General features: G+C 33.3%; 1 pseudogene; it reads right to left on the reverse strand.

The window, feature by feature from the left end:
• Positions 1-116,950: 116,950 nt before the first annotated feature.
• Positions 116,951-117,683, reverse strand: LOC123838700 (small ribosomal subunit protein eS6-like; annotated as a pseudogene).
• Positions 117,684-144,179: the final 26,496 nt, after the last annotated feature.

Below are 144,179 nucleotides of genomic sequence, written 5' to 3' on the forward strand. Positions count from 1 at the left end.
CTTACTCAAATATTCTTGGACAAGATGCTACCTTTAAACTAATGAACTTAAACATGATGTGCAGTCAGTATATATGGTTTGCATTAAATGTAGTAATGTAGGGTGCAGCATACCAATGGAGAGACAACCACTCTTAGTCTAGTTATGGGCAAGAGTAAGAGATTGATATTCACTATTACTACTATGATTTAATTATTTCCTAGAAGTTACACCAATTCACATTAGAAGAGATAAAAATTTTCATTATCAGCAGTTGACATAATAGTCTACCTTTCAACCTTAGAGAAATCAATTGAAAAGCTATTACACCTAGAAACAAGAATCACTCAAGTGCCTATTTACAAAGTAAAAATACAAAAATCAATATTTATATGTTATTCATCCTTAGATATCAGTTTAAATATCATTCTCCAGACAAAATTTCAAGTAAACTCTGACATTACTTTCACACCTTCCACCTTTCCTTCAAAATGTTATCACCATGGTAATATTATAATGATTTATATAAGGGTTTCATAAAAATTATAAACTTAATATTTCAAAGTACTCAAATAATTTTTTAAATGTGTTTTTAAAGTTTACCTGAAAGAATAATTCAGTGCAAATAGTTAAAAACATTTCTGTAAAGGAAAATGAGAAGTGAATGGTTAACAACCAATCAATTAAGTGTATTACTACCTTCACTACTTAGAATAGTGTGATACTGGCTCAGGAACATAAAAAGATCTCACATATCAAAAACCATTATAGAATTGTAATATATTTACCACATTACATATATATATTATTTACATTATATATTATATAATTTATCACAATTATATAAAATGTGAGTAAATAAGTGAGAAAAGAATACTGCTTTGAATTTCAGTATCTTAATTTTTTAATACAAATTATTTTTCCTTAATATTATAACATTATAAACAGATTTTTCCCAAGCCTATAAATGAAAACAAATAGTTTTAAATAAGATGTCAAATTAAAATATGACATAGTATTCTCATTAATTGAAAATCTAAATTGATATTAAACTCATTCTGGTCAATTTCTACCTGTTTTTGTCAACTCAACATTTTGTGCCTTCTGTCCAGTTATCATTTAAATACCAGCAGTAGTGCTATGAGTTATCACTAGTGTATGGGCAGGAAGTGATTATTCAAAGGTAATGGCAGGTGAAAAGTCAGGACAGAGAGCCAGTATTTCTTGCCATGTTTCACACACACACACACACAAACACACACACACAGCATGACAGTCCAGGTACTGACCAAGGTCAAAAGCACTATCACCACTTCTCTAACACATACACATGTAAAAACAATTCTCCCCAGAAACTTCTTACCATTTTTTACACATTTTGATTTTTTCTCTGCAATATTCGTAATACATTGATCTTAAGAAAAAAGCCAGTGTTTTTGTGCACATTCAGAACCTTGGCAAGAAAAACATTTTGGCCTTATCTGAAATGAGTATTGCAAAATTTACCTTCTTTGGAAATTACACAGTTTTTTCAATTTGTTTTTCTCCAGTAGGACCTCAAAGATCATTTTAAGTTGCAGTGACACTATTTGTACAGGCTTAAAGCTGTCTTTAGGAACAAAAACCTCTTTTTTTAAAATTTTTTATTAACATATAATGTATTATTTGTTTCAGTGGTACATGTCTGTGATTCATCAGTCTTACACAATTCACAGCGCTCACCATAACACATACCCTCCCCAATGTCCATCACCCAGCCCTCCCCTTCCTCCCACCCCCTTCCACTCCAGCAACCCTGAATTTGTTTCCTGAGATTAAGAGTCTCTTTCAGTTTGTCTCCCACTCTGGTTTTGTCTTGTTTCATTTTTCCCTCCCTTCCCCTATGATCCTCTGTCTTGTTTCTCAGATTCCTCACATCAGTGAGATCACATGATACTTGTCTTTCTCTGATTGACTTATTTTGCTTAGCATAATACCCTCTAGTTCCATCCACGTCATTGCAAATGGCAAGATTCCATTTTTTGATGGCTGCATAATATGCCATTGTATATATATACCACATCTTCTTTATCCATTCATCTGTTGATGGACATCTAGGCTCTTTCCATAGTTAGGCTACTGTGGACATTGCTGTTATAAACACTGGGGTGCACGTGCCATTAGGATCACTACATTTGTATCTTTGGGGTAAGTACCCAGTAGTGCAATTGCTGGGTCATAGGGTAGCTCTATTTTCAACTTTTTGAGGAACCTCCATACTGTTTTCCAGAGTGGCTGCACCAGCTTGCATTCCTACCAACAGTGTAGGAGGGTTCCCCTTTCTCCACATCCCTGCCAACATCTGTCGTTTCCTGATTTGTTAATTTTAACCATTCTGACTGCTGTGAGGTGGTATCTCTTTGAGGTTTTGATTTGTATTTCCCTGATGCTGAGTGGTGTTGAGCACTTTTTCATGTGTCTGTTGGCCATTTGGATGTCTTCTTTGCAGAAATGTCTGTTGATGTCTTCTCCCCATTTCTTGTTTGGATTATTTCTTCTTTGGGTGTTGAATTTGATAAGAAGAACCAAAACCTCTTAAAAACTGAGTATGTGCCCCTAGACAGACCTTGGGTGCTCTCAATCTTCATATGTCATTGACAGGCCATGCCACTCACTTTTTTTTTTGCCTTATTTTCTAATATTCAGGCTTTATATAATTTTTCTGATGCACACTTGCACAACCCTATATAGTAAAAAATAAATATATTGAATTATGTAATGGCTTTCAAAGCCTCTGCCTAGAATTAACAAATGCCATTTCTTACCATATTTAATTAGAAAAAGCAAGTCACATGGTCATACCTAACAACAAACATGGTAGGGACATTGCATTTATACTTTGTGCAATTAGAAGCAATAACAATAACAACATAGAGTTGGATGAGCATTAAAGTGAGGTGATAAAGATAAAATGAATTGGTCCTGGTGCTTAACATACACAATATGGGTCTAATATTTTTTGTAGTATTTCATATTTCCTGAATTTGGTTTATTTTATGAATTTTATCAAGGAACCATCATTTTTTGGTTTTGATGCTCTATTTTAAATTTCTTACTTTTTCCTCTTGTTTTATTAAGGTATAATGGACAAATATAACTTGTATATGTTTAAGGTGTATAATCTGATGATTTGATATATATGTACATTGTGAAATGATCACCACAATCAAGAAAATTAATATATCCACCATCTCATATAGTTTTGTGTGTGTGTGTGTGTGTGTGTGGTGAGAGCCCTTAAGATGGACCCTCAGCAAATTTAAGCAATACACTATTGTTAATGATAGCCACATTGTTATACATTAGATCTCCAGAAGTTTTTCATTTGCATAACTAAAATTTCATACTCCTTAACCAGTATTTCCCATTCGTCCCTTATTCAGCCACTGACAACCACCTTTTTACTTTCTGCTTCTGTGCTATTTTATTTATTTATTTATTTTATCAACATATATGAATGGATAAAGAAGATGTGGTATATACACACACACACACACACACAATGGAATATTATGCAGCCATCAAAAAATGGAATTTTGCCATATGCAATGACGTGGATGGAACTAGAGGGTATTATGCTAAGCAAAATAAGTCAATCAGAGAAAGACAAGTATCATATGATCTCACTGATGTAAGGAATTTGAGAAACAAGGCAGAGGATCATAGGGGAAGGGAGGGAAAAATGAAACAAGACAAAACCGGAGTGGGAGACAAACCGTAAGAGACTCTTAATCTCAGGAAACAAACTGAGGGTTGCTGGAGTGGAGGGGGGTGGGAGGGATAGGGCAGCTGGGTGATGGACATTGGGGAGGGTATGTGTTATGGTGAGCGCTGTGAATTGTGTAAGACTGATGAATCACAGACATGTATCCCTGAAACAAATACGACTATTTTAGATTCCATGTATTCCAAATGAGATCATAAAGTATTTGTCTTTCTGTGCATGGCTTATTTCACCTAGCATAATGACTCCCAGCTTCATCCATGTTGTTGGAAATTGCAGGATTTCCTTTTAAAAAATAATTAATTTTTGAGCTATAATTGATATATAATATTATATTAGTTTTATGTGTACTGCTTAATGAGTGCAGATACCTCTTTTAGGTCCTGATTTCATTTTTTTTAATATACCCAGAAATGAGATTGCTGAATAATAAGGTAGTTCTATTTTTAATTTTTTGAGGAATTATTCTGTAAGTGTAAATAACCCTAATGATGCTGTTTTAAAATTTTCTCCATTAGAAATCTGGACTCCAAATGTTTAATTATATCATTTGTGAAATATGACCAAAGTCTTATGGTCTGCTAGTCGGTACCATTAATCCAGAACAACTTGGTGGCAAAGAGATATTAAAATGATAGTCTGACATTATCTTCAAACTTACTAACTCAAGTTCTCTGACCATAGAATCAAGTCATCTATAACTTTATAGTGAATGCAAAGGTATTTATCCATTTACAGACCTAATTAATGATTGTACTTTTTTCCATAGTTTTCCATAATGGCTATACCAATTTACATTCTCACCAATCATATTAAAGCATTCCCTTTTCTCCACATCCTTGCCAACACTTTTCCTCTGTCTTTTTGGTAATAACTATTCTAATAGATGTGAATAGATGTGAAGTGATAGAGCCTTGTGATTTTGATTTGCATTTCCTGATAATTAGTGAAATTGAGCATTTTTTTCAAGTCAGCTGTTTCTTTGTTGATTTTCTGCCTTGGTGATCTATTCATTATTGTAAGTGGGGTATTGAAATCCCCTCATTATGGTATTGCTGTCAAATTCTGCCTTCATATCTAGCAATATTTGCTTTATATATTTAGGTGCTCTGATGTTGGGAGCATATGTACTAATAATTGCTATATCTTCCTATTTTTCCTGATCTTTTTATCATTATATAATTACCTTCTTTGTCTCTAGAGACAGCTTTAGACTAAAGTCTCTTTTCCCTCATAGAATTATAGCTATCCTTGTGATAGCTTTTCAGATTCACAGAACTGATAAGGGAATCTTCGTGATTATGGTCTGTGCTTAGGGACTCTAAAAAATGGGAGTTATTTGGCGTGGGTTAACATATTACCTATTATATACAACTATAAAAATAGCTAATAGGCAGCCTGTGGCTCCTCATATCACCATTGAATTTTGTAGTCCATGTATTTGAGGGTGGTTAGTTTGACAGTCTCTTATATTTACAGTTCTGATTCTTCCAGCTCTATGGAAGGAGATTAAGTATGGTGTTTTTAAAAACCCACAATCATTAATTAGGTCCGTAAATGGATAAATACCTTTGCATTCACTATAAAATTATAGGTGATTTGATTCTATGGTCAGAGAACTTGAGTTTGTAAGTTTGAAGATAATGTCAGACTATCATTTTAATATATCTTTGCCACCAAGTTATCCTGGGTTAATAGTACCAACTAGTAAAACATAAGATTTTGGTCATATTTTACAAATGATACAATTAAACATTTGGAGTCCAGATTTCTAATGGAGAAAATTTTAAAACAGCATCATTAGTGTTTTTTACATTTATAGAAACTAATGGAAGGTTTAAAAATATAACAAATATACAAATTGAAAAATGCATTTCTTTCTCACCATGGATCAAATTTTATGTAGTTTTGTCTCAAATCTTATATCTTAATAAATATTCTTATATTTCTGTTTTATCATGAAAGTTTTTAAATTGTCATGCTGCTTTGAATTTTCTCTCACAGCTTCAAGCTTCACCTGAAAAATAAAACTTTATCTTTAAAAACAAAAACCTTTTATTTCTACTGAGGCTATAAAATGCAGCCTTGCAAAATCATACTTTGTCCAATATTTTATTTACAAATACTGATAGAGTTAGATTGATGGAAAGATAGATACCTACATACATAGATACATAGAGCCCTCCAAAAAACTGATAGCTAAAAATGCATTGCATTTTAAAAACTAAGAATTTGGGGGGATTACAATTTTTGGCTTTTAGTGTCTTACATTTATTTTTCTTGGAACACTTGTCTAAATATTAACAAAAATATTTACTTACTATGACATACACAATTTATGAAAGATAAATTACTATCTCATTTTCTCTTAGAAAAATAATGCTGATTTTCAGATTTTACACTTAATTCATAAATCATATGTGCATCTTTCTATTGAACCAATTATTACAAAGTGCGGATAATGTGGGCTGAATCAAATAAAGGATAAGAATTCTTTATGTGGACCAAGACTGGATTTCAAACCCTCTCTCTACCACAAAAATAATCATCCAATGCATATTATTGGGGAATTTGCCTAACAATCTGAAAAAACATATGAATTTATAACTTCTACTTTATACCAATTACCTGTAACATACTAAGCATGTATTAAACTGCAAATTAAAAAAAAACATTAGAATATTATTGCAAATATATTCTAAACCTAAATGCAGTTGCAGTAATAATAAAAAGACTCATGGAAATACATTTTACTACATACAGTTTTTACATTCTGTACTTGTCATTTATGATAAATATAAAACAATAACTAGAAAATGAGATCAGCAGTCAGAAAACTATGGTCTACAGGCCAATTCCAGTCCATTGTTTGTATTACCTATAAACTTAGAAACTTTTTTTTACATTTTTAAATGTGTTTTTTTTAAGATTTTATTTATTTGTCAGAGAGAGCACCCCTGGGATCATGACCTGAGTTGAAGGCAGATGCTTAATGACTGAGCCACCGAGCCGTCCCACATTTTTTAATGTTATTTAAAAAAGAGGGGGAGCATAACTCACTACTCCTTAAGTGTAAGCTGTGTATACTGACTTCCCTCTAAAGGGTACAATATGGAAATGGGGAAAAGAGCAACTTCACAGTGGAGAAAGCTGACAAACACTACCTTAGCTAAGTAATCAAGGTCAGCATAAACAATCATAAATCATGTAGGTAGTGTGTACCCTTGATATGACACGATGAAAATGGCACTTCACCTCTGTGATTATCCATTCCCAAATCGGTATAACTAGTCTAATAATGAAAAAAATATTAGACAATTTCTACTACAGGAGCATATTTCAAAATACCTCAAACCTTTCAAAGTCATGAAAAACAAGGAAAGTCTGAGGAACTCACAGCCAAAGAGGAGCCTAATAAGATTCAACAAGTAATTATGCGTTATCCTGGATGGGATCATGGAGCAGAAAAAGGATATTAGGAAAGACTAAGAGAATGTGAATCATTATGGACTTCAGTTAATAATGTGTCAACATTGGCTCATTAATTATAACAAACCTACCATATTAATATAAGATATTAATAATAGGGAAAATTTTGTGAAGAGGGTATGTGAAATTCTGAATTATCTGCTCAATATTTTCTATGAATCTAAAACAATTCTAAGAAAATAAGCTCTATTAAAAATAATTATTAAAGTAGAACATACAACAGGAGACATATTTGACCCACAAAATCTAAAATGTTTATCATCTGGCCCTTTACAGAAAATGTTTGCTTATATCTGATTTAGATTTTTTTAAATGTTTTTTTATTTAAATTCAATTAATAACATATAATATATTATTGGTTTCAGGGGTACAGGCCTGTGATTCATCAGTCTTATATAATACCCAGTGCGCATTACATCACACGCCCTCCTTAATGTGTGATTTAGATTTTTTAAAATTCTACATTTTTTCTATCAGGTATGATAAATTATAGTGCTATAATAACCCCAAACCTCAGTAATGTAGTGAAATTTAGGTAGAAAAAAATCCTAGTTTTCTCCCCTTAAGTAATACAATTTCAGTCAGGCTCTTTTTTTATTGATCTTACTATAGTATATTAAAATTGTATTTTGAATGTCTGTCTTGCCCACCAGGCAGTCAAATCTTAGGAAGAAGAGACTATGCCTATTTATATCTCCATTACCAAGTGTACTGCCTGGAACATGGAATGGATGAAAAAATATGTAATGAGCAGAACTAAACTCTTTAAATATAACTTTAGGGAAGCATGACTTCTCAGCAGCAGGATGTAAATATATCATCAAGAATTATCATACTGAAATCTGTCTCACCTGTAGTGGAGAAAAGCCTTCAGAGAATGAAATAGAAACAAGTACTGTAGGGGCATCTGGTGGTTCAGTCAATTAAGGGTCTGGCTCTTGATTTCACCTTAGGTCATGATCTCAGGTCATGGAATGAGCCCCACATCAGGCTCTGTGCTCAGCGGGGAGTCGGCTGGAGATTCTCTCTCTCCTTCTCCCTCTTCCCCTCTCACATGCGCTCTCTCTCTCTAAAATAAATAAATAAATCTTTATATAAAAAAAAGAAACAAGTACTGTAGGGAAGAAATTAATTGAGTCAGTTTTACAGAGTGGGTGGAAACCAATTTTTGAAACAGTTAAAAAGACAACTTATTAACTCTGTGACTTTGAGTTGTACTCTTTTCTTTTTTTTTAAAGATTTTGTTTATATATTATGAATTCAGAACTTTATTTTTTTTTAAGATTTTATTTATTTATTTGACAGAGAGAGACACAAGCAGGGGGAGGGGAGAGGGAGAAGCAGGCTTCCCTCAGAGCAGGGAGCCCGATGTAGGGCTCGATCCCAGGACCCTGAGATCATGACCTGAGCCGAAGGCAGATGCTAAACAACTGAGCCACCCAGGCTCTACAAGTTGTACTCTTTTTATGCACCTCATTTTCATCATGTTGTTAACATAAATAACAATATTTACTATATAAAAATGTGATGAATACATGAATTTAATACATGTAATCTCCTCAAGCATGCCTAAGACACAGCAGAAATCAAACTCGTTAATTTTACTACATTGTAAGGCTATGATAATTACTATTATTTTTATAAAATCTCCAGACTAAGCTAAATATTTGATATTTAATCTTATAATGGGTGGGTGATATTTGTTTAAATAAATTTAAACAATACTTTGACAGAGAAATTACTATATGCAGTCTTACACTTTTACACATAACAGTTTTGCACTATACTAGTATGTTCAAACAAATGTAAACTATAAATATAGTCTTCAAAACATAGAATAATATTATTCTCATGTCATTTGATTTGCTGACATTTATTTCCAAAGAGCATTCTTTTTTATGGAAGAGCTATAGAACCAGAAAAAGAAAGCTTTCTAGTTGTCAGTCATGCCTTCCTCAAAAATTAATTTAAGAATCATGGTATGCCTGAGAAACTTTTTTCTTTAACAGATTTGCATATATATTTCCAATAAAAGTATTTGACGTGGGGTCAAATCACAAATTGTTACAGATTTGCTTCTAAACTGTAACAACAATGGTAGATACATTTCTTTTTGAAATAGTCACTAATATTCTAATAAACCTCTATTTTAAATAGTTTGTTTGAAAATGACATTTCTTCCTTTTTGTATTACTCTCTCAAGAAGGTAATGCAGCGTAACATTTAATGTATTACTTTTTTTCTTTAATAACCTAAAATTGTACCCTCTGCACTAGAATTTCAAAAACTAAAAAAAGTGTAAATAATAACTAAAACACAAATAAATATAATTCTATAATTATAATATTTATATTAATACTATTTAAGTGAAATTAATGATTACATTTATGTTTGTTCAGTTATTTTATGGATATGCTAAATTAAAATATTTAAAATATTTTTAAAATCATATTGGGAAATGAATATTTCTGAAATGATTCATAACAACATATAGTAATAGATTTCTCTAGCACATCTCTAGCACTCTCTGCTCCCTTTAAGCATTTTACACTTTGAGGAAAACTTTTTTTCATATATATTAAATAATTGGAGTAATTTTGTACAAATAAAATAAATTCTATATGACTAGTCCTAAGATACATAAAATATCACTTTATTGAGTTTTGTGTTTGGACATTTATTGAGAAGAAAATTATTATATTTTATCAAAGAGAGTGAGAGAGTGTATGAAAGAGCAAAGTGCTAAACATTTAGAAGGTCTTCTTTCAAATATACAGGTAGGATCTGTAGTGTGTGTGTATATGTGTTATTTTTATTATTTATTATTATTTTAAAAGGAAAAATTAGATATAATTATCAAGAAATACTATTTTTTAATTAATGAATAGGGAATTTCAGACTTGAAATATATATATACATGATTGCATTAATTATTTTTGTTGTCAAATATGTATCATGCTCTTTCTTCTAAATTTGATAAAGAAAATGAAATAGAATAATCTTTTCATCATTAGTCATAAGGTCTGACCTTATAACCATATTTTGGCTATTTACCAAAAAAAATAAATAAATAAGGAAAGGAGGAAAAGAAGGAAAGAAGGAAAACTGGTAAAAATACTTTATTGGAAAAAGGCCTGAGACCTGGGATATAGAAGAATTTTTACCACCTTGCCATTAAACTTCTTAGCTTTTCCCAAAATAATTAGCAAATTTGAAGTTATATGCAATGTCATTTGGCATTAAATTTCATTTTTAAACTTTATTTTTATAGTTACACAAGTTATGCCACTTATTTATGGCAGAATACAAGTAGAAAATCCAGAACCCACAACCGTGATTTCCTTCAGTAGGTGAATGGTTAAATAAACCATTGTACATCCCAGCAATGGAATTCACACTAAAAAAGAGATGAGTAATCAAGTCCCGTAAAGTACAGATATGGAGGAAACTTAAAATCATGTTACTAAATAAAATAAGCCAATCTGAAAAGGCTACATACAGTATGATTCCAAATACATGATATTCTGGAAAAGGCAAAACTGTGGAGACAGTGAAAGATCAATGGTTTGGAGTGGGGTAGAGAGGAATAGGAAGAGCAGAGAGAATTTTTAGGGCAGTGAAAATACTCAGTAGAATGTCATATAATCAATATATACCATTATATATTTGCCCAAACTGATAGAATGGACAACACAAAGAGTGAATTCTAAACTATGGACCTTGGATGATAATGATCAATCAATTAATTATAATAGCTGTACCACTTCGGTGGAGGATTATGATAATGAGGGAGGCTATGCATGTGTGGGGGCAGGAGTATATCTCTGACTTTCCCCTCAATTTTGTTGTGAATCTAAAACTGCTCTAAATAATAAAGTCATGAAAAAAAGTCCAGGACGCCTGGGTAACTTTGGATCCTAGTGTAATGCCTAAATCTCAAACAAAAGTTAATTTTTGTACTGAAAATCAATAGGAAGGACTGATGAAATTTGGTTAAAATAAATAAAATAGGGAATTAGATGAAAATAATCAAAACTAATACTTATTTCTAGAGTAATAATTTTGATATCTCTCATGGGACCTTATTTAGCTTTTTCACAATTACAAGGGTATGAATTATGCTAGCTAGCACCTAAAACTAAATTTTTTAGAAAATATATTGTGAAGAACATTGCCTAAAAATAGCCAATTATTATTTAGAAAATATTTTATGGAATTGCTGCAAAATACTGTAATAATCTAAGATTCTACTGATTTTCAATTTATACACCATAAGATCTTGATTATTATCCTGATGAGTTTCACGTTTTTATACCTGCTTGCTCCATTTCCTGAGCTCCCCTTTGCTCCTGAATTCACACTAATAAAACATCTACCTCTATACGCTTCTACAGTAACTCTTGTTAAGGACCCAGTGACCATCACTTTGAAAATTCCAAATTCACTCCATGTGTTTTCTCATTTTACACTTTCTTAGCAGTTTTTGTCCAAGTAGAAAATTCTATATTTTTAATTCTTTTACTCTTGGCTTCTCTGTTGTGCCACTTAAATGTAATTGTCAAATTGTCTTCATTCCTATTATCCTCAGTGAATTCTTAAAAATCTAGAGTGCTAAGAAGCTGATGCTTATACACAATAGATATTAATAATATCTATTAGAGTGTTGTATATCTATTATATTTGAGTATTATGTGTTATCTATTAGCTTACTGATTCTTATTGATTAAACTTTCAATATACTGTGCAGAGGAGATTCTTATAATAATGCAATTTTTTTACAAAGTAAGTAGTCAATAAATATTATTGAATTGAATGGATTAAGCTACAAAATTGTATGATTCAGCTCCTTACTACCACGTCATGCTAGATTTTATTTACAGGGGTGCAGCTTATTTAGCATATAATTTTGCAAAAAGTGTTTTGTTTCTCTTTTGTTTTTTGTACTATGGATAGACATTTTTCTTTAATATATGATTATATCATATCCATATTGCCCTACTTTCCAGGTCATGCATTTGGAGAATTAAGCTGTGTGATACAACTACCACAAACTAAAATCTTGTATTTGCAAAAGCTATTTCATCATTGATAATAAACATATATAAAATAAATGCAGAAGTAGAAATCAACATCTAAATTATATTATGTTCTATGAAAACAGTTGTTTTACTGAGTTTTCTTGAACCACATAAATACCAAATTAAATTATTCTGAAACTTCTAGCAATTTTCAACTCACTCAATGTTATACTCTAAATATACAAGAAACTCTTATAAAACTATTGGGGAAAAAAATCTAAGATGGAGAAATTAAATGTAAAATGCAAAACTCTGTTTCTGTTCATATTTAATTTTACCTGTTATTGTAGATATTTCACTATTTTGATCTATTCACATCAAATCACAGTGAAAAAAATTCATTCATCTACAATAAATCTCATTAAGTGAAACAGGATAAATTTCATACATGCTCAGAATAATACAGTTGGATGTGCATTGATGTTTTGGAGTTTCTGATGGAAATTTGTTTTAAGCAGGTTGCAGTAATCCAATTTCCTTTTGACAAGTTACTGCTAAATGTCACTCAGGGATATTTTAAAATATTTTTTCAACCTCAGGAATAAAATTTTTAAAAAAGGATAATATATATCTTTTATGTCAAAACCATTCGTTCTAAATTGGAGAAAACTGTTTCACAGAGGGAATAAATAATGTGCTTAGTCACATAGCTAATGGAGATGTGAAATTGAAAAATAATTTTTTGATGTGACTGTATTTTAATGTGTATTGCTTTGTAGCAAGGAAACCATATGAAGAGGAATTTGGGAGTGGAGTTGAGTCATTTAAATACAAGATTAAGGCAACTTTTCCAGAAAGGAATCAAGACTTAGAAATTATTTCTTTTTACTTTTCCTGAGTCTCTACTCCAAGGACTTTGTCATTAGATTCTTGTATATCCATCAATCTAAGATTAAAGGAAGCCATGTCTTCCTGGTAATGACTGAATGAGTAATAGCATTGATTTTTCTTATCTAATTATTGGAGATGGCTCCTAGCTCATTGCCTCAAAGAAGGAGTTACCGGGTTATTTGGTGGAACTGAAGGGATATTACTATAAATTCTTTTTAAAAAGTTTTAAGAGAACGTCCTCAAGATCTTTTAACTCCCTATAGGCTTAGATAATGTTTAAGAAGTAAAAGAACTTTTGAACATAATATGGAGGCAACATTTCAGAATTGAAATATTCTTAGGATGCTAAGAAGTACACTTTAAGAACAGCCAACAAAGCCAGATGCAAAATCAATAGACTCCTCAGAACATACATATATTGGTTAAAAAGTCAGTTTATAAGATCATTCATAAGAATATGTTAAATGTTTTTTTCCCCAAGATCTGTGCCATGTGAAAGAAAATAATGATGAATAAATAAGATTCTTTGCACTAGTAATCATTCCAAATTAATTGAGTCTTTAGTATCTGATAATATTTTATATACTAGTTGCACAATAGTAAGTAAGACACAGCCCTGCCCCAATTGTTTCAAAATATGTAGAGAAATGCACATTTAAAAGTCCATGTATTTAAGGAGGGCATGTGATGTAATGAGCACTGAGTATTATACAAGACTGGTGAATCACTGAACTCTACTTATGAAACTAATAATACACTATATGTTAATTGAATTTAAATTAAAAAAAATAAAAAATAAAAAATAAAGTGAAGGCCCAAAGGAACCCCCCCAAAAAAGTCCATGTATTATAAGAAGAAATCTAATGAAAGAAAGTAAATAGGTTATAAAGATGCAGAATAAAAGGAGATAATTCTTTGGTTGAGTTTTAAAGAAGCAATATGAATTTTCTGAGTATATAATGGACAATAGAATTTAAGTGACAGTGATGCAAAATGCACATTTGCAGTTGGCTAGTAGAAAGCCTGGGAATTTAGAAAATTGTGTGGGTAAATTCTAACATTTTAACAGGAGCCCCCTTGTGGAGGGAGAATTATGTAGATCTTTGCCATCTAAATGTTGGGGAGGCCTGATACAAGGTATGCAGATTTTAATATAGTGACTGAAAATAAGATTTTTGATATGTTAAAAAGAAACTTGATTGAAGAGATATAATTCTGTGACTAAAAAAGACTTTGATCAGTTAAAAATGGAACAAGTGGCTTAATTATTAAAATATAAAACTCTTTAGACTTTCCTATGAGTTCCTAAGCCCTTTTCCCAGGCTGTTTATAATTCAAGGATACTACCATTCTACAACATCAAGTCTTTCAGCCAACTTCATGGTCCAGTCAGTTCCTATACTGATCAGCAGGGCTGTTTGTATCCAATTTGTTTTCATTGGTCAAATTGTTAAACAGATTGTTGCCAGATAGCCCCGTCAAGTAGTGTCATAGAAGCCAGCTGCTGTGATTATCCCAGATGTCTCTTTCTAGCGCCAAGTATTATGATTTTTGTGTGTGTCCAACACACACAAAATTTTCACACAGATCTGCAATACAATCATCATTTTACAAAGCCTTCTGAAATATATCTGTTTTTTTTACTCAGATATAAATTGATCTATTCTGTAAATGTCTGACACTGCTGTGTCTGCAATACAAATAAGGCATAATTTACATAATGAGATCATAGAATAAATGTTCTATCACTTACTGATCCCCTGTTTCTTCCATCTTTCACATTTATCTGTGAACTTACTTCTATAATTTAAGCAAAAGGCTTATATTTGAGGATTTTCACTTTTCATTTCATTCTTTTCCAAAAGGGGAGGATGATCTTACTTTGCATTACTTTGTTAACGTCTTCACGTTCAAAATAAGAAACTTTTCATAAATAAGGAGACATTACTTATTCTGGTGTATATCAAAATGGAATCATTGTCAGATGTGTCAGACCATACTGTAAGTAAAACCGTGGTATCAACTAATTATCTATAGATGGTTTCTTAGAAAATCTTTAAGAATACAGCATGAAAACATTTGGGTCTCGGAATAAAGCATTTTTAGGTGATTCCTGAAATTGACAATTAGGGGAAAACAGAAAAATCCCCACAGTTTTAATAAATGTATTATGCCTTATTCTAGAGAATGTATTTTATTGAAGACTTTTGGGTGACTGAGTTTTGAGAACATAATAATTTTAATCTCTCCAATTAGCCTCATGGATAAAATTATACTGTAATACCCATTTATAAGGGAACATTAATCAGATGTTATCTGTGAAATGCCCAGAAATTCTGAAACAATGCACAAATTTCCTCTGGTACCCTCTAGTCCAAATCTGTGAAACTTTCATACAACAAGCAAGAAACTTTGATCGTAGAATTTTGGCATAATTCCTAAACAACAAAGAAATGCCTAATCATCTTTCTAAGTACTAATCAAAATACTTCATTGTGCTACAAATTGATAGAACATCCAGATTCTGGATGCAGATGTCCTGGATTTAAGTCTTGGTTTGTTCAATTTTTCATTTTTTGATCTGTGACAATTCACTTAATATATCTAATTTGCAAATCTGTATTTCAAAAAAGAGAACAGTAATAATGTACCTATCCATAATACCTCTGAGAGTTTTAAGAGTTCATCAATGTAAAATTTCATGAAAGTGCTTTGCAAATGGTAAGAACTCAAAAAAGTTAATGTTTAGTTAAAATATATAAAACACAGGCAAAATAAATGCAGAGTGTAAGTCCCTTGATACTCAGTTTTTCTAGTCATATTTATTTTGTTCCTTCACTCATGCACTGATAAAATTATTCATTCACTTTTTAAGTCATTCCTAATTGTCATATCAATAAGCACAATGGCATGCACATAATAAGCAGTTGATGAAATTAAGTATGTATGAATAAATGTGTCAATTAATCAATTTGAAATGGACTCATGCTCACTAATTCACTGTTATTCAGGATATGTTTACCACTCTATACATTTTTTTGGTCAGCCTAACTATGGGTCTATTAAAAATAATAAAAGATTTCAATCTATAGGTACAAGAACATCAGAAAACTCCGAGTGAGATGATTAAATACATGTTATTGCTATTTATTGTTAAATTTTAGTTATTATTAACAGTAATACCAGACACAACAAAGGAAAACACATCATAGCCAAAAAACTGGAAAGCCCAATAGATGCTAGCCAGAGACCAAGAAAATGGCTGGCAGAAAACGAAGATGAAAACATAAGCAAAAAACATACAAACTAGAAGTCATATGAATGACTTCCTCTAAGTACTGAAAGGAAAAAACAAAACAAACACTGTTGGTGGGAATGCAAGCTGGTGTAGCCACTCTGGAAATAGTATGGAGGTTCCTCAAAAAGTTGAAAATAGAGCTACCCTATGACCCAGCAATTGCACTATTGGGTATTTACCCCAAAGATACAAATGTAGTGATCGTAAGGGCATGTGCACTCCAGTGTTTATAGCAGCAATGTCCACAGTAGCCGAACTATGGAAAGAGCCTAGATGTCCATCAACAGATGAATGGATAAAGAAGATGTGTTGTATATATACATAATATATATATGTATATATGCATACAATATATATGTATATATGTATATATATATACAATATTATGCAGCCATCAAAAAATGAAATCTTGCGATTTGCAACAACGTGGATGGAACTAGAGGGTATCATCAGATGAATGGATAAAGAAGATGTGTTGTATATATACATATATATATTATGTATATATACAATATTATGCAGCCATCAAAAAATGAAATCTTGCCATTTGCAACAACGTGGATGGAACTAGAGGGTATTATGCTAAGCAAAATAAGTCAATCAGAGAGAGACAATTATATGATCTCACTAATATGTAGAATTTGAGAAACGGGAGGGAAAAATGAAACAAGAAAAAAACAGAGAGGGAGACAAATCATAAGAGACTCTTAATCTCAGGAAACAAACTGAGGGTTGCTGGAGTGGAAGGAGGTGGGAAGGATGGGGTGGCTGGGTGATGGATATTGGGGAGGGTATGTGTTATGGTGAGTGCTGTGAATTGCTTAAAACTGATGAATCACAGACCTGTTCCCCCTGAAAAAAATAATACATTATATGTTAATAAAAATAAATAAATAGATAAATAGATAGATAGAAACAAAAAGAAAAGAAAATGCACATGATGAGCCTTCACCATCATATAGTGACATGAAGGAATATGTTCTTTCTGCCTCTTGTTTTGTCTCTCTGTCTCTCTATTTCTCTCTCTTTCACACACACACACCATGATGGAGGTATATCAAAGGGACAAAGGAGGTAACTAAAAAAATCTAATTTTTGAGCAAAATATAATTAAGAAATACTGGATTATAACCAGTAGTATAAAGTAAAAATATTTATGATTCATATGGTATAATTAGGGGGAAGAGACAGATGTACTGTGCTGAAGAATTCCAAATAATTTGTGTAGATTCTCTGTTACTCAAGGAGTACCCCTATTATGCACCTTCAAGAGAGTACAGTATGGAAACAGAGAAAACAAGAGAAAGTTTATGGTACAGAAACCTGACAAATACTACCTCAGCCAGGTGATCATCCTTCATGTTAACAGTTATGTCATGTTGATAGCATAAATTCTTGATATGATGTGATTAAAATGACACTTCATCTCTGTGGTCTTTCTTCCCCAAACTCATAAACCTAGTCTAAATATAAGTAAAATATCAAAGAAATCTCATTAGAAGGGGAATCTATAAGATAGTTGAGTGAGCAGGACTTCTCAAAACAAGGAAAGTTTCAGAAAGTGTCAAGGCAAAGAAGAGACTAAGGAGACATGATAGGTACATCAGAAATGTCAGAATAAGAACATTATTTTTTGAAATTCCACCTCATACAGGTGACCAGCCTCTCCTCATACAACACTCTTCTCTGTTTTCTATTTTGATGATTAGATGTTTTATTTTAAACATAAAAATGAAGGCATGTATCATTGCATAAATTGCAGTGGACAAACAGGCAAGAAAAGCTTTATTCAAAATTATTGCACTAGAGGAAAGAGAGCAGAACTCAGTCTGAACTTGACTCCATTGGGGGGATAAAAGATTTTATTTTTTATTAATATTTTTTAAGTGCCAGGGTAAGGGGGATACCAAAGGCCATCTCTGTTTACTAGTTGTCTTTATCCAAAGAAAAAGTAAACTCTCTCATTTCTTCCTGACAGGAGGTGATTTTACAACTTGAGCAAGGTTAGACTTGTTCTAACCTCCCACAAAAGCGGAGAGAGACTGGTGCTATCTTCCTTGATGATTGTATTTTAAAGAGCTGGTCCCCAAGTCTTTGAAAAAAAAGATAGTTGTGGGTTATAAGACAGGCAAGAGGCTTTTAAAAATATTTACATCTCAAAGGGGTGATGAAAGGGTTAACGATTTTAACTTTTCTAAAGTAAATGCTCCAATAAAAATTAGGTCAGGGGCCTACAGTCAGGAGAAGCCTGTCGAAAGTTTATCATACTGAAAGGAACACTAAAGATGTGATAGTCATATATATTTGCTCACTTTAAAAATGAAAACAAGTACATTGCCAAAGCACTTCATATTTATCTAGACATTTATGAATAATATGATTGAATCAAAATTTATCTCTTAATCACACTGTTTAATGAGAATTTTAAATTGCATACTAACATGAATATATATAAATCTCTATAAATATTTCTGTATGTATCCATAAATACATATCTATATATATATGAATATATACTTTAAACATAAATATAAAAATACAAATAAATATGTGTACATATATAATCATATATGTGTAATATTTGTAACTATATTAGCTAAAATGACTTTATATTTCTGTCTCCAACTCTAATCCACTAGCATTTGGGCAGTACAGCCTTCTGTCCTTGCTTTTCTGTAACCTCCCATTCTAACAGTGAGAAACATGGCTCCTACTCTCTGCCTTCAATTTACTCAGTCGTTCAATTGTAGTGTTTATGTATAGTGTTATCATAATTGTTAACCCTACTCTTGTGGGGAAAAAGTCTGTAGAGTGTTAATTTATACTGCACTATCATATAGACTACTTATATCACTATAAAATATCTCCTGTGCCTCAATCATTCAATGCCCCCCTACTTCCCTCGTCTTATTTTGCTAGGACTGCCACAACACAGTACCACAGACTAGGTGGGTTACAAAATGGCAATTTATTTTCTCATGGCTCTAAAGGTTTGAAGTCCAAGATCAAGGTGCCAGATAGTTGGTTTCCTTTGACGCCACTCTCCTTGGCTTTCAGATGGCCATGCTCTTGCTACCTCTGTACATGGTCTTCTCCCTGAGTATGCACACTCCTGGTGCCTCTTTGTGTGTCCTCATCTCCTCTTACAAGGACACCAGTCAAATTGGATTAGGGCCCACTCTAAAAACCTCGTTTTAACTTACCTTTGTAAAAAGGCCTTACAATACAGTTTCATTCTGAGGTACTTTGAGTTTAGGGCTCCAACATGAATTTTGGGAGACACAGTTAAGCCCATAACAACCCCTAAATCCGTGGCAAACCATGACATTTTTATCATTGCTATAGTTTTGCCTTTTCCAGTATGTCCTAAAACTGGTATCATACATATTGTAGCCTGTCTTCTTTCATTTAGCAATGTAAATTTAAGATTCATGCATGTCTTCTAATGGCTTTAGAACTAATTTATTTTTATTGTTGAATAATATTTAATTGTATGAATGTACGTCAGTTTGTTAATCTATTCATCTATTCAAAGATATCTTAGTTGCTTCAGGTTTTTGATGAGTATGAATGAAACTTCTGTAAACATTTGTATGCAGGGTTTTTTTGTTTGTTTTGGGGGCTCTTTTTGTTGTTGTTTTTTGGATTTTTTTTGTTTTATGTGCATATGTTGTAAATCAGTTGGGTACATACCTAGAAGTGTGATTGCTTGGTGTGATCTTTCTTTCCCATCTGTATACCTTAATGGAATTTGTCGTGCTCAACGCACAAGAACAATGCACAAGAACAACTGCTTAATTTTATAGGCAGGATATCTTTATAGAGTACATGTTGTAACAAACTTCGTAAGTGATGATTTTTTTTGTAACTAGTAAACAGCACATGATTTTTTTCTTAACAGTGAGAACCATCTGTGCACAGTGATTTATTTTGTTAAGCATTATCTTATGATTCAGAAATTATTTTTAAATTCATAACTTCTTTCTGTATTTTTATATTCAGAGTACAATTTTAAATTTATTTTTTCTCTTGATATCACAAAACAGTACCTTTAAAAATATTCGAATCTGGAAGGACATTACTATGCTCCTGCATTCTAGATCCATTGTACATTTTGACCTACATCTTTGGTGGATGATTATAACTTAAGGATATTTCATAAAACTACATCTAAATATATTTGATATGATAATTTAATCAAATAAAATTTTATAACTACTAATTTGAATGAGCAGTAATAAGCTATATGCTACATTGTATCAGAAGTATATCCTGAAGAAAACAGTTTTCTTGAGTCATCAATGCTATTTGTCTCTGAAACAGAACTTTTTCCTCTTAATTCAACACTCAGCAGTACTGTGAACATATTGATCTGTAATCAACTGCTGACACAGTTATTTGGCGTAAGCCATATATTTACTGAACTGCAAACACAGCATTATGACAGGCATATATAAAACAGTTTTCTAGTACACACAAAAACTCATTGCAAATACTTTATCTAAGTGACAGTTTTATCTGCAGTTTTCTTTCTTCAATTTGTTCAGTAAAGGGTGTATATGTTAGTCACCATAAAAATAACATGTTATAAATCATCTCCTGGAACAAAAGTAATTTTTTATTTCCTCATTTGTAATAAGGATCTTAATAAATTTTAAAAGCCTATGAATAGCACATATTCAATATAGCTTGACTGTAGAGGATTATTAGCATTTTGAGTATTAATTTATCAGCAATATATAAAAATAGTGGGGCAATTTTTCATATATCATGGATTCTTAAAATTTAATTAATATTGTAAAAATTATTGTAGTTAAAATATTTGATATATGAAATGCATTTGATATATGAAGTCACCATTCTTCAATATTTTAGCATACCACTAAGCAAATATAATGAAAAATTATTAAATATATAAACGTGATAGTTTTAAGGGGTTATACTTACACAGTGTCTTACTTTATATCATGGCTAGTTTCTAAAGTTTATAACTAGAGCTGCAAAACATATTTCTGTCTTGTGCCAACACCAGGCTTGCTGCTTAAGAATTTAACAAAGTAAAGAGAATATTTATACATCTAGTATATGATGACTTTTATGATAAATATATACATGAAACATACATATATATACACACACACATATATGTATATATATAACTTCTTAGAATATATATATGTATATATATGTATATATATGTATGTGTATATATATACATATATATATATATATATATATGAAACAATATTGGTGTAAAGAAGACAAATTATCAGACAATGGTCCATTACCCAATGTGCACAGTAAGTCAAACAATGACACTAGTTTTTGCAGCAGAGAAAAGGCGTTTTATTTCAGGGCTCCAAGCAAGGGGAAGGGAGAAGATTTCTTAAATCATCTCTGTTGGGTGGGGTGTATTTAAGGGTAAGGGGTCAGGATGTGAAATACGCTGATTGGCTACAGAGATAAGGGGAGGTAGCAGCCTTTCTGGGCATGCACATTCAAGAATCATGCCCCTTCATGGAAGGCATGTTCAAAAAAATGGCCCAGCAAGCATGACAAATGAGGGAAATCTCTGGGTGTATCCTCACAGAGGTTACTTTCCTTTACTGGGTCCCCTCTGCTCAACTGCAAGAACTCTTTCTTCCCAGTTTATTCATCTTAATTCATCTTATTGGTTCTGGGCCAACTTTCTGCATAACAACAGGCTTATAAATTAATCAAGTGAACAGAGTTTCTTAGGGCATAATCGCCAAGCATTTGTTAACTTAAATGTATTGGTTTCAGACATACTTGCCTATCTTTTTTTTTTTTTTTTCTTGATAGTCATGGACTACCTCCCAAAAGAAGAACTGTAGGTTTTGGGTTTTACTTTGAATTCCATTTCAGCGCAGAGAAGTACATGCCATTGTCAGGGAGGAAGACCTTCCTTTACCTCATGGTCCTTCTAGCTGGACCTAGAATCAAATTGCCATGAGACAGATTTAACAGGAGAAAATCAAACTTAATAGGCTTATGTATGGGGAATCCACACAGACATGAAATTCCAAGGACAATGAGGCAACAAACAGGGAGCTTGTATGAGCTAAGGAGAGGGGTAAGGGCCTGAGGATATACAGAAGAGAAAGCTCTTTAGCAAGAAGGTGAAAGGAAATGTTTGGAAAAACAAGGTTGTCCTCTTATGCAGGTAAGTTCCTTAGATAAAAAGGAGTCTCTGTTAATAGCTCTCTTCCTGTTATAGTCTCTCCTTTACAATGTAAATTTAGGCAGTTGATGGGGAGGCATCTGCTCAGTTTTGTTTACTTTGAACTCAAAATAATCTTTATGCCATCTTGGGGCATCCTGCCCCTGGGTCCCTACACTGTAAAGCAGGAAATGAATGTTTGAGATTACTGAAGTAAATGACATAATATTTTCATCATTTCCAGGTCCTATCTGACCATGTTTTCTACTGACTATGTTTGCAACTCAAACAAGTACATTATTATGAAATGCCCTATAATGCAATAGCCCATAATTTTAAATGACATATTCAAGACAGTATACTAAAGAAAGCTTCTTTCAGGAATGACAATAAGTGCTGCTTAAATTTTGGAATGTGATACATGAGAAATATCAAAAGGAAATTATTCTAGAACAAAATACTCACAATGCTAGATAATTATATATTTTAAAAATTTCTGTCCAGAAAAAAAAATCCTGAACAGTTGGCAGAAAAATATGGGAACTTCTTAGAAACCAGAGACAAAATGAATCCCAACTTCAGAGATGTGAGTGGACACTGAACCTGGGATATCTGTAAATCTCTGCTGCCCTTGAAACTGCACTTAATGCACAGCACAGATGGTAGAGGAGGTGTTGCATAAGAAAACAGATGAAGCCTAGCACTCAAGTAAATGACACATAATCCAACAGTTCTAAAGTTGAACATATTTCATGGGTAAATTAGGAAAACAAAACACTCCACCAAAGGGCCATAATTACCTTGTTTCTAGGTGGAAGTTGGGAAGAGGAAAAATAAAAATTTCCCTGCAAATTCATACTTACAAACTTATATTCACCTGAGTGAACCTAAAATGATCTGATTGACCTAAATTTCAAAGTGGAAGTTCTAGTTTAGATGGATTCGATTTGTAAATACTTCATGTAATTTGCAACAGTGAACACAAATAATTTTTTGCAACACAGTATATTCCCAGACATCTTTAAGCACTACGGACTGAAGCATTACATAATAAAAAATAAATTTAAGAATTCATTTAAAAGCCACTATGTCCAAAAATCAGAAGTAATATAAGTAATAGATATATAAGCATAGAGCAAAACCAGGCTGCCAAAATATAAAAATAATGTAAAAATTGTGATATTGCATTTAAAATACGCATGTGTGGGGTGCCTGGTGGCTCAGTCAGTTAAGCATCCAACTCTTGATTTCGGCTCAGGTCTTGATCTCAGGGTTGTGAGTTCAAGCTCCATGTTGGGCTCCATGCTGTGCATGGAACATACTTAAAAAAAAATAAAAATAACAAATGAAATAACACATGTGCAATATGTTCAAAAAATAAAGGTGAACATAAAAAATGTGATGATGATGCAACATACTATCAAACAAAAAGACAAAGCAGAACTTTAAGGACATTAAATACATTTCTAAAAATTAAAAATATGAGAAAGAGAATTTCAAATAACTTTTTAGAAATTAAAAAATATAAGAAGATTAGACACTAAATATATGGTTTAAACTAGAGATTGACCACAAATCTAAATGAAATTAGTAAGTCTGACAATAAAACTGAAAAAAAATTAAGCATAATGATTCTTATGTAAAGAAAATTAACATGAAGAAGTTAAACATAATGATACAAATTGTAAAGGGAAAAAAAATTGTGATTATTAAAGAGAGGCAAAGGCCCAGAGGATTTTAAAAATCTAATCAGATTGCTGGAAAAAGTAAATAGAGAATTGGAAGGAGATGGTATTCAAAAAAATAGTAGGGTATATATATTCCAGAATTGTTAAAAATCACAAATCAGGAAGCCCAAATAATTTTGAGCAAGTATGTATGTATTTATTTATTTATTCATTCATTCATTTTTAGAGAAAGAGAGAGAGAGCAGGGGGAGGGGCAGAGGGAGAGGGAAAGAGAGAATCAAGCAGGCTACACTCTCAGTGCAGAGCCCAACTTGGGGCTAGATCTCCAGACCCTGAGGTCAGGAGCTGCACCTAAATCAAGTCTGATGCTTATCTGACTGAGCCATCCAGGCTCCCCTTAAGCAAGTTTACATTAAAGAAAAACTGCTTCTAAACCTGCTAATAAGTATTTAAAAGATGATATAATTTAATTTAATTTAATTTGGGGGATGTGGTAGTGCAAGTGTAGACAATTTAAAGATTAAAATATATCTCAAAGGAAATTCTTATAGGAAAGCCTCATATAACTGTTTCCTGACCCTCATCAAAGAGTATTATTGAAATGCGTGTTATGTCTGAATGGGGAAGTCTTTCTTTACCAAACAGCTGGGAAAAGGGAAGTAATGTAAATCTGCTCTTCATCCTGTTTAATATGGCATGCAAAATGGGAACCTTTAGAATTGCCTAAACCCATTCAAGTAGTTAATTTAAAACAATATAGGATACCTGGGGGGGTTGCGAAGGGAGTGGCAATCAAGGAAATTCAGCTAATTAATTAGCCAGAACTAATTACAGGAAATGTCTGTTACCCACACCACAGTGATTGGAGCCTCTAGGAAAAACCTGCTACTGGCACTCATCATCTACTGCTGGAATTTGATGCAGTTTCAAGACACATGCCATTTGAAAGGGATTTGTTGGCTTGTTAATTGAGTTTTCCTTGAAACATCTTCTATTACAGAAGAATATACATATTGTAAGCTGAAATAACCCTCATGTCTTGGGTTATTACAAATTACATTCCCACAGGAATGGAAATGCAAATTTCTCTCATTAAGTGGAAACAATGTATTGAAGAGTGAACAACACTGATGATCACTGGAGTATCAGGGACTAAATGAACTGGTGGTCACTGTCCTTTTGGCTGGGTCAACATTAGATCCCCATTTGGGAGTTACTCAACCAAAGGGACCAGTTATCATGAACAGTTACTGGATGATGCCAGGCAGTAAGCTTGGTTTACAGAAGGTAGATTAAAGGTGGTTAATTGGTACTTGATCTGGAAAGCAATTGCATCAGAAATAGTTGACGGCTGTTTTTTTAATGGAAAGGGAAAAAACATAGATTCACACAATGGGCATAATTAAGATTAGTGTTTCTTGAGGCATTAAGAAGAATTAGATAACAATGCAATGATGTAGATTTTTAGTGATTCTTGGGCAGTAGCTACTGGATTAATGAAAATGCGAGGTGTTTTGTCATGGTAAACTCTATGGCATTGTAAAGAGAAAAGCAAATAGAAAGAGAAAGAGAAAATCAAATAATCATGTTGATGGCCATTAAAATTTAGAAGGAGATAGAAACCAAGTGGATGCCTTATTCACTATTTGGAAGTTGTCCCATGGGGACATAAGATAAGTAACCATACAAACATTCAAGAGAGGCATTTATGGGTAGAAAAAACAATGTATCACATAATTTTTGTGAAACAATATAACTAACAATTGTTCTGTTTACTAACAAGTTCATTAGTGATGAATAGCAGCTACAGATTGCCTGGTCAGGATCTTGGTCAGACCATAGCTGGCAGAAAGCTCATATTAAAATCCATTTCAGTATAACAAAGCAGTATAAACAGTACATAGGGCTATGCCCAAAGTGACTTAAGATCCAGGTTTAACTGAGTTTATTAATTTATTACCCAATCCAGGACAATATGTGTTATAAGCAAGGGCTACTCTTGTTTGGAAAGCCAAAATTACTAATGTGATTCAAACTAATGTGTTTTGCAATGATTTTAATCCAGCTTATAATTGGTAACTGCTATTAGGTGTGTATTTCTGTTGTAGTTGATGAAATTAATTTGATTGATTTAACAAAACGTATAATATACTTTGATGATCAAATGAAATGGGTAATTGAATTTAAATCCCCACAGCCTATTCTAATGGAAGCTGATTACCAAACAAGGAAGTAAAGTTAGTTAACAATCATTTACTTGTAGGGGCGCCTGGGTGCCTCAGTCTGTTGAGCATTGGATTCTTGGTTTCAGTCCAGGTCATGATCTCAGGGTTATGGGATCCAGCCCTGCATCAGGCTCCATGCTCAATGGATTGTCTGTTTGGGATTCTCTATCTCCCTCCCCCTCTGCCCCTCCCCACCCCTTGTGAGTGCTCACTCTCTCTCTCTCTCTTGCTCAGATAAATAAATAAATAAATCTTGGGGAGCCTGGGTGGCTCAGTCAATAAAGTATCTGACTCATGGTTTTAGCTCAGGTCTTGATCTCTGGGTCCTGAGATGAAGCCCCATGTTGGGCTCTGAGCTCAGTGAGGAGTCTGCTTGAGATTCTCTCCCTCTGCCCCTCACCCCGTGCTCTCTCTCTCTTTCTCTCTCTCTCTCAAATAAATAAATAAATAAATAAATAAATAAATAAATAAAATCTTTTTATTTGAAAAAAAATCTTTTAAAAAACATTTAATTGTATATTGAATCAACTTGTTATAAAGTTCAAATTTCTGTGGTGGAAGGAAGTTTTTTGTTTTTTGGGTTTTTTAAAGATTTTATTTATTTGAGGGCACCAGCGTGGCTCAGTCATTAAACGTCTGCCTTCGGCTCAGGTCATGATCCCAGGGTCCTGGGATCAAGTCCCACATCATGCTCCCTTCTCTGCAGGAAGCCTGCTTTTCCCTCCCCACTCCCTCTGCTTGTGTTTCTGCTCTCTGTCAAATAAATAAAATCTAAAAAAAAAAAAAAAAAGATTTTATTTATTTGAGAGTGAGAGCTAGAGAGAGAGCACACAGAGAGAGTGAGAGAGAGAAGCAGACTCCCCACTGATCAGGGAGCCTGATATGGGGCTCTATCCCAGGACCCTGGGATCATGACCTGAGCCCAAGGTAGACGCTTAATTGCCTGAGCCACCCAGGTGCCCCTGGAAGGAAGTTTAAAAAAACAGTCAATTTGGGGCATGGTTATGAAACCAATGTGCTTAAACATTTATTTGGTAAACTTAAATGTAACCTTAAAGCAATATCTGCACCCCATTGGAAAATGCAAATAATCAGTATGTGTCCTATTATTTATTTTGTTCTATAAATAGTGTGTAAGGGCCCAGGGAAGGCTGCCCCAAGATGGGCCACTTTGATATAAAGATTATTTTGAGTTAAAAGTAATCAAAACTCAGCAGATGCAGAAAAAACTCTCTGCCTGCTCACCATCTACCTAAATTTACATTGGAAAAAGGAGACTATAACAGGAAAAGAGCTATGAACAGAGACTTTGCCTTAACCTGCCTAATAGGGCAGCCTTGTTTTTCCAAACATTTCCTTTCACCTTCTTGCTAAAGAGCTTTCTCTTCTGTATATCCTCAGGTCCTTACCCCTCTCCTTAGCTCACACAAGCTTCCTGTTTGTTGCCTCATTGTCTTTGGAATTTTATGTCTGTGTGGATTCCCCATATAAAAGCCTGTTAAATTTGATTTTCTCCTGTTAATCTGTCTCATGGCAATTTGATTCTAGGTCCAGCTAGGAAGGCAAAGGATGGTCTTCCTCCCGAAGTGCAAAATATGCAGAAAAAAATGATAACAATTTAGAAACAGAGTCAGCAAGATGGACTATGTAGGGCAGAGTTAATTCACAAGTAGACTGGGACAGTGTTCTGCTTATCTCTAGTGATTCTTCAAAGATTGCTACCGAGTCTTTGTTAAGATAAGGACCAGTTGGTTAAATAATGGTATATCATGAACTATTTAAAATTCAAAACTTCCCTGGCAGCACTCAGGGCAAGGTTGCTTACTGATAGATCACATTTGGTATAACTGATGAGTATGAACTGTATGGTAAAATAAGACAGGCAAATAAAAGAGAAATCATTGGTTAATATGTACATAAAAATGCATAGTTGTGATTGTTTCAGTTTTCTATAACTCGTCAAAAGCCCAAGAGATACTTTGTATATTTTTCCAGTAATGATTTCACATTCCACCTGCTCACCTCACTCCACCTTTATAGTGACTTTCCTCCCCGATTGCTGGTTTAGTATTCACTCGGACATGAGTAAGTATTGATGACATATTTTCATTAAATTGTCTTGAAAATAATGTGTGAACCAGCTTCCTTGATCACAAACCTCTTGTTTTACTGTATCTTTACTTACTGCTTCTGCTTACATTGTTAATTTGTATTATTCAGCTACATCAATTATTGGTATGTAAGGCCATAATTCTCCTGTATGGTGATATATGCTTTCATTTAATCAATTTGATCTCTTTTCCTCTTTATACTGCATTCCTTACAATTATTTTCTTATAGATTACCTATCTCACTACTTGTAGTTTATGCATGCTCAAATCTTTTCTGCAGGTAGAAAGGCTTTGTTTTAAATACATTTCTTACTAGGTTCCTATTTCAGTCTGCCTTCTAATCCTTTATTTCATTTCAGGTTATGTTACTATATGATTTTACATATTTAATCATGCCATTAATTTAATCAATATTTTCCCAAATATTAAAACTTCTATTTTTCACATTTCCTTTAAAAACTGTTTTCTAAAAATACAGGTATATATTAGGTCAAGCAACTTACATAGCTCATGATAGGCATCATAATATGAAAAAGGCAGAATAGAAGAAGTAAATATTTTATTTATACAATATAGAATATATGTTTTCCCTTTGATGTATTGTTCTTTGGGATTATAAAGTTCATCTAAACTTTATGTTTACTTTGAAGAATCTCTAATTGATAACAGACATAAGCCTGATATTGCCTAAATAGATCAAAGAAATCAAAATCTGTCATTTGGGGATGGGCTTCTGAAATTCAACGTAGGCCATTTACTACCGAAGGTTAAAAGAGATGAGTTGGGAAGATACTGTTTTCTCTTCCTCCCTTCTTCTCTACTTCCTTCTCCACCTCTATCCCTTTCTACATTTTTCCTTCCTTCTTTCTTCCCATTTTAAAATTCAGCTTACAAATTCAGGAATTTAATTCTTGTGTAAATACTGGAAATCCTCTTTATTTTTTTTTTTCCTGTGCATCTGAGTGGACAAGTGTATGTAGAGATTCATCTGTCCTGTTCCAAGTAGTGTTGCATTTCCGGAACTATCTCCTGAATGTATGCAGTAAAAAGAGATATGACCAAAAAACAATATATCACTGAAGAAAATATTGACATGTAATTCGTATAGGAGGTAGAAGTACATTATGTGCATATGTGCTAGTGGTTATTAAAATTACCTACTGGCTCATACCTCACTAGGGCATATGTTTTTTCCTCAGAAATTCAATGAAAACTTTGGTACTTTTATTTTGTTTTACAGTTAGCTTGCAATTAAAAAAAATCCCCAAACCTAAAACAGCACCATTTATTTAATTCATGGTTTTGAGAGTGGATGATGGTCTAGGATGAACAGGGAAGTTATGCCTATTTTGGTCAGGAGTATCTGAACTTGGCTGAACTCACTGCTGGGTTATCATGGGTGGGGGGATTGGCTGGTCTATGGTGGTTCTGCTAAGATAATTCATATCTTCTTATTGTGTATCTCATCCTCCAGAAGTTTATCTTTTTTGTTATTGTTTAGATGGTAGACCAGACTCTAAAAGGAAAGCAAAGGCATGAAAGGTCTCGTTTTAGCCCAAGTTCATCTAAGTAAAATGCTTATACTGTGCTTTAATGGCCAAATGAAGTCACAATGCCATGCCAGATTTTTAGGAATGGGGAACTAAATTTATCCTGTTAAGGTGAAAATTACATGAGAATGGTTGCATGTAAAGAGGAATTTATGGTTATTTTCAGAATATGTCATATCATATCTTAAACTGTTTTTCTTCACCACTTACTTTCTATAGCATGTCAACTATAGTAGACTGAATTTAAAAAGAATTAGTATTTAAATCAATTTTTTAAATTTGAAAAAAAATCTTTTCTCATAACATTGAGTCTTCATACCAAAATGTTATGTTAAAATTATTCATGTGTTCCTAATGGCAACATATCCTCATTATAAGGAAAGTAAATCAGTAAGATTGTAATCTAAATCTGTTATAGTAGTATACATAATTATGCAATTGTTTTTAATTTAATGTTTGTAGATGGCTTCTGAGTCTTAGTAAAACTCTTGAGAGAGGAGAAAAAAATTTTTATGCATATGCATTTTCAGAGTAGATGGTCTGTGGTCAATTAAATTCTTCAGAATCTCCTACACAGAGTACACAGGTATTACAGGGAATGTTTTTACTCCTTGAAAAAAATATTTTTATCTCAATATAAGTTGATTTATAATTTATATATAGATTTTAGCTTTTACCACAATTTTAGTACCCCATACCTTTAACTGATCATTACTTACTTGCAGTTACTAATACCTTACTTACTGGATATTAAAGATATTATAAAAATCTAAGAAAGGTATTATGATAGTAGCAGACTGATATTATGACTAGTATTATTTAAAAGGCATCATATTCTTCGTTTTCTATCTGATGACAGATACAGGGCTTTCCTCAACTAAAAGATTGATCAAGATCTGCATTGCATTAGAGCCTTTAAATTTGTAAAGAATCAAAGCCTGATGGCAGATGGCATACCTGCTGAGGTATTCAAGGGTGCTGATGAGATAATACGAAGTGACAGCAGAATCTTTTTGCTCTACATATGTAATAGCTGATATGAAGAGATTTCAAAACTGTTGTTGGCATCATTATCTTTTTGATAAAAAGGTGAATTTCTGACTGTATCTGTGGTTAACTGCCAATTATCTTAGAAACTAAGAAAGGGAAGACAAGTGAATGAATTTCATGTATAATCCCTAAATTTAGATTTTAAAATTATAATTTAGTCAAGTTTCACAGACTCTATCAAACCTATGTGAAAAATTTAATGAGTAAAATCATGTAAATATAGAAAACAAGACAGATACATATTATGAATAACCTTGTAGTGAATCATTTTTTTTTTTAAGATTTTATTTATTTATTTGAAAGAGAGAGACACAGCGAGAGAGGGAACACAAGTAGGGGGAGTGGGAGAGGGAGAAGCAGGCTTCCCGCGGAGCAGGGAGCCCGATGCGGGGCTCGATCCCAGGACCCTGGGATCATGACCTGAGCCGAAGGCAGACGCTCAACCGACTGAGCCACCCAGGTGCCCCGTGTAGTGAATCATTTTTAAAGTATTAGTGAAAATTACTTACACTCTATGTTTGTACTACCCACCTTTTTAAATATTTTCAAAAAATTATAGAATATACGGAATATATAGAAACATATGAAGGAATCTTGGACAAAGTTGAATGCATTAACTTTATTGCACTTTAAATGTGCACTGAGATTGCAGTGCTGAAGTGCAAGTACTCGGTATAATTTTATTTAAAAAAATACATATAAGTTCCAAAGATATGTTAGAGTTGTCTCATATCAGTGAGTGTGAAAGACCATCATTAAACATTTGGGAATTATGTGAGCTAATTGGTTTTGTGTTGGTTGCTTGCAGTTGGCTTTGGTAGGGCTATTTTATTTTTACCATGAAAAATAGCAGTGACATATTAGGATTTCCTTTGTTTTCTCTTCCAAAGAAGGTTCTTAAACATTTACCAGCTTATTACTGCTTATAAATAAATCTTATTTATATATCAAATGCCTTTTAAAATTTTCTTTCTTCACTATTCCTCTATCGTTTCTGATTTTTAAAGTGTTTTTAATTTAAAAATTTATAATCATATTAAAAAGCATACTTTAAAAAAATTGGAAGTAATATAACAAATACATAAATTGAAATGTATTTTTAATACCAGGTGAAAATATATGAAAATATCCTATGATAACTTCAATTCTTTTTTAAATCATTTTTTCCTAATGTTTCTATAATATAAATGATAGAGATCCAAGTGACTAGTCACCAGCTTTAAGTAGAGGAGCAAATTATGGAAAAATTAATCATGTGGTTAAAAGAAGGAAGACACTATTTATCATATTTAAAGTGGAAAAATATAATGTCACATATCTGCAATACATCACTGGTGAGAGGTATCACACTTCTATAAATTATTAATGTCCTCTGTAGTCTATAACAGATAGCTTCATTATTGCTAGCCACACTGATGTAAAAATGCTTTCAGGTATACTTGTACCATTTACTGTGCAAGCCCAGACAGTGTCATGACATAGAAGTAATTTTTACAAACAAAACTAGGGTTCCTAATAGTACTGAATAGGTAGCAAGGAAAACAAGATTTTCCATCAAAACAAATGGATTCAAACTGATCCACATATGCTATTTAATACATTTTTTTACTTGGTTTCCTAATATTTTGTCTGAGATATTTGCACATAAGTTTATGGTGCTATTGACCTTGTGCACCCTTTCCATGAAAAAATGTTTTATTCATATGTACAAAAGTTTATGAATATTTGAGATAATTTGTTTTTAGGTTGTATATTTTTGCTATAAGACATTTTATCCTTTCTTAATTGAAATTGTTTAATTCCCAGTTTGATTTCTTTATGGTTATGAACATTTTTATTTATTTTTGAGACAGATATGTTAAATGAGTTATCTTAAATTTTACTATTTTCATCTAAATTTTAATAGTGGTTATTTCTTAATCACTGTCTTTCAAATTGGATGCATATTTAGAAATATCTTTCCTTGATACCTCAGTTACCTTAAAAACCTATAGCACATTGCTAAATTCAACTTAATAGAACATAAGTAATGTCAGCAATACATAAAAGGCAGAATAAGAATTATAATTTAGAAAATATTTTCATAGGAATATGAGCTATAAATATACTATGGAAATTCAGAGATGAAAACATTTAATATTTTGTGCAAGGAGAAATAGAAAGAGAAACTCTGTACCCTGCCCCCCTAAAAAAAAATTCAGTAGTAATATACTGAACATCAGATGAGTTTATTTGATAATTATTTGAGGAAGACCAATTTAACTTTCTAATATATTTTTCTGCCAGTATACTTGCATTTTGTGTTTCATCCAAACAATACCATCCCTATTTTATTTGTCCTTTGCTTTCTTATAATTTATTTTCTTTTGCTACTTGTTTGATTGAATATTTTTCTCCTTATATCTATATGATATATAGTCACTCTTCCAATATCATCTCAGTTTACCTAAACCTCCAGCGATCTGTCATTATTTATTCCTCTTAGTTTCCATCACATTTTGCTATACATAGCAGATTATTCATTTTACTTACATTCTTCTCACCTGAGTGTACTCAGATAAAGACATTGCCAAAATGTAAATTTTCATTGGTAGAGATATGATTTGTTGTTCTCTATAATGCTGTTTCATGGCCAACTTACTTAAGGACCCTGCAAATTATAATTAACCAATATATGCTTTTATATTTAGGTAAATTTTATCCCCTCAGTACTTTCTGATCTGTACTTATATTAAAATTATTTAATATTCCTTGCCTCTGATCTTAAGGAAATTTTTAATAGATTTTTAAAAATCTATTTACAGTTTTTCAAACTATTTCTATTTCTCAAAATATTTCTCTATACTATTAAAACATAATCATAATTTTGTTCTGTGCCAGTAACTTATTAACAGCCGCATTATCAAAGGTACATTAAAAAAATAAGGTTAATCATTGAAGAAAGGTACTTTAAAGTTCAAGATATAGTATGAGTCTTTGACAATAATTATTTAAACCAAAACAAACAAACAAAAAGATTCAGAAGCAACAACATAAACCTCTGAGATATTGTAAAATTATTCTTATTTTTGTCATATTATTTTCTTGAATGTGAAATATTTTTACTGCTGCAGGGTTTATCTGACCTTCAATGCACCCACAGTGACTTAGGCAACCATTCATTGCTACATAAAGTAAGGGATGTTATAATAGTAAAAGACAATGATTCATACATCTGTATAGTAGAATTCCAAGATGTTTTTCTTTCTTAAAATAAGCCTTTTTCCTCTGCAATAAAATAATACTAGTCCTTGTCAGAAAAGAAAAATGTAGTCTTCAGAATTACTCAAAAAACATAACTCTCTGGGAAAAATACGTTTAAGCTACGTGCTGATTTATTTTCTGTATCTGATCTTATGATGTAGTATTTTAAAAAGCACTTTCATTTAATCCATAAATCACTTAAAATACTCTAATAAATATATGATCCAATTAAAATCAGTGCAAAATATGATGTGGTCACTGATACAACATAGAAAGAAAGGCAATGCATTTGAAATGTTGGAAGTATTAACAAATTTATTGCTTGAGGTAAATTATGGTTTCTGGGTGATTATTTTATGCTTTGTCCCTTTTTGACAAATAATTATTAGAAAAACTTGCATCTACTGCTTAAAGACAGAATAATATCACATTTTTTTTATCCATGGAATTTCCATATTTGCTCAGTGTGTTCTATTTGTTGGTTGACAATAATAAATCCCTATATGCATGCCAAATTAATGGTCCTAGATCACTGCTAGATAACCACATTAGTTATCAATGAATAGATTATTTTGGGGGAAGCTTGCTTATGAAGGTTGTTTCTATAATTGCCCAAATTGCAAAGACTGCTGTCAATTAAAAATTTAAATAAGAATGTTTTCAATTTTCCTACAAAATGAAGTGTTGAATGTATAGCTATATTTATAGACAAAATGGTATTTCATGGACTTACAAATATACTAATGTGTATATACAATTCTATCCACCCTTAGCTCCTTTCTGCAAATTCGAAGTTTTCTATACTCTCAATTTTACATTCCCCTCTCTCCTTCTCCCCTGAGTCCATTATAGCCAGTCTTTTAACTCTAAAACACAAATAAATCATGTTTGTTAAGGTCATCAACTTCCATCTTTCCAAATGCAATGGCTATTTCTCAGCCCCCCCCCCTTTTTTTTTCCTCTCCATTTGGAAAAATGTTCTTCATTTGACTTTAGAGCAACTCTTGCTCTCCATGCTACCTCAGTGGTCATTCCATCTCAGTTCTTTGCTGGGTCTTCTTCATTTTTAAGGTCTTTAAGTACTAGAAGAAGTCACTGTTTAATCCATGTGCCTCTTCTCTGTCTATACTAGCTTCCTAGGTGATATTTATATGCTTTAATATGGCTCTGATGTGTGCTCTTGAATCCAAATTTAGACTAAGAATTGCATACTGGATGTCGAATAGATCTCTAACATAGTATGCTTAAACTCATATATTTGCTGCCCCTACCAATCTGTTTCTTCCTGATTATTCTCATTTGCAGTATCTGCAAATGAAAGTGTTATATAAATTGAACATGTTACATGAATTTAATGATTGACATTTAATAAAATATTCTGGGTCCCTCTCTTTCTTTCATGTACATACACACCCCCACATAAAATTGAAAATGAAGAAGACAAAAAGAAAAATAAATTGTCAGGAAAATAGTAATGGTAATTCCATTACAAATAACCATCTTGATGAAATAAAGTCAGGGATTTATATCAGGAAAATCCTTACTTTAAGTCTGTTAATAAAAATGATGATATGGTGATGGTAAACAAAAATAACAGCCGTTGAATACCTAATATATGCCAGACATTCATTTAAGCATACAATGTGGATAAGTTTATTCTTGAAGCAGCCAAATGAGGAAGGCAGACACAATCATGCTATGTATTTCTTCAGGCCATTTAGACTCTCCTATAATACACAGAGTAGCTACAATTGATAAATGAAATATAATATATAGGAAATACCAAATCAAATATTTTGTCTCTGTGACATTATACTTGGGTCAGAGGAGAAATGCAGATTTCTTTCAGTGGAAGATGATACACTTAGCTGCTCTATCCATGTTAATATGTTAAGCAGTTAGTGCATGCTCAATTCTTTACTCAGACAGTCCTATATAATGTTTAAAATACTCAAGAGTCAAGTAAGTATTCTGAGCCACTGATTCCAAGAGTGTATTAAATGGTATATATTGCACAGCAATTTTTATGGGACTCTACAGTAGACCTTCTTTTACCCACTTAACAATATATTATTTGTACTTAGGAAAAAAATACTACATATAATCCATAATTTATGGGAATGGACAGACACAGACATTAGGGAAGACACTAAAAAGAAGGATGGGTCAAGTTAGGAAGAGCTCCAGAGAAAAGCAAATATATCAAATCCCAATTTAACTAGTGAGAAGGTATCCAGCACTTTTAAAAATATGTGTAGTTACTATCTCTGTAGAAAGGAATATGTAATTATAAAGAATCTGCTCAAGGAGAATTGCACATAGTCATTAAGAGAAAAGCTCTGACACAAATAAGGGACATCTCTGCAGACTTTGTAAACAAAAATTGTGTGATGGGGCGCCTGGGTGGCTCAGTCGGTTAAGTGTCTGCCTTTGGCTCAGGTTGTGATCCCAGGGTCCTGGGATCGAGCCCCACATCAGGCTCCCTGCTCAGCGGGAAGCCCTCTCCCACTCCCCCTGCTTGTGTTCCCTCTCTCGCTGTGTCTCTCTCTGTCAAATAAATAAATAAAATCTAAAAAAAAAAAAAGAACTAGGATAGACATATTTTCACTGTCATTTAACTGAAAACAAATTATGCAAGTTAAACAAAGATCTAGAAATGGAAAACCAAATCCCATTCAATACAATTTCCAGAAATGTAAATGTACATAGTAACATGGCAAGTTGTATATTTTCTATTTGAGTAGCCATTTGGGGAAAAAAAATGGTTGTGTTTTTTAATTAGATTCTAAGTCAATCTCTGATAGTGATGTTAGATAGATAGATAGATAGATAGATAGATAGATAGATAGATAGTTACATAGATACATAGATAGATAGGAAGAAATAGATATGTATGATTTGAGTTGATTCCTTTTGTGTTTTCTGATATTAGTATTTCATAACTATGGTAGAACTATCAAAACTAAGAAATTGCCGATATTATACTGATTTCACCAGTGCTTAAACCAATATTCTTTCTGTCTGGATTCTATATTAGAACATATATTGCGTTTACTAATAAAGATTTTTATCCTCCAGTGAGTGGTAGTTCTTTAATACTGTTCTTATTTTTCATGACCTTGATACTTTTGAGGAGTATTCATCAGGTCCCTTGGAAAATGTTCCTCAACTTGGATTTGTCTTATGTTTACTATGATAGAGGCCATGGATTTGTTTGGAGGTAAATGCGTCATAGTTAATGAGCCCTTCTTAGCACATTATATCAGGAAACACATGATATTGATATATCTCATCACCACTAGTATTGATCTTTATACCATGTTTAAGGTTGGCATCTGCCACATTCTTCAACACAGAGTAACTAGTTCCGTCTGTGCTATTCAAAGAATATTTTGGAGGAGATACATTGAAACTTTGAAAATCTATCATTTATAAAACTAATTTTAGAATTCATGTTTATCTTGCCTGTGGAAATTATTTCTGTGCTGTTCTAATGATTATTTACATTTCCTTTATTCCTTCTACCTTTAATAATTGAAATATTTCTGTAAGTAAAATTTGGCTTTTCTTCCCTATTTATTTATTCAAATATTTATTTACAGTAATATGAACTTCTTTTTATTTATTATATATTTTATTCTTTGGCTATATTCCACACTACCATTGCTACCATTATTTATTGTTTGCTTAAATATTTTCAGTTTGGGACATTGAGAGCTCTTTCATGCTGAAATATATACATGATATTTTCTATATGTTCATACTAATATCTGTAATTACAAACCAGAACCCCCAGCTTTCATTACTGTTTTACTCACATTAGTATGTGTGTAATGGTATCTGATTTTGTTTCTGATTTGCATTTCCCTAATGACTAATGATGCTGCACATTTTTATATACTTATACACTATCCATATATATTTTTTGAGTAAAATGTCTGTATTTGTCCATTTAAAAAAATTTTTAAATCTAAAAACTCTTTGCCAAACCCAAAGTTAAATAAAATTTTGCTTATCCTTTCCTTCCTTCTGCATATCTTATATCTATAGTATTTACATTTAGTTCTAAGATACAGTTGAATTAATTTTTGTATAACATGTAACATACAATATGAAGCTTATTTTTCTTTCTTTAAATATTTTTTAAAAGATTTTATTTATTTATCTGAGAGAGAGAACATGAGTAAGGGAGAAGGGGCAGAGGCAGAAGGAGAAGCAGACTCCCCACTGAGCAGGGAGCCCGACGCAGGGCTTGATCCCAGGACCCCGGGATCATGACCCAAGCCAAAGTAAGATGCTTAACCAACTGAGCCATCTATGTGCCCTGAAGTTTATTTTTCCATATGGACATCAAATTTTCCAGCAGAATGAAAATGATTAAAATACTGCTATTTTCCCATTAATTTGCCTTTGTACATTAGTCAAGAATCAGTTGTTTATATTTGTGTACATTTATTTTGAAGTTCTGTAATTGTTCCATTGATCACTGTTTCTGTGTTTTTTGCCAATACCCATTGTCTTGATTACTGTACTTTATAGTGAGTCTTAAAATTGGGTAGTGGGAGTTCACCCATTTTGTTCTTCTATTTTAAAATAGTTTCTAGTTTCTTTCCCTTGTCATATAAATTTTAGGATCATATTGTCAATATCTGTAATTCTCCTTTTTGATGGGGTCTTTGTCTGCTTTTGGGAGCAAGGTAATGCTGGCCTCATAAAATGAGTTTGGAAGTTTTCCTTCCATTTCTATTTTTTGGAACAGTTTCAGAAGAATAGGTATTAATTCTTCTTGAAATGTTTGGTAGAATTCCCCTGGGAAGCCATCTGGCCCTGGGCTTTTGTTTGTTGGGAGATTTTTTATGTCTGCTTCAATTTTCTTAGTGGTTGTAGGTCTGTTCAGGTTTTCTGTTTCTTCCTGGTTCAGTTTTGGTAGTTGATACATCTCTAGGAATGCATCCATTTCTTCCAGGTTATCTAATTTGCTGGCATAGAGTTGCTCATAATATGTTCTTATAATTGTTTGTATTTCTTTCGTGTTGGTTGTGATCTCTCCTCTTTCATTCATGATTTTGTTGATTTGGGTCCTTTCTCTTTTCTTTTTGCTAAGTCTGGCCTGGAGTTTATCAATCTTGTTATTTCTTTCAAAGAACCAGCTCCTAGTTTCGTTGATCTGTTCTACTGTTCTTTTAGTTTCTATTTCATTGATTTCTGCTCTGATCTTTATTATTTCTCTTCTCCTGCTGGGTTTAGGCTTTATTTACTGTTCTTTCTCCAGCTCCTTTAGGTGTAGGGTTAGGTTGTGTACTTGAGACTTTTCTTGTTTCTTGAGAAAGGCTTGTATTGCTATATACTTGCCTATTAGGACTGCCTTTGGTGCATCCCAAAGATTTTGAACAGTTGTGTTTTCATTTTCATTTGTTTCCATGAATTTTTTTAATTCTTCTTTAATTTCCTGGTTGACCCATTCATTCTTTAGTAGGATGCTCTTTAGCCTCCATGTATTTGAGTTCTTTCCAACTTTCCTCTTGTGATTGAGTTCTAGTTTCAAAGCATTGTGGTCTGAAAATAGGCAGGGAATGATCCCAATCTTTTGGTACCGGTTGAGACCTGATTTATGACCTAGGATGTGATCGATTCTGGAGAATGTTCCATGGGCACTAGAGGAGAATGTGTATTCCATTGCTTTGGGATGGAATGTTCTGAATATGTCTGTGAAGTCCATTCAACCTAGCCGCAGCAACTTCTTCCCAGAAACATCGCCAAAGGCAAGGGAAGCAAGGGCAAAAGTGAACTATTAGGACTTCATCAAGATAAAAAGCTTTTGTACAGCAAAAGAAACAGTCAACAAAACCAAAAGACAGAATGGGAGAAGATATTTGCAAATGACATATCAGATAAAAGGCTAGTATCCAAAATCTATAAAGAACTTATCAAACTCGGGCGCCTGGGTGGCTCAGTTGGTTAAGTGACTGCCTTCGGCTCAGGTCATGATCCTGGAGTCCCAGGATCGAGTCCCACATCGGGCTACCTGCTCAGCGGGGAGTCTGCTTCTCCCTCTCCCGTTCCCCCCTCTTGTGCTCTCTCTCTCTCTCACTCTTTCTCTCAAATAAATAAATAAAATCTTTAAAAAAAAAAAAGAACTTATCAAACTCAACACCCAAAGAACAAATGATCCAATCAAGAAATGGGCAGAAGACATGAACAGGCAATTTTCCAAAGAATACATCCAAATGGCCAACAGACACATGAAAATGTGCTCAACATCGCTTGGCATCAGAGAAATCCAAATCAAAACCTCAATGAGATACCACCTCACACCAGTCAGAATGGCCAAAATTAACAAGTCAGGAAATAACAGATGTTGGCGGGGATGTGGAGAAAGGGGAACCCTCCTACACTGTTGGTGGGAATGCAGGCTGGTGCAGCCACTCTGGAAAACAGTACGGAGGTTCCTCAAAAAGTTGAAAATAGAGCTACCATATGATCCAGCAATTGCACTACTGGGTATTTACCCCAAAGATACAAATGTAGGGATCTGAAGGGGTATGTGCACCCTGATGTTTATAGCAGCAATGTCCACAATAGCCAAACTGTGGAAAGAGCCAAGATGTCCATCGACAGATGAATGGATAAAGAAGAGGTGGTATATATATACAATGGAATATTATGCAGCCATCAGAAGGAATGAGATCTTGCCATATGCAATGACGTGGTTGGAACTGGAGGGTGTTATGCTGAGTGAAATAAGTCAATCAGAGAAAGACATATATCATATGACCTCACTGATATGAGGAATTCTTAATCTCAGGAAACAAACTGAGGGTTGCTGGAGTGGGGGGTGGGGTGGGAGGGATGGGGTGGCTAGGTGATAGACACCGGGGAGGGTATATGCTATGGTGAGTGCTGTGAATTGTGCAAGACTGTTGAATCACAGATCTGTACCTCTGAAACAAATAATGCAATATATGTTAAAAAAAAAAAAAAGATAGTAGGTGGGGAAGAATGAAGGGGGGGATCGGAGGGGAAGATGAACCATGAGAGATAATGGACTCTGAAAAACAAACTGAGGGTTCTGGGGGGGGGGGGGAGGATGGGTTAGCCTGGTGATGGGTATTAAAGAGGGCATGTTCTGCATGGAGTACTGGGTGTTATGCACAAACAATGAATCATGGAACACTACATCAAAAACTAATAATGTAATGTATGGTGATTAACATAACAATGAAAAAATTAACAACAACAACCAAAAGATTGTCAGTATCTCCAAAAAGCTTTCTGGGATTTTGCTTGGGATTGCAATGAATCCATAGATCCAATTGGGGAACATTGACATCTTACCAATACTGTGTTTTATAATTACTACACTCAGCATATTTCTCTCTTTAAGTCTTCTTTGCTTTTTGTCATTGACATTTTGTATTTTTCAGTATATAAATCTTGTCAATATGTTTGATTTATTATGAGTTTTTGGGGGGGATGTTAATTGATTTTTTGTTGTTTTAGTTTGTTAGTATTTTCAATTAGGTTTGAATTCCCTAGGGTCCTTTTGAGTCAGGTTTCCACCCAATAAGTGTAACAACTAGACTGATCTAAGGCTGCTGTTAGGGGAAAGATATGCCATGATAAAAATTAGTCAGAATGGATCTTGATTTTTTTTTTTTGAATTTTTGTGTCCCAATCTCACACAAGAGGCAGCTTCAAAAAGATGACCCTTTTCTGAGAATGGTTGCATTCAATCATCTAACTGCCTTCCTAAGTTGTATAGATTAAATGGTAAGGAAGGTAAGACGAGAAAATTTATATATTTATTTTTTAGGTGGCTATTCCAACACTCAACCATAGCAGATTCCTATGGATAGTAGAGAGGGTAGAGGTCCACAAAATATCTTGACTATCATCTCATTGTTGAGTGGCTTTTATGATAATGGAAACACTCTTATTACAGCAAATATTCCAAGAAACATAAACATGGCATGGAATAATTTCAAGGGCAACAGGGTGCGGTCAGAGCCAGATGAGGGTAACCTGAAAAATGTCAACAATAGTAAGGCACAACAGATAGCTCAAGTCTGTACAGTCAATCCATCAATGGCAGAGGGGCACCATTCCTTGTATAATGTAATCTCTCCCACTGTTTAAGTTAAACAGGTCAGCTTTTAGCAGATGAACAAGTTTCACATGCAGTGGCAGCCTCCACATCATAAACAAGAGTGCTTTACTTTCTACTTAGTCTTTGATAATGGTTGTTTCATGATAATGGATCCGGCAGCAACAGGGGCAATCTAGTTGGTGCAGGCTGGATCAGCAGATTTGATTTCAGTACCATCAGGTTGGGCATCTGCCACAGTGACCTAGACAATTTGATCAATTACTATGACTGAGTCCTCTTGAGTTTGTGACCCTAAGAGGGATATCTTTAATTTGATAGTCCTTATAGTAATCCAAATGTCAGAACAAATAACTCCATTCTTGGCAGCAGCTTAGAAGTCTATAAAAGTGTAACAAGGTTCATCAAGAAAGTATTGGTTAGAGCTTTAACAGCCTTGAGTCTGTCTACCAACTAAAGTGACCACTTACATTTTGGGTTATGCAGAACTCTCAGTGACTTGAATAGTTGCAGCAACCCAATGAATACTATCATATTTATGTTTATCTAGAGCAACAGTGAACCAGACCCAGGCATTTCCAGGAATTTCTATGGCTTGAGAACGATATTAAGCCAGCAGCTTTGTATCTGGAGCTGTGAGAGATAGAGTTTCCCCTAAAAGGCTTAGGTGCCAATTTTTCATTTAAAGTAGGGCCCATCTTATTCTGTTCTTAAATCTACCATTTTCATTTCACAAGCTAAGGTTTTTAGGCCTCTCCTACCTTATTAGTTATAGAGTCTGAGTTTGCCAATCCTAAAATGTGAATATCAAGCCTAAAATTCTTAATGCCTCAATGGATCACCTGCTCAGTTTTGAAGAACCTGGGAATAACTAATAGGTGCTTCTGAAAAGGGATTAAACTGACATCCAAGTCAGGAAGACCAGGAGTCCAAAATCCCGAAGAGTACCTCTAGAAATATGCTGCATCTCTTTCTCAAGAGCTTCAATTAGCAAAAGAAAGAAAAAAAGTAGTTACAAAGACATGTACTGGATTGAATAATGTTTGCTTCCTTGTGTGTGTGTGTGTGTGTGTGTGTGTGTGTGTGTGAATAAGGGCTAAAGAAATGGTAGTTTTTACTTGATTACTGTTAAGAATTGAGAATTGTAAATCTGCCCATGTAGTTCCAAGAAACTTTACTTCGCAAGCAGAAATAGGTCCTTTGATTTTGTCAGGAATTTTCATCCACCCCTGCTGAAGGACTTGTGATAATGGCATACTCAGGATAGTTGGAATTAGGATTCTGACTTGTCAAAGAACAGACCATTCAAGTAGTGAAAACTTTGAACCATGGACACAGGCATTCATACTGAAATGTGACTACACACTGGTAGAAAGTGGCAGAGAAATTTGTCCCACTAGGACTTCTCTACTCGAAGCTCTTCCTCCTCTGTGATGTTTACCTCTGGTACTTATGGGATAAGGATGGACATGCACATAGCACACCAAATCATACTGTGTATTCAGATATAGAAGCAACAAAATCAGTGCATTCAATATACCCACAGGGCTCCACCTACAAACTCTTAGCTTCTCCTTCCCCTGTTGTGAATCCTGCACAAAACACATCAGTTGGATCTGGATGCCTCCTCTGCCCACAGAAACAGGCTGAATGGTGACTTTCATGCCTATGTCTAATACAGCCATAAAAGTTTTGATATCTCCCTGACCTCTGTACCACCCAAGATCACCAACTTACTCAAGACAAGTGCCATGGTCTTCAGTCCTCATTAGGACAGGAAGACCTTATCCCCACCCCTATGTTTTTCCTTAAAGCAACTGAGATTGAGGTAGAGGTCTAGGGAGGGATCACAGGGCATAGAGAGGGACAGCATTTCTGCAACAGAATAAGCAAAACACATTTACTTTTATTTTCAAACAATATGACAGCTGCTCACAGTTCCCCCAAACAGAATTTTAATTTGATGCACCTAAAGTTATATATCAGGTTTGGGCACTCCCTCACTCAGCAGCTACAGACATAATGCTTTTTAGGTGGGTTTGCTGCCTCACTGACACATCCCCTTGCTGCCCCATGATAACATTCCTTTTTCTTCGCAACCCCCAAGGGGGAATAAACAAAAATCAAAGCAATATTCAGGCAGCTTGTTTGCTTTACTTTTTTTTAAAAAGATTTATTTATTTATTTGACAGAGAGAGATAGCGAGAGAAGGAACACAAGCAGGGGGAGTGGGAGAGGGAGAAGCAGGCTTCCTGCTGAGCAGGGAGCCCGATGCGGAGCTCAATCCCAGGACCCCGGGATCTTGACCTGAGCCGAAGGCAGACGCTTAACGACTGAGCCACCCAGGCACCCCTGCTTTACTTTTTTTTCCCCTTCCTTCTCTTTTCTTATAGTGAGAACACTTAACATAAAATCTATCTTATTAACGAATTTTAAGTGTATAAGACATTATTATTGACTATAGGTACAATGCTGAGCAGCAAGTCTCTAGAACTTACTCATCTTGCTTAACTGAAACTTTTTCTTGGTGACTGCTAATTCCCCATTTCCCCCTCTCTTTAGCCCTTAGCAATCACCATTGCATTCTTTGATTCTATGTATTTGACTACTTTAGATATCTCATATAAGTTGAATCATTTCCAGTAAAGATAGCAGTATTTTTCTATGAGTGGCTTATTTCACCTAGTGTGATGTCCTCAAGGTTCATCCTTGCTATCACATAATGCAGAATTTTCTTTTTTTAAAGAATGATTAGTTTCCATTGTATGTATATGACACATTTCTTTATTAATTCATCTGTCGGTAGACATTTGGGTTGTTTCCACATCTTGACTATTGTGAATTGTGCTGCAATGATCATGGGAGTGCTTCTATCTTTGAGATTCTGATTTCAATTGTTTTGGATAAACCACACAACACTGTTGATGAAAATACAAGATGGCTCAGCTACTATGGGGGTTCCTGAAAACACTAAAAACAGAACTACTATTTGATCCAGCACTCTAACTTCTGAGTATTCATCCAAAGTAACTGGGCAACTTGTTTCATTTGTCTTCATTTTCACTCAGTGTCTAAGCATTCATTAACAGATAAGATGCATGCTCTTCAGTGGGAGCCCTTACTCTCTCCATTCACCATAGAAGTTAGCCATTTGATATAAAATCTCAATTGACCTTATGTGCCCTAACCTGGCCTCTGGAGAGGCTTTGTACTTTGTTTTTCAGAAGACATGTCTCTGTCAATGCCCCATCCTCATCACCAAAAGCTGTCAGGAACTGTGATGGGTTCCAAATTTTACCCCACTTTCAAGCTAGCATTAGGACATCCCAGTTTCATGGATATTAGAAGACAACTAAAGACTTCTATGTGAGAAGCAAAAGATTTATCCCTCATGGCACAACAAGCATTTTGAGCTCCATGTTCATAGTGTTTCCTCTTGCTATTGAATTCCTATGGGAATGATGCAGAGGTAGGCCTAGGTGGTTGCTGTATAACTGAGGATAAACTTCAGAAACCCCAATATTTTATAAGCAGTTGCAAGAAAACTTGCCCATTCTTTATCCCAAAAGGAAGACATTGTCTTTATTACACCAGACAACAAATGAATCTTATCTCTGCCATGGTGTCAATTATCTCTAACCTCCAAGGTTATTTGCTATGCAGAAATGCTTGAAAAGATCAAGACTGTCAGTTACTCTGCTTGCAAGATTTGAAGAAATGTGAGAGACCAAAGGTGTATTGGCTTAAAACAAGAGGTATCTCACATAAAGACACACTTTTTCCATTATAACCCATTGAGGGATTCCAGCAAAGAACTAGCCATTTTGGCCCACCACATGATAGCTCTGACATGCCATGTGTGTTTAAGAATTCCTTGTGGCATTGACCAAGACTTTATTCAGCCTGAATCATAGTTCAGTTTCTCCCTTCGCCAAATAATACTTTCTTCCTTAACTCTTTTCAGAGGTTGATCCCTAATCTCTAATAAATACATATATCATAATCCATGCTCAATATCTCCTAGAAATCTCCTCCTGTAACAGGCAAATGTTTCTGCTCTTATTAGTGCCCCTCATTGGTGCGATAGGCCTTTGACTCTATATGCTCTGCTCTATTAAGTCTGTTACCACTCTATCATCCACTTTATATTTTTGAGAATTCAGTGGTATTACTTATTTTTCATTGTTTCCTCTTTAAATAATTTGGTCTTGGATTATAATATATATATATATATATATATATACACACACACATATATATATATATATTACTCCTTGTTGACTTGTTTTCTGTTATTATTTGTTTGAAGAAAAAAAAAGCAGTAGTAAATGTGACTATATGTCATATTTAACTGGATATTTCTGGCCTAATATTAGTTTTAATGCCTTTTTTCAATGTCTTCTTAACTTTCTGTAGTATTTCACACAAAACAGACTTTCTTAAGGTCAGATATAAAATGAATATATATTGTTGCCAACAATAAATATCTTTCAAGGCGATTTTCTCCTTACATTTTGTTAGGACCTCCTCCTTGAATATTCTGAAATAATTGAACTGAGTTATATTTGGGTTTATTTTCCTATTTTATTTATTTTATTCTGTATTCCCTGTCTGTGCCAGAAGATTCCTTGGACTGTGTTTATCATTAGGTAGAGCAAGCCTGCATTCCGGAGAATCTAGCCTTTCTGAACTTTCCTTCTGCTACTGTGGCCTGAGGCTTTCTGCTGTAAGAATTGCCTGAGATGCAACTATAGCAAACACTAACCTGAGATTCTATGCATCTGTGAAAATGCAACAAAACTGAGCTTTAGAAATGAGGTTTTCACTCATATTCTCTCAAGTTTTATATTAAAAACTATTAAAATAACACATATAATCAAGCTGAGATGCATCATTTTAAATAAGACCTGTAATTTAGTCATTTTTTTTAAAAAGATCTATTTATTTGAGAGAGAGAGAGTGCATGAGCAGGAGGGCAGAGGGAGAGGGAGAGAGAATCTCAAGCAGACTCTGCACTGAGCCTGGAGCCCAATGCAGGTCTCAATCTCATGACCCTGAGATCATGACCTGAGCTGAAACCAAGATCCAGACACTTAACCTACTGCACTACTCAGGCACCCCTATTTAGGGTTTTTAAAGAATTTACATATCCTTAATTCCAAACTGTGGAATAGATAGATATTTTATACCTATCTAACTATACCTCATTATATATACATGGATAATATACTATAATATATATATACATATAATATATATACACATATGTGTTATGATGACATATAAAATTGAATGACATGACATGAATAAAATTGAAACTGTGAACATTTATATAATCAAAATGCTTAAATATTTTATTGATTCATTTGGTAACTTCCTTGTGGCAATCCTTTTGTGTTAATCTTTTCTTTTTAATGTGTCTCAAATTCACTTCCTATTTATGTTTAAACTATGCTGTATTCTCTACTGTCACTTTATTACTGGTGATGAAAACAAAATGGTAAATAAGCATGAGTAGCATTACTTTTGTATTGAAATAATTTACAGTTAAAATTGTATTTAATTCTTCCTGGATAGAGTACTCCTGGATGCAGATTTTTCCCTTTCAGCACTTTGACTATATCATGCCATTCTCTTTTGGCCTGCAGAGTTTCTGCTAAAACATCAGCTGATAGACTTATGGGGTTTCCTTTGTATGTAACTGTCTTCTTTGCGCCACAACCTTTAAAATATTTTATCACTATTTTTTGCCACTTTAATTACTATGTGTCTTGGTGTGGACCTCCTTGGGTTGAATTTGTTGGGGGATCTCTGTGCTTCCTGAATCTGGATCTCTGTTTTCCTCCCCAGATTCAGGAAGTTTTCAGCTATTATTTCTTCAAATACATTCTCTGCACCCCTTTCTCTCCCTTCTCCTCTGGGATCCCTTTAATGCAAATGTTGTTATGTTTGATGGAGTCACTGAGTTCTGTAAGTCTATTCTCACTACACAGTATTTGTTTGTCTCTCACCTGCTCAGCTAACTACTTTTTGCGATGGAGTAAAAAAAACTCTGTTCTCACCTTTCATCTCTCTATTCAGAGAAATCCATGCTATTTTTAGATAACAGTTAAAAAGCAAATAATCTAAAAGTTGCCCACAAAAGAAAACTACTAAGAGCAAAGACACTATAACTTATCTGACTTGTATTAATTTGCTTCTAAGATTTAACAGAAAAATATAGTCATAAATTATGTATTAACTCTGAAATTTTACTGTCAACAGTTGCAATTAATAATACATTGATTATTTTCATTTCAAATACAAAATTAGTAATATCCTCAAAATATAATACCACAAAAATTTTCACACCATTTTACATGTACAATCATAGTAAATACTTCAAAAGTCCACTTTACCTCTTTTAACTGAAGTTCTAAGTAAGTTACTCTGCCAGAGTATAGTGAAATTACAATGTTCTTCTTAGAACAATGATGGATTTTGAAAGTCAAGTAGTAATTACAGTCTCAGGAAAATTCCAGATTGAGCAACTTGCACAAATAATCAACATTTAGGTTCAATTAAGAATAATGTGAGAGTCTAAAAAAAGAATAGATGTCAAAATGATAGGTAAGCCCCCTAGGCACCTACACGATTTCTATTTTTAGCCATCCTAAAAGAGATAAAAGGTCGCTAAGATTAGATTTCTTTTTCAGGCAGCTTTTTTTTCTGCATTAGCTGGATATTCCAGACCCTTCTAAATACATTTTAGGGTTTTGTTCTTTGTAATGCAAATTGGGATGTTCTCATACAGAATAAGTTTTAATTAATTAGTGATCCAGAAGTTTTTTCAGGAAGTATTTGGTTATCATATTTGTATATGTCATTTGATTTATATTTTGTCTTTAATATCTGCTTAGGCCTTGTGGTATATTTTAATTTCTATTGCTACTAACATAATTGAAGAAGGAATTAAACAGAAGCCAGTAATAAACCATACCCTTTGGTATCCTCTCATGCAATACCATTCATTTAGCAAGAGAAAATTCTGCCAATATTAGAATATCTCATCTTAACATCCAAAACCTTGCAGCAACTTAGGGAAGTAAAGGAGATAAAACCCTTAGAATTAAAAAAATGACTAATAATAGCAGTTGGATTCAAATGCCTAACCCCAAAGAGGGTAGAAAACATAAACCTGGAGATGAAGACATGTAACAACTTTTAACGCCTGTGGATGGAAGCTTTATTATGTTGGTCTCACACCAGAGTGATATCTGCTCCCTTACATTCTCCTTAGTTCCGCTTCAAAAAAAAAAAAAGAAAGAAAGAAAAGTGAATCTTGTTCATAGGTCAAAGATACATTTTTCTTTAATCTTTTTTACGGTGTGCATTGAAGAGATTTCTACAACTTTTATAATGCTCCCAAGCCACAGTTTTCTACACCCTTGTCTATGGGCAGGGTCTTTCTTCATTGCTGGTATTTTCCATGTTACTTCTTTCCTGACCCCACTGCTCTGCTTTTCTGGTCTCTCTCTTTGTGCTACCATTTTCGTTCCATGTACTTTCTTACTGGTAAAAAAGCAATGCAAGTTGCCTGAGAGAAAAAAAAAATAAAGATAACAAAGGTACAGTTTAACCTGAAGAAGCATGATTTATATTGCTTAAGTAAATACATTAAAATAATAGATATTATTTTATCTGTTGTATGATAACATCCTGTTTGTTGGCCTGAAATATCAAATCCCTGAAGGTAGGAAAGTTCATGTATTAATCTCTGCATAATTTTTTCAGACACTATAGGTGATACACACATAAAGAGCCTAAAATGGTCATGAGACTAGTGAAATATGATGGTAGTTATTTTAATACCATTGTTATTATTAGCATTATTATGATAGCATTACCTATTCTGACATTAATAATATCACATTGAGACTGATGCTCTAAAAGCCAGGAATATTCAATTTTCTGTGGCATTCTTGAGCAAGTAAACAAAAGCGAGAGACCAGAAAGACAGGTTATGAGTCAAAGTGGGATATTACTGAAATATGAACTGGAAGTCTTACAGTCAGTTAATTAAACAATGAAAGAAAGAAGTATTTTCAATTTTATTTTTTTATTCTAATATACATAACTGGTTTGATGCAAAGGATGGGTTAAAAATATAAATGAGTAAAGGATTTTAAAAATGTATAAATCTTGTTGCAGATTCTTTCTAAAGATGAAAGTTTCTGGAAGACAGCTTCTCAAATATTGCCATTGTGATCTTGGAATATCAGCTTAAAAGTACTTCATAAACTCTCCATACTCATTAATAAAATCATAGTTATGAATTGAGAAAATAGAATGTTTTTCCAGAAGAAAAATTATGATTGTTTTGATATAAAACAGAATAAACTCAATAGGTTTTAAGGAAAATACAAGAGGAAGTAAAAGGAAATAAATGCTCTTGAAGATGTTAAGTATTTCCTGATAGTAATTTTAAACTACCCTACCATACCCTACCATCAGAAATGCAAATACTAAAATCTAAAATGTGACAGTGTAACAAAAGAATATGTTTCATCTGGTATGTATAACCATATTAAGATGCAAAAAAACAGTATTTAAAAAGTTTGATTCGAAACATGTTCTCTGTGAGGATATAAGGATGGGAAAGTTTTGTTTGTAAGCTTTTTAAAATCAATAATGAAACTTTTAGTAGTAGAAACATATTGCAATATAAGATAAAACAATCAAAAGATATTACATAAAAAAATAATTTAAAAATCCAAATATTCAGTTTGGTATTAAAAAAAAAGAGTCAATATAATTGGTTTCATATGCCCACAATATTGTGAACATATTTACATGATTTTGCATTCATTTATCCAATACCTAAGAACAAAAGTTCACATCTGAAGCAAATTTAATGATTTCTTGTGAATATTTTAAATACTAAAAATTTTAATATGCTAATATTTAAGTATTTAATAACAGTAACAAGTAATCCAGAAAAGTAAAGAGGGCATAGAAAATAATTATATTAATGTTATAAAAATAACTTCCCATTTTACTATTCTATAGTAGTTATTAAATTGTCCTCACATGAATGCATTGCATGATATTTTATCATCTAATTATTGTCATTTTCCACCAAAGTAGATACTAGTTATATTTTACATTAAACCATTGCCTGAATTTCTCATAATTTATCTTTTTTACCCAATGGATAACTAAATATATAGATATATAACTAAATATATACAGAAAAATAGAAGGAAAGTATTCTATCCGACTACTCTTTGACTATTCTAATTATAAATGAGATTTAAGATTTCCATTTAATTAAATTCTATATAGAGTAGAAAAGTGAATATAGTATGTCCAGCAGTATACAGAAAAATATGATGCATATTTCAATATTTAAAATAAACTGCTGCCTTCAAACACATTAGAAACTAGCTAGAAGAAAACAGAGGTCAGTAAATTGGATAATGGTCCATTGAGCATCTGAAGTGAGCAGCGCATATTCATAAGCAAGAGAGTCTAAAGGAAGAGAATTTAGTGGGAAAACTCTTTTGATTACTGCCATCTAGAGGGCTCTAGTGGACATTTGTTGGTGGCTTTCAAGACGTTCCAAATTTCAATTTCCTTTGTAATTCTCAATGGCTACCCCAGCCTTGTTATTTTGGTTGATAATTCCTCTGTCAGTATCGTCTGATTTCACACACTCATCTATCAGAGCACGGGATTAAATTTATTTATGGTTACATATCTCATTTCACATCATAGAAGGATAGATAGATGGTAGTTAATTTGAAATCCTTTGAGTTATTGAGAAAATAAAAATTGCATTTTTTAAAAGATTTTATTTATTTATTTGAGAGAGAGGCAGGGGGAGAGAAAGAGGGAACACAAGCAGGGGGAGGGCAGAGGGAAATGGAGAAGCAGCCTTCCTGCTGAGCAGGGAGCCCACCGCAGGGCTCTATCCCAGGACCACGAGATCATGACCTGAGCTGAAGGCAGTCGCTTAACCAACTGAGCCACACAGGTGCCCCTAAAAACTGACTTTTATTTTAAATAAGAGTAAGGATGCTCATAGCCCCAGTAGTTGCTGGCACAATCTAGCAAACAAGAAAGGAGATCATGCCAAGACTAGAGTACAAACTTCTTAGAGGACATAGAAATTGATCTGGACCTTGTAGATAATAATTGCATAAAATAAATTGATAAGCCAAAATTATTCTCTCAGAGTAATGGTACAATCAAGAAGTTGCATAGATTACTTATAAAACTCATTCTGGGGGCGCCTGGGTGGCTCAGTTGTTTAAGCGACTGCCTTCGGCTCAGGTCATGATCCTGAAGTCCCGGGATCGAGTCCTGCATCGGGCTCCCTGCTCAGCGGGGAGTCTGCCTCTCCCTCTGACTCTCCCCCTCTCATTCTCTCTATCACTATCTCTCTCAATAAATAAATTTAAAAAATAAATAAATAAATAAAACTCATTCTGTCCTTTAATCAATATATCAAATGACTAAAAAATAATAGAATGAAGCATAAAATTTAAAAAGTAACAGTTGCCTGTAAGCAAAATATTCTCAACCAATTATCATCTTTATGAAAAAAAAAAAGGAAAGGAGAGGGCCTATTGTCTAAAGAGGTAAATAGAAGCCACAATATTTAGAAATATACAATAATCTGAAAGTGTCTTTTATTAATATACAATAAAATTAATGAGAGAAAAATAATATGAAGAATAGAGAAAAGGAAAGCAAATTGGAAAAGAAGCAACTAAAAGTTATATAAGTTAGCACAAATATTGGATAACAAAATACTCAGTGGTTAGATTAAACAATAACTTAGACAAAGTGAAGGAAAGAACTAATGAACTTAATGTTAGAGCTTTAGGTATCAGCCAAAAGAGGTTAAGAAACATGTAGGTAAGCATAAGAAGATTTTATACACATCTAATAGTCGTTCAAAAAAATTAACTGATAGCGTGAGAGAAGAGTAACTTAATGAGATAATGGACTGAAATATAGATGAATCATCAGATTTAAGGAGCATACCAAATCCCAGACCTATACCAGATTTAGCTAGACCACAAAAATATCTCTAACCAAAATTTCACATAATATTTTTAAAGTTGTCCTCTCAAGTTCTGAACTCTAATAAAAAAAATGTTAGTAGAGAGAATGGAGACATGTGAAGTGCACCTGATTTCTTTTCTCTGGGCACTAATCATTTTAGCAGATGAATCACTTGGTTTATGAAATATATAATATTACAGCATTTTATTTTATATACAATTTTGCAAGATTGCTTTTTTTTTTTAAAGATTTTATTTATTTAAGAGACAGAGTGAGTGAACAAGAGAACATGAGTGGGGGAGAGGCAGAGGCTGAGGGAGAAGCAGACTCCTTGCTGAGCAGGGAGCTCAATGTGGGGCTCAGTCGGGGGACTCCAGGATCATGACCTGATCTGAGGGCAGATAACCAGCTGAGCCACCCAGTCACCCCAGTTTTACAAGATTTCTTAAGAAACGTGGTAGAACTATGTTCAAAAAGAGATATATCAAGAAGTCATAGGGGTGCCTGGGTGGCTCAGTCGTTAAGCGTCTGCCTTCGGCTCAGGTCATGATCCCAGTGTCCTGGGATCGAGCCCCGCATCGGGCTCCCTGCTCAGTGGGAAGCCTGCTTCTCCCTCTCCCACTCCCCCTGCTTGTGTTCCCTCTCTCGCTGTGTCTCTCTCTGTCAAATAAATAAATAAAATCTTTAAAAAAAAAAAGTCATAAGTACTGATTGGTAATGAACTGGCAAACTGCAAATCAGTAACCACCATGAAATCAGCACAGATTATACCTTCACTAAGTAATAACATTTAGCTCTCAGTACTCATTGGGCTTTTGGAAACATCTGCTGAAGCTCTCAGGACCATAAAGTCTCAACCACGTTATCCAGTTTTTTGGTTAAGGGAAACACAAAGGAGATCATTTGAGATAAAGGAAAAAAAAAAGGAAAACAATTATAGCTGTAAACATCTTTTGTTTAGAGACTAATATTAAATAGAGAATTGGCTTCATCAGTGTTTTAAGGCTCCCTATTTCTGTATTATCTTTCAATTAAAGTGACATATGAACTGTTTGGTTATTATTGCTCTGTAACATATTACTTGGACACAGTGACCGCAGACTTTTTTTTTTTCTTCTTTTGCAAGGGATGGGAGCAAAGATATGTTTAGTGACTAGACCACAAGGTTATAGTGGACACACTAAGTACTCGCCAAATATTTCGGTGCCCCTTTACATTTCCCAGCATCCTTAGCTGTTAGTTTTAAACCACCTGAATTTATGTGGTTAAAGGATGGTGTGTCACTTCCAGGTTGAGGCAGATAAACCAGTATGTCTGGCCTCCATGCAGTGCCTGTAGAGGCCATGAGATGGTGGAACCATAATTCTGAAACACTCTGAAAGAACTGTTATTACATACAGATGGTTTGCAGAGTCACCAAATCGAAACCTATTTTCTTTAATGACAACTATGCTTTGGTTTTGTTATGCCACTGAGATCTTAGCATTTCTCTCATTATTTTTTATTAAGTTTTAAATTTTAATTCCAGTTTAGTTAACATAGTGTTATATTAGTTTCAGGTGTACAATATAGTCATTAGTGATTCAACAATTCTATACATTACTCGTGCTCATCGTAAGTGTGCTCTTTAATCACCATCACCTATTTCACCCATACCCCCCAACCTCCACCCTGGTAATCATCTGTTTGTTCTCTCTGGTTAAGTTTCAGTTTCTTGGTTTCTCTCTCTTTCTCTCTCTCTTTCCTTTACTCATTTGTTTTGTTTCTTTAATTCCACATATGAGTGAAATCATATGGTATTTGTCTTTCTCTGACTGACTTATTTCACTTATCATTATACTATCTAGATCCATCCATGTTGTTGCAAATTGCAAGATTTCATTCTTTTTTTTTTATAGCTGAATAGTATTCCATTGTGTGTGTGTGTACACATATATATCCCTTCTTTTATCCATTCATCTATTGATGGACACTGGAGCTGCTTCCATAATTTGGCTGCGGTAAATATAAGGATGCATGTATCCCTTTAAATTAGTATTTTTGTATTGTTTGGGTAAATACCCAATAGTGAGATTACTGGATTATAGGGTAGTTCTATTTTTAACATTTTGAAGAACCTCTATACTATCTTCCACAATGGTTGCACCAGTTTTCATTCCCACCAACAGTGCAGGAGGGTTCCTTTTTCTCCATATCCTTGCCAACACTTGCTGTTTCTTGTGTTTTGGATTTTAACCATCCTGACAGGTGTGAGATGATATCTCATTGTGGTTTTGATTTGCATTTCCCTGATGATGAGTGATATTGAACATCTTTTCATGTGTCTGTTGGCCATCTGTATGTCTTCTTTGTAGAAATGTCTGTTCATGTTTTCTGCCCATTTTTTATTGGATTATTTGGAGGGTTTTTTTGGTGTTGAGTTGTGTAAGTTCTTTATATATTTTGAATACTAACCCTTTATCAGATATGTCATTTGCAAATATCTTGTCCCATTCAGTAGGTTGTCTTTTAGCTTTTCCCATTATTTCCTTTGCTGTGCAGAAGCTTCTTCTTTTTTTTAAATATTTATTTATTTATTTGAAAGGAAGGGAAAGAGATAGAGAGAGAGAATGGGGCAAGGGGCAGTAGGAGAGAGAGAATCTCAAGCAGACTTCCCGCTGAGCATGGAGTCTAATGCGGGGCTCAATCTCATAACCCATGAGATCATGACCTGAGCCTAAATCACAAGTTGGAAGCTTAACCAACTGAGCCACCCAGGTGCCCCATTTTGTAAAAGATTTATTTATTTATTTTAGTGAGAGAGAGAGAGAGAGAGGGAGAGAGAGAAAGAGCACTAGTGGGGGGAGGGGAGAAGCTTTTTATTTTGCTGTTGTCCCAGTAGTTTATTTTTGCTTTTGTTTTCCTTGTCTCGGGAGACATATCTAGAAAGATGTTTCTGTGGTTGATGTCAAAGAAATTACTGCCCATGCTCTCTTCTAGGATTTTTATGGTTTCATGTCTCATATTTAGGTCCTTAGTCCATTTTGAGTTTATTTTTGTGTGTGGTTGTAAGAAAGTGGTTCAGTTTCATTCTTGTGCATGTACCTTTCCAGTTTTCCCAATACCATTTGTTGAAGAGAGCATTTGTCTCTTCAAAAATTTACATTAAAATCTTGATTATTATAAACTTTTAAAGTATTGAATCTAAAAAATACCCCAAATTTGTCCACATTTATAAAAATAGATATAAATAAATTTAAATGCAACTAAGTTTACCAAGACCATCACCTTGCATAATCTGCATACTCTTTCTAAAATTTTATATGTATAAAAAATTTTACAATTTTGAATTTGCAAATTTATAATTATGAATGTTCTTAAACTAAATACAAATATACTTGGAAAGAATAATGGTCAGTTGAGAACGTATATACTTTTTCTTTTAAATGTTTTATTAAGTAATTTCCTATTTCATATATAAAAGTATATAATTCATAAATTGTTTAATAAATTTCTTCCACTGAGCACTGTCATTTCACAAACACTGGTCATGGTCAGAGCATTATTCAATATCTCACAGCTCCCTCATGCTCTGTGCCTGTTACTAGCAATCCACCAAGGTAACAACTATCCTGATGTCTTCACACAGCAGATTAGTTTTACATGTTTTTATGCTTTATATACATGTAATCGTACAGTATGTACTCTTTGTGCTTGTCTTCTTTTCCTCACAGTTGTATTTGGAAAATGCACTCGGATTTTTCCAGTTTCTGTAGTTTGTTCAATTTCTAGATTTTACTTGCTTTATAACAAATTTTTTTTTTTTTTTTAGATTTAGTCATATTCACTGGGCTGAAACTAAAGAATATCTGCAATAGGGTGGGAAAGGACAATCATTCATTTTCATGACTATTCAAAATAATACTTTAGCAACTGAAATAAAATTACAATTCCCCTTTGTAAGAATTTTCCCTTAAGATATTCCTCTAACACTCTAACAATGTTAAAATATACACATACAGGCAATTCACTACAGCATTTTCTTTAATCACAAAATATTGGAAAGAACTAAATTACAATACTTAGTAGATTATTGAAAAAATAGCTTATATCCATGCATTGTTCTTCTACACAAATGTAAAAAAAGGGGCTGGGGGAGGAAAGAAGGGGAAAGGTGTATGTGTATGGATGGATGGATGGGTAGGTAGGTAGATATAGATGCAGATACAGCATAAAAACTCAAGAAGTTACTAACTTAAAAAAGAAAAAAAGCGTATGCCTTCAGTCTAAGGATATAAAAAAAACCCTCTAAAAATAATCTTAAACTTTACTTAGTAGGATTATATTTCACAGTGATATTAGTTTAGTACTTCTAAAAAAGCTTTCTATGTATCGTAGAGTGATGTTGGGGTAGTTTCCTCACTGTAGGAGAAGAGTAATACAAATGTGGAATATGAAAGGGCTTGAAAGAGCTGTGATGCTATATTGGGGATGGGAGTTTCATTATAAATTCATGAGTTTAATACGCACGGATATGTAAACATATATGTATGTTTATATAGAATATATGCATGCGTATACATATGTACACATATATTTCATAACTCTGTTAGCTGAAAGGGCCTAAAATCACTGACTTCCAGTAGTATTAATAGTAATGAAAATACCTAGACCCCGACTGTGTTTCCAAATACCATTCCTTAACATAAATAACTAAGGTACCTTGGAGAGATAGCTAATGAATTTAGGTCTCAGTCAGAAAAATTCCAAGCTATAAATGCAGCATCCTGTAGTGCCAGAAAGTAAGGGAGTTGTCAAAAAACTGTGGGGCATTATCAAAATATACATGAGCTAGATTGAAGGGGCTCCAGCTAACCAAAATAAATAGTGGCAGTTTCAGATTACAAAGAAACACTTGAGTCCATACAGATAAAAATAAATGAGGGAGCCTGGGTGGCTCAGTTGGTTAAGCGACTGCCTTCGGCTCAGGTCATGATCCTGGAGTCCCGGGATCGAGTCCCGCATCGGGCTCCCTGCTCGGCGGGGAGTCTACTTCTCCCTCTGACCTTCCCCCCTCTCATGCTCTCTCTCTATCTCATTGTCTCTCAAATGAATAAATAAAATCTTTAAAATAAATAAATAAATAAATGAGAACAAATAGATAATAAATGGATGATATGGACATACATACATAAAAGAGAACAGCTTCCATTACATTAGAATATTAACTATTAAAGGATTAAGAAAGAATGATGTTAAAAACAACTTTTTTTGAAACCATGGTAATACAAACTTATTTACACATTAATTATCTTTGGATGTTAAAACTTGTGGGTTGAAGATGAATGAAGAGAAGAATAGTTACAAAGCTCCGAAGCCCATGCCTGTATTTAGAGAGAGAGTAAATGATTAAGAAAACATCAAATTTAACGGTCAGATAATCTGATGAGGAGTATAAATTTAAGGATAATCTTGTAAAATTTTTTTTAGGTTTGAAATGATCTCAAAATACAAATTTTATAAAATCACTTTGTAAACTTCACTTTCTCCCATTTTACTTTGTTTTAGAACACAGTCTAAATACTGAAAAAAGCAAACAAAAACACATTTCTATCAAAGACAAATTATTTGGGCACAATCCAAATTAAAATACTAAATCAGGCCTCGTGACTTGAAATATGCAAGAACATGAGATGAATTTTTCATTTATACTCTTCGGATGATGTGGTAGGACGGTTTTCTAATAGGTGTAAGCTATATTGATGACTGGCTCCCCAAGAACAGCAGTAATTTTCACACATTTGAATGACTAATATTTGCATTAAAACTACAGGTTCAATAACACACTCAGTTAATTTTGTGCTCCACAGGATTTTAGATTTACTTTACACCATAGTTTCTTTGATTTATTTTCTATTAATGGCAGTTTGTGTAATCAAATTTAATAAAATAGGTTAAGCTAGATAGGCTCCCCCTCTAGAATATGTACTTTAGGAAGAATTTATTAAAAACCATATCTAACTGCCTCCAAATATATTTTCAAAATTCAGAATGTCACATAAATAATTATTTTACTTAAATTCTGTAATTCTTCAGAGGCTTGTGTATTTTTTAAAAAATTATCTCATGCTCAGTAATGTCACTTTTTCATTTAGCTTTACTAATCCATGACTTTTTCATATACAAACTGGATTCTATGCTACTGTCCCTACAATTTTCAAAATCATTATACTCCCCCATAATTATCTAATAAAAATATTCATATTGGATTCATGTATAATAAGATCAACACAGTTATTTATATATAATAGATTCTGGACATTTGAGAATTTAATATTTCCCATCTCCTTTTTAACTCTTTTGAGTGGTCTAGAGATAGATGAGATATCCTTAAATATAATTTGTAATGATGCTTTGAATTGAATTGTGTAGAGCATAAATTTGGTAGGTGTATGCTAGATACTTAACTCATCATTTTTTTGCCTATTGGCTTTCTATTATTTTACAGTTCTAATTACTAACTGATACTTACATTTTTCTTTTATTTAGTCCCCCAAAATGGCCTATGGGTTGTCACTTTTTATTTAGTAATAAGGAAACTGAGAAAAATAAAATGTCACTTGTTCAAGACAATAAGTGGTAGAGAAGAGCCTGGACTCCAGTTTTGCAGGTGATAGAGTGTAGTGCATTAATATCAGGATTCTGAGTCCAAATTTCTTTAGGGACTTCATACTATACATGATCAAATAGATAAAACTCCTGCTGTTTTCTATTCTCTACTATATATCCTCCCCATATTGCTCTGGGCTGCCATTTCTCCAATAAAATGTTTTTATTTCTACCTCCTGAATGTGTTTACTATATACTGTTCTCATTATATGGGTTAAAATTTTGTATGCACTCTTACTAAAAATTTGTTTTATATCTTATTTTGAAATCTGAGTCTTTATTGAAAAAGACACTTCCAAACAATTCCTCTTATGACTTTGAGCAATATATTTTCTTCTGAAGCCCTTCAAATTGTCACATGTTATCAATCAAGACTATGTTACTAATTTCATCAAAGATTAGATCTCATACTCATGGTCTTCCTTAATATCCTAATTTGTAAATCACCCTGGAAGATTTGAGGATAAAGTAGATGATTCATCTGGTTTTGATTTAAGGATTATCCTTAAAGTAGCCAATATAGCTGGAGTGATTTCAAACAAGTTAATTTCCTGATTCTTGGCTGGGTGTCATGCAGTCAGGAAATGAGCATCCTAAATACAGTTAGTTCTATAATGGATATTCAGAGTAAAACATAAACTGTCAAAAAAAAAAGTCCTTCTCTTATTGCTACATTTTTCACACTTCAGACTCAGCTTTGATCCATCTTCCCCTCAGTACTATAACAACTTTCCATTTTGTAAGAGATATATTAGCTAGAAGATTGATAAGTCTTTAAGGATGTCCTAAAACATTATCCATTATAAACATCCTCTAATTGTTAGCTATTGCTGATTAACAGATAATTCTCAAACTTAAAAATTGAAAACAATAACCATTTATTATCTCTCCCAAATTTATCAACAGCCAAGCAAGTCTGCTGATCTTGACTAAGCTCATTTGTGAAAATGCAGTCAGCTGTTGGGTGGACTGGGGAACCTGGACTACAATGGCCTTGACTGCAATGACTAGGCTTTATTCCACACAGTTTTTCATACACCAGGAAACTAGACCAGGTTTTTTGTCATGGCATTGTCAGGGTTCCAAGGAAGGGAACAAAAACATAAAACCGATTTCAAGTCTCTCCTTACATCAAATTTGCTACTCTCTACTAGCCAAAGAACATCCCAAGGCTAAATTCATCATCAATAAGGTAAGATACCACAGGAACAGCAGGGACGAATGAAAAATGGAGGCCATTCTTGGAAGTAAAATCCATCACTAGACACCTTTCTTAAATTCTTACTGATAATGAATTAAGTTCCGATCACTGTACTTTGATGATGAGATCCTTTAGCTTGGCTACTATTAAAGATTTGAATTGACTTATTTGTATCTGTAGAATTAGAGTTCTGCTACTCAAAATTATATGAAATCATGTAAATATTGTACCTCTAAACATGTAATAAACTGCTCCAGTATTTTCTACTGGACCACAAAGAGGCAAATAAACCAGTTTTGGAGTAGGAATTAGGAAGCAGGAAGATACTATAGTTGACTCTGGTCTATACAGCATTGATTGGCATCCCAGATAAACAGGGGAGACAGTTGAGAGCTAAGATTACCAAAACTTGTTAAAATTTAAAAATAAACAAGGAATACAAGAAAAAATTAATTTTCCCCCATAATACTTTCCAAATACCTTTGGAATTTGGAATAATACATTCATTCCAATAATAATCTCATTCCAAATACTTTGGAATGAAAATAGGCTAAATCTTGTTTAAATGACCAATTAATCTACATGGCATCCCAGCTTTCAGAAAAGCAAATGGCAACCTTTGTTGTTTGTGTATAATCAAGTGCTAAGTTGGAAATAGGGCTTTGAAAACAACTAATAATGGAAGTTATTGATTGTGAATATCACTACCTTAATGTAGAAATGTTCCTTTTTAATCTTCTTTTTGGACCTCTAAGCATGTTGGGACAATCAATTATATATTTTATTACTAAGGGCTATTCCCAGTTAAGCATCATTACCTGTGATTTCACGTAAAATACAGATATCCTAAATAGCAACTCAGGCAAAAATAAAATATCGTCAAATAAAATGAATAAAGGTTTATATAAGATACTTCTAACAGTATTAACAGTATGGAGAATGAAATTACCTAGCATTGCTTAATTCTAGAATATTTTTTTAAAGATTTTATTTATTTATTTGAGAGAGAGAGCATGAGAGAGGGGGGAGGGTCAGAGGGAGAAGCAGACTCCCCGCCAAGCAGGGAGCCCGATGCGGGACTCGATCCAGGGACTCCAGGATCATGACCTGAGCCGAAGGCAGTCGCCCAACCAACTGAGCCACCCAGGCGCCCAATTCTAGAATATTTTTGACAGCAATGGGTGATGATCCCAGAATAAATTAGCAGTTCTGATTTTACCCACACTAAACATGATGTAAAATCTTGTCTGTTAGTTCCTTAATCTTCTCATCTTCGATTTTTTTTAAATTTCCAGAGTTTATCAATAAACCCAACCTATGATGGTAGCCTAAACCTTATCACAAGAAGCAACTAATATAGTTATGAAATATTAAATTAAAACTCTCTGGTCATTAAATAAAACTTTCTATTGTTCCAAACTATAAACTAAGTTACTTACACTAAATCTATCACTTGACTTTATCAAGCCATTCAATGCAGTTCCAACCCTCTGGGTTACATCCAGATGTTCTTATCTTCCCTGCCTTAACTTCTCCTCCCCTACTTTTGAAGTAGTACAATGTATCATTTACTCAACTCATTTGGCGGGATTTTCAACAACTGCCTGTACTATTGTGTCCGGTTTGCATGCCTGACAAAATCCTAATGCTGGCTCATTTCAACCATTTTCCTCTTTCACCTAAACCCTGCTACTTTCCATGCTGTAGAAAATCATAGAGCTATGGAGATAAGTTCCTCTAAAGAAAACATGATTTCCAACCTCTGTTGAATACACAGTGTATCCTAGCTAACCTTATTCTGCTAGATTATCTATGAGACATATCAGTTATTTCAAAAGTTTTCCTTTTTGGTTTAATGTGTCCGTATGTAAGTTTCCTGAATCTTATATTCCATATCGGTAGAACAGAGGTGATGATACTGACCTTAGTGTTAATTCTAAAGAGGTATTTGTAAGATTTTATACATAGTAGCATTGGGGGGGGGGGGTGCTGAATTTATATCCAAGATAAAATTTTAACAAATACATTGGAGGTGAAGATGAGAGTCTGTGGAGTTAGGATGGATGCACTTAAGTAATACAAACATAGAGATACTTCAAATTAAGAAGACAATAGAAATATGAAGAGTGAGGATAAAAGAGAGAAGATGGATCTGGAAGTAGGGAGAAGCCAAGCATTACAAAGACAGTTGGAAGTTGCCTTTGTGATTATGTCGGTTAGGAAAACATGAACAGTAGGACGCCTGGGTGGCTCAGTCAATTAAGCATCTGCCTTTAGCTCAAGTAATGATCTCCGTGTCCTGGGATTGAGTCCCTCATGGGGCTCCCTGCTCAGCGGGAAGCCTGCTTCTCCCTCTCACCCTCCCTCTGTGCGCGCTCTCTCTCTCTCTAATAAATAAATAAAATCTTTAAAAAAAAAGAAAACATGAATCACAATATCTTATTTTGAAATTTAAACATTTTGTGTGTCTATGAAGTACTATAGAGACTAAACAAGGTATAAAGCAAAGATGTGAGAATTTAGCATCAGGAAGCCCTACATACCTAGACTTACAACCTAACAACATCAGGACCTTGGTAACAAATTACTTACGCTCTATGAATCAAAGGAGAAAATGGAAGTAAATATGTATTAAGTAATCTTAAGGGCCATACAAACTTTACTTAATTCGATCTAATGACTGAACATAAACTAAAGTAGAGCTGAGGAGAGTAAAAATCTATTCATTAAAGTTTAATTTATAGCTCTGTGAAGAAGTATACACATCTGTTTGTTAGTTTACATAACACTTACGCCTTTATTACATAACAACAGGGAGAAAATAATAAATAATTATTTGCCCATTATCTTTAAAGCTAAGAAAACTGAAATAAAGGAATAACTTGTAGCAAGTCAAAATATTGTTTGCTTATTAATGCTTTTAAGAGGTAAAAATATTTTGAAAAAGAAAATAAAATCAATAATAAGCATGTAAACAGGTAAATAACAAATTCTTTACCTTTCCTTTCATGCAAGTTTGTTATCTTTTGTTTTTGCTGCTTGACAAACATAAATGCAAACTACTTGTGCTGTGGAATCAAAGTGACAGTTTCAATTATCTTTTACTTGATTTCTTGACTTTTGCTTCAAGAGAAACTTATGCAACACAGCTTAAAAATCATTAAAAATTCTTTTTTTATAATTATTTGCTTAAGTAGTGATCACTTTTAGAAATTTTAACAACAGATAGAATGCCATAAAAATATAATCATGATAATCTTAATGAAGAATTGATAAACTGTTTAAGAGACTAATTCAGGGTCACAGACTTTTGATAAGAAAATGGTTATATAAGGGCACCTAGGTAGTGCAGTTGGTTAAGCAGCCAACTCGGTTTTGGCTCAGGTTGTGATCTCAGAGTAATGAGATCGAGCCCCCTATCAGGCTCCGCACCTAGCACAGAGTCTGCTTAAGACTCTCTCTCTCTCTCTCTCTGCCCCACCCCGCCTCAAAAAAATAAAAATTTTAATTAAAAAAATGGTTATGTAGTAAGCAATTGACATACACAGGTTGTAATCCCAAATGATTTGTTTACAGAAATCACAACATTAATTACAACATCATACTGCAAGTAAATTCCTCACATCAGTCCTTCAGAAACTTTTATCAGGCCCTTTTGTCCTTCCAGGAACAATTGCCTTATACTAGAAACAAATAGTATTATTTTCAATTTGTTTCTCTTCTCTTTCCCTCTCTCCTTCTCCCCTGCCACCAATTAACCATTACTTATATAATTTTATTAACTTTGGCTTTTGATTTATTTAAGTTGTTTGTTAAATAGTGGCCAGTCAAAAATCTATTATCTTGGTGGAGGTAGAGAAGTAAAATAGCTGAGTAGGCCTCCATTTTCTCTAGTGTACTTTAATATAATGTGCTTATTTAAAATATATTAAATGACATTCTTACTTATGTTCAGCAGACATTTTGTGTACTTACTATATACTTAAAATTTTTAGTCATTCTGAAGTGAGTCCATAGGATATTGTTTTAAGTTTCATGTATCATTTTTTTTATTCTTTGGTTATGTATTCATGTCTCTCTTTATTTATGATTTTATTCATTTTGTATTTTGTAAATACTCTCAAATATTTGAGAGAGAGAGAGAGCACAAGCAGGGGGAGGGGCAGAGGGAGAGAAAGAGGGGGAAACAAAGTCCCTGCTGAATGGGGAACACAACTCACAGCTCAGGCCCAGGACCCTGAGATCATGACCTGAGTCCAAGTCAGACACAACCTTCTGAGCCATCCAGGCACCCCCCATGTCTACTTTAAATATCTACTTTATTGTCGTGAGAGAAATCTCTTAAGAGACATTTGACCTTGGATTGTTCTCCTTTATTTTAACTCTGGGGTTATTTATAATTGTCAAGATTATTTTTGAAGGCTCTTAATAGTTAGAAGTTAGAGCAAGTAGTAATTATTTTTTTCTGTGAAATTTGTTTTTTGATTTCCCAAGTTTTCATCAACCTTCATCCACACTTGCTTAATTCTTCAAAACACTTGATGTACAACTACTTTGGATCAACTTTCCTGGCAGTACCATTTCCCCAATCTCAAAACGTGTCAAAAGCTGATCACCTCCTAGAAGAATGTAAGAGTTGCAGTTTTCTGTTTATAGTTACTATAAGATATTTATAAACTATAAGGTATTTATAAACTCAGCACTCTAAAATAATACATGAATTTGCTTTGGTTAAGAGTAAATATGATCCTCTACTTCCACTGAGGTTAGCTTTTAAAAATATACTGAATTTTTACTTATTTTTCAGATTCATTTTACATATAATAACTCTTCTCTTTTATGTTATCATTGTTGAACAATGCCAGTGAATTTGTTTATTTTCTTGTTTTCTTCTTGGTCAGCAAATAACAGCCAGGATAATGTACAAACTTGCCTAACTCTACATATTATATTTATGTATCAAGGTTATGTAGAATGATTCAAATTGGTTTGAGGAACAGAGATGTTAAATGTTCAACTAAATGAGATAATAAACAATGCTTGTTCCTGGAATAATCCAGTGGACACTGAAATAAACCGAAGCTATTGTTCAAGCTTTTTAGGTTCCGTACAATTTAAGGAAACTTGTTAATTTTTTTGTGCATTAATATTGCCATATATCCCTGTGGGTTATACCATTCAGCAGCTCAATATTTTAAAATAAATGTACTACTTTCCAATTGCTGAAAGGTTTCTAAGAGGAATGTTTTCAGGATTGTATATAGAGAGAGACATAGAGATATCATTTAGTTCATTTCTAGTATTTGATTAGGGTAATTAAACTCAAGGGCTTAGGTCTCTATATTATGTCACCAAAATAGTTTACATTACCTTATTTTCATGTGTTATACATCCAGGTGAATGCAGACTTACTCTAAAAATATTGAATTAGAAAGCTCCCTCTATCACAATAAAATATTTTTATTAATATACACTATTTATAAATATACATATAAAATTGTTAATATCCTCACATCATTTGGTATACTGGATATTGTGAAGAATTTTAATAATATTAGTGAAAGTTATTAAGATTAATCTTAGTGTGGATTTACCTAAGTATCAGGGAGGTTGACCCTCTTTATTCATAGTGATCATATCTATGACTTCCATGAATTGGCATTTTATGCATTTTGGTCATTCTACTTTCTCTTCATTTTTCTTTCTGACACGCTTGTAGGATCTCTGAAAAATGAAAGTTTTATTACAAGTCATTTAGCAGCCAAACCTGACAAGTTGTGAACTGTCCTTTCTAAGGCTATTTGCTATCTTTTAAAAATCTATTTTTTGTAAATACTCCTGAATTTCAATGAAGAAATATACATGTGTTTCATTAATATACAATACTGGGAATCTTGCTGGGGACTGTGCATATAACTTCTAATGTGTACCTCTGCTATCCCCCAAAAACTTGATTTCCAAAATATACGTGGCTAACATGAGTTCAGATAAGAGAATTAAGCTCATTAAAAAGTAAGAAATAAATACTAAGTTTATTAATTTTTCCTGACATTGATATTTTCATTTTTGTTTCTTTTTGACTTAATATGGATATCAGTACATTTTACTAAAGTATTTTCTAACAAACTGTTTTATTCATTACTAAAACAAATCAAACTTAGGGTTTTTAAAACCTTTCAATTGAAGTGTTTCTACACAAATACATGTATATAAGTATAGACATTTAATTTTTAAAATTGTTCATTGAGGTTATATATATGAGTATAGCTTATTAATTTTCATAAGCTAAGTGTACATAACTTGCATCCAGATCATGAAACAGAATATTACCATAGTGCTAGTATCCAGAAGTGCCCCTTGCTCCCTTCTAAACAATAGTCACTCCACCAATCCTGTCTTCCTATTTAAAGATTTTATTTATTTGGGAGAGAGAGAAAGCGCGCACGTGTGTGTGCACACAAGAGTGGGGGAGGGGCTGAGGGAGAGGGAGAAGCAGACTCCCGGCTGAGTGGGGAGCCCAACACAAGGCTCCATCCCAAGACCCGGGGATCATGACCTGAGCCGAAGGCAAACGCTTAGCTGACTGAGCCACCCAGGCACCCCCGTCTTCTAATAGCAAAGAACAATTTTGGTAATGATTACATTATTTAGTAAGGTACTATACCTTCTTACCCTCTTGTATCTGTGTTTATAAGATTTCATGTTTTTGTGATTTATCTGCTCTCACATGTATAATTGGAATTTATTTCCACTAATATGTAATATTTCACTGTGGAACCCACTGTATGAACATAGAATAAAGTTTTTTGGAAAACAGTTTGGGATAATCTATAAAAGTTGAAGATGTACATATTCTAAAACAAATTCCTTATTAATTGTAAACTGAACAGAAATGTACATATGTGTTCAACAAAATGTATATTTTGAAATTGGATGTTGTAAAATAGCTGTTAGTATTTTTGAGTACCACGTAAATAGCTGTTAGTATTTTGAGAGATTAAGATCTGATTGTAGTAGCTCCTTTTTCTAAATTCCTAAAGTTATGATGATCTAGTTCAATAAACTAGGGAAAATTTTATTTTTTAATTCTCTTTCCCTCTCTCTCTGTCTTTCTCTTGAACCAGATCAAGTGCCATTCTGATTGCGTGTGTGTTGCTTGAAAGACTGGTAGAGTTCATGTTTGAAGATCTGGGACCAGTGATTTTAAAACTTTCTCGATTAGTTGAATAGAAATTGTCCTCTTTCGTTTCTGCCTCTTCTGATGTTAATTTTTGGTATTTTTTTTTCCTAGAAAATCATCAAAATCATCTATATTTTTAAACAAAGAAATATTTTTAATAATTTTTTTCATGGATATTTCAGATTTTTTTCCCATTCTCATTTAGAAATTTGTCAGTTTTGGCCTTCTTTATTTTCTTATTTAGTAAATCGTTGGGCTATCTACTTTATAGTTTTTTTAACCTAGTTCTTGGATTTTTTTATAATTCTATATTATTTTACTTCCATAGTAATCCTTTATTTGAATCTGATATAAGCTTATTTCTATCATTTCCTATATTGGGGCATTTCATTATCTCTCTGATTTTTTTCCATGTCCCTTTTCTGTGCCACAACAAACTTAGAAGCATGTTTCACTATAGAAGTTCCATTAAATTGACATCTGGAATTTTAAACAAGCACATGAGAGATACTGCAGTAAGAAATGAATTAGTTTCAAAGCAAATGTCCCATGAAGAGGGGGAAAATATATATGCATGTGTATATATATATGTGTGTGTGTGCGTGTGCATGTGTGCATATATTATCACTGCATCATGATATACCTACCATGACTTCTGTGCAGGCATGTGATATAGACATTAATATCACTATGCCCATTGTACAATAAGGACATTCATGGTAGGGATGTTAGCTAAAGTTATTAAGTGTTAGAACCAAGATTTAGAACTATCTTGCAAGAAGGGCGCCTGGGTGGCTCAGATGGTTAAGCGTCTGCCTTCGGCTCAGGTCAGGATCCCAGCGTCCTGGGATCGAGTCCCACATCAGGCTCCCTGCTCCTTGGGAGCCTGCTTCTCCCTCTGCCTCTCTCTCTCTCTCTATCTCTCATGAATAAATAAATAAAAAATTTAAAAAAAAAGAACTATCTTGCAATGTGACTATTTACTAGAATTCATAGTTTCATTCAGAGTTTGTTGAAGAGAATCAAATATACTTAAGAAATGATTTATTTGCTCTTATGCATGATACATGGGTATAGAAAAAATAGGTTATTTCCAATACTCAAAAGTCTTAACACATATTTGAGCCACAAAAGATAAATATGTGCACTTGAAAATATAAATGTAAATTAATATTTAAATAACAATTTGTAGAGGGATAGAAGACAAATACAGGAGCAGAGTATGGTCAAACTGGATTCAGACTGCAAAATGGACTCAAAACCTAAGTCTTCCATTCATTATTTTTTGACAACTATTTTTAGTGCCTATTATTTGCCTGGCATTTTTTTGGCACTGGAAGTCAAAGATGAGTAGCAAAGAAAAATCTGCTCTTTCACTTTCTAGGGTGAAGAGAGATGGACAGTGAATAAAGAAATACATAGTATATCAAATGACAATTGGTGCTATGAAGAAAGGTAAAGCAGGGTAAATGTATAGAGATGGCAAGGATTCTATTTTATATAAAGTTAGGGAAGACATTGCTCTGGCAAAATGACATTTGAGCAAAGTCCTGAAGAAGGTTGAGGAACAAGGTTAAGTATACATCTAGTAGAAGAGTGTTTTAGGCAGCACTACCATGGTACATTGATAGTGTAGGGCAGGTCAGCCTGTGATTAGAGTTTGGTCCTTTCAGTTGCTGTTTTACTTTGGTAAAACTTTGTTCGTAAGTTTCTCTGCATCAGTTTCTCCCGATGTACAGTACACCTTGTGGGTTTCTTTATTAACAGATTAATAACTTAAAGCTCTGCACCTAGTGCATACTAAGTGCTCTGGAATTTAATTAGTTGCTATTGTTGACAGAGTAAGTAGCAAGAGCTATCAACCCTAGAGCAGGAATGTACTATTCCAGGATCACTAAGGAAACTGGTGGCAGGAAATGGAATAAGAAGTGGATGGTTAAGGAAGAGACTAGGAATGAAATTAGAGAGGTTGCACAGAAGCAGATCATTCAGAGTCTGGCAAGCCAAGATAAGGATTTGGATCTAACTATGAGTATTAAGGAAAAAACACTGGGAAATTTTAAGCAGAAGTATGACGTGATCTCTTAAGCTTTATGTATATGTGAATGGTTTCACTGTGTCTTCAGTAACTGGAGTTCAATGTAGGTTCAACATGTCTGACATCTGTTATCAGAAAATCCACAAACTTCAGTTTCTTTATCTCTGATGGGAATCAATATTATTAGTAGCTCTGTGGTAAGACTGTTTAAGTGATAAAATGATATAAGCCATGTAGAGCCAAAATTCTGTTACCAGGCTACCTTTGCTGTGGCAACGTTCATGGATCACTGCTTTGGTCATTGGTTGCTGAGTGCACCTTAAAATTTAATGACTTAAAACAGTATCTGGGCTCAACTGGGCAGCTCTGTTGTTTTTGCTTAGGGTCTTTTATGTAGTTGTAATCAGATAGTGATTGGGATATCTAAAATGATTCTACATATTTGCCTGGCTCCAAGGCAGAAAGGGCTGGAAATTTAGGATCACCTGGGATGTTGAAATGACTGGTTCTTTCCACATAGTCTCACAGCCTCCTCCTCTCCATTTGACTTCTTCACACACTCTATCCACATGTGTCTAAAACAAAGAAAGACTTCTTACTGGGCAGCTCAAGGCTCCCAAAAGTCCAAAAGCTGCCTGTCATACATACCTTCTTAAGATTTAGTCCCAAAGTCGGCACTGTGTTACTTCTGTTCTCTCTGTGGCTTAAATGAATCTCAGGCCAGATCAATTTCACTGTGGCAAGAGACCATGAAAACAGATGAATACCAGGGGTTGCAGTTCATTAGGGGCCACAGTCACCACGCACTCCAGGTTCCCTTCCTTCCTCGGGGCATATTTAGAACCTCCGTGTTCACTAATCCTAGGATTATAGAACACTGAGGAGGAGGTTAAATGCCCACAAATATTTTATTTTATTTATTTTATTTCTCTTATTTTATTTTATGTGTGCATGTACTTAGAGGACAAATTCTTTGATGGTTAGATAAATTCAGAAAAAATAAAAGGTATGTCAAAAAGCTGTTTGGAAAATGTACACAAAATTATTACAAAATGATCAGACAAATAACAAGTAAAACAAAATAATTTAAAAATGCAATTACTTGTATTTGTTGCCCCCATTCTACTACTTCAAAATGCATGTGCATTATTGCATATATAAGCATCAGGCTGCTCATTAAAGACCATCTGCTTAAAATTATCTTTTACTACAACTAAAATAAAGTCAGAATTGAGAAAAGCAACATGGTCATTCTCTTTTATGCTATATATTAGTTGCAGAAAATTTTAGAGTCAATACGTCCTTTCTTATCTGTTAAAATTATTCACTTAATGCACAGAGGTATAATCTAATTTTAATTTTTCAAGATGCTAGCTTTTATTTGCAAGCATAAAATGGTGCCCTGGTTTCCTAAAAGAACTTTTTTTCACCTTTTATAAGATATCAAAATGGTCTTGCAAGCCCAGCTTGCCAAATTACTGTATCAAATAATAATAATGAACCTTTTTATGATCACCCGCAGTGAGCTCCTTTGCCGGAGAACAGCTACATAAATGCATTCTCTTCCTGATGGGCTTGAATAGAAGAAAACTGATATCTTCAATTCCTCATCAGAAGACCACTGCTGACTAATCTGATGAAGGAAGGAAGTCTGTAGAGGAAAGCTGATTGAAAAGGTAAAGTACTCTGTAGGATATACTTGTTCCTTTAAATGTCAGGAGAGAGACTAACACATTTATTTTCTTGTGGACCAATATGGGAAAATGAGAATAAATTGTAACTGATCTAGACATTCTATTTTTACCATAAAAATTAGAGGTTTGCTTTTTAACTGATTTCAGTAAATCCATTTTGTTCTGAGTGCTAAAATGTTGATACCTTGAAAAAATATTGACCTAAGGTTATCATAATACATTAATAATGTTAGTAAAAACTCTCAAATTATTCATGGCATAACTTATAATGAGAAAATAGATAAAATGTTTGGCAGAAGAGTAATGGGATATTATAAAGTAATTAAAATAATAAGTTGAGATATTAATGATATTAGGATTTTTACTTGACATCATTATGGGGAAAGTATATTTATATTGCTAAAATAAAATAAAATGGAGCCTAGTCTTGAAGATTCCCCAAACAGACAAAATCCAGGTAAGCCACATAAGCAAAACTTAATCTAGCTTATTTCAAGAAGATAAGAAAAACCTTTCTTTTAAATGCCTCTGAGAATCATAAATGAAACTTAAGTCATTTCCTAAAATGATAAAAGATAATCACATTTATCCCTCCCCCTGCCTCTGGACACCTTCCATTGTAATAAGCAGTTATTATAAATAAGCAACTTTCTCATTTCTACATTATAAGTCTTCCTGTAAAGTCAGACCTCTGAGCTTCATGCCAATTTCAGATTTGAAATCTCCCTGTTTGTGAATTTGTTCCATGCCCAATATAATATTCATATCAAGTAAAGTTTTCTGAATTTTCTTTGGAATAGATATACAGACAGTGTATATTCAAGAGGTATATCTTTTTTTTTGTATTTGCCAGTGATTAATCTAAAGGTTAAAATACAGTCAAGAAAATTTTTAAATACCCCTAAACAAACTTAGGGAAAAAGTCTATGTAAGTATATTTTACTGATATGTATGGCTTATAAAAACCAAGTAAATTTGCCCTGAGTTATGAAGTCATTTCAATTTTATTTTTTCTCATTGCTAAACACAAACACTTGAAAAATCAGAGACTACTTTTTTCAGCTTTCTTTTCAATACCCTCCAAAATACTGCTGAATCAGGAGCCACATAAACTCTGTCAAAGTAAGTTTATCTGTTACATATAACCATATAGTAGCTTATTGCTAGATATAAAATAAGATTTCAATCATAGAAAGCCAATTCATCATAGCAGTCTAGTTTTCCCAGAACCATGTATTGAAGAGACAGTCTTTTCCTAATTGTATATTCTTGCCTCTTTGTCATAGATTAATTGACTATATAAGCATGAGTTCATTTCTGGACTCTCTATTGTATTCCATTTATGTTATGTCTATTTTTGTGCCAGTACCATACTTTTTTGATTATTATAGCTTTGTAATATATCTTGAAATCTGGGATTGTGATACTTCCACTTTTGTTCCTTTTCCTCATGGTTATTTTGGCTATTTGGGTTCTTTTGTGGTTCCATACAAATTTTAGGATGATTTGTTCTAGTTTTGTGAAAAATCCTGTTGGTATTCTGATAGAGATTGAAATGAATGTGTAGATTGCTTTGGGTATATTAGGTGCTAATGGGAAAATTATGTATTCTCTGTTTCCTATTAATATATAATAGAGTAAAATGGAAATGAACAAACATTGATGTTGCTCAATATAATAATAAATGCAAGAGAAACATCAGTTGAAATATGTGTGTAGAAGTAGAGGTCACTCTTTGAAGCCAAACAACAGCAGAGGAAGAGTTGAGAGCCCTTGATCCCTTCACTGAACTTGGCATTCATATTCTTGAAAAGCCCCAGCCCTTACAGGTGTGACACTACTATTCTCATTATGTTCTGAGCCATACTGAGATGTTCAGTTGTCTTCTGAGGTGCTTAGGTGTATTTTGGGGACCTGATACAGTGGGCATCCTCTTCTAAGATGTCTTCAAGGAACATCTAGAAAAACAGGATATTTCTTTCTGTGTGTGTGTGTGTGTGTGTGTGTGTGTGTGTGTGTAGTGTTTTGTTTTTCATTCAGAAGTACTGGTCTTCCTGCTGAAAGGATTTTGGTAATGGGAAGCCACTCTGAATTGGAAAAGCGGTCCTTTTGCTCAGACTTTCACTTTTCCTAAATGATGTGTACTGCTCACTCCACGTCTCACCCTAATTCCAAGGAGAAAGAAAGAGATCTGCATAAATTCATAGATTCAAAGATGCAGTTAAATCTAGCTCATAATCTGTGATGTGATTGTTATACTCAGGGGTTTCTCTCTTTCACATACACACACAGAGACATACCCTTCGGAAGGTACATAAGCCCATCTTTGTCCCAGTTGGGTAGAGTTATCACAAAGACCTTCTCCATTTCATACCCAGATTATTTTTTTTTTCATAACAGCCCCCACTAGAAATAAGTTCCATGGGGAAAACAATTTTTAATCTATTTTTCATTGCTGTCACTCCAAAATTTAGAATAGTGCTTTATGCATCATAGTTTCTCAATAGTGATTAATTGAATAGATTGATGAAGAAAAGTCTCAAAACTGAGCTAAAATGATCCATGATTGGGGTCTAGAAAGAATGTCAACAGAGAGGTTTCTATGAGCTGGGAATCAAAGAATGTTTCAGAAAACAGTTATTAGAGCTTTGCTGGCCATTAGCATTTATTTAAAATTCACGTTTATCATTTTACAATTACTTATATGCCTTTATTTTACTCTTAGCTGCTGAAACTCTCCTTGTGTTTGAATTCCTCTAGCATCTGATATCTCATAAACATTCAGATTATTCAAGTATATCCTGCATTAGAGAAAGTCATCATTCGCCTTTACTTAAAGTACAAAGTTCTTGAAAATTGCATTTCACTCCTTCACCACCCCACTTCTCCATACAAACTACCCACTCATGCTTTCTGTAGCTGGATTATTGATAAATATAACACATTAATCAAAGAGCCCCAGTTCTTAAACTGAAAGCCTCTGAACCCTTAATTGAACTTGGTCTGGATTTACAGAAGGCCTCAAATCCAGAGTGTTGATGGCACTGCTCTGTGAGTGGGTAGGTAGGGGGTGCATACTGGCTTGTCAAATCCTATGAAATTCTAATTGGCAAAATTTTGTGTGATATTTGGGATATATTTCAGAGAAGGGCAATCTTCACAGAGTATGCATTCAGCATTATCATATTACCTATAAAGTTCACCCCCCCACCAGAAGAAGTGTTTGTATCAACTATTGCCCTAGGAGGCTCAATTATCATGCTATACAAATATGCGCAAATTATCAGTAAAGATTTTACTGTTTATACTCATTCTGAATGCTGTTTTATTCATATAACTCATAGATTTCAACAATATAGAGAACATTAATCTAGCCATTAGCTTAATTGCTGAGAGGGCCATATGAATATACCTGAAATGATTCCTATCTTTGTAGGTTTTGACTGGATAGTTTCTACTTTTATGCCAAGTCCTTTCACTCAACAAAGAAAGAAGAAAGAAAATTGAGTACAAGTCCAAAATACCGTGTATATATAAACATACACATATTTCTTTTTAGCCAATTTATCTATCATTGTCGGGGTTAATTCTTAATGTTTTTTTCCTACAGTCACTCTCTTTGAGCTTTTTAAACTCTGTTCAAAAGGAGACTCAAAGCCATAAAGGAAGTCAAAATTCATTATATATTCTTGAGATTTTGGTTAATAAACCACTTTATTATGCATTGGGCTGTCAGTTTTAATCTGTACCTCTCCAGATGTGGAAAAATAAAAATCGTTGGAAACGAAATATTACAAGTGTAATTTCAGTTGATTTTCACTTCTTTCCTTTGGAATAAATTTGGAAAGAGTCTGAGTTATAAACAATATTATGCAACTGATAAGTGATTAACAAGTATTAAAAATAAAGGAAGCATAATGTTTTTAAGCAAATTAAAAATGAACAATTTGACATAAAGCTCTTTTTTCTTTTAACTAGGTAAACATGTGATTGGCATTTCAAGTCATCTGTGTTTAAAGCAGGTGAATAAATGAAAATTATGTTTAACAGATAAACTAGAGGGGGGTGGTCACCTGGATGCTTCAGTCAGTTAAACTTCTGCCTTTGGCTCAGGTCATGATCCCAGGGTCCTGGGATGGAGCTCCATGTCCTGCTCCCGGCTCAGTGGGGAGCCTACTTCTCTCTCTTCCTTTGCCTCTTCCCCAGCTTGTGCTCTCTCTCTCTCTGTTTCTCTCGCTCACCCTCTCTTCAAATAAATAAATAAAATCTTTTTAAAAAAAAACAGGTGAACTAGGTTTTGTCTACATTGCCAAGAATTTCTATCTATGATAGTCTTGGCATAGTTGGCCAGGGGTAAAATGGAATGATGAAGACTTGCCTTTATTAGCCCTTGTCTTTATTGTAGTGAAGAGGACATTCTACCTAATCGAGATTCAAATAGTTTGGATTAATATCTTCCTCCATCCTCTGTCCATCTGTCAATTTCCCTGCTCCCACTATCCATTAAATTTCTATCTTAGATCTTTAATATGTCAGAAAAAAAGTCTAATGCATAGTCAATTCTTCATGAACGCTGAACTGTTAATGTTATTTTTGTGTTTGTTTACTTAAATTTGCATATGCCCCATGGATATATGAACAAATGAAGAATACACCAAAAAAATGATTTGAATTCAGTAAACATGCGAACAAAATTATTTCATGCTTTTTAAAATCTGAGCCCTCCAAAGTATCTATCAAAGTGGATAATAGTAATGTAGAAATATTTTGTGAAAATAAATGGGGGAGATTAAAAGAACACCTATTTAAGTAGAGATTAAAAAGTAAAAATAAGGTGAAATTATTTTTAACTCAGTTAAGCACATAACTTTCCTTTTCAAATGATAATTCATATTTACTACATAGTAATAGGATATATTTCAATCATACTAGAATTCTACATTTGTACTTTTTATGGGTAATTTCATGTTAACCTATGATCTTATCGATTATATTATTTTCCTTCAAATTATTAAGCTAATTTGCTAAAGGAATATTAAATGTTACTTTGGGTTAATTAATTAAATTATAATAAGAAATTTTAAAGACCCCTGTGAATAACCAACCATATTTTCAAATTAGAACCTTAATTAAAATGCTATGGTCTAGTAATTACAAACTCATTAGTTAAATCCCCCATAGTGTGTTATAATTATTTTGAAGTTATCATGTTTATTTCTGTACTTCATATTTTCCCCTCATGTCCTCCATTTAGTGTAGAAAAAAATAAGAACAGGGCGCCTGGGTGGCTCAGTCGGTTGAGCGACTGCCTTCGGCTCAGGTCATGATCCTGGAGTCCCGGGATCGAGTCCCGCATCGGACTCCCTGCTCGGCAGGGAGTCTGCTTCTCCCTCTAACCCTCCTCCCTCTCGTGCTCTCTGTCTCTCATTCTCTCTCTCACAAATAAATAAATAAAATATTTAAAAAAAAAAAAAAATAAGAACATCATGCTTCCTTTGAATCACCACCATGCCCAACATATAGGTCACATGGTCACCATTTTTTTTATAAGCAACAGAATCACTCTGAGTAATTTAAAAATATCAACTAATTATTTGCATAAAGCCCTTCAAAACAAACTAACGAATAGCAAAATAGTTGCCACTGACAGGGAAGGAGATCTAGACTGAGACTAGTAAGTCAGCACTTAATATTTTACTTCCAGTTGATTTGCTCTCTTCCTTTCCCTCTCTGGCTCTCTGGCTCTCTGGCTTTCTCTGTCTAGTTGCAATCTTTATCTGTCTCTCATTTTTTTTTTTTTATTTGAGTTGTAGTAATGCTGGTGTTTGACTCTAAATCAGCTCAGCAGGAAAAAACATTAATTTATTCAATAAATTACTTGGGCACTAGGTGAAGCTTCCAAATTTACCACTTACCCTATGTAGTCCATGAACTGAATCTGTTGGAGTTAGTTGATTCTTTAACTTTTATTTATTTTTTAATTTTTTATTGTTATGTTAATCACCATACATTACATCATTAGTTTTAGATGTAGTGTTCCATGATTCATTGTTTGTGCATAACACCCAGTGCTCCATGCAGAATGTGCCCTCCTCAATACCCATCACCAGGCTAACCCATCCTCCCCTCTAGAACCCTCAGTTTGTTTTTCAGAGTCCATTGTCTCTCATGGTTCGTCTACCCCTCCGATTTCCCCCCCTTCATTCCTCCCCTCCTGCTATCTTCTTTTTTTTTTTCTTAACATATATTGCATTATTTGTTTCAGAGGTACAGATCTGTGATTCAACAGTCTTGCACAATTCACAGCACTTACCAGAGCACATACCCTCCCACCCCACCCCCACTCCAGCAACCCTCAGTTTGTTTCCTGAGATTAAGAATTCCTCATATCAGTGAGGTCATATGATACATGTCTTTCTCTGTTTGACTTATTTCGCTCAGCATAATACCCTCCAGTTCCATCCACATCATTGCAAATGGTAAGATCTCACTCCTTTTGATGGCTGCATAATATTGAATATTGAAAATTTTAAAAATGAGGCATTGACATTTTGTTAATAAATCAATTGACTTTTGATGAATAATTAGGACAACATCCCAGCCATGCTCTAAACACTAAGGATGTCCCACTGTATAAGTACAATGAACAAGAGAGTCTGAATAACTGTTGCATGGCAAAATGTTAAATATGTAGGAAAATGACTTCACATCACTGAGAAGGAAATCAGTAAGAGAAATACATTAAATATGCAAAAATTGGAATCCAGAAAAGTAAGCATCTCGGAAGCTCCAGGTATCCTTATGGATAACTGAAAATCTCTAACAACTTGAGTAGACTTTTTTTTTTTTAACAGGAGGCAGGGCCCTTCCCATATGGAGGTGAAACCATAAAGCTGCAAAATCCAAAACTTAAATCCTTAGTTAAAAAATAAACTAGAGTAAAACCAAATCTACAGGGAGATACCACAAGAAATCACCTGTCTCAAACAGTGAGTAGTTGGAAAGTAGGGAAAAACCAAGAAAATAAAACTTAGAGATTTTACAACCACAAGCCCCATGTGAGTTTGCTACCCAAATATAAAATAACTTCAGATCCAACAATCCTGGAAGCAAGGAATTATTTTTAAAAAGTCCTTGGTTGTTAGGAAGCCAGGTACCTAGTAAAGCAAACAAAGTCTTTAGAGGACTTCTTTCTTCCAGGAATTGCCATAGGTGAAGTTTCACCACACGTGATTGTACAATAAAAAAAATCTTAGAATGCATGGGAAAACAAGGGTCCACCATGGAGTGCTGGCAGAAATAATAACCAGAGAAAGTGTTATGGAATCATCAAATACAGAGTAAAATACACACACACACACAAGCAATTGAGACACTCTTTCATGTGTGTTCCAAGATAAGTTACCTGGAAAAAAATGTTTATAGCAGCAAATATATTGGAAATAGGAAATATGGCTCGGAGTGCATTAGCAGCTTATTTCCTCTTGCTAATGACAACCATGTATCTTTCCTCAGCCATCCCTCTCATCCTTTTATTGCACCGCCTCTTCTCCATGATTGCAGGAGAGGATTGGTGTAGGGAATCTTGGGAATTATGCATATTTTATCAAAAAATTTATTTCATAATGCCTCAAATACCATAAGGAAAACATTTGCTTTCTTACAGGCTAAGGAGTGAGCATTAGTTAAGGAAAACAGAAAGTTCAGAATAGTAGAATCAAGATATTTGAGCAAATAATAGCTATGATATTTGAACAAATAATAGCTATGATGGGGTTTGGCTTTGATGTGGTCTTATCAGAAAGGGATCTACATTTTATCATCACAACCTGCTTTTCAGAAAGAGGAGAATAAATAAAGCTGTGGTCAGGGATGAGTAATTAGGAAAATTGTTTCATGTATGGCCTGGTATGTCATCTCCGGGAGTAAATCCTAGAAGTACTATTTAGGAAAGTGATTTTAGATCTCACAAAAAAAAAAAAAAAAAAGGATTACGGGATCAAAAATACCTGAACACGTGAAAGGGTTAACTATTCTGTGAATGAGACCTTTCTCTTTTTTTAAATTTTATTATTTATTTGAGAGAGATAGCGGAGGGGAGGGGCAGAGGGAAAGAATCTCAAGCAGACTCCCCTCCTAGCATGGAGCCTGAGGCAGGGCTTGATCTCACAACCTTCAGACTGCTACCTGAACTGAAACCCAAAGTCAGAAGCCCAACTGACTGAGCCACGCACATGCCCTGAGATCTTTTTAATATTTAAAATTAGTGAGCCATAAATATACATTTGACATTTTCTTTCTCCTAAATGTTAGTGAGAAAATTTTAGGTTACACCCAAGGGGTTATTTTTTTTAAAAATCTAATTTTATATGTGTGTTTCCATTTTCAATTTTAATGTATTTTGATTAGAGAGATTATCAGAGATTATTAAATTTCTCCTTGGGGAATATATTTTCTGGTATATATATATATATAATCTATAATATAATTAATATATTTTTCTGGCATTTATATTGTGTATAGATGTGTTTATATATACATGAGGTATGTTTATGAATAGCCATTTGTATGCCATTGTATATTTGCTTGTGGTTGTATTTTTGCTTTCTTTCAGTTTTATGTTTCTGCTTGATTTGATTCATGATATCCTTTTGTAATGAGCACATCTCAACTTTTAATTTGGCAACTTTGCCTTTAAACAACATTTAATAGTTTTTATTGCAGATGTGTCCTTCCCTGTGAAGCCTAGTTCTACTTTCTCAGAAGAAACTTTTCTTTTTAATCTTTTTGAAGATATGAATCACAATTTCTATGTTCCTGTCCTACTCTGAACAATAAATCCAGTTCAAAGAAAGTTATTTCTTCAGTGCTTTAGGGTAGTCTTCTTATATATCTTTCAATAGGCCTTTTTTTTTTTTTTTTTTTACTGCTTTGGCTTCCTGCTTATTATGTGTCTTTCTCTGCTGTGAAAAAGCATCACCAGAAAGTTTTATTTTTTCCCCCACTTTAACAGTCTTTTTGTAACCCTCTCAATTCACTGGTGTTAGAAGAGTTTTATCCTGTTCCTCATGAGTGTTCCTTCCAGCTATGTTGCTGTTACTAAAAACGGTTTTGTAGCCCAGACTTTTGTAGCATCTTTCTTTTTCTTTTTTTCTTTCTTTTGTTTTCTTTCTTTCTCTCTTTTTTTTCTCTCTCTTTTTCTTTCTTTCTTTCTTTTTTTCCTTCTTTCTTTTTCTTGGCTAGGTTTTATCTAAGAATAGGTAGAAATCAAATCAGAATTTTATCTTCTCACTCTATCAGAATTAGGGAAGAGAAAGAATAGGAACCTTATGGCCATTATGATCTTGCAAATGACTCAAATATTATCCTAGAGAACATAAGGAATTTAACTTTTTTTTTTATTTATAGGGAAAGGTTCAAGTCTATACTCCATATGATCATTGCTGAAAATATCATGCTATATGTGGGAAGAATACTCCTTCTGAAAATCTGGTACAGAGTATCACATAATGTCCCATTCCCAACATATAAATGACCTGGCATGTCACTGAACATTATATAGATCCTTAGCAGGCGTCTCTGTGTACTCACCCTTTGACTATTTTATGTCAACAATATCACCTTTTGCTTCTGTCTGTGTTCCAGAAAACTGAAAAGTACAAAAATCAACTCAGTGAAGCAGTTCATGTAGATGAGGGATTGAACTCAAGAAATATTATGAAGTTTCTACAAAGAAAAAAAAGAAGAAAATCTTATCTACCAATATGTTTTGGAAACCAAAAGAAAGAACCAATTAAAGGAATTACTATAATATCAAAGATTTTTAGAAATTGTGTCAGTTACTTAACTGATACAAGAAAAACAAAGATATGGTAGAAAAAGAAGTTATCTCTAATTTTGAGATACTAAGGAGTTTGGGATGTTGGTTATACATACAACCAAAAGTATTTAATGGGCAGCTGCAAAAAAAGGTTAGACTGCTATTCAGTAGATATGACTAGATTAAATACAGTTTTCAATTTCTGTGTTTCTTTTTTTTTAAGATTTTATTTATTTATTTGACAGAGACAGAAAGAGAGACAGCGAGAGAGAGAACACAAGCAGGGGGAGTGGGAGAGGGAGAAGCAGGCTTCCTGCTGAGCAGGGAGCCCGATGCGGGGCTCGATCCCAGGACCCTGATATCATGACCTGAGCCGAAGGCAGACGCTTAATGACTGAGCCACCCAGGCGCCCCAATTTCTGTGTTTCTTAAATAATACTTTTCCTTATATATTCTTTATAGCTTTCAATATGCCCTAACAATTTTAAAGTAAAAGGATCATCCAAGAAATAATTTATAACACAAGGAATAAAGCATGTATCCCTTGCATTTAGCAGTTAATTAACATCTTTAAAATAATAAATCCATATAGAAGTACTAAATACTCAAAAAAATTACAGAATATTCCACCAAGAATTAACAATGAAGCTGAGGCTAATTTAAACATCTATATCAGTGGTAATATCTGAAGTTTTTGTTTTTGTTTTTGTTTTTGTTGTCACTATAGAACATTTGCTCCTGGCATCTAGTGAACCAAGGCCAAAAATACTGCTAGACATTTTATAATGCATAGGACTGCTCCCACCAAAGAATTATATAGTCCAAAATTTTAGTAGTGATGAAATTTAGAAACTTTGATCTACGTTGATTTAGAAAATACATGGTGGAGAAAAAGAAGAAGGAGGAGTAGGAAAAAGAGGCAGGGCGTGGAAAAGTAAGAGGAAGAAGAAGAGGAGTGAAGAGGGTGGGCAAAGAGGAAGAAGGAGAAGACAAAGAAAAGGGGGGGAGAGAAAAGAAGGGAAGGAAGAATAGAGTGATGAGGGAGAAGTGAGACATTTTGTTGTTATATTAAGGAAGGAATCAAAGGCATTTTCCATTTGATTTCCAGGTTTCTTTCTTAGCATCTCTATATTTGGAGAATATTCCAATCCGATCATGGTCTAATAGAGGTACTTTATGTGATTATGTTCAGATTTTTGAAAATTAAGAACTGTGGCATATTTCCCTAGACTATCAAAATCTTGAAGCATGAGTTATACACCAAAAAACCAACTATAATTATCTTAATTTTCAAAAATCTCAATTAATATATATTAATATTAATATATATTATACATATTATAATTATATATATTATATATTATACATATATATTATATAATATATAATATATTATATATTATAATTTATATATTTTGATACTATATATTTCACTTATTTTCTTGCATTCTACTGAAACTGATATTTTTTTCTGAATTTTATTTTTAATAATGAATTAAAAAGTAGTTTTCAAATATGTAATCTTAACATTTGGCCACATTTCATTTGTCCTGTTCTGAAATTTATTTTTTTTTAATATTTATTGACTTATTTTAGAGAGAGAGAAAATGGGGGGGAGGGGCAGAGGCAGAGAGAGAATCTCAAGCTGAGACTCCCCACTGAGCCCAGAGTCCAAAGTGGGGCTTGATCTCACGACCCTGAGGTCATGACCTGAGCCAAAATCAAGAGCCGGTCGCTTATCTCACTGAGCCACCCAGGCACCCCTGTCCTGTTCTGAAATTTAGATTGGGTTAGCATTAGATATTATTTTCTGACTCTTAATTTTATGTAAATTATCATAAAAGTGATTTTTTTTCAGAATTAATGTTTGTCAACATTAATAATGTTCAGAATTAATGTTTCAGAATTAATGAGTAGTGAGCTTGGATTTTTTTTTTTCTTCTTGAATTCATTCCTCTCAATAGAGAGGCTCTTCTTCCTAGAACTACGACACATAGGGCAAACTGATATCTCCAAATCCAAACCGAATTTCCAGCAGCCTGTCACTCAGTACACCTTTGCTCAATGAAATAATGACTCACTTATTTTAACTGTTTTCCTTTATTTCTGATAATGAAATAGAGAACATGCAAATATTTATTGGAATATTAGGGAAACTTTAGGCAGGGTGCCCATATGTAGCAAAAAATACAATAAAACATTTTTTTTAAGATTTTATTTATTTGAGAGAGAGAGAATGAGAGACAGAGAGCATGAGAGGGGGGCGGGTCAGAGGGAGAAGCAGACTCCCTGCTGAGCAGGGAGCCCGATGCGGGACTCGATCCCGGGACTCCAGGATCATGACCTGAGCTGAAGGCAGTCGCTTAACCAACTGAGCCACCCAGGCACCCTAAAACATATTTTTAAGTAGGTACAACAACTATGAAGTAGATTTAAAATAATGTAATGCCCTGTTTTAGTGAGAAAAAATGGACTTTGATTCAATTAATTAAACTTCAAAAGTAATGTTTTCCTCAGATAAATTGGGGATGAAAAGCCCATCTTGCAGTGTCTTTTGAAGTTTAAGGAAAATAATTTGCCTTTAGTATCTAATGTTGTAGCAATATGTCCCATTTTTTCCAACATAAAGCCATTGTCCCTCATTAGTCATTAGTTTGACTCGCCCTCTCTCTCTCTTTCTCTCAATACCTATCTAGATCTAGGTCTAGATATCTAGAGTCTATATCTGTTGAGAAAGAAAAAGAGGGAGAGAGAAGAGAAAGTCAAATTCATGAGAAAAATGTATGTTTGGTTAATTAATCAATAAACATTTTTGATAGCAAATTAAACCATAAGAAAAATGTAACCTTTATCTAAGGTATGTATAATTCATTGGGGGCAGCAGTGCATTTACAAATGGAATGATATTTCTAGGCATTCAATAATGACTTGCAGGTTGGAGTCATATAATTTCTCAAGGTTTTTTTGAGGTTGATGTTATTCATATTCACCACTAGGGATTGATATTCACTTTGTTCACAGAAACAGTGCCAAAGTAGTTTCTGATATTGGTCATCATTTAACATTTCCCTTTATTATGATGATAATTAATAGACACTAACTTCAATTCCTGGAAGCATAAGAAATTCAAGTTAGAAGGTTGCTTTAAGGTCAACTTGTCTAATACATTCATTTTGCCAATAAGGAAAGTTAAATACTTTCTTTCATTTAATTTCAGAATAGCTGAGAATTAAGGTCAGACTTATAAAACTCCATTAATTGCACTACCACATCAATTGCTGTGTTTCTATTATTCTATAATTCTTTTCTCCTCAAATTTCTTCCTTATTAGTTTTTCTTTTGTTTCCTCGTCCCATACTTCTTTCACAACTCACTATGGTACTGTTTTCTGAATCTAGAATAGCCTAATGCTACAAATATATTTCTCAAGATGCTATATTCTTTTTTTCTCTACTAATGCCATATTAATAGTGATTCCACAGAAAGTAAATAGAAACAAAATTATATATGTATTTATTCATACAGCGTTTTAACAATTGTTGATTAAATAGGAATCCAATTTCTAATTAATAAATATGTAAAATAGAGAATAACTAGACATAAACTAATCTTGAAAAGAATGCCATTACTCTGTTTTTAGTAATTGTAAATATTATAATCTTGGTTGTATTAGTCAACTGCTATTTAAATTATTTTATATATCTCTATATTAAAAACCTGAAATGATTCTTTATATTTAAAGTTAATAAAGGGCTTATTTTTAAAAATATTAAGATATTGCATTATAATAAATCTGATTTGATAATACACATTAAAATGATGAACATACCATTAAAATATCTTTGAATATAAATGTCATAATACTAAGATTGTACAATAGTTTATGGTTATAACTTCTGTTGCTCTTTATTAATATAAATCAAGGAATCTTGGACAGAAGAATCTATTCTGCCTATCAGGGATTTAGGTAAATTTGTCTCAAACCCCCCAATTTGCCTTATGAGAACATAGAGACAACCACAAGATTTCAATAAATTAAGGGTTTCTTCTTCCCTATGATCATGAATGTTGCCTTACCTGTGTGAAAGCAGCCCATTTCAATTCCATCTTAACCACCTACTGGACAAACTCAACCCTCTTACAAACTCAATCCTTAATTGTTGAGGGCAACCAACATTAAATTTTAGTCTTGTTCATTTTCAATTCTAAAAACTTTTCAGGCAATATCGTCTACTCCCTTTTATTTTCAATTATCATCCAAATTGTGTGTCTCCTGATTCTATGTCTATCTCACAGCCATTAAATCCCAATATATCCAAAATAAATTTTCTCTTTGGGAATATTTGTGTCTTCTTTAGTACAGTTGACTCTGTATAAGTCACTGTCACCCATGCATTGGCCCCAAATATCCATAAACATAAGAGTTATTCCTAATATCTCTTTCCCCACATACATTTACCAGTTGCCATGCTATTTACCTCATAATTAGATTTCAAATATGTTAATTATTTATATCACGAACAAAATCTATTTAGTAGTGTCCACTGTCTTCACTTCGCTGGAATACTGCAACAGCCTCTAAACTTTTTTACTTTCTATTGGTCTTCTCTTTATTAAAACGAATTTTAAGTTCTCCAGACAGAGCTGCATATCATGCTACATTCCTTCTTTGAATCATTCCATTTGTTCCTTTTGAATTTAGAGGAGAGTCCAGAATCCTTTTAACTCTGTCATCCTTTCCTTCATAGTCTCTCATCTTTGACTACCCATACATTCATTTGGCTTGTAGCAGATTTTCTAGCAGATGTTTTAATGTAGCATGTTCCTTCTTAGGTCCTAGGCTTTTGACATGTTGTTCCTTCTTTGTGGAACCACACCCCTATTTGCTACATCTGACTAACTCATACTCATTTCAAGTTTCTTTATGAGTATACCTTCCTGGGAGAGGTTTTCCCTACAGTCTTTTTCTTTTTTAAAGATTTTATTTATTTATTTGAGAGAGCGAGATCATGAGCAGGGGAAGGGGCAGAAGGAGAAGCAGACTCCCGGCTGAGTATGGAGCTCAATGTGGGGCTCCATCCCAGGACTCTGGGATCATGACCTGAGCCAAAGGCAGACGCTTAACCAGCTGAACCACCCAGGCACCCATTCCCTACAATCTTGTTGATCACCTGTAAACATACCCCTTACATGTGAGTATGCCATCATTATATTAACAAATCTATTTTTAATTCCTGATTTATGCTTTTCTTTAATTAACTGTGAACTATGTGAGATCAGAAATCATGACTACCTGTTAACACTCAAAAGTCCTAGTAGATAAGTTGAAATTTTGTTACATTTTATGAAATCAATAAAAATAACTGAATATGTATATTTCAACACTTCTTTATTGAAATATAAAATAGCTTTAGAAGTAGAGACTTCTTTTTAATTAATAATAAATAACTTTATTACTATCAATTTAGCGATATGTACCTATCTTCATGTATTTATATTAAGATCAAAGTTCAGTTTCCTGATACAAGCAGCCTGATAGTTTCATTCTTTTTTTTTTTTTTTTAAGATTTTATTTATTTGACAGAGAGAGAGACAGTGAGAGAGGGAACACAAGCAGGGGGAGTGGGAGAGGGAGAAGCAGGCTTCCCGCCAAGCAGGGAGCCTGATGCGGGGCTCGATCGCAGGACTCTGGGATCATGACCTGAGCCGAAGGCAAACGCTTATCGACTGAGCCACCCAGGCGCCCCTGTCAGTTTCATTCTTAAGTAGTATATAATTACATCACTAATAGAATGGTTTCTGTTTTTCATGTAATCAGCTTAAAGTACCATTAAATAAATCCTCTGTTTCCTAAACAGTTAATGATCACAAAGGATATGGAAGTGTGTGTATATGTGGTATGTGTTGGAAGGAAGTGTTTTAGCAGATGAAATTTAGAATCACAAGCTCAAGCTCTTGTAAACTAATGGTACTTTTAAAACCAAATATACCCATCAATATATTAAATGACTAATATCTAGTTTTAAGAGCTTATTACTGTATCCAATATTGTTTCATGCATTTTAGATCTCCTAGTCACTCCTCTATACCCTGTGAGATGGTTACTAAGGTTTCTTTTTCCTTTCTTTTTTTTTTTTTTGTATTTTTCCTTTTTTATTTTTATCATTGAGAAAACTGGTGTTTGGAGATATAATATTAACCTTCCCATGCTCATACATATAATAAATGGCATGTTTCAGGGATGGCAATAACTGTTGAATATCAAATCCCATGTTTTTAATTGTCTATTTACTTTTATGAAGCAAGGTAACATTTTCAACATAAAGATTTTCAAGGGGAGGAAAAACTCTGTTTTCTTAGGAAAAGCCAAGGTTTAAAACTAACAATAATAATCATTGTAGGCTAAAGCATCATGGTAAAATTTGGCTAAATTGGACACTATTTTAAGTTTTAATACTGATAGCTGTTTCCCTACAGTAATTTAGGGCCAGAAGAATGTGGATCTTTAAACACTGTAAATTTATGAATACACTGAACAACATGTTCTGAGAACCTCTTACTGAGATCTCAGAACAAGGAGAGAATTATGATATAAAAATCTAATATCTAATAAATATCTAATAAATAGGCACTAACAATATCTGTTAAATGACATTTAATGTGTATAATATCTCTACAGATAGCAGAATTTATTCTCTTCAAATGAAAGAAATGACTTATAGAACATTTAAACAATGTAATCAAGATCACACATATAATAACATTTCTCAGATTTGATCCTCAGGATATGCTAGTCCAAAATTTAGTTCTTTTTCTTTACACTGGGCATTTTCACACAAAGTTGAAAGAGATAATCATAGAAAAGCATTATTTTACAATCTAGGCTAAACAATATTAAGGAAATAACAAATACTATGTAAGTAGCAATTATGGTTGTCAGTAATTCATTATGCGACCTCTAGCAATTTACTTTTTAGTAGCAATTTCCACATCTGAGAAATGAGTCTGGACTCTATTGGAAGTTCTTTTCTTGCTTGAAAGCCCTAGTATATAAGCCATCTAAATAATTATGAGCGATTAGTGACAATAGATATTTATCTTATATATTGATGAGTAAATCCCAACTTCCAGTTTAGAACAATCTTTCTATAAATGTTTCTACTGCTGTCTATTCCTTGATTATCTTTCTTTTCCTGATTTCATTATTTTCTACTTTGGTCTCCTGTGCTACCAACTTCTGACAACTGTAACATCACTATGTCATTATTTTTTGACGTGCGGTCAGAAATCATTTCCCTCAAAACCCATTGTAATCTTTATATGGAAAGAACTTGACATTTTAACTTATCTAAATGTTGACTTCAGTGTGGGTTAATAGAGGTCCAAAAGTACCTCTGTTATAGCAATCCATCAACAAGTAAATGATGTTGCTGAGAGATCCACCATTCAATAAATCATATCCATCATATGTTACTGAATATCCCCTACATCTTTCTTGGAGTTAAATACAGTTATTTTACTTAGAGAAACTACCTGTTAGTGTCATAACATTCATGAAGCTTAAAAGACTTTAAAGTAAACATATTCTTCACAGAGAATTGGTGAAATATATTTAATGATAGAAGAAAAATATTTTTACTTACCTTATAGACAACTAATTATTAACTACATCATATACATGCCTAACCATTGTTATTTTTTCATAAAATGAAGTAAATTTAGATTTCATGACCCATACTTTTTATTTTAAATCTGTATATTCAAAGTCTACATATATCTCACTATATAAACATAAACCTTTTAACTATTATTTACTGAAATAAAATCAGATCTTTCATTTTGTTTAATATTTAATCATTTACAAGTTTGAATGAAAACTAAAAACAGAATATTTCTAAGCTTTGATTGTAGACATTGAAAGCAGACATTTATCTTTGTGTGTTCCTTACTGTCAATGTGAACATGTTAGGTTCTTGTGAAATATCTACACTGATTAAGAATGATAAAAATAAATGATTTAGTATTGTTTTTAAAAACTAGTGCTTTTCCTTTCTCCTCATTAATGATATATGATGATGTGCAAGAACCTCATTTTATAAACCTACCTCACTTTTGCTTTTAAAAAAATCGTAACTAAATTTCTTAGGGTTTTGTTACCATGGAAATTTGACTCTTTTGAAAATTCTGTCATTCCAGATACAGCTATTTTCACATTTCATACAAAAATGGAATAAGATTAACAGTATTTTGTAGTATCAAACACAAATAAGCTGAAAACATTTTTACTCTAACATCCAGTATTGGATAGACATGTGCATGCTACTTTCTGAAACCATCTTTTATTCTCAAATGCTCTAAATATACATTTGCAGAACACCCAGGAGTATTTTCAGTGTTTTCTTAGATGCTAGTTGTTTTTTTTTTTTTTAAACAGGAAGTAAATATAGAAAACGGGATTAAATTGGCATATAAAAATACAAATGAGGAGTAGATTGGTAATGTCTTAGTCTTTGAATCCATTTGTTTTTACTGTAGTAGATGAACCTCATTCAGAGGGATTCTTATTTATGTTTAGGTATTGAGGTATTAGGAGGAGACTCTTGTTTGGCTCATTAGTATGTGTGTATGTTTTAAAAAATGAAAAAGCAGTCTTCTATCAATCCCTATTGCCATTAAAGAGGTTTAACATTCATCCATCAGAGTCAACAGATATTTATTAAGTGTCTGTCAGTCACTATGAAAACATCTGGAATACAGTATTAAAAATACATACATATACACAATAAAATCTTTTCCTGGACTTTAATTTCAAGTAAGAGCAGTAAGGAAACATGGAAAAAAGTTGATAAACACAAGGAGGAGAATCTCATATAGTATATAGAAGGTAATATGTGGTACAGTGAAAAAATTAATCAAAAAGTGGGATGGGGAGTATTGGGAGACACTTTTAAAAGGATTGTCAGGAAGATCTCACTGATTTCTTAAGTATAGCCTGATAGCAGTGAAGATGAATATCATAGAAATCTTAAGCAAAACATCAATTCCAGAAAGAACTAAGGCAAAAGTCCTGGAAAGTGCAAGAAACAGCAAGATTACATGAAAATAGAACATATTGAATAAGAAAAAGGGTGAAAAACTAAGATGAGATGGGGTGTTAAAGCTGTTGTGTAGATCATTGTGGTATTTATTCTGAATGTACTGAATTGGGAAACAGAGCAAGTATGGTCTGAAAATTTTTTAAATTATGTATTTTGGTGGTTCAGTGGGTTAAGCATCTGTGGTTAAATTATGATCCCAGGGTCCTGGGATAGAGCCCCGCATCGGGCTCCCTGCTCAGCAGGAAGCCTATTTCTCCCTCTCCCACTCCCCCTGCTTGTGTTCCCTCTCTCGCTCTCGCTCTCTCTCTGTCAAATAAATAAATAAAATCTTTAAAAAATTATGTATTTTGACAATAGGGACCAAGAATATTATTATTAAGATCAATAAGAAAGTCATTATATGTCAGATGGTGGACAATGAACTGAATCATAGTGGTTTGGGTGAAGTGGGGAAGTCAGAAGGGATCAGAGACGGATTAGAGTCTGGGCCATAAGAGATGGACAGAAAGTCTTGGCATCATGTGGTGACTGTTGTAAACAGATATCATGGGCATAGTATGATTTGTGGCACAAACCACAATGGGCTTTAGAGGTAGTGGAGAATACACCAAGTGCTTGCAAATAAAAATTTAAATTAGTCCCTGCATTATTCTGAAAGCAGTTTATAGTGATTCACACATGAGTTGCCTAAAACACAACTTTGTTTATTGCAAATATCTTAGAACCTAATTTCAGTGTTTTATTTTTAGTGAAGAGAAGGGAGTAAAACACTATTATTTAAAAGATCAAGTTGTGATCTCCTTCACAGCTGTTTATTGTTGAGGTTGAGTCCCAGAAAAAATTTTAATAGACTCAAAATTTGATTTTGAAGGTCAGGTTATTTCAGAAATTTAGTAGATTTGTTATTTCATCTCATTGTATTAACATTATTTTGAAGTCATTCAAAAGTGGAATAAAGTAAATCATTCATTGATTTTCACTGATTATAAACGATGTATTTACTCTTAAGAATATAATTTATCAGCTTTCATTATGATTAATATTTCTAAAGCTATTTATTTTATGTGGAAGTACTAAATAAATCATTCATAAAGGTGTTCCTTCTAAATAAAAGCCTAGAAACCAAATAAATTTGCATAATATTTAATCTGTAGCAAAACAAAGTGCTAAGAATTGAGATGCAAGCTCAAATAAATTACATACTGTGTTAAATATTACAATTAAAGAATCACTCAAGAAGAGATCCATTGGTTAAATTGTATACACTTATAGTAAGATACCACTTGACATTATAACTCATGTATTACTGATTTCTAACTCTCAGAATTTGTAAAGACATTATGATGAAGCTTAAACTTTTCTTATTTAAATATAAACTCTCAAGTTAGTACAGTAATAATTCTAGAAATGATAAATATTAGAGTTAATTTTTTTGCAGTATTAATTCATTAATACATTAACTATTCTGTCAGTCATACTAGTTTTGGTGGTGTGTCTATTTTGAGTTTCCTTTTTAGGATTTTATACCTGGCTTTGGCCATTTCCTAAAGGCTTTGTGATATAAAATGTAAATATCATCATCAAGAAATATTCATTTTCATTTTTTTCCATATTTCCTGTACACTTAACTGAAATTTTTAGGGAACGTAAAGGCTTTAACTTAAATCACACAGAATTTTGATCCTAGGTAAATAAGAAACATGGTATAATGTAAAGTTTCATAGTGATATTTATTATCAAAATTTCAATTTTCATTTTTCACAACACTTGCAAAACAAAAATGATATATAAATTGGTATGTTTGTGTGTGTAGGTGTATGTGTGTTGTGTGTTTAATTTTATCTTTTACTTACAGGAACATAGAATCATTTCCTCAGGTAATCATCTTTTACAAAATACTCCTATCTATTAACATCAATAGAAATGTTTTTGAATTATTATGTATAAGTTTTTTTAATGTTTTCATACCAAATGAGCAATGGTTGACCCTTTGTTTGCTTAGAAGTATGGATTTGCTAGCTAAGAGAACTGGAAGGATTTATAAAGCAGATAAAAGTAGAATCCCTTTAATTAAGTGCAGTTACTAACCATTTACCAACCTGAGCCTGAAGCTATACGATGACCAAATAGACTAAACTATAATTCTCATATTCTGCTTTGTTTCAATTTATAATCCCTGTACTATTTGTTATCTTACACCCAACACATCACATGAATGCAAAAGAATATGTGACAACAACATTTACTTACTCTTTTGAATACTAAGAAATAACACCAGGTAGGGTCAATTATCCACCAGCAGGTAACTTGTCAAAGCAATGTGATATCTCATTCACCTTCCCTATTAATATCTTATTGTACTTAAATTTATCAAAAATAAACAGTTTCTGTTACAGCTTAGTGGATATAATTTGCTGGATATAACCTAATTAATAGACTTGATCAATGTGAACATATTGATGAATATATCAGGTGAATAGATTAGATCGATGCATATACCAAAGTTGAAAACATTATAAGGTCTAGCCACTTATTTTTTAACTGTAAAAAAGAATAACTTGGCAAAGAGAAAAAATGTTTGAAAAGATTACAAAGTGTACATAACTCCAGCAGAATAAAATATTTAATTTAAAAAGCCAAAAAGTATACTCAATCATTAATAACATTTACATTTTCTTTGGAACAAAATCTACAAATTAATACATATTTCCATTCAATTTTGACTTGTTTAAAATTTTTGAAAATTTCCTAGAATTTTTGATAACTGTTATTTTCTCAAAAAAAAAACCCTCCAGGTTTATATCATTTTCTTCTTATGTTAGGGCATATTGTAGAAAAATATTTTAAAACACTGCATAATAAGGCTGAATGACCTAGTAAGCAGACTACCCAGATTTTTAAATAAATCAATTCATATATGTTGTGCTTACTTTTATATATATGTGGCTGATGATCTAGAAATTTTTGAACTAATTCAATAAGCCCATGGGTTAAATTCTGAGTTTGATTGAAATTCTGAAGAAGATATATACTTATTTATTCTGTCATATAATTCTTCTCCCCAAGATCACAAGAAAAATAAAATTATGCATAGGATACAAAAATAAAGTGGATTATTAGAAGTTTTATTAACATATATTCCACTTAACTTTTTTTCCAAAAAATATTCAACATGATAAGTTCCTCCTGCTCACAAATAATCAGGGAAAAACAAGCAACAGTGAAAAAAGACATCACATTTGCTTATTTGCCTGACAAAAGTAAATGAAATTAAAATAAAACACCTATTGATGACTGGGATGAATTATCTCACAGAACAGTGATAGAAGTGAAATAATATACTCTTTACTGAAAAAAAAAATGTTGACCGCATACTTCTGGAAATTTATCTTACCATGATAGGATAGAAAATTATCACAATACTATAAATAGGAACAAAATCTAGGGACAAAATATTAGTTATTGAATAGTTAAATAATTTGTTTTACATCCATACTGTGGATTGTATATAAATATGAAAACAAAAGGTGATTTAGAGCTATTCCAATTCCCTGAGGGAAATTTTTAATAGGTATTGTTGAGAGAGAAAATCTTGATGAAGGAAAAAAGTATGGAATACCACATTGTACACACAAAAGTTAGACTCAAATGGATAACAGACCTAAATGTAAGATGTGAAATTTCTAGAATAAAAACAGAAATTAAAGAGAAAATATGCTGTTAAGTTAGGCAAAGATTTATTAGATATGAAGCAAAGAATTATCCATTAAAAATTGATATATTGTATCAAAATTAAAACTTTTTTCTTTTTGAAAGAAAACATTATGAATATTAAAAGATTACTCACAGACTTGAAGATTGTATTTGCAAATTATACACCTGATAAATGATTTTTTTCTCAGATAAGTAAAAATAAATCCTCAGTGCAAGAAACCCAATTTTCAAAAATATCAAAATTTTTAATAGACGTTTTACCAAAAATTATATACATATGGTAAATGTTTAAGCAAACTAGGTCAACATCATTAGTTTTATGAAAATGAAAGCCACAATGACATAACACGATACACCCACTAAAATGGATATATTGAAAAAGAATGATAATATTACGTATTGGCAAGATGTGGAGAACACATTGGTGTCTTCCTACATCATAGTAAAAATGCAAAAATGCCAAGACACTGTGGACAGAAACGCTTGAAATTTGTTAAAATGCTAAGCATAAAACTTAGAAATTCAACTAGTAAGTATATACCTAAGAGAAAAAAAAACATACATCCATACAAAGACTGGTGCATGTCCATGGGTGTACATGCATGTCCATAATTCCATTACTCATGATAGCCCAAAACTGAAAATAATGCAGATGTCCATCAAATGCTGAAGAGACTTCTTAAAATGTTGTATACACATACAATTAAATACTGTTCAAAAATAAAATGAAATAAATGAATGGCATATGCAATAAGATGGATAGTCCCCACAAATACTATATGAATGCCTTTATATTTTAAAAATCTATAAAAGACAAGATTATAGAGACAGAAAGTAAGCAAGTGGTTTGGGGGGGCAGACAGTGGACAAGGGATTGACTGCAAATGGCCATATAAAAATTTTGTGTGGAGGTGGAAGTGTTCTCAAACTGGGTTATTATGATGATTGCCCAATTGTATAAATTTACTAAAATTTACTGAGCTATAAAACATTTTAAAATAGGTAAATTTTATGGTGCATAACTTATATCTCAATAAAGCTGTTGAAAAATTAAGGGTATCTTATGATATATAACATTACTTGCCTGAGGGGCACCTAGGTGGCTCAGTGGGTTAAGCATCCAACTCTTGATTTTGACCCAGGTCATGATCTCAGGGTCATGAGATTGAGCCCGCATCTGGATCTGTGCTCAACGAGGAGTCTGCTGGAGATTCTCTTTCCCTCTCCCTCTCCCTCTGCCCCTCCCCCTGCTCACACTCTCCTTTTTTTTTTCTCAAACAAAAAAATAAATATTTAAAAAAATATATTACTTGCCTGACCTCTTGTAAGAGTTAGAAACTTTTGAAATTCCTGAGAACTACCTATAGGAGAAAGCATATTGAATAGTTTAGTCAAGCTATTAGCACCACTGGCATAGAGTTCATAAACTACCACATTCTCTGTATTTTTCATAAAGAGGTGTACAGAGAATCTACAGTTTTTCACACCTATAGCTTCTTAAATGCTTCTTTAGATATCTATGACTCCAAATAAAATACTGCATTCATTCCAAGTGCCTATTCTTCCTTTCTTTTTCTTTCTTCTCTCCGTGTTGGTTTTCTTGCTTTTAGTACATTCTGGTCAAGTAAGAACTGCAACAGCTGGACTAATTCTCTGACAGGAACTATCAGTCATCTCACCTATTTTTCTACTCAGTCCTAATAAAATGAAGCATAATAAAGAATATAAAGAATCATTTTTAAACCTATCCAAGATTCTCACCAATTCTTAATTATAGTCCTTATATGTCCATGTTCAGACATTTTTTATTCTACTAGTCTCACTTTACCAAACTCTAGTGGATAATTACTGTAACATGAATTTCTTTCTGTTAATTTTACTCCAGACACATACACATATACGAGAGAGAGAGAGAATATTTTCTGCTCTCATGAAGATATATTTTTATTAAACTATCAAATCTATCGTGCTATTAGTTTTTTCAAGTGAAGTAAACACTGCATTGAAACAGATGTCATGATCAATATGTGATATGAGTATGCAGATATACAAGAATAAGGTAATTTGCAGTCCTGAGTAGCCAACACATATATGGAAATTCTTACATCACAGTGTGAAGAAGGCATTTGCAAGTAAAAACACAAAATATATGAGTGTTGGGAACTATGGGTAATTGTGATACTATGTCCTGTATAAAGGGATAAGTCACTAATTATATCTAGCTGACTGTTGTCATACAGAAATGTATATCAGATCTTCCAATTATTCTTACAGAAGGTAGAAAATTTGATGTTTCAGTTTCATTACTCAACTAAGAATTTCATTGTTTATTTTTAAATATTGGCTTAATTATTTTAAAATTATGCAAGCCAAAACACTTCAAATCTTTTCAGTTTGGCCTTTGTGAATTGCTTGCAATATCTGGTAAAATTCACACTTAGAAGCCAGTATACCATGCCTTCAATAGCACATCCTTGTGCACACACACACACTCACACACACACAGATACATACATGCGTACAAATATGATTTCAGTCCTCCGTATTGATGAATGATGTTCAAGGTTTGTTTTCAAGTCCCTGGATTTATTTCATTGGTAAACCTCTCACATTTTTTCATAGTAATTAACCTGTAATAGTTTTCCAAATACCACTTTATCAGAAGTCCCGCAGAAGCCACTTTAGATAATATAGTCTCATCTGTTTTTCTAAAAGAGTTTGAAACTTTTAAAAAATATTTCCTTTTTTTAAAGATTTATTTATTTATTTATTTGACAGAGAGAGAGACAGCGAGAGGGGGAACACAAGCGGGGGAGTGGGACAGGGGAAAGCAGGCTTCCCACGAAGCAGGGAGCCCCATGCGGGACTCGATCCCAGGACCCTGGGATCATGATCCCAGCAGAAGGCAGACACTTAACGACTGAGCCACCCAGGCGCCCCTTAAAAAATATTTCTTACTAACCACTTTTTCCTTTTTAGAAACAACTTCTAATTCCTAAAAAAGTACTTTCACACTGATATAAAAACAAATTGCCAAGTGAGAACTGCACTTAAAGAGATATCTAAACATTTATTATTGTATAAATTTGATCTTATAATTTTAACATCCAGTCCCTAATAACACATTTTCCCCAAATGTGTCTGAGCTAAAAAATATATCTAAAATACGTACATGATACTTCGTAATATAATAAGGGACACCTGTTTGAAATTCTTATATATCTTTGCAAATCATTGGAACAATGGATGGCTCTGTTGACCATAATCATGGCTCACTTCCAACATGGTAATTGCTTAGTAGAACAATGATCTGTATTATTTAAGAATTACCTACTACAAATGAAACTGCAGTGGCTTAATCAAATAGGGATTATTTTGATCATATAACAAGCAATCCATTCCAAGTTTTGAAATCTGTACCGTGATGCCATTCATCTGTTAGCCTTTTCCTTTCTTCCTTCCTTCCTCTGTCCCACCCACCCTTTTCCCTTCCATCCTTCTGTCCTTTCTTCCTTCCCTTCTTCCTTCCTTCATCTATCCTATCCTTGGTGTAGATCTTTAACCTCAGTTGCTTCACAGTCTAGAGACATCTGATATAGCTCTAAGTTCATATCTGTTTTCCAGATAATAAGGATAAATAATCAAGGAGTAGGGAGGTGAATACCCTCTTGGGAAAGCTAAACAACTAGAAATATTACATGGATTTGTATTGATTTGTCACTGGCAAAACTGTGAGATCTGGCTATGCCTATCTTTAAAAATCTAGGGAATTGAGTTTTTTGGATTTTATTTTAGTTTGGACACATGCCCCCCCCCAATAAAAACAATACCAGATTTCCATTAGTCAGAAAGAAGAGCAGAATAAATATTGGATAGCAATTATGTGTTTATCTGTGTTCCAAATCCTAGATTGTGACCCCAAATTCTAGCTTGCATAAAAATAAGAACTTTTGATGTCTGGGTCTCTGTGTAGTGTTGAAAACAAATAAAACAGAGTCATTAGACTTCAGAATCCTTGAACAATGATTAGTTGTCTCATGCATGGTGATAACTAGTAGTATTTTTAAGATTCTTCAACATGTGCGCAATGTTTTCCACTTACACCATCTGCTAAAACAATCCCCATCTCCACCCAAATTTCTGCCACAGTACTATGATGATGACTTATTTTCCCTCCTTGTGCTTCATCACATATCCCCACTGACTCTGAGATTCTCTCCGCTCTGTGTATTCATTTGGGAAGTATTGCTGGATCTCTTACCCTGACAGTTTTCCCTTGCGAGGAAAAGCATCATGGGATTATTATACATACAATTCTCTTAATTAAACACCAACTATCATTTTAATCCAGCTTCCATATTAATACATTTGTAAGAATTTACTGATGGATTATGGCTATCTTCAGTCTCCTTCTTAATGACATTGTTAATGAGAACATGGAAGGAACCTCAGGTATTTGAAATAGGGATTTTCAGAATATTACATTAGTGCTCCTTCTGAAATAGTCTTTTTTTGACACGTTCTGTGTGTAATCAATATTTATTGAGAATATTGGAACTTAAGAAAAAATATGTGTGTAGGGCAAGGGGTTGATGTGGAAGAATTGGAGCTTGGTGTTTGCTGGTTAGAGAATCCATTTAACTCTCATATTTTGGATATAGAACCCTTCTGAGAAGGATCAGAGTAGTTCTTCTGGGAATTATATCCAAGGATAGAGAGGTTCCTACGTAGAGATTCATGCCATATAAAACATATGAAGCTTCTTTAAATATGAAGTACGATCATTGTCAGTATATTTATAATTATAAATATCATTATTTAATCAAAAAATGTTTTCTTTGAATATTTATGGAAAAAATTTTATGTTAACTTTTTTAATTTACTTTAATTTCCCCTGCACTAGCTTTATGAAATTGCTAGAATAAGTACTAGAAAAGTCTACTCATAACTTTTGGGCCTGATATAAAATATATATAATTTTACCATACATTTTTTATCTAAGTTTATTTATATCTCCATTGTGTGTTTTCAATTATTTGAATCTTTCCCTTACATTCCTCATCAATATTTATTTTGACTGTTTTATTTGATGGAATTGTACTTATTTCTGTATGCTATTTCACAACATTTCTGGAAAAGGGCAGAAATAAATACGTACATACATATGAGTGTATTTGTATTACTTTGTGGTCTTAAATAAAATATATACTACTGCTTACTCATTGAGTTTTATGCAAATTAGAGTCCATATTTAATAAAGATAATACTGTATAATATTATAATATGGTCAAGTGAAACATATATTTTTAAAATATTTTAATCTCAAATGACTTAAATTATTAAAAATATTTTTATTAATACAAAAATAATATATTTTTTGCTTGTGTTCCTTATACCAACATTCAGAAATTATAAATTGAATGAAAACCTGTAACCTAAAGACTGTTTTATAAAGTTAGAATAGAAGGAGACCCAATGGCTCTTTTTTACAAGATCTATAACACACTAGGCATTTTTCATAATTTTAGATAGCTAGAATGATTTTTTTTTTCAATTTCAAAATACAATTAAGTTAAGGTCATCATTTTCTAATAGATTAATTTTTCAAGGCATATTATAACATATTTCATAAAATATTTTTATAAGTTTTTTTACATATTTTCTAAAATTCAATTTTACAAAACATTTTCTAGCTCATGTGTTTCATATTCAAGATTAACCAGACAAAATTAGATTCTTTATGTTTTAACCATATACTGTCAGACTTTGCATCTGTATGATGCACATCCTGCAAGATTCAAGACCCATAATACTGTGGTTGTCATTTGTTTTGTAAAATATCCCTAATGGTACATGTTGATATTAAATTGCCAATTAAGATCTTTATCCCAGGATGCAAAACCATCATTGCCTTGTTTATAGTCTTACATGAAAGCTGAAATTAGAACCAAAGTTATTAAAGTATTACACATTTTATCACAGAGATAAAAACCCTTAGCAGTGAGGGACAGTAAAAGAGATGGGATGTCAGTCAAGGAAAGATATTAAGGATTGAGATAAGATGCATTTCAATGTTGGTTTACATTTGAAAGTGAGCCATGGAAGCAAAGCAAATGTTTGGTCATCATGTGGGAGTTCTATAAAATGATTAAATGAAGGAAATGCATCTTGAACCTGTCCATGGCAGAGATAATGCAAGGGGAATATCTGCACAGTTCCCTCCCATTTCCTGTTTCTTATCTTTGACTGTTCACTTCGTACTCACTGATTATAGCTGGTCCTTAGGAGCTGCTTAGGACACTAAATGCCATTTGCCTTGTTTTGGATTCCCAGTGATGCACACCTCAACACAAGGGTTCAATCACAAATAGTTTATTTTGAAGGTTTGAGAACCACAGTGAAGTGTAAAGTTAAAGAAAAGAAACTAGCTTATGACAGGCATATTATCAAGTCAGCCATCTAAGTGCGGCTTCATGCTTAATCTTTCTGAGATTTTGTGGGAAACAATGTAAAATCAGATCACAGTTCATAGCTATTCCAACCAAGGTGATGTATTTATTCACCAGTCTCTATCAGTGTTTTGTGGAAGTTTTCTTTGGGAAAACTTCATATGAATATGAATCATATGCAGCTTCCTATGCTGCTTCCTGGAGGGCATTGCCATCACAGTGCAGAGTTCCTTAGCTGAGTCTTCAAAGTGTGATCCACTTTATATCAGGACTACTATTTCTGTATAATTGAATATATAGATACACAAGAAAATCTAATTTCCATGATCTCTTTGTTACCTCCTTTTATGTGTAATGACGCCTTTGGTCAAAGATAATGCTCTGTAAGATGCTGCACTAATCAGCAGTGCATAAATGTTTAAAAAAATAATACATAAATGTTTAGATTGTGCTTATGACAGAGGAATAACCTTCTGGGCCTGCTTGATCCCTGTCCTTAATGTACACTCTCAGTCTTTTGACATAGTAAATCAGATAACATCTAATTCCTAATAGGCAGCCCAAAATGTATGATCATTTAATGTTCTATTATTACCTCATCAAACTGTACTAGGAACCTTCTGGCATACCGTATGCATTTTTTAATGAGGGTATTTCTCTACTGCAGAAGTAATGATAACTCTGCTCCAAAACCCTAAATATATGTAGTAGGCAGCATCAAAGATGGCCATGAATTATTTTTGTCTACTGATATTCCCACAATTGTCTAACTATTGCCTTGAGTATGAACTTAATCTTCTGACCCATTATGATGAATGCACTGCATAAAGTCTTTTTAATCTCAGAAAATATTTTCTCAGAAAATATTTTCTGAGGGGCGCCTGGGTGGCTCAGATGGTTAAGCGTCTGCCTTCGGCTCAGGTCATGATCCCAGGGTCCTGGGATGGAGCCTCACATTGGGCTCCCTGCTCAGCAGGAAGCCTGCTTCTCCCTCTCCCTCTGCCTGCTGCTTCCCCTGCTTGTACACACTCTCTCTCTGTCAAAAATAAATAAAATCTTTCAAAAAAAAAAGAAAAAATATTTTCTGAGATTATATTACAAAGAGACTCTGGATTCCATCTTGTTTGCTCTCTCTCACTTTATCTCTCACTTGTTCTGAGGAGAAATGATCTACCATGTTGAAGTTGCTCTATCAAGAAATCCAAGTGGCAAAGGAAGTCTCTGTCTAACATCTAGTTAAGAATTGAAGCCCTCAGTCCAGCGTTTTTCATAAGAAACTGAATGCTAACAATAGCCATGAGAATAAACTTGAAAGTCCACTTTTACTAAGCCTTCTGATGATACTCTATCCCTGGCTAGAGCCTTGTGAGAGAGATTAAAACATAGGTACTTAACAATACCATAGCCAGATTCTGAACCACAGAAGCTATGAGATAATAAATGTTTGTTGGTTACAGCACACTTGAAGTAATCTGAGGTAATTTTTTACACAGCATTAGATAACTATTACAAGTTCTGAACTTCAACTCTGCTACTGGGGTTTACAACAAATATCACATGATACATTGAAACCTACCACAGATAGTTTTAACTCAGTCATATCTGTGAGATCACAAGGATCAAAGAGCAAAATGACTTGTACTACAGTCTGGACCTTACATAGGATCATTTCTTTTTCTAGGCTCCTCTCAAAACTTTAACTTTCTGGATAACTCAGTAATAGATGATATTAGTGCATCCAAGATTGGATGTGATACCTCTGAAAGGTAAATAAACAAGCTCAACAAGTGTTAGGCATCTTTTTTAGTGGTAGGATATCCAAGATTCAGCAATGTGTCTTTTACCTAGCAGAGATACCATGCTATGTGCTGACAACTGGACCCCTAAAAATGTTAGCAAATAGTAGGGCTCCTAATTCCCATTTGCTTATTTTCCAGTTTCTGTTCCACATGTTTCCTACTAAGGTGTCTTGTTTAATTGCAATTTCTTAATAACCAGCTAATGTTGTCTAATTAACATGATGTCCAACTAACACAATGCTGTAATTTCAGTTCAACATTATGAGATATGCAGAATGATAATATGATCAAGGTCCCTGTGAACTACATTATGACAGAAAGCTGGACTGCTGACAGTTCTGATTTAAGTAAATAAAAGTACTCTGTGGTTTTTGTCAGATAAGAGCCAAGCCATTTTAATCTTCTCTAATGGTGGGTATAGAAATGAAAATATTGGCCAAATAAATATTCATGTATCAGGTGCCAGGGATTTGGTGAATTGCTCCAGCAAATATGTTACATCCTCCATAGCAGCTAAATTTGAGACTACAACATGATTAAATCCATGGTAGTATGCAGTCATCTATGATACAGCTAGATTTATAGAGGGCAAACAAATAAATTAATAGGGATGTGATAGGACAACAAACTGCAAACTTCATGTCTTCATTGGTGACAATTACTCCTACAATTCCTCCCATAATGTACCACTGATTTTTATTTACTATCATGGCATGATTAGTTAACATTTTTATGGGTTTCCCCTGTGTCTTCATACCACAATTATCTTTATTTTCTAGATCAGGATCTAATGTTACAGTTCTACCTTCTGGTGACTATGTATGTCCAATTATATATTAATGAATGAGGAAAATAAATACAGGACCCCTTAGACTCCCTGTGAAACTGTCACTTAAGATATTCATTAGTTCCTACTCTAATTTTGACCACAGTAGTGTTTGAGTCATGAGGCATTAATACTAGCTCAGACTTCCTACCTAAGATTATGATTTCTTAAAAAGTCATGATATCTCTTTTTCCAAGTATATTTGTGTTGGAAAACCATTGCCAGTATCTTTGAAAAGTATCAGAGAAATAATTCATGCATAGCTTTAGAGTTGGAGTTGGAACATTCTTTCTCAAGGTAATATTTGTCCTTCAAATATTGGGCTCTGGAATTGTGAATGGGTTCTGAAGTAGGAAGTATGTGGTGGACTGAATTTTCATTGTGATGGCTGATATAAGATTTCTGCTACTCAGCTGTCAAGTTTTTACAGTTACATAAATGGAGTAGCACCTTGTTTGGCCTTTATTTATCACACCTCTTGGAAATCATGGTCTATTAGCAGTCATTTTAGTCTTAATCTCCACTGGAGTTATCAACCTTGCCTGTGACAGTTATATTACTATCTGGTCTTACAAGCTGTATATTAGAAGATAATGTGAAGATATCTATATCTATATCTATCTATATCTATCTATGTCATCTGTCTGTCTTTATCTATCATCTATCTACTGAGAGAAAGAGAGAGAGAAAGAGAATGAAAGAAGGGATATCAGCTTTGCTTCTAGGATATGGATTTGTGAGTGCTGTATAGGTAGCTAGACAAAGGCTCATGAAAAAAGTGACATCTGAGCAAAGGTCGAAGTGGAGCAAATTTGGAAATTTGTCAAGCAGATAAAAAGACATCTAGAATTAGAGGTTTCTCAAAAAAGGGATGGCTAAAGAAAAGGTCCCAGGACAGGAATGCTTTTCACATTTTAAGACTAGCAGGACCAGTATGACCACAGTGGAGAAAGTACAACAGAGAAAGTAGTAAAAAGAGATGTAGCTTTTGTAGCATCTTGTAAGCATCTTGTAAGCCACTTTAAAGAATTAGGATTTTATTTTTATTTTTATTTTTTATTTTTATTTTCAGAGAAAATGCAAGACTATTGGAGGGTGTTAGATAGAGAAAACAAGATCTCTCTTAGGTTTTATAGGGATCACTGGGTGTTGTGTGGCAAGAATATAATTATTGTATGTCCTTTTAGTTGATAGTCAATAAGATCATTACTTGCAAATATCCAAATTATTGACACATATCTCAGATGTCAAGATTAACAAATAAGTTCCCTAATACATAGTATATCCCTTCTTGTCATGATATATTATTTTCCTTATTCTCCTTAATATAGTATACTTGAAGATTCAACATCTTATTGTTCAACATAGTACTAGAAGTCCTAACAACAGCAATCAGACAACAAAAAGAAAGAAAAGGTATTCAAATTGGCAAAGAAGTCAAACTCTCTCTTTTTGCAGATGACATGATACTTTATGTAGAAAACCCAAAACACTCCACCCCTAAATTACTAGAACCCATATAGCAATTGAGTAATGTGGCAGGATATAAAATCAATGCACAGAAATCAGTTGCTTTCTTATACACTAACAATGCAACTGTAGAAAGAGAAATTAGAGAAACGATTCCATTTACAATAGCACCAAAAACCGTAAGATACCTCGGAATAAACCTAACCAAAGAGGTAAAGGATCTATACTCTAGGAACTACAGAACACTCATGAAAGAAATTGAAGAAGACACAAAAAGATGGAAAAACATTCCATGCTCATGGATCGGAATAATAAACACTGTTAAAATGTCTATGCTACCCAGAGCAATCTATACCTTCAATGCCATCCCAATCAAAATTCCAATGACATTTTTCAAAGTGCTGGAACAAACAGTCCTAAAATTTGTATGGAATCAGAAAAGACCCCGAATTGCCAAGGAAATGTTGAAAAAGAAAAACAAAGCTGGGGGCATCACGTTGCCCGATTTCAAGCTATATTACAAAGCAGTGATCACCAAGACAGCATGGTACTGGCACAAAAACAGACACATAGACCAATGGAACAGAATAGAGAGCCCAGATATGGACCCTCAACTCTATGGTCAAATAATCTTTGACAAAGAAGGAAAAATATGCAATGGAAAAAAGAGAGTCTCTTCAATAAATGGTGCTGGGAAAATTAGACAGCCACTTAACAGAGGAATGAAACTCGACCATTCGCTAACACCATACACAAAGATAAACTCAAAATGGATGAAAGACCTCAAGGTGAAACAGGAATCCATCAAAATCCTAGAGGAGAACATAGGCAGTAACCTCTTTGACATCGGCCACAGCAACTTCTTTCAAGATACATCTCCAAAAGCTAGTGAAACAAAAGCAAAAATGAACTTTTGGGACTTCATCAGGATAAAAAGCTTCTGCACAGCAAAGGAAACAGTCAACAAAACAAAAAGGCAACCCACAGAATGGGAGAAGATATTTGCAAATGACACTACAGATAAAGGGCTGGTATCCAAGATCTATAAAGAACTACTCAAACTCAACACCCAAAAAACAAAAAATCAAGTCAAAAAATAGGCAGAAGACATGAAAAGACACTTCTCTGAAGAAGACATACAGATGGCTAACAGACATGAAAAAATGTTCATCATCATTAGCCATCAGGGAAATCCAAATCAAAACCACAGTGAGATACCACCTTACACCAGTTAGAATGGCAAAAATGGACAGGGAAAGAAACAACAAATGTTGGAGAGGTTGTGGAGAAAGGGGAACCCTCTTACACTGTTGGTGGGAATGCAAGTTGGTATAGCCACTTTGGAAAACAGTTTGGAGGTTCCTGAAAAAATTAAAAATAGAGCTACCCTATGACCCAGCAATTGCACTTCTGGGTATTTACCCCAAAGACACAGATGTATGATAAGAAGGGCCATATGCACCCCAATGTTCATAGCAGCAATGTCCACAATAGCCACACTGTGGAAAGAGCTGAGATGCCCTTCAACAGATGAATGGATAAAGAAGATGTGGTCCATATATATAATGGAATATTACTCAGCCATCAGAAAGGATGAATACCCAACTTTTACATCAACATGGATAGGACTGGAGGAGATTATGCTAAGTGAAATAAGTCAAGCAGAGAAAGTCAATTATCATATGATTTCACTTATTTGTGGAACATAAGGAATAGCTTGGAGGACATTAGCAGAAGGAAGGGAAAAATGAAGGGGGGAAATCGGAGGAAGAAGACTAACCTTGAGAGACTATGGACTCTGAGAAACAAACAGGGTTTTAGAGGGGGTGAGGTGGGGAGATGGGTTAGCCTGGTGATGGGCATTAAGGAGGGCATGTACTGTATGTAGCACTGGGTGTTATACGAAAACAGTGGATCATGGATCACCACATCGAAATCTAATGATGTATGATGACTAACATAACATAATAAAAGAAAAATTTAAAAAGTTATTCTCAGGTTTTAGTAAGATGATAGGGTATTAGAAAATCATCATGATGAGATTGAACATAGGTTTTACGCTCTATTAAGACTGATTTGTATTGGCCAATTTATTTTTCCTGCCTCTAGAAATTTCTTTTCTTCTAGAGGTCAGCCCTTCTATCTTTTCATTGGAAATAAAGTTTCTGGAATTACCAGAGATCCTAGAATTTGCCATCTCTGAACTCTAAATTTAGCCTTCTCAGAACAGCAAGACTGCTGAAATCTGTGCTCAGGATTTATTCTCCAAGATGGCTTTTTGTTTGTTTGTTTTTTGGGTTTTGTTTTGTATTTGTATTTGTTTTTGGTTTTTTTTGCTTATTTTCTTAGTCTTATCTTATACCTCCCTAGTACGGGAGTTAAGTCCTGAAAATGGAATTGCACTTGAAATTTTAGTCACACTCTTCTGGAGACCCTTCAAGTCCTAGTTTCCTTGGGATCTCTGAACTCCAACTATTTTTTCAACCTCCTATCAGTTTGTTGCAGGTCTTGGTTACTACTTCCTCATTAATCTCTAATCTCTAAACTACACATTGGTAAAAGCCTTGGTGAAAAATGTGAAGTAGGATGTGGAAGTCATTGTGGTACTCCACTCTTTTCTCTGGATTCTTAGACCCTTAAGTCATAAGTGGCTTAGATTTTCTCTGAGACTCTCAGTTGTTTCACATATTTAATCCAAATTTTATAATCATTTGGGGTGGATTGCACAGCTAATACTAGCTCTTTTGTCATGGCTGAAAGCATAATTTCTTGAACCCGAATTTTTGTCACATGAAACTTTTGAGGTGCTGAAATCTCAGAATCACAGGGCAATTTAGGCTGAGGGCAAATAATATTAATCCAATCAGAGGTTAATTTGAGTTTGGAGATCATCATTTATAAGGCCTGATTCATTTCCAGTTGCCATTATTTCTAGTTATTAGCCCTACAGATTTCAACTGAAAGCCTAGGGTGTAGTTTATGTTGGTGTGACAAGGACTTTAATTTTTGACTCTGCTATAGAGTGCAACTACAAAATGCTATGATCAGTTCCATAAATTCCTAACCACCACTTTTGATTTGCTTTAAGTTGAAAAGTGGCTTTGAATTTAATGCTTAACTCTTCATAATTCCATGCTCAAATCTGACAATGTTTTTTTGTTTCTCTCAAATAACTTCGAGTATAGATAGATAGGTAGGTAGGTAGGTAGGTAGATAGATAGATAGATAGATAGATAGATAGATAGATAGATAGATAATAGATAGATATCTTTGACTTATGATGTGATTATGTCCCAATAAGCACACTGTAAGCTAAAAGTATCATGAGTCAAAAATGCATTTAATTCATCTATCCTACCAAACATCATAGCTTAGCCTAGTCTAGTTTAAATGTGCTCAGAACAATTACATTAGCCTATGGCTGGGCAACATCATCAAACACACAGCCTATTTTATAATACTGTGTTGAAAATCTCATGTAATTTATTGAATACTATACTGAAAGTGAGAAACAGCATGGTTGTATGGGTACAGAGTGGTTGTAAGTGTATGGGTTGTTTAACCTCACATGGTTGACTGGGAGCTGCAGTTTCCTGCTACTGTAGCATCATGAGAGAATATTTACCACATATTTTTAGCCCAGGAAAAGAGCAAAATGCGAAATTCAAAGTATGGTTTCCACTGAATGTGCATCGCTTTTTAAGGATTGTAAATTTAAAAAATCATAAGATTTATAATAGTTGTGTGTGTGTGTTTATTGTTAATATTTGGTCCAGCATTTTTTTTTTTTCAGAAAGAAGTTAATACAAGGTAATTCTCCATAGGGAGAAACAGAACTCTCTCCAGCCACTTTTGAATAAACACTGCAAGTACTATAGCTAATTTAAACTTCACAGATTTGCACCTTAAGTTTCAACTAAACAACAGTGTTAATCTCTCAAGTTTACAGGATAAAATTATTTTGACACATAAAGAATAGAATAAATGGTATTGGAGACTTTTTATTTTATACCACCAACATTACAGAAATTTTGGTTACAATTTGTCACCTACAATATCCTTGCAACAAATTAAGCACATCCTTCTTTCAGTTAAAGGTCATCTTTTTTCCATGAAAACACACGGATAACAAATAATTCTAATTTAGCAAATTATAAACATATTATGCAATATCAGAATTCTGTAATATTATTACTTTGGCATTTTTTTCATTAAGTGAAAGATTTTTATTTCCTATGAAAAGTATGATTAGGGAACATGCAAATATATTTTGCATCTTGGTCTCAAATGAAATAGAATTACAGCACTGTTAAGGAGGAATTGGAATATGTTTATTTTTGTCCCAGATGTACTGTTGAAAATTATAAGAAGAAAATATATGTGATTGCGTTTCAAAAGAGATACACTCTGCTACTTACATAACTATCAAGCTCTTCCTAAAGAACTCTGGGGAAATTATGATTCTCATTCATATTGCCTAGATTTTATCACAGTTTTTGCTTACATCTGATAATATGCAAGTAGTGGTGTTTAGCATTAATGCTGCAGGTTTGGAATATAGAATTCCAGGGTTGGATCATTGCCTTCACTTTTTTTTAAGGTTTAAGATTTACCTTGTACGGGCAGATCAGTGTGACCTTACCATAACAAGTCCCTGAAACACCTTCCACAATAGATGTGCTTCCATTCTATACAATGATTTTTTAAAAGAGAGTTACTATTTATTAGCTACATATAATGTTCAGGCTGTCTTTAAGGAACTTCAAATCTGCTAGCACACTTTCTCCTCAAAACAGCTCTAGGATGTATTATTATCCTTGTTAGAGTTTTGAGGAGATCGAACCACTGACACTAAGGCTTGGGTCATACAACTCATAAGTGATTAATCCATGATTCAAAATCAGAAAGTCTGGCTTGAGACCATGGTCTTAACTAACACATTAAAAGGCCTACTTAGATTATTTACTGAATTGTCTGGTTAACCATTTAGACTATAAAGGCTATGTGTGAAATTGGCTATTTGTTTTGCTAGATGATAAAGATCTCTGTCTTATGGTATACTAATTTGGATCCCTCAATGACAAGCAACGGAAGTGCATCCTATTAACATAAGAAAATGGTGAATTTATTGAAAAGGTATATAATACCTCAAAGAATTGTAATTTGAAGAATATTGTATCAGAAATGGCAATAACTAGGGCATCAGTAGGGTCTAATTAATAAGTATTAGTGGAGAATTTCTTTAGGGTATGCAAAGCCATCTATTTCCTGTGTCTGTGTTATTGTTCAACATTCAAATTTCAGTGAAAACTCATATGACTGACCCATCTTAAGTTAAACAGGAGCAGGAAAACAGTTAATTATTGTATTAGCAAGATTGTGTCTATGGGAAAAGTCTTATTTTCCAAAGCAATTTTGTGATGCTATTTCCAGAAAGATGAATAATGGATGCTGGGAAGGCAAAAGTACCTAGGATTCATTTAGTCAGAGAATAGAGAACATTATCAAGGCTAAAAATAGTGCTAGTAATAGAATTAGTGTTGGAGAATAGAAAGAACCTAATGTAAGAAGCTAGTATCTGAATCTGGAAGACCTAGATAGTTCTTCTGTTTCATTATCCATTTAGGAAATGTCATGGTTAGTAATATTCTTCATTACCTTCTGTATGTATCAATCCACTAAGTAAAATTTTATAACCCTTTTGTCATAAGACAACGATATGTTTTTGATGCATATGATTTATAGCAATTTAATATCTGTGTTGTCTATTAATGTTATATAATAGGAATCAGTGAGAGGCTAACTGGACTGAAATGTATCCTTGGTGGCAAGATTCTGAGACACCTTGACGAAAAAGTTTTAGAGTGTCCATACCTAAGTGTTAGGCAAAGATACTATTTGCATGTATGTTCTTCCCAGTACCTCTTTTCACAGTTTGCAATGGCTAGTTAGTTAAGTCAGTGTGAGGAAGGAAAACCCTGAAAGGTATTTCACAAAAGGAGATAGTGTCAACCCAAATTCATTAAAAAAAAAAAAAGTTCTCCTTTGAATTGTGTCCCTGAGATTAGTAAAGTTTCCTAGGAATCTAGCAGTCAGAGTGAAGCAGTAACAGGGGCTGCCCAGAGCCAAAGGAGCATGAGCTACAATAGAAATTGTACTTTGGCATATATTTGAAAATTTAAATTTAGGATAAATCATAGAGAATCTTGTTCCACATTCAAATAATTTTTTAGATATCAGTAGACACCTGTGCATCTCTGGGAGCTTTGGTTGAATAGTGACAGGATGAAAATTATACTTAAAGAATATTAATTTGGAAGCAGTGTAATAGGAATATTGAACAGGGAAGTAGGGAGTTGAAGCCAGAATGAAGAATCAGAGGGTCATTCATAGATTGGGTCATTTTAAACTGTTGTTTCTGAGTATGCGAAATGTTCAAACATTGGCACTTTCATATGGTTAAACCTAATGGTATTTCTAGACATGATGTAATAGGGTAATAAAGTGATGTTTTTGAGAGAATAGAATAAAAGACATAGATGTAAAACAGTGGCCAATTTCAAGGATGTTGTTTCAGTAAAGTAACAGAGCATGACTCCCAACTGCTTTTTGGAGCTTCATAGGTATGAATAGAACATCTTTGAAAATAGTTATTGTTTACTGAGTACTAAGATGAGTTCAATATACTCCTAGTATCTTACATAGATGAGTTCATGGAATTATTATAATAACCTTAAAAGATAGGTGTTATTATCAAATTCATTCAATAAGTTAAGAAACATGCACAGAGAGTATTTCCAATTTGCCCAAAGTAACACTAAGACACAGGACCAGTATCTGAATCCCAGGCAAATCTATAGTTCATACTTTGAATAGCTAAAATACACTGTTTGGGTTAATTTCCCAAAACATCTTTTCCACATACAGCACTAATTGCATGGTTTTTTACAAGTAAAAAATAATTAAAAATAGGACCTAGATTCAATAAAATTGAAAAGTAGCTGAAATCTGATTTTTATTCCTAGAAACTCTCAAATTTCACCTACAATCTCAGGACCCTAACGCCCTTGATATGTCTTTGGTACTTTCACTGACTTCTCAGCAATTATTCTTCAAAATCACTAAATCTTATTGAAGTCTGACTATACCATATTCTCTCTTTTCAAGCTCTACCTCTATGATCAAACACATAAATTAATTAAAGCTATATTTTTAATGCACATCATGGTTTCCTTCATTTCTTTATGGTGAAATTTGCTTTATAACTTGGCTTTGTTGGCCTTAACCTAAAGAAGTAATCAATTTACAAACTTGAGAAAACATATTCACATGTTACTTCGGAACAAAATTCTCAAATCTTACAATAAAGATGACTGATAAGTCCTTGTAAATTCTACCCTCTAATATTGAACTTTCTCAATTGTAAAACAAGTCTTTGTAAGTGTATAGTAATAGATTTGAGGGATAACAGAAGGAAAGAAAAAAATAGAGAAAAATATAAACAAAATCTTCAGTTATTATAGAATTTAGCTATTCTAATGTCTTATGAAACAAATTCATAAAAATCAGGTATAATTTATATGTGAAGCAAATTTATAGCTAGAAAATTCACAAACATATTTCAACTTGAAAACAATTTCCAGAAGTTAATCTTTAATCAGATATAGAAACAATAGAGCCCATAAGAATATCAAGAAAAAAAATGTCTCCTAGTAAAGACAATACTACCCCTTCTTTTCCATTGATTAAATTCATGGCTCAAAAGCTCCAGTTTACATGGATAATGTAAACATTTGAGATATATATTCACACACACAGAAAATGACCTGCTAAACATCCCAACACCGTGTTACCCTGTTATTTTTCTCTGTGTACTATGTTCATCTGCCTCTTCTCTTTAGTTATGAAATTTTTTCTGTTCATTTAATCATGCATCTGTATACTGCTTCTTACGAATTTGTTCATTTTCTTAATTGAGCTTTTTGTTTTCCTCCAATGTTCCATGCCTCTGTAACTTGCTTCAAATTTTAGAAATTTGTCTCATAGTGGTTATATGTTTCATGTCCTTAGCTGAAGAAATAATATTTTGCAAGTCTCAGTGTTAGGGGGGAATGAAAAGGAAATGAGCTACTTTTTATTTACTTAGCTCCCAGCAATGATTAAATTAGATAAACCGAGAAGAAAGTCCCTATACCTTTATTAATTAATATCTTTCTTTAAACTGTGGAATGTATAATGTAATTATATATCTATAATATAAAAGTTAGTATTTCTTTACTGCTCTAGAATTTGTAAGACTTTCACATATAATTTTTATAACAGAAATGTGGACCACTCCTCTCCACCCAATGCTCCTTCCATAATTTTGCCTGTTATTATTTTCAAAACAAGTGTCATTGTCTAATGTATTGATTCTGATCTATTATATCCATTTACTTTTTGAGTTTATTCATTTGGTCTCTCTCTATCCCTATTCTACCAAATGATTTAAGATTTTTGAGAGCAGGTATTTTGTTTTGTTTAATGCTATGTCTGTAGCATCCAGGACATTCAATGGCACACAGCTGGACATCAATAAATAATGGTTGAATACATATAAAATGAAATTATCCCAAACTTGATTTATAAGTGAAGAAAAAAATTGAGGATATAGACTTTTCCTAAAGATACAGAGCTATTAGTACAGAGACAGTATTTGAATTCATTTCTCCTGCTTTTAAATCCAAAATCCTTCCAATAAATATAATTGCCCATCTGTTGATTGTTTCCCATTTAAAGGCTTAAAGATGTGTTTTTCAAGAAGGTGAAAGGAATCTCTAGTTTATGAAATCATTCAAAAGAAAAAGGGAAATGATTCTAAGGTGTTATTTTCTGGGTATTTTTGTTTGTTTGTTTTACTTCTGGAGCAGATTCCATAGTTACTGAGAACTTGAGAGTCATCTAAATAAATCATTCTAAATTAAAGTATATAGCATTAAAATATTGAAAAAGAAACCCTTGAAATTTTTTGAAGTGACAAGTGGAACATCATTTCCAGCACTGGGTTCCCTATAAGTGCAAAGCCTTTCTGTTTTATAACTGCTAAATTGCTACAGAGGCTCTTATAATATAAACCTCAATTAGGAAAGTATTTGAAACAATGAGCTGTAGTTTTAGTAGGGAACTTAGAGTGAATTGGATGTATTTTAAACATTTATAAACAATGAAAAGGGAGAATTATGTACATAGTGCAATTTGCTATGCAAAGTTTGAACATGTGACTGAATTATATGCAAAATGAGCATATTTTGAAAGGAAATAACAAATACTGGTCTTCTGAAGGGGAGTACCCTGCTCATATTTTGGGAAAAATCTCTATAGTTTTTCAGTAAGACCCTTTACAACCTGCTAAGTTAAACATTACCATATTAATTTACTCTAGATAGAAAAAAAAATTGCAAAGCTAATATTCAACATCTTCTTTTTTGAATGTTTTCCATACTAATTTTAATTAAAATGTTTGTAATTATTATCATTGTGAGCTATAGTTTAGAAATTACTTCTAAATTTAGATCATACATTGCCCATAAGAATATGTGTTTTATATTATTATGAATCTCATGAATGAATAGAAATGTATTTTAGTTAAAATTCCAAATCTTGGGTAATATAGAATATTAAAATATCATGATCAAATTTATATTCTAAAGCCAAGTTTTCATGATTCTTTGGAATAATATTATGTTTTCAAGTGAATTAATTATAGTTGCATTAAAAGAACAATGTGTTATTTTGTTTTTTAATTGCCATAAAAAGAATTTTACTATTCTCAAGTTTAGCTGGCTGAAAAAAATAAGTCATTTAGTTGTGGATTAATCAGTAGAAGATTTGAAGTTTTGAACCACCTCTTTTTTGTGTTGTTTTTCCTGTAGTTACTGAACTTAGAAAGTGGAAGTATATTTTGTCTGGTGCTAGATGTAGGAATGGATGAAGGAAGGGTATCATAAGAGGCAGAGATAATATTTTTGCCATATTGAGATTACATGCAAAGGGAAAAGCAAATATTACATATATAATTTTTTTCAAACTATGCCTATTTTTTTTGGTCCAAATAAAACCTAAAAATAGCAGCCTTGTGATTTTATTGAAATAAATTTGCTTTTGAGTGCATCCTCAGGACATAACCACTTTTTTCTTCTATGTCATGTTTTTTAGGAAATAATAATAGCTAATATTTATTGAATGGCTACTACGTCTCAGGCATTTTCTTAAGCTTTTCATGTAGTTGAAAACATTTAAACCACCTGACAGTTCAATGGAAGTGATTTATTTCCCCAGTTTTCTCATGGGGGTAGTAAATACCTTTCTTTTGATCACACTGATAGCATGGCAGAGTGAAGTTAGGAGTTAATATCAGGAATTTCAAAGCCAAAGGGTTAATGAACACCTACAACAAGATACCTTGAAGCATTAAGATGAATTTTTCTATTGTCAATCCTCTTTTATAACTTTTCTTTAATATCTTTTATGAATATAAATTTATTTTAAAATGTGCATTTCTCTGAGAACCTTCAAACATTTACTTAGTATTCTACTTTGAAGCCAGCCATTTAATCATGATATCATATTTTGAAATATTATAATTATTTCTGGCACATTTAAAAAATTTCTATTTTATTCAGTTACTTTACTTCCCAAATAACGACAGACTGCATTGTCCTTGTACGAATTTGAACATTGAAAATATGATTAACATCCACCTTGAACAGGTTCCCAGGCTCAAATAATCAGTTTTACATTTTTTATTTCAATTTCTTTCTTTCTTCCGATTTCTCAATTTTTATAGGCGCCATGAAAATATATATTAGTGTTTGTGCATATGTATGTTCATACATGGTGTTATACTCTAAATATGTGTCTGGAATTTAATTTGTCCTATTTGTTGTTTTACAACATTAAGATAATCCTTTCTAGCCCATATATTCTGGTATAGTTTTTCATTGCTATATTGTATTCCATTATACAGTTTACTTTTTCAATCCCCCAATTGCTCTTTTTTTTTCCTCTGCCACAAACAATGCTGTAGTGTTTTCTTATGCATGCATGCTTACTTGGTTAACTCATGTAAGTTAAATACTAAGAAGTGGCATTGCTGTCTTACGGGATTTTTTTTTATGGTTGAGGGTAAATTGCACTCAATGTTACTGTGACAATTATTGTTCACACCAGATATTAATATTTAATTGTTTTCCAAACTTTTGAATGTGATATGAATTATAATTTGAAGGATATAAATTTTTCTTCGTTTTGTATATGTTTGTATTTTTCAATTAAATGGCATAGGCTTTTTTGCTTCTGTCTGATTTTATTTATTTGTTACCCTTAGAAAATCTCATTTTTGACTGGGCTCAGACTCAGAGGTGGAAGCTCTCAGAGAGGAAAGCCTCTGTCTCTTGGTGATCTGTTCTGGTGTTTTTCTTTGGCCTCCGTCATTCTCTTGGCCAAAAGTCTAGCATATTCTGCAGCTTCTTCCTTATTTTTCTTAGTACACTGTTTTTTCAGAGCAACACACCATCGTTTTTATTGGAGGACAGGTGGAGTAACAAGATGCTGAATCTTGGACTCTTTGGTTCTAGGTTTCTTACCTTCTTTGTTTAGGAGCTTCCTCACAACATATGAGCAGACATTATCTTCTTTACAGAGACTGAAAAGTTTGTGGATTCTGCTAGCTCTTTGGGGCCCCAGGCGATGAGGCACAGTAGTATCAATGAATCCAGGAATATCCTTCTCCCCTTTCTTTACAATGACCAAGTTGAGAAAACTGAGAATAGCATCCACAATGAAACCCCGAGTAGATTTGTGCTTTCTTTCTCCAGTCCTCCTTGGTCTGTAGCAGGTGTGCCCCTTACTCAGCAGCAGGTAGACATGGCCATGGGTCATGGGAAAGCCTTGTTTGTCATTGCCACCCATGATTTGGACCATGTAACCATCCATTCTTCACGCACATCAGCAGCAGCAACTTCTGTGGCCGTATGCTTCTCATAAAAGCTATGAATTTTGTGTTCATCATCCACTTCAGTGAGTTTCTGGCAGCTGGTAGCTGGGAAAGAGATGTTCAGCTTCATCCTAAAGCAACTACTGCCTCCAAGGCACCATGAAAAAGAGACATGCACGGGCTTCTTTTTAAATTTATTTTGAAACCAAGATGCATTTATAAAAGCCACTCATTCATATATTTTGCTCAACTTCCTTTGGGAATGTTTTTCATTTCCTTTTTTGTTTTATAGAAGTATTTGATATATTCTGTATATGATTTTTATATATTTGTCGGACGTACTTTCTTCTAGGTTTTTAGTTATATTTATTCTATGTGTATAATATCTTTTGAAATATAGAAGTATTGATTATTAGATTTGTTAGTTTTCTTTAGTCAAACTGATCAATTTTTTTTTATGTTTTTATGAGAGCAGGGATACTATCTCTCATGTTTACAAATTCCTACTATTTTTACTGGACCCCAGAACAGATTTAACATGGAAAAAGTATTCTCATGAATAAAATAATGTATACATTATCCTATCTTTTTATAGCTTTACATTTTTCAAACTTTTATGTTTTTAAGTTAATTTGATTTTATTTTTGCAAACAGTACAAAATAGGATCATTTTTCCCAATTAGATAGCCAACCTTCTCATATAATTTTATGAATAAAAAATCATTTCCCTACAGATTGATAATGCCTTTACACACAATATCATTTGTCAAAGAAAAATTACACTGTACAAGTTAAAAAAGCAAGGGAGGCTTTATCTGGAAAAGGGGGTGAGGCAATAGGGAGAGAAATTGAATCAAACCTCCATTGATACAAAAGGCAAAAGTTTTTAAGCACTGAGGTGAGCTAGTGGAAAAGAACTGGAAGACATTAGGGGAAAGAATGGCCAATGTAATTAGGCCAATATGTTTGCTAATTGGTGCTTATTGAAATAAGGCTCTTATCCTCCCACAGAGGCTGAGAGACAGGAGCTGTAGCTTTCTTGATGACTACATTTCAGACGGATACTTCCCAAGTACTTGAGAAAGGCATTCCTTGGTTGTAACATTTGAGAAAACAAAACAAAACAAAACAACTGGGAGATGTTTATGTCTCAAGGAGCAGAGAAAGAATTTATAATTTTAAGTTTTCTAATGTAAATATTCTGAGAAAAGGGAGGTCAGGAGCCTAGAGTCAAGAAGAAATCTGCCTAAAGTTTAGCCAAGCTGAAGAGAATGTTGCAGCTGTCTTTGTCACATTATAAATTAAATCTCTTTCTGGACTTTATTCTGTCACATTAATAAAAGTGTTCATTTCTGAACCACTTCTCATTTAATTGCTATTGCTTGCTGATGCTTTACTATCCAGACATTAGAAACTCCTTTTTGTTGTCTTCTTTTTATCAAACTTTTCTTGATTTTTTTTTTCGGCAATTTTCTTTTGACATGAATTTAATTCCAGCTTGTCAGATTCTACGAAACATTATGTTGAGCTATGCATTGGGTGTAAAGGACACCGATGCTTACCTATACAAATTCCATTCTTCTCTCATTCCTTGCTAAAAACCCACCATTTTGTTCAGTGCAATAATATACTCAGCTAAAAAGAAAAAGCAAAACATTTGTCAGTGTCAGATAAATGGTAGCCAGTGATTAGTAAATGAAATTCCACTGAAAACATCTGGGATAATTTTGTTTTCTTGATATGGGTTCTACTGCTTCCTCATCATTACTTCATTTTTTTTTCCTTGCTAGGAAGGCAGGAGAAAAGTTGATGTTGGAATGAACATCAGCAACCAGAGTGGAACCATCCAATGATTCACACCACTACATCTACACACATGTTCCCAGCTGTTAACCTAAAAATTATTCATGCTCCAATCAAAATCAAACTCTCCCATATGTACCCTAGATTCTAACCCCTTTCATCTGCATAAGGACATCCATGAAACAACACTCTTTCTCTCTACAATATTATAAGGTTAGTTTTTACTAAAAACAATATATTTTTCCCCAGCTACAGCTATAATTATTTCTTTTCCCTTGAGCAAAACACAATTCAAAAAATTAAATAATTATATAATATTTAAAAGCATCAATTATTTTCCCATTCTTGCCTAACTCAACATCAATCTTTCTCACTCCACTACATTACAAAGACTATATGACTTATCAAAACACCAATTAATGCTACTAAAACCGTAAGTCAATTCTTAATCTTCACTTTTTGCATGGTATCTCAGAAACATTTGACACAGTCCCTCAATCTATTCATTTCTTTTTCAGGTCATTTTATTCTCTTAATTTTCCTTTTAATTCAGTGGATACTCCTTTAAAAACACTTGTATTAGTTTCTCCTCTTCTGTATAACCTTATATTGTTAGACTGTTTTGGATCTCCATTCTTAATCCTTCCTTCTATCTGCATGTATTCTCTTGGAGATAAATTTCTGTACAGACTTTAAATGACATCTGCATAATCATGACCTCCAAATTTTATCTGTAGTCTAGACAGTCCCAGACTTGTAAATGTATCTCCTTACTTGAATTTTGCTTAATAGAATGTCAAAATGAACTCCTAACCTACCCAGCCACTACCCAGCATCCTATCTATCTCAGTTGATGGCAACTCTTCCTCCAAAGTGATTGTGCAATAATTTGGAGCTATTGACATTTCTAACCTACATTTACAGACCCACAACCAGCCCTCAAAAGGATTCTGTTTATTTTCAAAATACACTTATGCTAAGATTAATGCAAGAGAAAGATAGAAGGAAACTGGGACATTGGTCTCTTCATGGAATAGCTTTACTAATCCATACAGGCTCTGTCCAAAAATTTTGAGTGAGTAAAATAAACTCTGATTTTGTTATGCTACTGTGAACACATATGTATCATATGCCATCAAATTTAATCTTAAGTGATACAGAGAATTGTTTTCTGTATAATATTCAGTGTATCCTTCCATGAACTTCTTACATACCTCACTGTATCCTTTAGCAATATATTCATTCTTTTCCTTATTATGTTCTAGTACAAGTCTTATAAAATTATCCCTGGAAACTTTATAGCGGTTATTGTGATTGCAAATACATATATTTTTTTCTCCTATAATTTTTTGCTAGTTTTTTTTAAAGTTATTAATAGTATACCAGTAATGTCCTAGTGGTTGTTTTGCTCTGGCTTGGCCTTTTAGCATAATATTGAATAGAAGTCATGATAGTAGTATTTATATCATTTAACTTTAAAAATATTATGTCTGTTACAAATTATGATGCTTTCCATATTAAGACTTCATCAAATTAAGGTCTTTTTTACTAACTAGTTGTATGTTTTATTTTCTTTAATTAATCTGGCATACTTTAATTAATTTTTTTCTGTATTTTAAGATAATCATAACTTATCTTCTTTAACTCTTGATATGGTAAATGCACATTCCTACCCTTCTCTGGGTGTCTTTTATTCCCAGATGGACCTTGAACATAAAAGACTCATGGAGAATTTAGGTATGCTTATGTTATCTTGGGTCGATGTCTTCTTTTTTATCCAACCATATTGTCATATAAGCCTAGTGTGTAAACATTCTGCTGCTCTTCCTACTCATGTATTCTACTCTTGCTTTAAGAGTGGAACCGTGTAAGGAAACTTAAGAAATAAATGGTGGAGAGTGGCTTGGAGATAGAACATTATCCCATCCCAGTTCACTAAGTGGAAATACTATTGTCTATGAGCAGATCTCCTCATTAAAAACTGCTAAGAATTTAGAAAATTAGGAACAGATTAGGAATTTTGTCTGAATTCTTTCTTGTTATAAAATATCCACGTAATTATAATCACATTTTGAAAGTTGCTGATTCTAGACTAGTGCTAATGATAGACTAAATTACAACTTTAGATTTTTCTTATTTTCTAGGCCACATTTACAGGATTAGCTGGCACAATATTCTATTACCTGCCTCATCCTTACTATGTCATTCTGGATCCATCCTTCCAACATTTTTCATGCCAGTTACCAAACATATCAGACCATCCTGTCTTATACAAGTCTGAATATAAAAGTAACAGTGTGTGCTTGAGTATATGTGTGTCACATGACTAAAATAAATATGTTTTTGTTTTCACTACAAGATTCTAGTAGAATTTTAATGATTTTACTTTTATTAATTTGGAAAATTAAGATTTTGCTCTCAAGCAATTTAATAAATTAGTCTTTAATATTTATATTGGACAATATTTAAAAAGCTTTACACTTTTCCACTCTTAGGCTGTAATAAACATATATATTTGAGTTTACATCAATGAGAAATTCAAGGATTTCCTAATATAACCTTGCTAAATTGTTTTCTCATTGATGCATGGTACCTCTTACAAAGCCAGTGGTCTTAAACATTTGAAAGGCATGGACATTTCCATTGTGAATAGGTCACTTAGTAATTTGCATTTCTTTACTTTCAGTATCTTTTTCTTAAACTAGCACTTCCTATATTGATGATTACTTTAATACAACAGACCATTCATTTGTCAGGAATTCAAACCACTCCGATGAAAGAATGTTAGAATATCTAAATTCCAATTAAATGCACTGTTGCACTCTATTCCTGCATTCGAGAGAAACTGGGAACAAGAACCACAGGCTGTGACCTAAAAGATGCTTGGGTTGATAAGGCATGGCCTTTTCTTTAAGTTTTAAACATGTAACTAGAATGGAAAGATACTGTAATTGTAATCAATTTGCGCTTGAGAAATGAAACTTACTTAGAGGTAAATGATATTTAAACAGTTTTTTTCAGGGAGGGAATTTGTATATTTCGAATTTTTCAAGTTATATGAAGATAATGCAACAATCTATTTTTGCATTAAGCCATGTGTTTAAAGTCTTTTATAAAAGTTCTGTTTCCATCAATGGAAAATGAGGTAGCTGAACCGAGTTTGCTTCTTTCATTACCAGAGACTTCAAATAAATTACCACAGGGACGACAATGCCAAATCACTGATGCAAAATGAGAATCATTGGATGAGATTTAGTGAGTGAGCTGCCCAAGAAGTGATATAAAAAAAAAGAGAGAAACTGTTAAAGAATATTTTACTTAATGATAAATTATTAATTTGAAATATAATTGAAATTTTAAAATCAATTAGTTTTGAACATCAATACCTAATATTTAAATTAAGAAGAAACATAAATTTAAAATAGAATACTTCTAATATTTTTTAGATGATACTTTGGCAAATTTTTGCAGAATAACTTTAAAAAATTGTTTTGAGGTTTTTTTTTTTACTTTTTAAATACATTATTTTGATTATCTCATTTGAAAAACTCTAAGGGACACAAAATCTTAAAATTTAGTCACATGCAAAAAAGCGTACAGCTCATGTTTCAAGCTAAGAGATGAAAGTTGTCTCGTTAAAGCTTCTCGACTAATAACTAGCACAGAATTAGACTGTGTGCTCTGTCTAATCAGTCAACTCCTTACCTTCCCTCTCCATTGCTTCCTAGGCTAACTTGTCTTGTAGTTATGAAAATATCCACACCCAGGACTAATGAATTTGAAAATAGGTAGTGTTTCCAATATTGCATTTAGCAACAGAAAAGATTTCAATAAGTTCTTCCCCAGTAATATATCTGAGTGAATTGTCTCTCTCTGTGCGTGTGTGTGTGTGTGTGTTTAACTTTTAGCCTTATTCTTTCAACAATCCCAAATAACAATATGTTGTTTGAAGAAAAAGAGGACTGTCCTGGGGGTGCCTTTACATTACATTGTAGTAAACCCAATATAATATATTATCAATTCAATATAGTCATAACAAGCTATCACTATTCAGTTGAACGCCATACATTTATTTACCACTAACATTGTGCTGGATGATGGGTTTCTTTTTTTTTTTTTTTTAAAGATTTATTTATTCACTTGAGAGAGCGAGAATGAGAGAGAGTACATGAGAGGGGGTAGGGTCAGAGGGAGAAGCAGGCTCCTCGCTGAGCAGGGAGCCCGATGCGGGACTCGATCCCGGGACTCCAGGATCATGACCTGAGCCGAAGGCAGTTGCTTAACCAACTGAGCCACCCAGGCGCCCGGATGATGGGTTTCTAAACTGTTTCTTGGTGACTGGCTGAATTGACAAGTTGTTACAAATGCACTTGTTCCCTCACTCCTATAACCACCACAACACTCCTACTCTTAATCTATTTCATATACAGGGAATTTTTTTTTTTAAAGTGTGGCTAAGCCTTAACAATAAGAAATTTGGAAATTATTTTCATTCTATTGTAAAATGGTTTTATAAAGTTTTCCTGTTATGGAAATAGCTATGGGAGCATTGTGGACAGCAAAGAGTAAAGAAATGTTGACTACAACAACCAAAGATATTTGGTTCCAGCTGTATAATAATTTTGGCCAAATAATTTTAAGGTTCTCAAAGTTCTGTTATGTTTTATGGAGTATGATTTTAAAGTTTTCATATTTACAATGAATGATTTTCAAAGTTTCATGCCTGTTCTCCTTTTTTGAAGATACATTCAAATATTGTGATGGCTGAGTACATGCAAACCATTGTTTCTCTGTGTAAAGAAAGAGTGTATACTTGCAAATGTTTCAATTGAAAATTAATGTGCTAAATTATATTAGAGTATAATCACACTGTAAATTAATGAAATAATGTAAGAATGTGAAGAACCACTTGCATTTTCCAAAATGGAATTCCCAAGTGCTTCTTCAGAAATATTTTGGATTGGGCGCCTGGGTGGCTCAGTTGGTTAAGTGACTGCCTTTGGCTCAGGTCATGATCCTGGAGTCCCGGGATCGAGTCCCGCATCGGGCTCCCTGCTCAGCAGGGAGTCTGCTTCTCCCTCTGACCCTCCTCCCTCTCATGCTCTCTCTATCTCATTCTCTCTCTCAAATAAATAAATAAAATCTTTAAACAAAAAAAAAGAAATATTTTGGATTAAAGACAAGAATTTGGCTAACCAAATGTAATTAGATAACAGATGTTTGCAAAATTTACAGCAGTCACTTCCATTGGAGTTATAAATCTTAAAAATGACGAATGCCAACTAAGTAGCTTTACCTCTTTAACCATAGATTTTTCAGGGAAAATTTTTTATTTTTATATGTTTATTTATAGAAATGTATATTTTCTCGATAAAATATGGAGCATGGCTCTCTTACTGTACATTATTCTAAATAAAATTTTCTGAAAAATTAAAAATTTTTTAAATCTTTTTTAAAAGTTTATTTTTATTTTTTTAATTTTATTTATTTATTGAGAGAGAGAGAGAGAATGATAGAGAGTGAGCACATGAGAGGGGGAGGGTCAGAGGGAGAAGCAGACTCCCCGCTGAGCAGGGAGCCCGATGCAGGACTCGATCCTGGGACTCCAGGATCATGACCTGAGCCGAAGGCAGTCGCTTAACCAACTGAGCCACCCAGGCGCCCTAATCTTTTTTAAAAGTTTTTATTTAAATTCCAGTTACTTAACAAATAGTTTAATATAAATGTCTCTTATAGCATCTTACATTGATAGGAAATAAGTCATTCTTGGAAGTCCTAATAATTTAGTAGTGTAAAAACTTTGTTGTGATAAAACCCTAGGTTTGATCCCAAATTGGACATGAATTAATATACTTGTAACATCCTTAGGTCACATAAATCCACTGAGCCTGTTTTTTTTGGTGAGATAGGAAGTGTTTTGTTGTTTTTATTTCACTTGATTTTTGTGAGAATCAAATAATGCCAATACAAATGATTTTTTTCCCTTACCTGGAACTAAAAATCAGCTTGATCAGTATAAATATACCCTAGCATGTCCTATTATTTCCGCTAGGAATTCAGGTATATGCATATCACACACACACACACACACACACACACACACACACTTCTTTGAATTATGATTACTTTCAAACATTGTTTGCAGGGTCCATCCTAGTTACAAGCATCAAACAGAGAGATAATTGGAAACTAGCAGTTGCTGCCAAATATGATTCTCTTTGAAAAAGGGCAGTGACCCTTTTTCTTCTGTACTGATGTTGAAAATTCCCTGGTATCTGTCTTTGTGTTTGGGGATGGGGTGAGGGGAAAGTAGAGGAAGATCATCTTATGCTCAAGTGTGCTTAACACATACCATTTTATATTTGATCCCTAAATTATTTTACTTCTGTGTTTTTTATACTTATACCCACTCTTCTATTAATGAATGTTTCTAGTTCTAGAATTGTTGAGTTCAGAGAGAGCTTCCACTCTGTGCATATCTACATGATATAAACACAACCCTTACACCACCATGGGAAGAGGCCCTGGCATTGAACCTAGTCCCTCATCTCATAACCTCTCTCCGCTTGAGTTAATTCCTCCCAAGAATTCATTGTTACTTTTCCTATACTCAAATCTCTGCAAGATTATCTCAAGTATCAGAGACATTTTAATAATTTGAAACTTAGAAGTAATTTAAAATTCTTCTCTTTTAGGAGTCTGCTTTTATGGGATGCAAGTTTATCAGTACCTCCCCTGCAACTTTGAGATATATCAGCCAAATGTTGAAGGGGTGGGGCAATTTTTACAATGCAAAAATGCCCCTGCTGCAAGTGTTTTTGAAGAGAATTTAAATAAATTGTCAGCTACCTATTTTTTTCTCTCTTGAGTTATTTAGAACTTTTAAACAACAGAAATATGGACTTTGTTTATAACCTGTTTTTTCCCCCAAAAGGCATATAAATAAATTAGAAAATAATCAGTAAGTTTAAAAAAATAGATTAGATGTATGGTGCATGAAAGAAAAATAAGAAAAGCCAGAGGTAGTCTTAATATGCAAATACAACAGTCATAAAACATTCTACACATTTGCTAAAATGAACCACAAATTTGATTGTAAAATTCCTGACTGCCAAAGCCAAGATCCATATAGAGATTTAGAATGTCCCTGTGGCCTAACAACAAACAGTTCCTCAAGAGAAGCACAGCTCTCCTGATACTAAGACAGAAATAAATGTCTCCTGTGGGCCCCATAATAGAAGAATCTTAGAAGTGGTAGAGATATTAGTGTGCAGCTGGTCCAAGAGCCTATTCAGCTCCTGGATTCATTCTGTTCTGGCCTTTCTAAAACATCCTATCTCTATATGAATGAGTTCATTGGCAGGAAGCTCAGCACTAATAAGGTATTTCATTATTTAGCAGACAATTTCTAGTTTTTAAAAATGTATTTCTTTTGTTTAGCCTCCTTCTATGTATAATCCTTTCATCATAATTTTAATTCTCTGGAGTAAAGTAGAACAAGAGTACTCTATATTCTGGTTTTAAATAATTTAAGAATAGCTGCCACTGCTCCCTTATTCATGCATACATTCATTAAAAAATATGTATTGTGTTTCTAAAATTTACTGTACAAAAAGTTTGGTGGATATAACTGTGAACACTGAAAAACAAGCCTCTTATTTCGACTAGGTTTACAAAAGAAAAACAAATATATTTTTACATAGTCCCTTCCTTGGGCTGAATATCATGGGTTTACCTTTTCAGAGGCACTCTTTGTCCTTCACTGCCATGCTTTATGCCTTGGCAGCTGACTTGATTGGAATATATAAATGGATCCCTTGCCTGTGGGATTCTGGATGATTGGGGTCCAGACAGTGGTGGACAATAGGAAGAAAGGATTGAGGTCAATTATTTATTCCTTCAGTCAACTCCCTGTGAGAACACTCTCAGCTGGCTTCATCCATCAACCTAAGGTCAACCTTCTGCAAGGCAGCTTTGTTTTCAGTGTTTCATAACCTATCTGTTTGCCTAGGATCGCCCAGTCTTCCTAGTTCAATGGTGCTCAACTTCCCTGTGGTTTTCCTGAGCTTTGAACAGCTTTTTAAAAGACCTGTATAACTCTCCTAAAATTACTTATTTATTTTGTTTGTTTTGTCCTAGGACAGGGACAAATTACAATACCAGCAATAATGCCTAGTATGTAGTAAAGACATCTAGTAAGTGCTGAATAAAGAATTTAGGAAAAAAAAGAAAAACCTGAAACCTGAGAGTACAGATTTAATTATATTCTAGGTCTCTCCCTCCTCCTTCTTCTCCTCCCCCTTCTTCTCCTTTTCCTCCTTCTCCTTGTCTTCTTTTTCCTACTCTCTTTTGCCCTCTTTCTCTCTACACACACATAACCACACACACACACCTGTGTATTACACTGAGAACCTTTGTGATGCTTACAATCCTGATATTTGTGATTTATAAATTAATAAGCAATTATTTATGTGCTTATTCATTGAACAAATGTCCTTTCTTATCAATATTAACACATTATAGAGAAAACTTGAAGAGTTCAAAATTAAATTAACAGAAACAGTTCATGTAGTCATAAATACAATCATCTTTAAATCCTGGTTTCAATTTTTCTGGGAATACTTTAATTTGTCAAGGACAGGCTTATAATGTGATTTCTAAAACTGTGTAATATATATGTACTGAAAACACAGTAGTGGTTCTTTCATTGTCTTTAGATGGGTGTATTTTGTGATTAATTGTCTATGTACTTATTTTGATTTATTTTCATAAAGATGGCCAAACATGAGAATAGGAAAAATTACTGATGGAGATCTTTCAGCTTTTCTCCCCAAATATTCAAATTACATTTTAGTTGCCTAATTGTAACAGGTAAAGTGATTGTAATAAATATCCAGCAAGTCAATTTCTTGATATGAGTCCTTTCTTAATAGATATTTATATTTGATGAAAACACACTTGATTTCATTCAGTGAATGAAATCATATTATAAAACACATCTACTGGTAGTACTTCTGTGCCCTGTAAGAGTAGATACCTAATTTGTCATGATACATACTATATGCTTAGTGCATACACTGAGTTTGGAATATACTAAATGTTTGATAAATATTTTATAACTGATTAAGGAAGAATACATTTGTTGAATGGTTGTCATGCATTATGGAGGTTATTAAAAACACGAACTGTTCCTTGAAATAAGTGTAGACTTATTACTATACCATATTTTTGCCTGCCATCTTATTAATTTGGAAATGCACAACACATGGACAAAGGGATTAATATTTTGTATACTTTTCAGTAGGTAGTAAGAGTGTAAAATAAAACAAAATTAGACTCAGAAATTGATCATTTCTTTGAAGAGAAAAATAAAAGAGAATACCAGTGTTGTTTTCTTTAATGAAGTCAGAGGTAAATCAGGAATTATGGTTGTAAACTTATGAAAAAGTTGGAAAATTTTACCAAATTCAAAACATTTAATTGTGGCTACCCTCTATTTTCCCACAGAAAATTTTGTTACCATCTAGTTCATAGCAGAAGTAAATAACTGGACAAGCAACAGCCTCCTCTGAAGTTTCTCAAGATGTTTCATCACCAAATATGAAGGAGGGCATAGCTGTGTTTTTATAAAATAAAGCAGGATACAACTTTGGAGAATGGCAAATGGAATCATTGAGAGATAGGACCATAGCCCTAGTGGTATCTCAAGGCTTGATCAAAAATGCCCCAGGGCCACAACTTTTTGCACTTTATGCGATTTTTTTTTTTTCAAGCCTGTGGCCCACTTGTATTCTTGTTTAATCCAGTTGGGTGTGCTTGTTTAATCCAGTAATCTAATTACAAATATTTTCTAATATTTGTAATTAGAAGCATTGTAATTTATATTTGTGATCACTTTATTATAATTTTTTTATAAAGATTTTATTTATTTATTTGAGACAGAGAGAATGAGAGAGAGAGAGCACATGAGAGGGGGGAGGGTCAGAGGAGAAGCAGGCTCCCTGCCGAGCAGGGAGCCCGATGCGGGACTCGATCCAGGGACTCCAGGATCATGACCTGAGCCGAAAGCAGTCGCTTAACCAACTGAGCCACCCAGGCGCCCTATTATAAATTTTAATAAAAGAAAAATTAACACATTTTTAAACTGTTAGGTTTACATGGTCACTTTTGAGCCCCTGAGTTTAATTCTACCCAAACATCATAGCTTCTATAAAAGGGGAATGACTTGTGTTAAGGATAAGTGGGGTCTGTATAACTTTATCAGCCAAATCCATGTTGATGATAAGTCATATGTCTTAATAAATCCTGCTTTCTTAAATGTCAGGCATTTACTAGTATGGCCAGAATCTGACAACACAACAACAGTCTTTAGATCAGAACCAGGCATAGATTTTGTCCCTTTGCATTTGGAATTCTTCTTGCTGCTTTAGTCATTTTACTAACACTCAGATAAAATAGCTTCATATTTTGTTCAAATTTAACTTGTCTTGGAGTGTGGGGACAAAGTAATATAATTTATTTCTCTTAAGAAATATAAGCATGATTTTTAGGTAGAGAGTTTTTAATATAAGTTGCTCATGAGAGACTTGGCATGTCAGGATTCTCTTGAGTCTAATCTGCTAAAATTCTCACCTCCATGTTTCAACTGGCACCGACTTCACATTTCATGATGCTTTCCTTCATCTGGATGAGCCCAGTGTGGCCTAGCTCCATATACCAGTTGAAAAGTGTGTTAGGTACTAACAGTACATGAGTGCTTGACTTTATTTAGTTAGTTCTTGAAAACCATTCATGCTCTAAAACTACCCACATAAATCAGTATGCAATACGTGATCCAAGAACTGTGTGGATGAAGAAGGAGTTATTTTGGGAGCAGGAAGGCCTTTCCCCAGTATCTTGAAATCATACTAATTTGAAAAAAATCTATTATGACAGCTCATAAGCTCAACCCTGTTACACAGGAAACTACTTTTGAAGTGGGTGAAAATATATTTTCCAACTTTGGGTAGAACTAAAAACTTAAGAATCTAAAGATAGCTATTTTATGAACAGCTATTTTATGACACAGATACGACTTTGTATGAGAGGTGAATGAATTGGGTAAGGAAAGGTTGAAGGTTGAGCATTATCCATAGTTTCTATAAGTAAAACAGAAGACAAGACTATTGATAATAATTTGAATCAACAATATATTGCCATACAATGGTAGTAGTGTTGGCTATTTTAGAAGCCCAGGTGGGAAGACAGATTACCTGAGTTCAAATTCAACTGCTGTTTATAAGCTGTGTGACCTTGGGCCAATTACTTTATTTCTTTGTGCTTCAGTTGCCATGTCAGTAATAATGATAATGACAATAATAATAGGTATCACATATGGCTTTTGTGAGACTTAAATGAGATTTATGCTTCAGTTGCCATTTAAAACGCTTAGATTAGGCCTTGGGATAAAGCAAGTGCTACATAGCAGCTATTATATGAAGAAGGGTATTTTAGACATTAAATTTTTTCCCCTTTACCTACTTAGCTTTCTTTTTCTTTTTCTCTATATCAGCTAATCCTCACACAACTCATTAAGCCTTTCCTCAATGAGATTTAAAGAGATCTCTTCAATTCAACATTTGTTAAGCAGCTTTCACCCATAGTGGGTTGTGACCTGCTCTTTGTGGAATAGGATACAAATATGGACTCTGCCCCTAAATAGCTCCCAAGAGCTTAGGAAAGACTGTGATGTAAAGATTCAACAAGAAGTCACACTGTGATGAGCATTTTAAGAGAAATAGTACCACAGTAAGCCTCCTAGAAAAAAAAAAAAAATGTGGTTTTCTATAGATTTATCATACTGGCTGTTTTTTCACTACAATTCTTGGACCTGAGGATTGAATTTATAAAAACTTTGTATGCTGCACCCCCCCACCCCCACACACAGAAAGCATTAACCAAAACAATGTTTCTTTCCTTTCCTTCTAGGATTGTAATTACATTTAGGCTTAATATAACTTCACATAGAGGTTCTGAAAACCTATTGTAGGTTTTCACTTAAAAAAAAATATCTATAGTACATTGTATGTGTAGATGGGATTTTTGACTGAATTAAGTGAGGAATAATCTTCACTCAGGGTTGAAATGCTGAGTACGATTTCCTTACTTTGGAAATCGTTTCATTTTTTTTTAGTCGGGCAATATTATTTTGAAGTTTAAATGTGAAAAATGTTTGGGTGAGGATGTTATTGGCAACAATTTGACTGTGTTGGATAGGTTTTGTCATATCTATTCCTTTCTCTTCCTAATGTTTTTTTCCCTGCCATTCAAAGCCTGGACAGGTAGAAACTACATTTCCAAGACTATTTTGGAGTTAGGAGTCTGGTGCGTTTGAGGCTTAGCCAATCCGATTTAGTCACAAGATCTGGAAAGTGAACACGATGCAGAAGCCAGGCGTTGGCTGCTGTTTTTGTTTCAAGTCCCCAGGAGTGTTCACGTGTTAGGAGTTTCAGTGTCAGCATTAGTGGATGTCTCAGTGTTCAGACATCTGCTTCATGAGTGCTGAGAGGCTAGATTTGAGCCAGTCAATGTGCTGATAACAGAGCATAACTAGTATTGCACAGTTCTGCACTAACAGCTTCCTTTTTTGGTGATTTCCATATTGTCAGGAGCTTAGCTGAGCTGGGAGAGAGCAAGCTGAGCTCTCAGGTGTCAGAGGAACCAATTAAATCCACAAGCCAAAAATGAGAGTTAAGCCTCTAATCACTTACTGAAATAATATAAGCAAGAGTCAGTATCCTAGGCCTAAGGGCAAAATCAAAATTCTAAATCCAATGATTTATGATTCCAAATACCTACAGAAACTACTCTTCATGAGTGAACTTATCTCCCCCCCCAACCCCCCACACAGAAAGCATTAACCAAAAACAATGTTTCTTTCCTTTCCTTCTAGGATTGTAATTACATTTAGGCTTAATATAAGTTCACATAGAGGTTCTGCTTTTTTTTTTTTTTTCTCTCTCTCTCTCTGTGGAATTCTATTAATGTACCTATCTTCAGGTTGGGTAATATAAATGTACCTGTCTTCAAGGTCAAGGATCTTTTTATTGCTACCAAGTAAATAATAAATTTTTATTTCCATTTCTATATATATTTTTTCAGTTTGAGTATTTCCATTTGATTCTTTTGTAGATTTACATATCTCTGCTGAAATTCTCCAACTTTTCATTCATTATATCCATCTTCAATTGAATCATTTAAAAATATTTTTAACAATTTTAAAGAATTTTAATTTAACTTAATTGCTAATTCCAATATAAATATTGTTACTTGGTCTACTTTGGTTGATTGTTTTTCTCTTTTTATCATGGGACATATTTCCTACTTTCTGGAAATCATATATTTTTAATCTTGTATATTTTTATGATGTATAGGTAAAAATTCTGGATTCTGTTATCTTTGTTGAAAAGTGTTAGGCTTATTCAGGCAGGTTGCTAAATTTCTGGTATATCACCTTGATGCTGCGAGGCCTTTCTTTTGGGCATTATCCAATAGTATAATAATTTTGATTTTGCCCTTAGGCCTAGGATGCACCTCTTAGTTCTGAGATGTGTTTCTCTTAAAGTTGGATTGTCTGGAGTTTCAATAATAAGTCCAAGGTGTTCATCAAAACCCTCTAAATTAGCAGTAATTGAAATGCAGACTCTTTCACAAGCTTTCGGCAGCTATTAAATTTATACATACCACTTTTAGCCTGCAAAGTGTTAACTTCTGCTATATTCCTCAAAGTCTCACTTTGTAAATGTATGATTTGAAAACCAGCAAATTTGAATTGAGTGCCATGTTTTCAGTTCTGAGTTGCTTCCTATTCTCTTTTCTGGACCTCCCCTGGGTTTCTCAGCAGTTTTGCGAGCTCCGATTCCAACCTCTGAATCCTCCGTCTAATGAAGCTGCATCTTTTCTCTTGTACTCTATCTCCCGTGTTCCGTATGAATTGAGGAGCATCCTGAAGTAATATGCCATTTAAACATGGAGTCCCCCTAGTTTTCTCTGATCGTTTTAAATGATATAACCTCTCCAATTTTCTGCCTGTTTTTATTTGCTTTCTTATGCCCTCAAACATTTGTTTAATTTAATTTAACCTGGAGTTTATAAGTGTTGTCAGGGGAGAGAGAGTTTAGTGTAATTTGGGGGATATTTCTTTATTTCCAAAAGGAGAGCAATTTTTTAAAAATTTTCTAATAATGCTGGAAATACCTCATTGATGATATTTGTCAATGTTTCTTCTACTATGTATCTTATATTATCATGAAAAAAGATAAAAATGATAGAATGTGGATATGAATGAAATATAGGAAAGTGTAGGGCATCCCTTTCAATGATAAAATTTCAGATTTCTGAAACCTACAAGTGAATATCATTTTTCTTCTACCTTTAAAAGATATAATTATGCTCTGGTTTGTACAAAAATAAGTATTCATTTTGCTCACCTAAAAATATATATACAAATGATTTTTGTTTATAATGATATGTTTTCTTTTCAAAAGGAAGCATTCTAGTATGAATAAAATGTTAATTTATAAAATGTAACATGATAAAAATGAATTTAAATTTTACTGGAGGCAGCAAGACAAAGAGACAAATAGATTTGTAGCCAGCATTCATTAGATGTTAAAGCATTGGCTAATTATTATATCTCATTGATGTTTGTTTTCATCTACAAAATGGAAATTTTCTTAAGATTATTGTGAGTCGGCACGAGGATAGTAAATGCCTTTATATTGCCTGTCACCAAGTATATCCTTCGTAAATATATTTTAACTTTTTCCCAATTAAGTCAGAATCATTTATAGGAATATACAAAATCATATTGCATGACTAAACTGAATGCATTTACATGTGTTTAGAAATAATCATTCTGTAATTCTTGCTTGAATTTTTTTAACCATATTTTCCATTAATTAACATGGCACTGTTTGACCCTCAGTAATTCTTTGTATTATTACTTTGTTTTCACAATAAGAATTTGTACATGACTAATGCAGTAAACAAACTGACATCAGCCAGATTTTTAAAAATTGCTCACTTAAGAATCTTTTGTTTATCATTATAACATTCCTTATGAAAAATACATTAGTCATGAAAATAATTGACAGTTAAGAAATAAATGTTCTCTCTATTGCTTTAATTCATCACAAAGTTTTTGATCCATTTCACTATCTATAAATATCTAAATTTCTAGTGACCTCTTCCTTCCAATGATTTATTGTTTATACTTCATAAATTGTTCTATTATCTATCATTATGAAACAGATATGCATACTTTTTTCAAGAGTTAACTGAGAGTCAGCTTGTACTAATCAATAATCATCATATTAATCATTGTCAAAAAAGAACAATATTAAATCCAAGAGCAGTGTAATCTCTTTGAAAGAGCCTAGAAATATGAATTAACTAGCACTGATTATGTTTCTGATTTTTGGGCCAATTCAATTGAAGAATATTACATTTACCAAAATCTTTTTTAAGATGTAAAGAAATTTTATGCTTGGTGACATTAAGTGATTTGTTCAACTACCTCATGGCAGTTGTGCAACCAGGATTTAAATCCAAACCGGTCTATGAAATCTGTTATTAAAGAATATCTTTTAAAAGGTATATAATAAAGCCAAAAGATAAAAATAACTTCCTTCTAGCTCATGCATCCATCTAGCTATTGCCCAAACTTCCTAAGCAAAGACTACTGAAAAGGGCCAACCCTCATTCTCTCTTGTTCTATCCACCACTTCATTTTTTAATCTACCACAAAAAGCTTTGCAGCCACACTTCTCTAGGATTACATTATTATCTTAACCTGTAGCTATTCTCAAACACTCAGTGAGGATACTGATTAATTACCGTTGTTGCAGTAACATTTACTTTAAACAAGATGCTACTAAATTAAAGAATTCAGAGAAATAATGGTGCCCTTCATATGAAATATATATATATACTTATGCATATACATATACTTGCAGATATGTGTGGATGGGGACAAATAGGTGAGGGTGGTCAAAGGGTACAAATTTCCGGTTTTATTATAAGTAATTTGAGGACTAATGTACAGTATGGTGACTATAATTAACAACATTGTATTGTATATATGAAAGTTGCTAAGTAAGTAGATCTTAAATGTTCTTACCACACACACAAAAATGGTAACTATGTGGATTAATGGGTGTGTTAACTAGCCTTATTGTGGTCATCATTTTGTAGTATATATGCCCATTAAATTGTCACACTATACACTTCAAGCTTATACAATGTTATATGTCAATTGTATCTCAATAAAGTAGGAAACAATTCTTTTGCCTTCACAAGTTTGCAGGCTTTTGGTTATGCAACCAAATATTACAACATATTCCTTCTATTTGTACGTTGTGAAGAGAGGGTTGTTAAGGCAGGAGGATATAACATATATGATTTATTTTTTTAGTTTAATTTGTAAATTTTTAGTTAGCATGTTATGTTTAGACCTCTGTTTGGATTCTTGCCCCAGATAAAAGTACAGAGAAACACATTTCCCAAAGAATGTCCCTCTTACAAAACATATAAGGGTGAGTTTATGTTCTTTCTTTCCAAACTTGCTTTTCCTCTTATGTATCTTAGCTCAGTGAATGGGACCATGATTCGCCTAGTTGACTGAGTTTGAAACACTGGATACATTTGAGTGATGCACCGTATATCATGCCCTCTCACTGAATCAAAGACATTGCTCCAACAGTTTTTCCTTCTCACTCTCCTACATCTTAACTTTTTTATTATCCGCCCTATCACTTGCATCGGTACAAAAGCATGGTGTTCTTTCTCATATTTTACTGGAAAGAAAAAAAGTGACTGCACTTCCTTGTTTTAGGTATCACTCCATTACTTTGCTCCCTATTGCAATAAATCTTCTTGAAAGAGTCGTTTATCTTTCCTGACATGAATTCTTCCCTTCCCAACACCTCTTAACCTTATCACCATTCACTTGTTCTTGATTTTGGCTTCTTTACTATTACTTTCAAGTATACTGTCGATTTCTATCTATTATGTTGGTTGTGTTTACCTTTATTTCCTTGATAAAATATAATTCCCATGCTGTCAGGGATATTTTCTCTCTGTTCAATGATGGTCAACAGCATTGGCCTGTACCTAATAACCAATATATGCTACATATTTCATATTTCTTGATTCGGTCCACTCTATTATCTTTGCAACTTCTATGTCAATCTACTATTACTTCAAAATAAAAAGTTTATTTAAAAACTATTTCTTCTTTATGGCTAATCCTAACTACCTCCTTAACACTGCAAATTCTGGGCGCCTGGGTGGCTCAGTCGGTTAAGCGACTGCCTTCGGCTCAGGTCATGATCCTGGGGTCCTGGGATCGAGTCCCGCATCGGGCTCCCTGCTCGGCAGGGGGTCTGCTTCTCCCTCTGACCCTCTCGTGCTCTCTGTCTCTCATTCTCTCTCTCAAATAAATAAATAAAATCTTAAAAAAAAAGAGAGAGACCTAAAAGTGCTCATATCTTAAAAAAAAAAAAAAACACTGCAAATTCCTCTCAAGTGGGGTCTGGCTTAGTAATTTTTCCAATAATTTTAATAGTTCTTTGCATAGAATAAAAAGAGATGAGTACCTTATTCCACCTAACGATGCAAAATACAAGGATAGAGTGGAAGTTGCATCTTTGTTTTCTTTAAGTATACTGCACTGAATTCCCTTCTAAGCCTACTATCATAAATTCTTCTCTTGGGCTAACAATGGGTTTCTATTCCCCCATGTTTTGTGTGAAACATATCGATCTGTCCAGAGGAATTTCCACCATTCCAGTGGAAGCATTAGAATGGGCTGACAAAAATGACAGTGAATATGTACACAACATTCCCATTATGTAGCATATCTAAAACACCATCTCTCTCTCTCCAGGGGCCTCCTAATATAGAAAGGAGGTGGAAGTGAAATCATGCTCCATGTAATAAGGGTGCCTGTCAGACAAGTCAGGAGAAATTATTTGGTTTCAATTAGAAGTAGCTTTCTTTAGAATTGGGCTACTTAATCTGTATCATCTGTACTTGTACTTACCCAACAATTCTAAGGAATTGACTTTTTAAATATTTTACAATACTCACATTTGCTTGGGGCAAGAACTTTGAAGTGAAAGCATAAAACTAAGTCTTAGGTTGGGGACCTGGGTAAAGAGGAGTAGGTAAGCAGAGAAGAAGCAATAGGAAAAATAAAATTAAAAGTCTCACTGGAAATTCTTTTCAGAACAAATCCACAAATCCTAAAGACATTGTATTACATCAGTGACAGTGAATGGAACCATAATTAGGTAGTAGATATAATTTTAAAAATCAATAATATTAATAAGTAATATTAATCAGAAGAGCAGAAGTGCTTCATTTTTAATATAACAAAAATAATTTATTAAAACTATAGAAATGGAAACAGATACATACATGTATGTGCACAGATACATTATGTTATATATGTATAAATATATATGTGTATATATGTGGATTGTTTCAGAATTATGAAATATATGTTTAAAATACTTGTATGACATGCTTAGAGAAGTAAAAAATGAACTAAAATATACAAGAATGAATAGTGTAAAAAATGGCAAGATGATTAAAAAACTTTTTAGGAAAGAAATGTAATTTTGAAATTACAAACCCCTTGAACAACTTGAACAGAATATTAAACAAAGATTAAAGGGAATTAGTAGGGGCACCTGGGTGGCTCAGTTGGTTAAGCGACTGCCTTCGGCTCAGGTCATGATCCTGGAGTCCTGGGATCGAGTCCCGCATCGGGCTCCCTGCTCGGCAGGGAGTCTGCTTCTCCCTCTGACCCTCCCCCCTCTCATGCTCTATCTCACTCTCTCTCTCAAATAAATAAATAAAATCTTAAAAAAAGGGAATTAGTAAACTGAAAAATAGATATAAAAATTTATACGAAATTTAATACAAATTTTCAAGGAGAGCAAAAATTTGAAACAGACACTAATGAGCATTGAAGATAGAATGAGATATGTTATAGTATTTTTATTCTGATTTCTAGATAATGGGAAGGAAGGTTGTCGAAAAACAGGATACCTACCTAAGTGATATATAAAAATATAAGTATAAATATACATTTACTGAGAAAGAGATATTGGCCATCACTTAAATATTTTCTGATAACAAAAAATTGTTTCACATCAGCATAACCAAGCAAAAGGAAACAAGAGTACTTAGTATCCATGATTGATTAAGCATAAACTCCTATAGATAATACCAAGAACAAGAAAGGGCCAGGGAAATACATTACATTACTCTACCATCCTGCTGCCACATAAGGAAAAGGGAAGTGCACAGAGGGATAAAACGCATGCCAAGTTCTTCCAGTTTTCATATGGTGATGGAGCCCTATAGAGAAGGATTAGTTACTGTGTTTTCAGGCAAGAGAAAAATTTAAAAATATAGAAAAAATATATATCTATTTATATCTAACATTTATCTAATATATAAAATATATTTTCATATATATGTAGACATATAAAATATATGTTCTGCAGTAATAAATTGCTAAAAGCATGAAGCTCTACAAAACCAAATAAATTAATCCAAAGTACTTACATACTTTGAAGGTTCAGAAATATTCACTGTCCCTCTCTTTGAAACTATAACCATTTGCAGCATTCACACAGTCTTCCTATTTCTTTTCATAATTACTAAAGTACTTAAGTTCTATTGTAAAACTGAGCTTGACCCCAAAGGCAAATTGTCCCATTTGCTCTTTTCCTTTATCTAAGTTTACATCATGGAAAATGCCTCTCAGTGGGGATTTTGTGCCTAAGAGCAAACACATTCATATGTATGACTAATTTGATGAAGAAGCAGAAATCATCACAAAAGCTATTGTTATTAGACTGGAGAAAATAGAGTTTAAAGGAGAATTTCTTCATATGTACCTTTTAAAAGTGCATGTTTGGTTTTTTTGGTTGTTGTTTAATTTTATTGTTGTTGTTTTATTACCTAAGAGCATGAAACTAGGAAAATAAAGAGCAAGACCTGATTTGATTTTGCCATATATATCGATAAAATAATCTGATCAGTTTAATCTTCAAAGTTATTAAAGATGTGAAAAAAAAAGGCACTTTCTTTTGAAAAGGTGAACATTTACAAAAAAGACATCAGGTTAGGAATACTATCCAAAGCCTTAGATAGTGCAGAGCAGAAAGATTTCCCATTAGTTAAACTCAACCTCCCAAACTAATTATCATCTCTCATATAAATATTTTTTTGCTAACCCCAGCATCTCAATGACTTAGGTTAACAGGAACCTCTGAGTTATACAGAATTATACAGAAAAGAAAGAGAGAGAAAAAAGTATTATCTCACAGCATTCAAGGTCATAATGCTGTAACACGATACATGGGGTTAGAAACCCAGACTGTGGGTTTTTGCATTAGCAAGGTATTATACTTCCCAACTTTGTTTTTTTCTGGGGGGGGGCGGTTGTTCTTGTTTTTCCCCTCTTGGGCACAGGGTTTACAGGTGTGAATCCATATACGTTATTTTTTAAGGAAGATTTTTTTTTTCTTTCTTCAAAGCATGGGAATGAAAAGTGTCGCCTCTTAATGCACTTAACAATGAAAATTTTAATGAACTTTTTTATACCTTCACTAACTTTCAAAAAAGCTTTCTTCAAAGTCATTGAAACTCAAGGGGAATTTAGTTTTTAATTGTGTAATAAATAAATTAATAATAACACTAAAGGCCACAAAAAGTTATTACTTGATATTAGGCAACCAGACATTTCTTTTTTTTTTTTTAATTTATTTTTCTATTTGAGAGTGAGAGAGAGAGCAAACAGGAGAGGGGCAGAGGGAGAGGGAGAGAGAATCCCAGGAGATTCCATGCTGACCATGGAGCCTGACACAGGGCTCAGTCCCACAACCCTGAGATCATGATCTGAGCTGAAACCAAGAGTCGGAGACTTAACTCACTGAGCCACCAAGGTTCCCCCAAACATTTTTTAGTAAAATTATTTTTATCTATTCATAGAAAATTTATTTCTATTATTTTCAAATAATCTGAAAAGCATAAGGGGTATAACATGAAAATGAACAATAAATTTCCAAACATACCTTAATTGCTATGCACATTAATACACTCCTTTTCACTATATTTTTAGCTGCTATATAGAGCTGTTGGGTGATGGAGATATTTATGTACATATTAAAGTGCATACTTTCTAAGTAAGTGCTGCAATTCAATATAAAGTCATTTTTACAGAATTCATTAAATGATTTTAGATTTTATTTTTAGATATGTATGATTTACATAAAGGCAACAAAATGATGATCCTTTTGGCTTTAGTTTTTTGGTAATCATAGCAATTTTTTTCTTTCAGTCTTTTTTTTTTGTCCTGGCTTTCCACTCCCAGTCTATTCTCCTCTATTTATCATACCAATTCATCTTGACAAGGAACACCCTCTATTTTCCATGCTCATATAATTATTTGCAAACATATATGTGTATGTATTTATTTGCATGCTCAGAAGATTATTTTTACTGCAATGTAATTATTACACATGCATTTGCTTCCTTCACTCAACAATAACTTCTGCAAATTCTCCTGATAACATTTCCAATTTATTATTTTTGACTGGATAATGTTTATTGATCAATATGTAAAATAATTTCATAAGTTTTTCCATTGATAGACATCCACTTTGCTTGGAACTTGTTGCTACTGTAAAAAAGGTGGCAATAAACATCCTTCGGTAAATTATTTTTTATGATCCTGTGATTGTATTTATAAGAAATAAATTTCCAGGAATGGGTGTTGGATTAAAAGTTTATCTAAATTTACCCTAAAAATATTGCTGGTTTCTATTTTATAATTCAGATGTGCACATACTTAGATTTATGCATAAACTGTTGCTATTAGCTTACTAATAAAAAATTCATTATTTAATTGCCATAGCTTGGAGATCAGAGTTGTTTTTGAAATACACCAGTTAATTCCATGATAACTTCAGTATTAAATTGATTAATACAATCACTTTTTAAACTGCGTATTTTTAATTTCCCTTAAAATTCCATATTATTTCTAAGATGACTTGCATATCGTCTATTACAAATCAGTATTATACCAGACCTTCAAAAAAAGAAAAGAATTTCAATGACTCATTTTCAATAGTAATTATTCCAAATGCTAAAATGGTTTAATTCAATGAAACCCACATCTATCTTGCCATAATTAAATGCAGATGCTTTGGCTCTCACTTCAGTAGGGATTCATTTTTTAAAATATAATGACCCTTCTTATACAAAATACAAGTTATTAGGTCACCTGCCAGCAGTCATCTCTCAAGCTACCTAATTATCATTCCTTTAAGCTTTATTCATATCTTATATTTCCAAGATTTGGATCATTAATTTTTCTCCCTTATGCATACATTGCATATTTTTCTACATCCTTTTTGGCCTTCAGACTTTCTGCAAAAGTTAGAATCTAGCCAAGTATTGCATAAGGTATTTTTAAGTTTCTGAATTTTCTAGTTCAAGTACTCAACATTAAAATTTCTCCATTAACCTGGAGAAAATTAATCATTTTTAATAAGCATGTACCTTATTTCCATGAAATATTGCTATACTCAATGGAGTAAGTAGAAAAGGTTTCTTCCAATAAGCCAATGCTATTAGGTCTAGAAATGTCTATGTAATTAAAGGACAATACATTATAAAGGTCTCCACCTCTCTTTCAGCATTGTAGTGCCTCAGAAATTACTTATGCCTCTGTCCCTCTTCCAAACACTCTCCTTGGATCTTCATATATTTTACTGTCACTCATTTGACTCCACAAAAAACCTGAGTGGAAAGAACTACCTATTACTATAGAATACTTAGACACAGTAATCATTAGTAAAGCTCCTATCATGTATCCAGTTATCTAAATCTAATATATTACAGTTAAGACAATTGCTGATATTCACTCAACTCTTTACCATGACAACTACTCCTGACTTTCTAAATAAGTATTTCTTTATCTATTTTATGGCCTAGATCTTACTTGACTCTTTTATTTTCTGCCTTTGCATGCCAACTGTTAATAATCTTTCTCTACTAATTCAAATATGTATTATCTATTACTGAGAATATTGAAATAATCTATTATTATTCTGTGGTTAGTTTTACCCCTTTAAAATTCATCCATCTTTCACATTTCAGACAGCATGAGAAAATCAAATGTTGTGGTATTATTAGTTGGTTAAATCCCTTATATGTCTCTCCATATCCCATCAAAGAAAAGCATTCTACTTGCAATGGCACATGAGAACCTCAAAAACTGACATCATCTTCCATCATAAATTGCTTAATTTTCAACTCAGTAATACCAACCTGCTTATGATCTTGTGTAAATATCACTGTTTTGGCAGTAAATCCTAGTTCATTCTAGGTTTCTGTCTTACACATCTCTTTTCCCTATTAATCAATATTTACTGATACTGCAATATCCGTCTCAAAAATCACCTTGAGAAGATGTCTCTGAGCCTTCTCTACTTACATTATCCTTCTTGTGCTTTTGTAGCATTCAGAACTTGACTTTCTCTTAGCATCTATCATAATAAATTACAATATTTTTTTATTGATGTTCTTTCTTTAAGGTCCTCGAAGCCTGGATCTTATTTACTTTTCTTCTTAACCCCAACAGTTGTAATATTGACTTATATTATATAGAGTAAATGCTCAAAAAATGTTCATCAAAATGAAATATTTAAAAATAGGTACTGAACCTACTTCCTAAATGGGAGGGGTCCAGTTTGAGTCTGTCCAGGTAAGCTCCTACCACAACTTCTATAATAATGTAAGCTCATATAATCTTGGATAATTACAAAAATAAAAATACTTGAAGATACTAGAAAAGTGAACAAAAGCAGGCAGATTCTGGAGGGGAGTCAATACTTGGAAGAAGAGTAAAGCATGGGATGAGTGATCACATTTTTTGGATTTATCCTAAGGGAAGGCTATCCAGTTGGAGGCACAAGTGGTGGCTAGAACTTTGATGCAGAGCTCCACAGGCTTCCCAGCCTGAAGAACCAGATGGCAGAAATTGGTGTAATCTAAACTGTGGGAAGTTAATAGGGAACATTCTCAGATGTTGCTTCTGCTCCATGCTTTCTTTCCTCTGCTTCTGGAAATCCAGTTACAAGTAAAGTAGAACTTTTAACTAAGCTATGCAAATGTCTTACACTCTTTTCTGAGTTTTCCAATATTTCCCTCCCTTTTTTTTCATTTTGTGTGCTTTTCAGTGTCCTATTCTTCCATTTTTTAGTCAGCTTTTCAGCTGTGTCCAACCTGTTAAATTTGTGCTTTTACTTTCAATGCTAATTATTGTATATTTCACTTCAAGAATTCTCATCGTATTTTTTATAGAGCTGCTTTTTCCCTGAAAAAATATTATATCTCACTATTTCCACAAATATATTAATCACATTGTAATTTTTAATCCATGTTGATAACTCAAGAGTCTAGATATTTATAAGTTAATTTCATTTGTTACTGTTTTTCAATTGGTCTGCTTTATCAGTCTGCCTATTTTTTGAGAAATTATCTGAAATAGTCTATGAAAATCATCAAATAAGTCATATTTAATCATCAGAAAGATAATTAAATCAGGTTCAGTGTACCTCAATCCAAATGCCAGTTTTCAGAATTTGTCAGCTCTCTTTCCCATTTGCTCTTACCTGTGTGGATTAGCCTGTGAGAGACTTAACTGAGAGAGTGGAATGTTGATCTGTACTCTTCCTTCTTGATAATTTCGAAAGTCTAA

Source organism: Mirounga angustirostris, unplaced genomic scaffold, assembly GCF_029215605.1.
Source record: "Mirounga angustirostris isolate CCGP_5_RB_7025 unplaced genomic scaffold, mMirAng1.0.hap1 SCAF_3, whole genome shotgun sequence".
Classification (NCBI taxonomy): domain Eukaryota; kingdom Metazoa; phylum Chordata; class Mammalia; order Carnivora; family Phocidae; genus Mirounga; species Mirounga angustirostris.